Here is a 144,179-nt window from a genome sequence, read left to right on the forward strand (position 1 = left end):
CTGAACTCTGCTTGTACCCAGATAAGATGAACTTGTTAACACTTTCCACAATATCTGACCCCACCTGTTCTGGGTTCTGGTGGTCCAGCTCCAAGGTTCTGGACTTTGGTCTCCTGCCATGAGATGTTCAACCCCATAGCCTGCGTGGCATCTTAGAGATCTTGGAGGACAGGGTTGAAGTTACTGGACTTCTCAACAGGCAAGGCAGTGTCATCAGCAGTCTTGTGGTGAACGCTTCTTGACCAATCTTGATTCTGATGTGTGGAGTGGCAAGCCCTAATATCCAGTAGGCAGCTCAACAGAATAGTACCAGGCAAGAACGCATCCCTGTCACACACCTGAGGTTGTGTAGAAACATAGGGAAAGTGATGAACCAATGTGCATTCTCACAGCAGTACTGGTGTGAAGATTGTGCACCAGATTTATCTGAACATCTGTTACACCAACTCATTTCAGTGCAAGCCAAACTGCTGGCATGTCAAGCGAATAAAGGCTGCTCTGAGTTGGTATATGCTGTGTGAAATGGGTAATTAAATTCTCAGTGCAGCTCAACTAGAAGCTGGAGGGTAAGGACAGCATCCACTGCTGACCATCCAACAGTGAAACCTGATTGCTGTGATGACAATGTCTGTTAAGGAACAACCACATTCTACCAAGGAGAATGTGAACAAGACGACCTTTCCAGGATAACAATGATACTGGCCTGTAATTGCCACACACAGTGCAAGATTCTTTGCCTTTGTACTGGGACACTATGATCTCTTTCCACACTGCTTGTACTTTGCCTGATGGTCATACCTTTAAGAACAGCTGATGCAGGCCAATGCTCACTGGTTCCAACACACCTTTGAGCAGCTGGAGTGTTACCAGATCTGGCCACTGCACTATATATTGACACTGTGCCTGCTAGAAAACTCTACTCAATTTATTGATTAACACTTATTTGCCTGGGGAAAAAGGCTAAAAATTCCCTACTAAGATGCAAATCAATTTCTCTTCCTAATCCCTATGTCTGTGTAACGGGGTGCCTGTTGCGCCCCTGAGCGTCCAATCTCTGGGCCCTGCTCCTCACAGACTCAGGAAAACTCCAAGCTGATGCAACTCCTATGCTCTTTATTTGTGTCCGTTTCCCACCACCAGTTTCCTACTATATACAGGCTATTTACAATGGCTTGGCCTAATACAGGCCTGGTCAGCAACAGAGTAGCAGGCTCCTACCTCTCTCAGAGCCTTCCTTCCCTCCTGGTCTCTGCCACCCTTTTCACTCACTTCCTTATAGCTCCTGCCTAATGAGGCTGGCAGGTGCAGTCAGTGATTAGGCAAACCTAGGCTATTTCCCCTGATTGGGGCTGGAGTGGCAGGAGCTGATTGAGGCTTCCCCAGCAGTGCCCTGATACAACCTGAAAACACGTAGAAAGATTTCTTTCATGTGTATAAACAAAGACCTAAGAACTAATTGACACCCAAACTCACTGTTAAGTTGTTCTCCCACCTCGAACAGCTCCGATAATTTAATACTGTACTATGAACACATTGCATAGCCAATTTCATTGTATAGTTTACCTGCAGCCAGACATCCTTTATAAAAGTGTTCTACAAAAAAGAACAATGAAGTGTTCCTGAAGCCTTCACCTCTCCCTTATTAACTGGCTTGGTCCCTAGGTAACTTACAAAGGACACAGTAGTTGTTGGAAATGTTAATGGATTACCAATTACATGAAGATTTGCCCCACCTAGTCTAATAAACTTTACTATAAAATAGGAAAGACTCTTTGCAATGTATGCTAAATTAACAAGAGTACAACATGTGTAGGAGAACACTGATAGCCACAATTGTGGTGTGTGTGTGGGGAGGGACGGGGGGACTCCCTTAGGAATCAAAATAAAAGCTTATGCAAAACATTGGACATGTTAATCAAATCACCTAGAACTTAAAATGACATTTTTGAAAAGTTAATAGTTAAAGTTAATTTAGTTGTGCAGATTCCTAGCTGAAAGTTTTGACATTGTTTTCAGAACTGGTGCAAGCACTTTGAGCAAATAAAAGGAGCACCAGTAACTGGAAAAAAAAAAAAGAAAAGAAAAAAAATTACATTTCCATCTACAAATTGTGTATCTACTATAATTACAAGATCCAAAATGAACACCAGTGAATTTTTTTTCTAAAGCTGCCTCCCCCACAACTTTACGTTATACATTTGACAGCAGTTTATGTATAATCAATTTTAGTGTCCCTTGTATAGCAAGTTCCTTCTTTTAATTCAAGACATTTAACCAATGCTGTATTAGAAGCAGGTTTTTAAAAATAAATTGGTCCATTTAAAAAAAATTCAAATAGACAGTGTCCCTCACAACATGTAGAGTAACAATGCTATCTCGTTTTACTGCAAGTGGACTTACATTTGGATGCAGAGCATGTTTCACATGAGTGGTTCAAAACCCACTAAAGAAACTTAGGTCATATCTACACTACAAACTTATGTCAACTCAAATTACATCAGCATACAATTGCCTCAGTCAGTACTTCACTTGTGCATGTGCATACTTGACTCCTTATGTCAGCAGTCTGCGTAACACCAGGAATGATTGTATTGATGCAGACTGTGAGCACCAGGGATGCATCCCACTGTGTAACTTGCCACCATCTAGCGCATGGTCTTTTGGGAAGTTTTGGCAAAGCATGCTGGGGCTGAAATAAGTCACGCATGGGTGACTGGAATCATGCGGTAAATGTCCCAGTTTCCAACTGTCTCCATCCCATAATGTTATCTGTATCCCACAATTTTCATGCCCTCATTTTACAAATTCCCACAAACCCAGGTGGCCCTCCTCACTGTCCACCATCTCTGACGGAAGCATGGAGCCTGCACAGCTCTGCTCTATTGTCATGAGCATTTTAAGCACAGGGCATATGATCCTGGAATATTTGCAGAGCTGCAATAAATAAAAACCATGATGATTCCTTGGAAGACTGATTGCTGTGGGACATAGCAAGAACTAGTTCAAGGTTGTTGGTAGCTTTCATGGACCAGCTGCAGATGGTGGAGCACCACTTCTGGGCCCAAGAAACAAGCACTGACTGGTGGGTTCACATCATAATGCAGGATTGGGGTGACAAGCAGGGGCTGCAGAACATTCAGATGCTCAAGGCCACATTCCTGGATCTGTATGCTGAGATCGCTGCAGCCCTCCAGCACAGGTACACCAAAATGAGATCTGCACTGACAGTGGAGAAGCGAGTGGCTATCGCACTGCAGAAACTTGCAATGCCAGATTGCTACCAGTCAATCAGAAATCAACCTGGAATCAGGAAATCTACCAGAGGTGGGGGGAGAGGGGGAGAGAGACATCCTGATGCAAGCATGCAGGACTGAAACTCTCGGCAATATGCAGGACACAGTGAATGGATTTGCAACTATGGGGTTTCTGAACTGTAGTGGAGCCATAGATGGCATGCCTATCCCTATTATGGCACCAGACCAGTTTGCCACTGAGTGCATCAATAGGAAGGGCTACTTTTCTACGGTTATACAATCATTGGTGGATCACCATGGATGTTTCAATGACATCAATGCACTGGTCAGGGAAAGTGTATACCATCTTTAAGTGCACAGCACTGTTCAGAAAGCTATGAGCAGGGACTTACTTTCCCGACCAGCAGATTACCATTGGGAACGTTGAAATGCTAATAGCAATCTTGGGGGACCCAGCCTATCCCTTGCTTCCCTGGCTCATGACGACATACAGTAGTTACCTTGACAGCCAAGGAACAATTCAACTACTAGCTCAGTAGGTGCAGAATGACAGTTGAATGTGCTTTTTTTTGTTTGAAGGTTCGCTGGCTTTGTTTACTTCCAATGATTATAGCTGCCTGCTATATCCTGCACGATATATGAGAAAGAAAGGGGGAAGAGATTCCACCACGGTGGAGATGGACTGGCTGGCTGCTGAATTTGAACAGCCAGATACACAGCTATTAGAAGAGCTCAACGTGGATCTAGACAGCTGAGGGAGGCTTTGAAAGACCATTTTAACAGTGAGCAAAAGTAGTGAGTGTTGTAGTGTACATTACCTGGCCCTACTCTTATGTGTCCTGCTAGGAATCGTGTGGTGACTGCTATGCGTGTCAGAATAGAACATTCTCAATGAACCTATTAATTTTGTTACGATCACTCTCAGAGTTGTGTGACACTATGGGTCTGTCTACACTACAAGCTTAAGTCAACCTACATTAGGCAGACTTGCAGCCACCACAGAAATTACTGCAGTTTTTCATGTACACACTACTTTCCTTCTGTCGATGGTGCACATCCTCTCCAGGAGGATGTCCACTGACTTAAGAGGTATAATGTAGGGCTGAGCTGCCGCCTGGGCTCTCAGCTCCACTCCCCAGCGGGCAGACCCCCTGATACTCCTAGGGGTGCCGCAGACCGTTGAGAAATGCTGTTCTAGAGCCCTGTGGGATAAAAAAGATTGGATCTGCATCTGATCCACAAAGAACCGCATCCATGGATGCAGATATCCACGCAGATATAAAGTGGATATCCAGAGCTCTATTCATCAGCTGTTCCCTGTCATTCTTGTCAATTTCACAGCTCCCATGCTGGAGCCATGAAATTGACAAGGAAGGCTGGTAGGCTCTCTGCTGTGGGCCCCTTATAGCTCACAGCTTGGGTTGTTACCCCGGAGCAGGCGGGAGGCTCCCAGCCCAGTGTTCCCCACTAGGATTCGGGCTCCCAGTTCCCCACTCCAGGGTTCATTCCTGTGCAGTGGGGGGGGGGGGGGTGCGCCTCTTGCAGTGGAGGAGTTATGTCAGTGTACTAGGGCACTTACAAGGATGAAGTGTAGACGCTAACATAATTAGCGTGACGTGAGCTGCCTTATGTTGACCTAACTCTGTAGTGTAGACCAGGCCTGTGAAGCAGGTAATTGGTTGCTTTCAGAATTGCTGATTACTCAGCAGCATATCTTGTGAAATAAGAACTGTGTTCCTACAAGAATTTTTTTCTGTAACAAAATCAGTACCAAAAAAAGCAAATACATTAAAAAGTTAATAAAAACTTAAAAAATTAAGAGAACAGAAGTTATGAAGGGGAATGAACATTAATGTCCATTTCAGCTATACATACAACCACCATGGCTTTCATAGGTCAGCATATGTGAAGGTGTGATTATATTCAATATCCTCCTGAGGCGGTGGCATAGGGGTAGTGCAGCGACCACTAATGTCAATGTGTAATGTTGGGGGGGGGGGTAGATGGGGGGTAATAGGGAGGTCTTGAAGTTGAGTTCTCAATGGGCTGAAGAGGGAGGGGAGGCCAGGAATGTTGAATCTGCAGGTCCACCGAAGTCTGCAGCATCTGTGTTTACTGCCTGAAAAGCCCCATTAGGTCTCCCTCTCCTTTTCCTGCTGGGACTCTCCTCCTCTCCACTCTATCCTTCTCCAGGCTGTCAGCAAAGTTTATCCTCCAGGCCCAGTGCTCATGATCCGATGCAGCACTGGCTTGCAGGATCTCACTGAACATGTCATCCAGAGTCCTCTTCTTTCTCCTTATCTGGCTCAGGCATTCTGCGGGTGTGGAGGAGGGCCGCAACGGCAGCAGATGAAGATAAAACAAGCAAAAAGATAAAAAAAGAGGTACCATTATCAGCGTATTCACTACAGAAAGCAAAACAAGATGCTGAACTCCTGCCCCTGGCTTCCCTAAAGTTTTAAGCACTAAATTCTCACTTCTGCCTGGGATTGTTTGTGCACAACACCGGCAATGGTAAGCATGACACACCAGGGGTTGGGAAAATGAGGAGGGAATTGCTCAGTTACATGATTCTAGTAGTATAGTGCAATGGCACTGAATAGTGGCACAGTTTTCCAGAGGCAGTGGTTATTTTAGCTGATATCTCACTCCTCAGAGTAACAAAGGCAGGGTGTGCTTCTGGCATCCCAAAGATGCCCAGGCCCATATGCTGCTAGCCTGTGTACTGCAATGGTGCTTCCTGAAGTTATCAATGAGTCGAGTGGGAAACTGTCCTACCACAGAGGAAGGAATAAAGCAGCCTCTCTCTAGAAACCTTCGGCAGAAGATTGCAGAGTACCTCCAAGAAAGTTTCATCTAGATCTCTCAGGAAGATTGAAGGGACATCCCCATAAACAAACTGCTCCGCATCAACCTAAATCTAGAGGGGGAATGAAAAGCAGATAGAACTCTCTCTCTTGGTTGTGCCACTACCTCTTCTAGCACAAGTAAATTAATGAAAAGTCAAAAGATTGTGTCCTTGTACATTAGGGGTACCATCCCTGTAATTGAAAATTTATCTATACACTTACCTGAGATTCCATCCCATGCTTGACTGGTGGGACTGGCTGGACTGTGGAGGAGTCAAAGAGGTCCTGGCTTGCTGTGGAGCTGGATCACCCAGTTGACTGTCCCTGTACTCCTCCTCCACCATCACTTCCTCCTCACTGTTCACAGCAGGCTCCTGTGACTTGTGCTCCTTGGAGGTATCCATGGTGCTGGAGGGGGCAGGGAGGTCATGGCGTTTCCACCAAGCATTACATGCAGCTCTTTGTAAAAGCAGCAGGTCTGCATCTTGGCAACAGATCAACTGTGGGTCCCCCAAGCCAGCTGGTATGCCTGCCACAGTTCCTTGGCTTTCATGCAGCACTGCTGCTGGTTCCTTTTCCTGCATCCCCAGAGCAATCTGCTCATAGATTTCAATGTTTCTATGGCTGGTTCAAAGGATGCCTGCACAGCCTCTTCTCCCCACAGGCCCAGGAGATCCAGTATCTCCTGTCTATTCTAGGCAGGAGCACATCTGGAGAACGTAACCAGCATGCTCAGCTGGGCACTTGCACTCAACAGTGGAGAACTGCTAGGTTCTCTTACCAAGCCGGGCAATCAAAAATCAGAATTTCAAAAATCCACAAGGCTTTAAAGGGGAGGGGGGCTTCCGGTCTCCATGTTCTATGGGCAATGGAGTTCACAATGGTGACCAGAATGGCCAATGTGGGGCATTGTGGGACAGCTGCTGAAGGACAGTCAGGGTAACAGTGTCAGCACTCACAATGTGTCTACCTAAGTACATCAGCCATGGCTCTATGCCACTCGGAGTGGTGATGTTGCTATGTCAGCCTAATAGAGCGCTTTCAGTGGTGGGAGACAAACTGAAGTGCAGACCGATGCACAACTAGGTCGACATAAGCTGCTTTGCATTAACCTAACTTTGTAACGTAGATCAGGCTTTACTTCAGCTACTGCCCTAGAGAGTAGTTCAATATGCTTGACCCCTCATAAGAGAATGTTCACTGGAAAACCAGGATGCAAGAATAAGAACATTGTAATTGGATATAATTACTATGAGCGTACATAACTTTGTTAAAAATAGCCACACCAGCTTAGGACTTGTCTATACTTAAAACATTACAGCGGCACAGCTGTAGCATTTCAGTATAGACACTCACTACAGCAATGGGAGGGGTTCTCCCACTGGCGTAGATATTCTATTTCCCCAAGAGGTGGAAGCTCAACAGAAGAATTCTTCCATCAACCCTAGCACTGCCTACAAGAGAAGTTAGATCAGCTTAACTATGCTGTTTAGAGTGTGGATTTTCACATCCCTGAGTGATGCAGCTGGGTCAACATTACTTCTGAATGTAGATCTGCCCTTAGGAGTTCAGGGAGAAGGTTTTTTTTTTGGGCGAGGTTCACTGCTGGTGTAAGATGTTGCAACTCCATTAACTTAGTGAAGTCGTACCAACAGTGAACTTGACCTCTCATGAGATTCAGGTTACATGAAACAACAAAAATACCTTAAAATAATGTCAGGAATTTGAAAACTCACACACACACACACCCCCCTCCAACAAGTAAAGAAAATTGAAGTAAGTTCCAACTTAAGTCTCATGGCTGAAGTTTTCGTTCAGTGACAGTGGTTTTAAACAAAATGTCTACTGCCACCCCCAACTTCCAAGAACAGCTCTGGTAAATAAAATAGGTATTCATTCAAAGTTAGGAGAGAACCTTACCATGCTCAACACTGCCAGCTCATTCCATGAGAAAGTGAACAAGACTATGTAAAATGTAACTGATTACCTGCATTTACTACTCCAGCTATTTATGGTATCTCACTTCAACAAGACTGTCATAAATATAAAGGGAAGGGTAAACCCCTTTGAAATCCCTCCTGGCCAGGGGAAAGCTTCTCTCACCTGTAAAGGGTTAAGAGGCTAAAGGTAACCTCGCTGGCACCTGACCAAAATGACCAATGAGGAGACAAGATACTTTCAAAAGCTGGGAGGAGGGAGAGAAACAAAGGGTCTGTGTGTCTGTCTATATGCTGGTTTCTGCCGGGGATAGACCAGGAATGGAGTCTTAGAACTTTTAGTAAGTAATCTAGCTAGGTATGTGTTAGATTATGATTTCTTTAAATGGCTGAGAAAAGAATTGTGCTGAATAGAATAACTATTTCTGTCTATGTATCTTTTTTGTAACTTAAGGTTTTGCCTAGAGGGGTTCTCTATGTTTTTGAATCTAATTACCCTGTAAGATATCTACCATCCTGATTTTACAGGGGGGATTTCTTTATTTCTATTTACTTCTATTTTTTATTAAAAGTCTTCTTGTAAGAAACTGAATGCTTTTTCATTGTTCTCAGATCCAAGGGTTTGCGTCCGTGGTCACCTATGCAAATTGGTGAGGCTTTTTATCCAACATTTCCCAGGAAAGGGGGGGTGCAAGTGTTGGGAGGACTGTTCATTGTTCTTAAGATCCAAGGGTCTGGATCTGTAGTCACCTAGGCAAATTGGTGAGGCTTTTTACCAAACCTTGTCCAGGAAGTGGGGTGCAAGGTTTTGGGAAGTATTTTGGGGGGAAAGACGCATCCAAACAGCTCTTCCCCAGTAACCAGTATTAGTTTGGTGGTGGTAGCGGCCAATCCAAGGACAACGGGTGGAATATTTTGTACCTTGGGGAAGTTTTGACCTAAGCTGGTAAAGATAAGCTTAGGAGGTTTTTCATGCAGGTCCCCACATCTGTACCCTAGAGTTCAGAGTGGGGGAGGAACCTTGACAAAGACGTATGGCGCAAACTGCAGAATCCAGAAAGAAGTATCACCTAAAGTCCTTTACAGATTATATGAACTAGGACCACATACCCCAAGACAGTGAAACACAGACACCTTTGTGGCAGAAATACAGCAGTTATTCACACCATCAACACTGAAATGTTTTAAAGAGGAAAGTAAAGAATAAAAGAATAACTGAAATTATAAGGGAACATTGGTAGGCAGAATATGATTTAAGCTAGGATCTCAAACAAGTAATTAAGAAATTGAAAAAAAAATCTTTCTGAAAGCCACAGTTCAAAAAGCAGTGATTACAATTACAAGAGGTACAATTTAACTTGTCAGGGTATGTCCACACTGCAGCTGGGAGCAAACTTTATAGCCTGAAGACTTTTGTTAGTGTGGTTGTTCATTCCCTCTGGGGCACCTGGCATTGCCACTGTGGGAAGACAGGATACTGGGCTAGATGGACCTTTGCTCTGATTCTTATGGCTCACCAGGTAACTGGGTGGCTATGAACTTTCCATTGCTAGCCCAAGCCTCCGTCAGTGTGGCAATGTTCACACAGCTATTGTTAGTCCACAAGCATGAGACTCGCCCTCCAACAGAAGTCTGTCTATCCAGGTTGGGAGGCTTGCTCCCAGCTGCTGTGTAGTCATACTCTAGGGGTTTTGAGAATATTCGCTTCATAAAAGTATATATATGCTTATAATCTGCATGCTGGACATGTTTGTCCAATATTCAAAATCTGTTTGCACACATTCAGAACATATTGCAATGTAGCATTCTAATCTGAAAGGGAACCTAGGTTAGATTGTTAAAATGTTCACCCTTTATTTTCTTCTCAGTTTGCAGAATTCATACAGTAGTTGGTAAAAGACTTTTTGAATTTCTCTCTTTTTTTCCCCCCGCATCTATATTAGGTCAAGCTCATCAGATATCACTCAAGAACTAAGACCCCAACCCTGTAATGGGATCCATGTCACTGGACCCCCTTGTTCCCACACTGAGTGCTACTGCAGTCAGTGAGGGTTTACTTGAAACTAAAATATTTGTTTACCAAACACTTTTCCCTCCACTGAATGTGTGCTTGCTGGCTTGCTAAAAGGGCAAGTTACCAAGAGACATAATAATGAGGGGAAATATTACTTTAATACCACCTTGCAAATATATCATAACTTGACATTTTTACATGAAATGTGCTAAAAGACATATCCAAGATTATCCTATAAAGTGTTAAAGATCGTTAAGTCCAAAGCTGACTGCGAAGAGCTACAAAGGGATCTCAAACTGGATGACTGGGCAACAAAATGGCAGATGAAATTCAATGCTGATAAGTGCAAAGTAATGCACATTGAAAAATATAATCCTGACTATACATACAAAATGATCGGGTGTAAATTTAGCTGTTACCTCTCAAGAAAAAGATCTTGGAGTCACTGTGAATAGTTCCCTGAAAACATCCACTCAACGTTCAGTGGCAGATGAAAAAAAACTAACAATGTTAGGAACCATCAGGAAAGGCATACATAATAAAACAGAAAATATCAATGCCACTACATGAATCTCCAATACTATATGCAGTTCTGGTCAACCTATCTCAAAAAAGATATCATAGAATTGGAAAAGATACAGAGAAGGGCAACACATTTTTTATTTACATAACACAAGAACTAGGGGTCACCCAATGAAGTTAAAAGGCTGCAGATTTAAAACCAACAAAAGGAAGTACTTCTTCACACAATGTCTGGTCAACCTGTGGAACTTGTTGCCAGGGGATGCCGTGAAGACCAAAAGTATGAAATTTAAAAAAATTAGATATGCACATGGATGATAGGCCCATCAATGGCCATTAGCCAGAACGGTCTGTGATGCAACCCCATGATCCGGGGGTCTCTAAACCTATGACTGCCAAGAGCTGGGTCCGAACAACAGGAGATGGATCACTTGAAATTGCCCTGTTCCGTTCATTCCCTCTGAGGCATCTGGCATTGTCCACTGTCAGGATACTGGGTTAGATGGACAATTGGTTGTTCTCATGTTCACAAAAAACAATCTTTGGACCAAAATGTTTTCTCTAATAAGAGTTTAAGCAAAAATGAAGTCAAATAGAAGTGGAAGACATTCAATATGTTTAGTATATCAATGCATGCATTTTCATCCTGGAAGACCAAAGCATCCTCAAGCTGGAAAGTCAGATCTCAATTAAATCCTGCAACCTCAAGATTACAACCAAAACAAACCACAGCAGGCATTAAACTCACTTTGAAGTAATTTGATATATTGTACTCCATCTTAAAACAGCTCAAGAGGTTGTTGATAATTTGAGTTATCCATATTCCTCGATATGGAGGGCAAAACAGAAAATGCATTCTAGATTCTGTTTTTCAGTTCAGTATAACAGCCTATAAAATGAAGACAATTTTCTTAGTACAGTAGAACCTCAGAGTTACGGACACCTCAGGAATGGAGGTGACTTAATACAGCTTTGCAACTTTACTAAGCAGAAGAAAAATGCCGCTTTTAAGCATCTTAATTTAAATTAAACAAGCACAGAAACAGTTTCCATACCTTGTCAAATCTTTTTTAAAAAACACTTTTCCTTTTTTAGTAGTTTACATTTAACACTGTACTGTACTATACAGAATTTGCTTTTTTTGTGTCTCTGCTGCCTGATTGCATACTTCAGGTTCCAAATGAGGTGTGTGGTTGACTATTTTTTTTTAAAATAAGTATTTGTATAATTTAAAAAACCCTCTTTATTCCATGATAGAAAGGATTTGTGGTGCTTTCTATCCTTCTATCACACCTGGAGTATCATTATATCACCTTAATTCTGTTGCTCGGTGTTGTACAGAATAGCTACACTGCAGCCTGTATGTACGGGAGACTAATCCTGTAGATTCAGGCAAACCAGACTGTTTAACTCAAGCAGTTACAGTTGAGAATTTAACAATTTTAATGAACAAAGTGTATTAATTTGCCGACATAAATCACTAAAGCAGGTAATAAAAAAAGACCACTGTTGGTAATAGCTTTCAGAAGACCAAAGAAAAGAATCGGCTTTGAATGGACATCCACCAGCTGCAACAATATTCTGTGAAGATTTAGACCCACCACTGTTCATGGCCCCGACATAACTGTGGTCTTTTCTAGATAGGATTTCCCCCAGTTTTATTTAAAGCCAACCTAAATTAAAACTCAATGTCAAACACAAAACACTTACAATATATATTTGTTACGTGCACAGATGCTTGTAATGTTTTGTACCCAGGAACAGATACTGGAAGATGAGAAACACTCTATAAACACAAAATGCAACAGCTGCCCAATGCCCATATCCAGCAACTGGTACGTCACCAATCAATAACACTGTACACAAATACAACAAATTCCCCGTTTTCCTCCTTCTCACTGTTTCCCTCCCTCTAAACCAGCTGCTGTTATTAATCTGTATCACCCACTCTCCACACCTTGCAAAAATCAGCAAGTCATTAGAGATGTTTACAATCAATCTAATTCCATAAAACAGCGGATCAAGGGAGAACCGGGAAAGAGGTGGTAGATGCACCAAGTGGTGTAATGGAGATCTGAACACTGAGCAGCTGCTTCCTGCAGTAACAGCATCAGCCCTACACCTCACCCATCACAGGACTGCAAAGAGGTACAGACACACAGTGACCGTTCCTCTCACCACAGCATCTGCTTAGACCACCACAGGAGCCCCCCTCACCCCAACTGCCAGCACAGCAGCTTTCACACAACCCCCAGACAGGAGCCCCCAGCCCATCCCCTGAGTCATCCAAACCAAAAGCTTGAGGCCCCTCAAAACCTCCACACCCTGAGCCTGGCTCCCAACCCTTCGCCTCCCCAACCCAATCCCCAAACCTGAACTACAGCCCCTTGCCCCAGACCCCACATCTGCTAAGGCTTCTCCCACGCATTATGTCCCCCCCCACCACCACCACCGTGCCTCCTCTCACTCCAGGACCAGCACCCTGACCCAGGCTACGTCTACCCACCAAGGTCAGAGATCTCCGCCTCTGCCCCTGCCGCCTAAGGCCTGTACCCCCCGCCCAGCCCCTCCCCCAACGCCTGCACCCCCAGCCCAGACTCAGCCCCTCTACCCAACGCCTACACCCCCAGCCCAGGCTCAACGCCTCCGCCCAATACCTACACCCCCTCCCCCAACAGCTGCGACCTTTCTTCGCCAGCCCCTCCTCACAGCGCCTGCACCCCTGCTCCGCCAACCCCGCCCAAGGCCTGCACCCCCGCCTCGAGGCACCTGCACCGCTGCACCCCCAGCCGCTCCCCCAACGTCTGCGCCCCTGCTCCCCCTCCCCCCCGCCCAGGCCGCGCCCCGGCGGCGCTCAGCTCACCCCGGCGTGTGGAAGAAGTAACGGCGGCGGCACCCCGCTGCGGGTGCTGGGCGGCAGCTGCAGAGTCCCCCCCAGTCTCCGGCGCGCCTCCGTCTCCTCCGCCTCTAGCCCCAGCACCAAACCCCGCCCCGCTCCCCCGACACCCCACCCCGGCAGGGTGCGGCTTCCAGCGGCCGCAGGCCAACAACCGCGCCGCCCATTGGCGGGCGCAGGCTCGGCAAGCAAGCGGCTCTCCCATTGGCTAAGGGAGGGGAGCGAGGCGGGGCGCGGGCCGGGGTAAGACAGAGAGGAGCAAGTGGCGGGAGGGTGGGATCAACAGTAGGGGTGTGGCGGGAAAAGCAAACGGGGGGGCGGGTTGAAGGCTGGGTTGGGGAACAGAGCCCGGTGGCAGGTTGAAGGTAGGGGGTGGGAGGCAGCTACTTTGAGGGGTGAAGGCAGATGGGGGGGTTGCGAGCTGAGCACGGTGGGGGTGCTAAGGCAGAAGGTGTTAGCTGTAGGGGAAGCAGAGACAATGGGGTGGTGCACGCTAACGGGAGCTGTGTTCTCTTCACCTCCGAGAATCCGGCCCGGTATTTAGGTCCCTAACTTTATCCTCCCCACCATCAAAATATTGTCCCTCTGCATTATTATTGTTCAGGCAGTGCTATCAACGTGTACAGATAGGACCCTATGAATACAAAAAAAATCCACAAATATTAAATCATTGCTGGTAAAGCATGCAGATGAACCATATAGTGGTGGAATGGTAAAAAAGTCACTCCTACAGAGTGACGTGGATTGGTTAGTAAGCTAGTCGAACATGAACAATATGTTTTAATGTAGCCAAAAACTATATATTCTAGGAACAACTTTTGGGTCATGGTGAATAACCAACTGAACCAAAAAATCCCAGTTCTAAACAGTGCATATGAGTGGAAATATGATCCTTAGCTGTATGAACAGTAACAGTAAGAAGTGGGGAAGAGGTGATATTACTCAGGGCATTTGGTGAGACCACTAGTGCAAAGGATTCAGAAGGAGTTACAAGAACAATTCAAATTCTGGAAAACCTGCCTTATAGGTAAAAATGAAAAAAATCTTTAGTTTATCCAAGAGAAGGTTAAGGGATAACTTGATCACTATTTACTATTTAAGTGCCTATATGGGGAGAAGATTTGATAAGAGAACTGTTTAATGTAACAGACCCTGTTATAACAAGATCCAGTCAGAAGCGAAAGCTAAACAAAGTGAGACCAGAAGTAAAGTGCAAATGTATAACAATGGGGGTAATTAAACATTGGGACAATTTACCTACAGATGTGGTTGGACAGTCCATCACTTGAAGTATTTAAATCAACACAATGTCTTTCTAAAAGATAGCTTCCAGTTGAGTTGTGCTGTGAGCTTGTTTCTAGAATCACATGGTGAAATTTTGTGGCCTGTGTTATGCAGGAGGGCAGATTAGATTATCACAAATGGTCCCTTTTGATCTTTAAAAAAAACAACAACAACAACAACTATGAAAGAGCCCTTTCCCAAGGAACTGATTATCCCAGAAAAAAAAAAATCTTGCTTCAGCCAATTGAGATATCAGACATTAATGTCACCACATTCTATTCACTATCCTTGCTGATTTACTTCCCACCCTTTTGACTACCATCCCCACATATTTTAATGATCTCTGCTTCACACCTGCTAGGTCTAAAAAACAGTGCTTTATAGTCAGAAAGCAGACAGGGCTCTTGCTTTTCAAATAAAGGTACAAATCAGTGAAAACATGCTTTCACAGTAAACTTAGAGCACTTGTCCTGGACAAGTTATTAGAAAATAGAATCCCTGATAAAATTATGTCAAGAACTTTCAAGAGCCATAGTGAAGAGAATGTCTCTGAGAGGCTAGTTGAAATACAGCCACTTATTAAGGTTGCAAGACCTGTTTTAGTCTTTGGTTTGCTCACTGGTTGGCAGAGAAAAGCAGTAGGCCAACATCCTGTCCAGCTGGGCTCTGAAACAGTGAGACATGGAGAATGAGATATTTTTGGCAAAGTGGTGCAAGAGTTTCTATTATGTAAACAAAATTCTCAAAAATTATATGTAATAATGCTCAACACTTAACAGACTAAATAAATATTAGATGGCTTCCTTCTGTCTTCTGTCAGAGCCTGATCAATTGGAATTGCAGATGCCCAGCACCTCAGAGGATCAGCCATCTCCATGCAGCCACCATTCTCTACTCCTCTTGTCTCAGGCCTTCTGCCTCGCTCATCTCTCTCTCTCCCCCCCTTTACTCTCCACACCTCTTTGTACACTTAAAGCTCCAGTCATTCACTCCTTATTCAGTCAAACCTGCCAGTGAAGTCAATAGATATTTTACCAGAATAAGGAATGTTGGAAAAGGCACTTACTTTTATAAGTGCTCATTTCTTTTGCTTCTACAACATCCTGTCCAAAGAGTTTTAGTTCTAAAGAGTAGTGGCACTCTTCTTGCATGGTAATGCTTATTTCACATACTGAAGAGAGAGAGACAGATAGATGCTAAAAGTACGGATTTATTGCAGTAGAGGAGAAGCATCCCTGCAGCTGCAGTAACACACATTTGAAATAGGAGAGAACAGAAAAAACACAGATTACAGTGAGCCTCTGGAATCAACAATTTTCCAGATAATGAAATGTTTTTCCTTTTGTTAGCCAGAAATAGGTCAAAAATCAATATTTGCCCACTCCATTAATGGAAAAACAGTCTCAAGAGACAGCTACCTGTTATTGAAATTGTTCTCTACACCTTCAATTTACAGTTGTTTTGATACACCAGAGAGCTAACAACTAGAATTGTCTGCTACCAAGGTAATTTATGGTCTGCCCACTACAAGCCAGAATGACATCCATCAAGCCATCAACCATTTCTCATTTAAATCCTTCCTCAAGACTCATTTCTTCCACTGTTCCCACCTAACACCAAATTCATGATATTCACCATCCTATAACTTTCTCATTTTCAGATAAATGTAAGAAATAAAAACAAAACCCCAGAACACAGAACCACTAAGAGAGACATACAGATGCCTAGACTGACCATGTGATTGCTGTAAGCCTTTGGATGCTTCCTGGGAGTACCCTGGTCTGTGAGGTACCTTACTACCACCTGCCTTTAACATGAGGAAGCCTTGTCTATGTCATCTGCTAAGATCAGCTCCTCAGCTTCACTAGGCACAGGCAACACAAGTACTCCCCTCTGGACCTGTGCAGACCATACTGATTCAGAGATCCGCTGCTTCCAAAGAAACAGTACACCCAAATTTATCAGTTCCACCTCAGATCACTGCCCCACTTAACACATAGCACTTAGATATGTTTACAGTGAAATCAAGTATAGATTTATTGAACAAAGCACTGAGATTCAAGTACTGGAAATAAATGGTTACAGATACAATCAAATAATAACAGTCATTGTAGAACCTAGATTTAATTAATTAGATACCCTCATGTCTTGCAGAATAATGCTCATCCTAAATCCTTTCAGCATTTTACAGCCAGGGTGGCTGTGACCCTCCTTTCATAAGACAAACATGTTTTTAGCTGGTCTCCTCAGTAGAGAAACCTGTGCATTCCCTGATATACCAGATTAATCCTTTGATCTTGGTCATAAATGGGACATCCCGTTTCTTTTTTTCCTGTAGATTTTCTCTCTAATAGATTTCACAATCTTTCAGCTGGTATCTGGCTCAATATGCAAATTGGCATCCATTGTGAGGCATACAATGCACTCATGACCATCAGTGCTGGAACAGGGGAGACTGGGGGCCATGGCCCTCCCATTTTTTAAAAGTGGACTGGCCTGACCACTTTTTGCCACAGCCCCAACCCCTCCTCTTCCCCCGAGGCCCTGCGCCCCCAGCCGGGCTGGCAGATGGAGCCCAGGCAATGTGTGACGCCACCCCATGGACCCTCCACCTGCCCAGGGTTTGGAGGCCGAGAGCAGCCCCCAGTCCATGTCTCCGCCCAGGACTGCTTGGCTGCGCGGCTCTTACTATGGCCAGGCTGTGGCTCCGAGGCATCATCCCCTGGCCAGAGCTGGGTTGGGGTAAGAGCCGTGCAGGCAGCTGTGGGGAGCCACGAACCCTCTACCTGCTCCGGGTGGGGGCTGCTGTTGGGTCTCGCCCCCCCGACAGGTGGAGGGTCTGCGGCTCCTGGCCCGCTCTGGCTTCCAGCTTGGCCTCAGGCAGAAGGGGTGGGGCACCCCCACTTTTGGGAAGACTCTGCTGGGGCTGCCTCATGGCCAGACAGAGAATTAAGCGTGTTACCTCCTGCCTGAAAGAAACATGTCCAAGTTAGGCCACCTCCTGGTGACCTATCTTAACTCCCGAGCTGAAGTACATAATTTTTAGTATAAATACGTAATTTCATAAATATGACCCGTGCATACATTTCGTAATGATTATGATGACCAGGGCACGCAGTAGAGCTCTCACATGCCTTTGGTGAACTATTGTGCCTATAATTGACCCAGGAAATGCCTGTAAAGTGTTATGCACCCCCTATGCCCTCTGCCAGTTGGCACCAAGAGGTTTCTTGGTCACACCCTTGTTCTCAGTCCCTCCTCCCTACTCTGCCACCCTTACTTGTAAACTATAGACCAAAGGTTCTCAAACTGTGGTCCGTAGCTCCATTCAGATGGTCCTCGGATAGTTCCCTCTAAGGTGCGCACCTGGGCGGCCGCACACAAGAGCATCAAGGGCTACCCACCTAATTAGTGTAGCCGCGCAGATGTGGATCCACTAATTAGGTGCCAGGACGCTGAAGAAGACCCACATGTAAGGTGAGATGGTGGCCTTGGAAAGAATGGGGGGTAGGTGGGAGGGGGCAGTGGGGTAAGAAGAGGGGGTGTGGGGAATTTGGGACGTACAGGGCTGCAGCGGCCAGAGAAAGAGGCAACTTTCCCCAGCTCCAGGGCTGTGGCTGCCAGAGAGAGATGGCCCTCCTTCCCAGCCCCCACTTTGGGGGCTGCCATGGTGGGGGAGAGAGGGCACATCCATCGCATTAGAAAGGTAAGACTACTGATATTAAAATATGAGTTGTGTGCTTTTATTTGTAGAACAAAAAAAGGTAATTATTAATTTTTTTATATATAACGCTTTTATCCAAGTGCTTTACAATAGTTAGCTAATGATACAAACAACATTTGGAAAGCTCATTAAGTGGTTTGCCAAGACCCTCAGCAATTTTCAAGTAGTCCGTGAAAAAAAAAAGTTTGAGAACCACTGCTGTAGACTGTAAATTCTCTGGGGCAGGGACTGCTTTTTCCAAAATTCAACAGGACATGTACAATATTTCCTTTTCTGGCTGTGGTCTGACTCCCTCTCTTGAGTCATTTGACATGTTCAGGTCTCAGTTTCCCCACCTGTGAAATGGTGGTGATAATTCCTACTCCATGTGCCTCTGATGAGGTTTAATTAATCGATATTTGTAAAGCAGTTGAGGTCCTCAGAAAATAGTAGTAGTACTCTTATTTGAGCTCCAAAGCCTAGCAATGTTATGGAAATGATCTGCATAAGATTCACCTAATTGTTCTTTCAACCATCAGTTAATGTCTTTTGGGACTCGAGTTATTTTTTCCCCATTTTCCAAAATAATTAAACACCACAATGGTCCTGTAGCAGAGTTGCCATTTACTGTGATATTCCCCTAGTGTTATCCGGACCAGTGATCTGCTCGGTCACTCCAATCCTTGACTCTGGGAGCCAGCCTTACCCTGCTCTGCTGTGAGAACCCACACTCCTGGGCTGTTCACGCACAGCCTCTGGCATGTAAGCTGCTCCTTGGTTTTTGCAACCAAATGACACTAGCCAATATCTCCGATCCCAGACACAACCCTAGGAACCTCCATCTTGCAATGTCCAGTTATGCCTACTGGACACTGCAAGCTTATATGAGTTCATCAGTTTAACAAAGAAATTGATATGCACCAGGCTTGTTATGCCAAGGGGAGTTTCTGACACACTTTAAACCAAATGCACTGCTTCAGGTAGAACAAACAAACAAATTTATTAACGACAAAGATAGATTTCAAGTGATTATAAGTCAAAACATAAGTCAGATTTGGTGCAATGAAATAAAAGGAAAACACATTCTAAGCTGATCTTAACACTTTCAGTGCCCTTACAAACTTAGATGCTTCTCACCACAGGCTGGCTGGTTGCCCTTCAGCCAGGCTCTCCTCTTTGATTGGCACTTCAGTCGCTTGGTGGTGATGTTTGTAGATGGAGGTGGAAGAGAGAAGATAAGCATGGCAAAGATCTCTCCCTTTTATCATGTTCTTTCTTCCCTCTTGGCTTTGCCCCCCCCCCCCTTCAGGGTCAGGTGAGCATTACCTCATCGTAGTCCCTGACTGACCAAAGGAAGGGGGGTGACTCACACAAGACTCCAACAGATCCTTTGTTATTGCCTAGGTCAGTGTCCTTTGTTCCTGTGAGGCTGGGCTGGGTTGGTCCCATACATGCCCTGATGAGGTCTGAACTGCCCCTCTGTTCTTGGAGAGTTTTTGTCTGGGCTTGTTTAGCCATGAGGACACATTTTCAGCCTCATAATTATATACATGAAATTATAACCTATAACATTACTGTAACAACAATGCTCAGTGCATCATGAGCCTTCCAAAGACATGCAACATGACAAACTTTGCATTGGATACCACACAATCATTTTACAAGGATGAACATGGGGGGTAGGGCATTCCCACAAGGTACAGAACATCAAAACTGAGCACCACCTTTTGGCCTAAGGTGCCTCTGCACCACCCTGGCTCTGTTTCTCCTCTTTGGAGCCCCTTAAGAGCTCCCTCCAGACTTTCTTGGGACTATCACCAACCACTGCCTGGCGCTGGGTTGATAGCCTAAAGCAATTCAAAGGAGTCCTCAATGTCCTCAAAATAAAGTCCACCATAGCAACACAAAAGTTCATACTCACATCCTGCTCTTCTACCACACACGGAGTTCTTTCTCTGTCCCAGAGAAACGTTCTTCACAGAGCTACTGATTATGCCCTTCCTAGTAGGAGCTCAGCCTTCTAGCTCTGGCTTCCTTCTTCCAATGATTGCACTTCCTGTTCTGAGAGCAGGCAGCATATATACCGCTGCATATATATCAGCTTCTTCCTGATTGGGAGAGAAGGGAGTCCCATTTCCTCTCCACCCCCACAGGTCTCCTGGTTGCAGGCCCTTAAAGGGGCAGTATCCTGTTTTTTCCCATCCAGTTACTAATTCTCTGGGACTGAGTCCTCTCTTCTTGCTACGAGACCATTTCCAGGGCCTTTGTTCATTCCAATATCCCTGGAATGGGGTCTTCTGGCCCCCTCCAGTCTTAAAGGGCACATATACCCCATAACAGTCCCTTAGGTCCTAGAGAATTGGGTGTTTTGCACATTGAGCAGCAGTCTTCCTTCTCCGGGTGTCCTAGGCTCTACACACTGGGACATCAGACTCTAGTTTGGGCATTTGTGGGTGAGACTTTCTGGGATTTGTGGGTGGTTCCATGTTGTGGCTTGTAATTATCATCTGATCCAGGCCTTTGAAACAGCTCTTCTGGGATGGTCTCTAATTCCTCTGGCCTTTAAAAGTCCCTCCCCTCATTAGTTCTCTTCTAGCTTTTCCCTGGCGCCTGAAGGGGAAGATCTAAGCCTGCACACTTCCTTGTTGTAGATCCACAAAGGGAAGACCCACATTGCAGATAATACTGCTGAAAGACCTGGCTCAAAGAGGAAAAAACTAATAAAGGTAAAATTTCCTTATGAAAATGGGCATATGGGTCTAGATGCAAGCTCTGTGCATCTCACTGAAATGGCAGGACTTTCCCCTTTATGTTTATTGGTAAGAATGGAAGTGTGCGTGATTTGAGAGCTAAAGTTGGTATCAGAATGCTTTAAGGTAATTTTTCATTGAGACTATCCTAACTTTTAATGCTTTGATTTTTTTTTTCCTGGTACAGGATATGTGTAATCAAACATTATCTTTTGAATTCCACATAGCATCCTTAACTGTAACTTAAGGATATTTTATGTATAGAATTGCCAAAGTTTAGACATCTTATAGCATAGTTAAGGTTGTGCCAAGAGTTCTGTTATAAGCCTTAGAATCATAGAATATCAGGGTTGGAAGGGACCCCTGAAGGTCATCTAGTCCAACCCCCTGCTCAAAGCAGGACCAATTCCCAGTTAAATCATCCCAGCCAGGGCTTTGTCAAGCCTGACCTTAAAAACCTCTAAGGAAGGAGATTCTACCACCTCCCTAGGTAACGCATTCCAGTGTTTCACCACCCTCTTAATGAAAAAGTTTTTCCTAATATCCAATCTAAACCTCCCCCACTGCAACTTGAGACCATTACTCCTCGTTCTGTCATCTGCTACCATTGAGAACAGTCTAGAGCCATCCTCTTTGGAACCCCCTTTCAGGTAGTTGAAAGCAGCTATCAAATCCCCCCTCATTCTTCTCTTCTGCAGGCTAAACAATCCCAGCTCCCTCAGCCTCTCCTCATAAGTCATGTGTTCTAGACCCCTAATCATTTTTGTTGCCCTTCGCTGGACTCTCTCCAATTTATCCACATCCTTCTTGTAGTGTGGGGCCCAAAACTGGACACAGTACTCCAGATGAGGCCTCACCAATGTCGAATAGAGGGGAACGATCACGTCCCTCGATCTGCTCGCTATGCCCCTACTTATACATCCCAAAATGCCATTGGCCTTCTTGGCAACAAGGGCACACTGCTGACTCATATCCAGCTTCTCGTCCACTGTCACCCCTAGGTCCTTTTCCGCAGAACTGCTGCCTAGCCATTCGGTCCCTAGTCTGTAGCGGTGCATTGGGTTCTTCCGTCCTAAGTGCAGGACCCTGCACTTATCCTTATTGAACCTCATCAGATTTCTTTTGGCCCAATCCTCCAATTTGTCTAGGTCCTTCTGTATCCTATCCCTCCCCGCCAGCGTATCTACCACTCCTCCCAGTTTAGTATCATCTGCAAATTTGCTGAGAGTGCAATCCACACCATCCTCCAGATCATTTATGAAGATAATGAACAAAACCGGCCCCAGGACCGACCCTTGGGACACTCCACTTGATACCGGCTGCCAGCTAGACACGGAGCCATTGATCACTACCCGTTGAGCCTGACAATCTAGCCAGCTTTCTACCCACCTTATAGTGCATTCATCCAGCCCATACTTCCTTAACTTGCTGACAAGAATACTGTGGGAGACCGTGTCAAAAGCTTTGCTAAAGTCAAGAAACAATACATCCACTGCTTTCCCTTCATCCACAGAACCAGTAGTCTCATCATAAAAGGCGATTAGATTAGTCAGGCATGACCTTCCCTTGGTGAATCCATGCTGGCTGTTCCTGATCACCTTCCTCTCATGCAAGTGCTTCAGGATTGATTCTTTGAGGACCTGCTCCATGATTTTTCCAGGGACTGAGGTGAGGCTGACTGGCCTGTAGTTCCCAGGATCCTCCTTCTTCCCTTTTTTAAAGATTGGCACTACATTAGCCTTTTTCCAGTCATCCGGGACTTCCCCCGTTCGCCACGAGTTTTCAAAGATAATGGCCAATGGCTCTGCAATCACAGCCGCCAATTCCTTCAGCACTCTCGGATGCAACTCGTCCGGCCCCATGGACTTGTGCACATCCAGCTTTTCTAAATAGTCCCTAACCACCTCTATCTCCACAGAGGGCTGGCCATCTCTTCCCCATTTTGTGATGCCCAGCGCAGCAGTCTGGGAGCTGACCTTGTTAGTGAAGACAGAGGCAAAAAAAGCATTGAGTACATTAGCTTTTTCCACATCCTCTGTCACTAGGTTGCCTCCCTCATTCAGTAAGGGGCCCACACTTTCCTTACCTTTGACCAGGTGCATTTTGACCTTTTATAGGAAGGAGTTTTTCCTCATGAAATTTTTAGTAACATAAAGAGGGGAAATTTTCTGCCTATTTAAAAAAAATTCCAAGAAATCTTTCCTATATAAAAAGAAAAGGAGTACTTGTGGCAGTACTTTCTTTAAGGACACCTTCCTCATCCTTGAGCATTAAAGAAAGGAACAGTGCCAGTCGCAAAGGTTTTGGATTCTTCATAGCCCAGTTAGAACTGAAGGGAAATTAATGTAAGAAACATCTGAAAATAGATCAACGGAAGAATTGAAGAAATCAAGGGATGTGTAAAGCAAGGAGGATGAGGATGAAATATGGCCAAGAGAGATTACAAGCCAAATGGGTACAATCTGCAAAACATCATTCAGGAAAAGCCTGGTATTGATGGCAATAAACAGAAAGTAACATTTTCAAGAATACCTAGGTATGATTTGAAAATAGTACTTAAGTGACCACCGTATGAGTATGTCTACACTGGAGCTGGGAGCGTGCTTCACAGTACCAGTAGATGGATGCACCAGCTCTACTTGAGCTAGCATGCCAAAATATAGCAGCATGGCTGCAGGGGCATGGGTGGTGGCTTGGGCTAATCACCAGTTTGTACCCGGGGGTTGGGTAGGTAGCTTAAGCAGTCACCTGTGTCCCACAGCCACACCGCTATTTTTAGTGTGCTTGCTTGAGCAGCGCTAGTACATGTCTGTCTGCCCATGCTGGGAAGTGTGTTCCCAGCTGCAGCATAGACATACCTTATGTGTCTGGCAGCCATTGGAAAGGCAAACAGAAGTGGGATATAAGTAAAGCACAAATCACAAGAGATTGTTGAGGCACCACTCTCACAATTTGTGAGGCCATCTGTCCCATCTGTACCTCTTTTGTCATGTTTTCTGTAATTCAGTATATTAGGCCTCAATTCTACAGGCTGTTCTCTCACTGCACCAGAGTGAAGGCCTATCAACTTTAATGGAGTTGTGTGGGAGTAGGAGTTCAACCATGCAGAACAGCTTGCAGGGTTGTGGTCTACGTGGGTAACAGTTTCAATACACAAGAGGGCCCAGACTGACATGAAGGAAGAACTAGTCACATTAAGGGTTGTTTAGAGCAGTGGTTTTCAAACTTTTTTTTTCTGGTGACCCAGTTGAAGAAAATTGTTGATGCCTGTGATGAGGGGTTTGGGGTGTGGGAGGGGCTCAGGGCTGAGGCAGAGATTTGGGATGCAAACGTGAGGGCTGCAGGGTGGGGCCAGGAATGAGGGGTTCAAGGTGTGGGAGGGGACTGTGGGCTGGGGGTGCAGGAAGGGGCTCCAGGTTCAGGGGGGCTCAGGGCTGGGGATTGGGGCACAGGGTTACCTCGGGCAGCTCGCAGTCAGCGGTGCAGCGGGGTGCCGAGGCAGGGTTCCTGCCTGTCCTGGCACCGTAGACCATGCCGTGCCCCAGAAGTGGCCAGCAGCAGGTCTGACTCCTAGGCGGAGGCACAGAAGCGGCTTCACGCGGCTCTCACCCACAGGCACCCCCCCAACCCCATCCCATTGGTTGGGAACCAGCCAATGAGAGTGCAGAGCCGGTGCTTGGGGCAGGAGCGGCACACAGTGTCAGAACAGGTAGGTACTAGTCTGCCTTAGCTGGACAGCACCACTGACAAGACTTTTAACAGCCCGGTCGGCGGTGCTGACCAGAGCCACCACGACCCAGTACTGGGTCGCAACTTGCAGTTTGAAAACCATTGGTTTAGAGGGTAGTTAGTGTGGAGGGGATAGCGAAAGGCAGGAGAAGCAGCTACACCGAAGAGCTGAAAGCATTAAACAGCCTCATAAAAGCATTAGACAAATGAAAAAGGAACAATAATGTGACTTTCAAAAAACAAGAAGTCTCCTAATCTTATTTTGTTGACTTGCTCTTTTTGTCTCACTCAATTTCATCTCCCCTTCTTCAAAACATGTTGCATCTAAATCAGGGGCTAATCCTGCAAAAAGTTACTTCAGCAAATATCCTGTTTCCATGAAAAATCCATTTGCTTCAGTGAGAATGTGTGATAAGGTTATACATGGAAATGATTGTTTGCAGTGTCTAGACTGTAGGCCCCTCAGGGAAAGAACCGTGTCATGACCGGGTTGCATGGCCATCTCCCTAACAAACAGGGATTAGATGCTATCATTAGGGTATATACAGGATAGGTAGTAATGGATAGCCCTGTGTTTGAGGCACAGATTGGGAGTCAGCGGACCTGATTTCTGTCCTGGCTCTGCCACAGACTTCCTATATATCTTCAGCTCACTGAACCTCTTTGTTTCGGTTTACCCAGCTGTAAAAGTGGAGGTACAGAGGCGTGGTGAAGCTAAGGTTTGCAAAGTGTTTTTCAGATGGAAGAACTACAAGTTATTCTATATTTAATGAGCTGTACAAATAGTCTGGCATCCCCCAATGTTCCTATTGCTGAAACAAAAAAGTGCCTCATCAAAGTTTAAAGGAAACTTTGAACATTTAAGGGGCTAGAAACCCTTTTGAGATATCAGATATGTTTGATATGGGGTCAAACAGTTTTCCAGCCAAAAATATTTCAATTTCACAACAATCAGCAGCAATCCTGTAAGGTTTTGGGATAGAATAAATATTGATTTGTCGTGAGACCAGATGCCCAACATTGTGCAAATACTATAAACGGAAAGTGTTTTTCCTAGAGTAATTTAAACATAAGGAATATCACAAGAAATTTGCCTCAGTCTTTCCCTTGGCCAAATCCTGTCTTATTCAGGTGAGGAGTGCTACTGACATCTGTGGAACTACTTATAGGAGAAATGTGAGCAGGATTTGGTCACATGATGTTACACCCAAAGCCAGTTACAGTAGTATTCCATCCCATCAAGTTTTCACTGGATATTGAGACTTGAGCTTTAAGACCTAGCTTCTGTTAAGAGTTTCACAAGTTCATATAACAAGGATTTTTTCCAAATCACCCAATCTTTGTTGAATGTATTCAGATGTAGAATTTATCGTGCATGGTGCTATTTTATTGCTTGACCAGTTGATGTCACTAAATTCAAAGCAACTGCCACAGAGGCTCAAGAAATCTAAAAAAAAGCAATGTTAACTTTGACAACAAAATCTTCACAAAGCATGAAGCAGCACAGACCATATATGTTATCAAACTGTTTTGTATGTGCATGTCAGTAAACTTCAATTTACCTGCTTAATCTCTCCAGCTACAAACATCAAGGGTACAATACTTCCAGAGACATCTGTAACAAAGGAACAATGTAGAAGCACCTTCATTTTCTAAGGACAGAAAGCAAGTAAAGCTAATTGGAAATATTTTAATTATCAACATCTCTATGTTTATAGCTTCCTCATGACAGTATTTGACACTAGAGATGAATATTCTGATTACAAGGCTAAAATGGCAGTGGTTTTAGCACACCAGCTGCATAATCATGTTGACCAGTATTGTCTAGTTTGTGCTCTCCCATCTGTCTGTCTCCACCTGTTGTCTCGTCTTGTAAGCTGCTTTTGCCTCATATCTCCCCATTGGCTTGGCCTACAATTTTCTGTTTTGTTGGCTTTGCTGAAAAATGCCTTTTTAAAGTGCTTTATTGGTGGAATTAAAAAGATATAAAAAGCTTGTGATGGGATGTACGTACCCCACATTCAGATAGACGGAAGGAACTAACTAGAGGCTACAGCTGGAATATTCTCCCTCTACTTGGTTCTTGAAGGGATTATATCTAGTGTTGCACTACGTCCTATCTTGTAGTCTGAAGACTGGCTGGTTGGCCTTCTCTGCCCTTCTGAAATCTTAAAGAGATAGCAGTTGTTGGGTGCTGGTAAGTAGGCAGACCCACTGTCACCCCCCATAAACCCAGTGGAAGGTTCCTCAGGGAGACTCTGTTCCTTGCTTGATTCACACATGCCCATTCACCCAAGATGTTCTTCATCTAATTCTGCTATAGGCATCGCTCAGCATTTTGTGTCCTTAAGTGAAATTAGCATTTCGGTGCTTACTTCTGGATGCAGGGGAAGAAACCCTAATGAGAGTGGCTAGCACTGACAAGCGCAATCAGTGGTGTGTCAGTTGGTATAATACATCCGATAGAAGCACAAACTTCTAGTGATAAAATCTAGCAAGATCTTTGCTGCACAGACTGCCTCACTTCAATGATTGTATGCAGTATTGTTGTAGCCGTGTTGGTCCCAGGACGTTAGAGGAACAAGGTGGGTGAGGTAGTATCTTGTTGGATCAACTTCTATTGATGAGACAGACAAGCTTTCAAGCTTACACAGAGCCTTCAGTGACATACTCTCAGCTGGGGACTGAACCTTAAACAAATCGCCAAGTCTATAACCTGTTGGGGTCTCTTGCTAGAGGCACAATTATGGAATAGATGATGGGACTCCCGTAGGCATCAAATAACCTCTGCATCCAGACAGTTCCACTATACTTTGCTGGGCTGATTCTCAATTACATTAAGGCTCCCATGTTTAGTGATTTTTTTCTCCTTAATATTTATTTATTGATTGATTGCACCTCACAATAGGGTACAGTTTCATGATCACAGAATCGTAGAAATATAGAGTTGGAAGGGACCTCAAGAGGTCATCTAGTCCATCTTTCAGCACTAAGGCAGGATTAAATATACTTAGACTTAGGGCTGGTTCTAGGACATCAACTTCCATGGGAGTATCTTTGTTCAGTTTTGCCGATTGGCTAGCCATATTTTGTTTTGTTTAGCTGCTCAGCAGGGGTGGAGGGAAGCGGTTGCTGAAAATGTTTTCCATTCTGGCTTGCAAAATGCATAGGTCCACTCCTGCCTAGGACCATCTCTGACAGATGTTTGTCTAATCTATTCTTGATACACAATTATTTGCAGAAATAATGATTTTCTGAAAGATCTTTCCATATACAACATTACTTCTCAATGGTGCTGAAAATCAAAATCAAAGAATCAGATGCTCCTTAAAGATAGCACAACAAAAGGAGAAGTTTCCTTTTTAGTGTGTATGGTAGGTCAATGAAATTACACAGTTGGTATGAATTCGTCTTAAAAATTTATTTACCTCAGAAACGTATACATTCATAGGTTTGTCACAAGGAAATTGGCAGTAATTCATAGAAAATGAATATTTACATGTGTGCAAATTTCACATATTACACAAGACAGTGTTATGTAGTTTTACTATACTGTGTTATGTAAGTACTTTTGCAGTTTAAGGCACTCAAGATGAATAATAATAGTTGTCAGAGGAAATAAACAAAATGCTAGTATAATTCTATATCTGAATCAACTGCTTCCTGCAAGACAGTATATTGTAAGTGTCAATGGTCTGGTATGACCTAGTCAGTTGTTTTCAGACAGGGCAGAATTCATTTGATCAAAATCTGCAAAAGAAAAAAAAAAAAGCAGAGGTCGAAAGTAATAAACATTTTCTGGGTTACCTCTGAGAAATCCTCTCCTCACACTAGTTCTCTCCACATAGAGTAGAACCAGCTCTAATGACTTTTTGCAAACACTTGATTGACAGCATGCTTCACATTCAGCTCCTCATATTAGAGGAGAAGCAGAGAAACCTAGAGGATTCCCATTAAAACTTCACAAATATTAACCTATTAAAAGATATCAAAAACTTGCATAGTGCTTTACATTTTCCAAGCACCACATAAACCTTAGTTTATACTCAACGTTCCTTTAAGGTGGGCACAGAGATTAAGTGACTTGCCTAAAACCATACACTGTGTTAAAAGCTGGGAGCTGAACCCAAGGATTTTGGCTCGAAATCCAGTTCAAAGATCACATCTCTCTTTTCTAAAGGAGAATTCAATCATAGGTAATATCTAATGTGGATCCCGTTTTATTATTTTTATAAATAGAAAATCTTACCCTATAACACCTTTGTTAAATGCATGAAATAACTTAAATACAAACAGTGTCAGAAATAAAACCTGGTGTGCATAAAGATATAAAAGTCAACACCAGGAGAGATTATTCACCAATCTGGATTCAGAAACCTTATCGTACAAACTTGGATCAGTTCTATTCTCCTTCTACGGAGTTTGAGCTCATCACCATGTTACCATTACAGTACTCTTGAGACACAAAAGTTAAGAAACACAGGACATTAAAGTACGGTATTTTTTCCCTCCCTCCCCTTGTTAAACAACATACACTGGAAAAGTCAGTTATGTGGAAATGTTGCTCTTCCTATTAACACCTTGGCTTTAGGATTTTCCTACACAAATATATGTCAACAAAAGTTACATGCACCTACCATTAATAGGGTTGTTAATGCTGCAATTTTATCTTAGCTGACAGGAAGTGAGAACAGTAGGTTTGGGATCATTTATTTTATACAAGGACTCCAAACTGAATAGACATGTTAAAACCAACAGAAAGAACAATTTGTGATTTACAAAATGTATAATGGGACCATTGTGCTCTACATATACTGAATTTGATGCGCTGACAACTTTATCCACGTGATTTAATAGAAGTTTTATGTATTATTTACCATCCTTCCTATTGCCTTTGATAGTGATGATATGGGAGAAGTCTGAATCTCAATCTGGGTTACTCTCCAGATTATTCTCCACTTCAGCCTATATCCTCCTTTTTTCTTTCATACATACATGAAAAAGTTTTATTGGCAACTATCTTTCTGACTGAGAACTTGTGAATAGGGTTTCTGATGGAGCAAACTTAATACTGGTCCACAATTGTCCAGAGAGGTTATCAGTAAGCAATATATAAAAATCCACACCCACCATCAGAGCTGAGCATACCACTGCAGGCACTGGGAGGCTGATTGCAGGAGTTAGAGATGGGCCTTCTGTAAGGCATGACTTACAAAGCCCACTTCCTTGATTTCCTATATCCACCATTGAACCAAGTTATTTCCATAAGCATCCTTGTTATTTACAGATTAATTATAAACTATTACAAAATCTCAGTCAAGCACCAGTACTGACTCAAGAAGCAATACAAGTCAGAAAATTAGTATTCCCTGTCACAAATGGACAGTGCTTTTCTTTCAAAAGTTCTCCTTTCCTAATAGTTTTGTCCACAATGCCTCTTTGGCCAGGTCCTTCCTCCAACTTCACATCCACATGATTAGGAAAGTAGCAGCACCGATTCCTCAAAGGGCACGTCTTGTAAATACCTTTCACAGCAGAGCCAGATCAGCCTTTTTTCACAGAAAGAGCTGTAACGAGGGTCTGAAATCCAGCAGCCTGGTTTGGAAGGGCTTATCAAAGAGATACTTTAAATGCAAGTCTGTAGGCAGTGGGAGAACAAATGGCAGAAACAGTTTCTGTGTGCAAAGTTCAGGAAATCAAACCCAGTGGCATGGGAATTCCTATTTAATTTTGGGGGAAAAACTACCATCCCTCTAAGTGCCCATTTTTCCACAGTGTGTTTGATCTTACAGTCAGTTCATTTTGCAGGCCGTGTCACCTTGGTCCACAGTAACCATAAGGACATTTGAGAATCAAGCTGTCATGGCTGGGTAAGACATGGGTGGAGTAGTATTCAACCAAACTTCCAATGTTCCAAAACATGGTTTCTGAGTCCAAGTAAAACTGTGAATCCTGTTGTAGGGATAGAAAATACATCTGTAATCAATGGCACCTATGAAGCCTTTCCAAACAGACCACTACTTTGCAAAGTATTATGTATGTGACCTAAGCTCTAACCCTAAGCTCATGTCACATAAATGATAAGCCCAAACCAAACCTGGGGATCCAAACACCCTATAATTTTACTGAAGATCATATTTGGGTCTGAACATTATAGACTTCCTATCTTCATAAATGGAAGGCCCAGATCAGAGTTCTCCGGCTCTAAATCCAGATCTGATTTTTGCAGCTCAGGCCTATCTGTACTTTTTTTGCAGAGGGGGGAGGGAGGAAGGGGGAGAGAGGGTGTTTGGAGGTAACGGGAAGCCTTAGGCTGATACTGTATGATGTAACTAGAGCAGGTGTAAATACCATAGAGGCCCTTTTTATATACAGCATTCATACCAACCTTTTCAAAGATTCTGTAGTTTCTCACTTTCTCAGCAGATTCATCCCATACAACTAATACCTTGAAAAAGAAAATGCAATATTACATTCAGCATGCATAAAAAAGTCTTCCTAACAAATTTATGAAGAAAAAACTCAAAACTACCTTTTTTGAGGAATCAGTTACATTTCTTTCAAATAACTGAGCATTGAGCATTATGCAAGTTAGGATGTACAGCTACTGCTTCAGACCTACTTCCCTTTTTAAAAAAGGGCATGTCTAAATTGCTAAATACATTACTGTAATTAAACTCCAATATCGTTAATTTGCAAATAACAATTAAATGGGAGTTACATTTAATTAACTTATAGCACAGGTTCCCCTATTGTGAGTTACCTTTCCAGGCTTGGTAGATGAATTCCTAATACAGTATAATCCATTTTGTGGATGTCCTCTTGAGCTGGTAGCTTTGAACATCCTAAAATAATATGGAAACTGTAAATATCACATTCAGAAAATACTAACAAACTTAACAGATTTTGGATAGAATGGATATGTCTACATCTCAAAATCCTTAATGTAAATCATCATTTCATGGATTGTAATGATTTAGCCTAAGAACTGACTAAAGGCTGGGAAGGCAGTTTCACAGACTGATGGTAATGGACACTTAATAGAACCTCATCATTTTAGGAAGACTCATTAGGGTCCTTAAGCAGCTAGTGTATAGGGAGGTAGTGATGTCTTAGTGGATTGCGCACGGGCTGGAAAAAAGAAACTCTAGGTCTCTAATCTCTACTCTCTCCCCAACTTGCTCTGTGGCTTTCAAAACATCACTGACTCTCTGCTTCACTTTCCCAATCTGTATTTCCCTACTAGGATGGATGGTGTGAAGATCTCAGTTGATTAATATTTGCACAATACTTTAGACTCAATTTTTTTTTAATGGATTCTATGCTCATGAAACATGCTGACTGGTAGCACTGAAGCATGAAGGTCTCTTTCTCCACAGACCAGTGGATCAAGTTACATTCAAGTCAAATTGCCTATTGTTCCCCTTCTCCTAACCTATCTATGTCTCTGTCTCTCTTTAGATCATCAGCTTCTCCGGGCATCCTTGGATCATCTTCCTGAGTAATTCAAAACTCACTAGCATATACTGGATGGTACGAAACAAACAACAACAGAGCAGGCAGTAGCAATACAATTTTCTCATACTGCGCTCCCTTCTTCTCCCCCTTCCCGCCCCCCAATTCTCCAGCTTTTACTTGGAGGGATCACCTTTAGAGCGCGAGAGGACAATTCAGTCGCACGCGTTCTATCATTGGCCTCTCTGCTGAGGACTGCCAACAAGCTTATGGTGGCAATTGTTGTTGAGGATACTTGTCCATTGGGAACTGAACTAAGACCATCAAATTCATTTCATATAGGTCATGAAATGGCCATCACATTATAATGACTTTTGGTCACTACCAGTCTGGGCTACATTTGAACCAGTGACCTAGAGTTTAAAAGTTCTATAGAACCCTAAGCCAGACCCCAGTCCAATTCATTGTCCCAGAAGGAATAAATCTTATGCATTACTACTTTATGGTGAATACTTTAACATGTAATTAGCTTTCCTAGAGGCCATTGGTTTTCAATTTAAAGGACTTGTAATTTTTTATTTATATACAAACTAATGGTAAATTATTTCATGCGTTCAATAGAAATCTCAGGTTGATTTACTAGTCTTAACTCTCACAATATGGCTTTCTAGACTGCAGGTCATTTTATTTGAGGATTTATAAGCAACTCCTCTTTCCAAAAAAAAGAAAAAAAGTTAAGTTTACCTTTCTACTTCAATGGATTCATAGGTCTGGACAAATACCGAATTAGGCAGTTCAACCTGTTAAGACAGCGTTTAAAAAAAATTAAAATGTGTAAAGTAAGGTAAACAGCAATATTTTAAAAAGATGATTGGAATAACTGAAACAGAGCAAAGTGTCTTTTGACATACTGCAGCTACCTAGGATTCTCTAAATTCAGGCCCAAATTTTATAGGTAACTTCTATGGTACAGCAAATATTTTTTAGAATTAAATTACACCCATGGTCTCCTGATTTTGTTACTATACTATTATTCCCTATTGTGTGCTCCTTCAAAAGTGCTAATACATTCTGGCGTATCTGACATTAGAATCAAAATCTGTTACCAGCGCTCTCATAAAGTTGGCCAATGCAGTGGAGCAGTATTCTGAAGTGAAGTATTGTTACTAATTATACTAACTCCTTTCAAACTTACAGACCTGACTCACGCCCAAATTTACAACCCCCTAAAACTTAGAAGTGTTCTCTTTAGGAATGTGCCATCTGATCTTACTTTTTCATAATCTTCATCTGAATCTTCACCAGACTTGTTTTGCTTTGAAGGTAATGCTGGTTTCTCAAATGAGAAGCTTCGGAAACTCTGCCCATCTGGTGGCGATCTCCTGGAAGAAAGAACAAAACTGAAGAACGTTTCTGCAGAAAAAACATTCAGAGACAATAAATGCAGAACCAGTTTGTTCTGTTTCCGTTAGCTCCTTATTGGTCATTTAACAGTTTTTATTATTCACTTCAAAACTGCTGAGCAATGCAATGGACATAGAGGCTTTCATCTGTAAGGACATTTTTGCAGATATACACCATGTCCCTTACTAAGGAATGTACTTACACTGAAGCATGCATTTCCTTCTCTGTAAGAGCCTGCATGTGCTTTAAGAGCATAAAGCTATTTTTTCAATTCCTGTTGAAATCCTGATGTGAAGGCTTTTTACCAGCTACAGTCTAAGACTCTATTGTATCTTTTCAGCATAACCCGACACAGACAAGATACACTTTTGTTCTTATGTGCTTTACTTTAGGTTGTATAATACTTATTCCTGTATTTCCAAGAGCCACAGTTTGTTGCAGGGTTTTCAAATGCTGTGCAGTTAAGATTACAGACAAAATCAGTGACTATATAATGTCTCATAAGGAACATCAGACATATTCACACCCTGAAGACAGGTAGGGGAATACCATAAAACTTCCAGACAGATTCCTTAGTGTAGCAATTTTTAAACATGGAATCATAGAAATTTAGGGCTGGAAGGAACCTTGAGAAGTCATCAAGTGTCGTCCCCTGTGCTGAGGCAGACAAAGTAAACCTAGACCATTCCTGACATGTTTGGCCAACCTGTTCTTAAAACCTTCCAAAGATGGGGGATTCCACAACCTCTCTTGGAAACCTATTCCAGAGCTTAACTACCTTTATAGTTAGAAAGTTTTTCCTAGTCTCTAATTAAAATGTCCCTTGCTGGAAATTAAGTCCATTACTTACAGTCCTACCTTCAGTGGACATGGAGAACAATTGAACACTGTCTTCTTTATAACAGCCCTTACTTAACATATTTGAAGACTTATTAGACCTCACCCAGTCTTCTTTTCTCAAGACTAAACATGCCCAAGTTTTGGGGTTGTTTTTTTTTAAAACTTTTTTATCATTTTTGTTGCTCTCCTCTGGACTCTAATTTATCCACATCTTTTCTAAAGTATGGTGCCCAGAACTGGACACGGTGCTCCAGCTGAGGCTACATCAGTGCCAAGTAGAGCAGGACGTTTACCTCCTGTGTCTTACATACAATACTCCTGTTAATTCACCACAATATGATATTAGCTTTTTTGCAACTGCATCACATTGACGACTTATATACAATTTGTAATCCACTATAACCTCCAGATCCTTTTCAGTACTACTACTAGCCAGTTATTCCCATTTTGTAGTCATGCATTTGATTTTTCCTTCCTAAGTGAAATACTTTGCACTTGTCTTCATTGATTTCACCTTGCTGATTTCAGACCAATTCTCCAACTTGTCGAGGTCATTTTGAATTCTAATCCTGTCTTCCAAAGTGCTTGCAATCCCTTCCAGGCTGGTGTCATCTGCAAATTTTATAAGCATATTCTCCACTCCATTATCCAAGTCATTAATGAAAATGACCCAGGACTGATCCCTGTGCAACAGATACACCCACCCAAATTGACAGCGAACCACTGACAACTACTTTGAGTACAGTCTTTCAACCAGACTTGCACCCACCTTATCGTAATTTCATCTAGATCAATGGTTTTCACCCTTTTTTCAATTGCAGACCCCTAAAAAATTTCAAATGGAGATTTAGAAATCTTAGTCTGTGAAGCCACAGGGGTCTGGGAACCACAGGTTGAATACTACTAATCTTGACCATATTTCTCTGGTTTGCTTAAGAGAATGTCAGTGGGGGACTGTGTCAAAAGCCTTTCTAAAAAATCAAAATATATTATGTCTACTGCTTTCCCCACACCACAAGGCCAGTAAGTGGCACGATCTGTTCTTGACAAATCCATACTGGCTATTCTTAATATACCTATTATCCTCCAGGTGCTTACCAATTGATTGTTTAATAATTTGTTTCAGTATCTTTCCAGGTATCAAGGTTAGATTGACTAGTCTATAATTCCCAGGATCTTCTTTGTTCCCCTTTTTAACAATAGGTACTATGTTTGCCCTCCTCTTGTCCTCTGGGACCTCATCCATCCTCCAGGAGTTCTCAAAGAAAATTGCTAACAGTTCCAAGACTGCTTCAGCTAGTTCCTTAAGTATCCTAGGATTAATTTCATAAGGCCCTGCTAAAATGAATACATCTAACTTATCAAGATAAAGAATATTTAGATCTTTCCCTATTTTGGCTTGCATTTCTTCCCCCTTGTTCTTAATGTTGATTGTGTTGAGTATCTGGTCACCATTAACCTTTTTAGGGAAGACTGAATCAAAATAGGCATTAACATCTCAGTCTTTTTCATGTCATCCTGGATCATGCTTACATGTATCATGACTTACAATCAACCACACTGCATCTGTTCTATATCTCCTTGAGAAGTATCATATCAAGTTGGCGTATAACAGTAAAACTAAGAATTGGTTTGTTTACTTTCACTGATGAACATTACAAAAATGTGCAGTAACTTCACTGCAAAGCTTGGGGAAGAGGGAGAATGCTGACTTGGGCCTGATGAACTAAGTATCAGAGATATCATTTGGTAAATATGCTACAGAAAGTTTGATCTGTTTTCATACTTACTGTAACTGGGGAAGTAAAGATTTCTCTGATCTAGATTTGAATACAGGCACAGGCGGTTTAGGTAGCACTTGTGGCATGAACAGTCCAGGTTTGCCATGTTCTTTTGGTGCTCTGGTCTCCACTGGCACTTGTGGAACATACATCCCAGGTTTGCTGTGTTCTTTTGGCACTTTGGCCTCCACTGGCTTCTCCATTAATAGCTTGGGTTTGTTGCTTGGTAATGGAGGTGGGACCCGTGGAGAAAGGTTCATTTGTTTTAGCCCCTCACATCCTTCACTGCCCATTGAAATGCAGACTAGAGGTAGACTCTCTGCTGATGGCGAGCAGCTCTCTTTGACACAGGAAAGATTTTTGAGATGAGGCATAGGGGGCACCGGTGGTGGTAGATCACTTACTCTACGGCTTGATGGCTGTATTTTTAGATTTGACTCCGCTCTGCAATGAAACTGGGATTCTCCCCTTGTATTTAAGGAATCCTCTGGTTTTATATCAGGTAAGCTTCTTTTAGGAGGTGGTGGAGGAACCATAGGCCCAGTGGACTGGCCTGCATAGGAGTGCACCCTTGTCTCTGCATAGGGAACTTTTCTGATGTGAGGAACTGGAGGTGGCGGGTAGGCTGGTGGGAGGATCATGTTATCTGTGTAAGAAAACCCCACAGAACATGAGGAATTAAATTTAAAAATTGAAAATAAGATTCTACTCTCCTTTTGTTTGAAGTGAAGTTTCTATTTGATTTAGGATATTTTAGGGCACCTATCATCATGATATCTCAGTGCCAGATGGACACTTAACTTTGAAACACAGTTCTGGACTTTACTAAGGGCCAAACCCTGCAGTCCTTACTCTGGCACAAGTCACATTAACTTCATTGGGTGTTTTGCCTATGTTAGGATGGAAGGAAGTCCAGAAGCATGTTGAAAAGAATCATCCATCCTTTTGACGGATCCATGGACTAGCAGCAAGACCTTCCAATATTCAGCTGGCTGACAATGGCTAGAAACACAGTCATTTAAAGGTACTCAGCACTTGTGCTAATGTTCTTGGCTTCCTCAACTGCCACTGGTTTCACTGAGAGTTTAGACATTGAGTACCTCTCAGGTTAAGGCTCCACTTATTCATTGCTTTACAATTATTCACAAAAAGAAAAGGCATACTTGTGGCACCTTATAGACTAACAAATTTATTTGAGCATAAGCTTTCGTGAGCTACAGCTCCCTTCATCAGATCCGATGAAGTGAGCTGTAGCTCACGAAAGCTTATGCTCAAATAAATTGGTTTGTCTCTAAGGTGCCACAAGTACTCCTTTTCTTTTTGCGAATACAGACTAACACAGCTGCTACTCTGAAACCTTTACAATTATTGTAACTACCCATGGCGCTTCACACATACTGAGTTAAAGCATCAGCCTACAGATGTTTTTATATTTCACATGAGTGTCACCTTTATCTGAGATCTTTAAAAGGTATCATGACTGGTGAATATTGTCTTACCATCTGGTCTCCCTAAATCCGTAGAATCTGGCTGTAAGTAAGATTCCTCATCTTCTTCCTGGTCATAATCTGCAGATAAAATTAAAATGTGTTTAAAACTGTAAAGTACTCATTGGGATCTGATCACAGGGAACATGCATATGCTGATTTTTATTTAAAAAAATAGATTTTTTTATAATTAATGAAAATCTGGTTCCATTACAAGGGAAAACACAAGACAGAAGATTAAGTAATTTTGGCTAGTTCCACTCAGGATAGAACCACAGGCGCCAACTTTCAGCTTTCTCCACAGTTGCTGGGCTCTAAAATAGCAGCATAGACATTTGGGCCTGGGACCCTGTGAATGGGGATAGTTCCAGAGTCTGGAATATAAATATAAACTGGAGCTATAATATAAAGTATTATAGCAATTTTACAGCCCTGCAGCCCAAGTCAGCTGACATGGGCCAGCTGCAGGTGTTTAACTGCAGTATAGACATACCATAAGTGACATAAAGGCTTTTGAAACTCCATTCTCAGCAGAGTCCCCAAAGGCTCACCTTTCCCATGAGTCTGCAGTGTAGACATACCCTTACAAGCCTAAGTCCCATTGAAAATTGTACCCACTGTCTCTGTCATAGGCCTACTCAACCCAGCTGGTCTATAAGGCCCTAACAATTCCTCATTCCTCTGGAGGAGGACTCCTCCAGATGCAAAAATATTCTAATACTACACGAATGGTTAATAGGTTAACTTTACAGTTTGTGCCGGAAGCAGGTGGTTTACAGAAAGTCATGCTAAAAGTCCACATAATTCACTGTATTGCTTCTTTTTAAGCTTTTAGAACATATTATATTTAAGTGATTATAGCTCTAAGCGGCTTCTGTAAAAGTAAAGGGCATTTAATCACTCTCATTGTCAGCTTTAATAAAGATCATTTGGCATTCCCATATAGGGCAGACAGACATGGCTGAATGTTCCAAAAAAAAAAAAAAAAAGTGTCTTCATCCATGCTTCAGTCAGATGTATGGGCGAGAAGAATGACTTTCTGACATTAAACTGATGGACAACTACTAAGAGCACAATCTTTTACGGTGCTTAGCAACCCCTGTAAGGTTGCTTCTTCAATTGCCACTGACTTCACTCGGGGGTTTAGGATGCTGAGCATCTCTCAGAATCTGATCCCAAGTGTCCCTTGTTTTACAATTATTGTAACCTTTCATGTATTGTAATGTTATCATAGGCATTAACAATTTTCTATTGTAATACTAGGCCAAACATTCTTATAGTAGTTCAGCTATTTGAATTTTTTTTAAGCCCATAAAAGTGCTGCAAACTCAGAGTGGTTTGACGAGGAAGGAGTGATCAAAAAGTCTAATTTATTGATGGAGTAAGGAGTAAAAGAGGGAAACATTCAAAATTAAAGTCTCACCTTCATTTTCTGTAGAATGAGAGTAGTTGATATTGATGGGGCGTTCTACTGAGCCATAGAAACTGTCTGCATCAGAACCAGAGTCACTACACAAAGAAAAGGAAAGGGATTTTATAGTAAGAGGTGCACTGTTGCCTTAATGGGATTTAACAGTAGATATTCAGGTTAAGAGCACATTGGCAAGTGCTGGTCTTAGAATATTGAAAGCAGCAGAAAAACTGATCTAGTCTCATTTTTCAATTAACAGCCAAATAAATACTTCTAATTTTTAAGGACTTATAAAATTGATATTTCAAGTGCTCTTTATAAAAGGTTTATATTTTATTGTACTTAACCTATGTAGTAAGAAAGTCAGACATAGTTAGGAATTACTGTACTTGCTACTGTTTAATGGTAATAAACAAAAAAATCATGTTCTGTCATCAGGTGCAAAGAATGGGAAGCAACTTTATAAACATATGGGCCCAGATTTTTAAAGGTTTTTTTTTTTTAGGTGTTACTGTGCTCAGCATCACAAGGCCAACTGATTTAGGAGCCCAACTCTCATTTTCAAAAACAATGTAGGACCTTAGGAGTCTAAATCTCCTCATTTAAACACTGACTGTAGCAATGCCTAATAAAAGCAAGGGCCTTACTCTTTACTAAGGAATTTTTGATAAAGTGCAAGAATCAAGAAAGTGATTCTAGAATTAGCAGGTGCATACCTTAAATCTGTTACAGTTTCCTTCTTGTCATGGTAGTAATCTATTTCATGCCTCAGTGAGACCATCCACTTCTAAAAGAAACAATTTCATGTAAACTTACTCTATTGCTTTTAGTAAAGAAATGTATAAAGTGTCTGCCCTCTGAAAGGCTGGAGGTGCTAGCAATTATGGATTGACTGCATAACAACATTTACTCACTCACAAGGGTATTGTAAGTTCCTGTGCTTTGAACATATAAGGTATTAGAGCAGTCTAAAAATGTTACTTACCACTTACTGAACTTTTGCTCTACAGATCTCAAACTGCTACTTAGAAAGCCAGGTAATTTAATATTCCCATTTTATATATGGAGAAAGGATTTAACAAAGTCATTTTCCATGTTTATAAAAACTTTTATACTGTTTATTTCTTGAACCAAAAGTCAGGATCTGAAGACATAACATGCTGTACCAATATCTGGATTAGTACAATAGTGAGAACTCAGGCTTTTCAAATGAGGCCAAGGAGTTAGGTGCCCAAATCACAGTAAGAGAATTAGGCACCCAATTTCTAAATTCCTATGAAAACATATTCATTCCCTCCCCCCCCCCCCTTTGGAATATATTCTTGGGTCATGGGAAGTTATTCACCTTTCTTTCATCTTCAGAGGAGGCAGAAAAAAACCAGGTCCTGTGCTTCTTGCTAATATGAACTAATTTGAAAGGAAACACGTTGTTTGATGTTGTCTCCTCAGCTGCCCGCATAACCCTGAGAAACAGAAAAAGCAACAGTGTAAAAAGCCTAGTCAATGCAGTTATTTCTGTTGCGCAGGTAAATGTAGGGTCCTAATGTTCAGCTACAAAATGGCCCTTCAAATCAACTTTGTCAAAAGGCTAAAGAAAATCTAATACCCATAGTGCCATCTGCAGTATTTATCTCATGAAAATGGAGCCAAATATGCTAGCCAAAGAGAAAGGGAGAGATCATTCACTACCGAAATCACCAAAAAGGATACCTGCTACATTTGTAACAAACTTGTTCATTATAGATTTTTAATTTTGTTATGTTATTGTACCCCAATTTCATATCATGACAGGAGGTATTTGTGTGGTTGTGCTCCTCATTTCAAGTGTCCTCACAAGGGAAATTCACGACACTACTTTTCCATTAACATAAAGGAGAACTAATATTAACTTTAGGCCTTATTTTGCCTTTCCACTCATTTTAGTGTAAGAGAGTCCTTTTAAAATAACTGATGCTTAATGACACGTGTCATTCAGCTCCTTTGAGGAGATAGGTTAGATATAGTTGTTTCTGTTTTCCCCTCCTCACCAGGTAAGACCTTACTCTCAGGTGCACAACTCAGACAGACCTCACATGGAAATCGCTTACAAATTCATAACATGGGATTTTGGGGAGAGAAAAAGAGGTTTGGGGCTCTCAGTGCTAAGATTTTTGGTAGTCTGAAAAAATACTTGTATCCACAAAAGCCAAAGGGAACTAGGCTTATGACTACCATCACAGTTACTAGTTCATAGCTCTCATTAGGAAGTGGTTTTCAATGCTATTTTCAATGCTCTTTTCACCTCTTTTCAATGCTATTTTCCTTCTAAAGAACAGCTTTTCCTAGAGTCACTAACTCATTAGAAGACCCTGAACCAGCTGGATTTTGAACTCCAGGGACAGATTTTCAGAAACACTCTGCTCTCATTTAGGCAGCAAAGTTAAATATATTTTTTTAAATCTGGCCAACATGCAGCAGCTGCCATTAAGGACTGCTGAACACTTTAGAAAGATCTATGGCCAGATATTCAAGATTCCCTGTCTAATTTTAAATCCTAGCTATAGTTTGCTGACATGGAGTCTTCACAGAAAAGGTTAAAAATGCAACAGGAACATGTTCTCTTACTAATTAAAGACATAAGGAAGTCAGTGTAAGAAATACCCACGGTGCTTTAGGACTGGTGTTGGTGAGTCAAGTGACATCACTCTTCCTTCTGAGTCACTTGAACCCAATGCTCCTCTGTACTTTTAGACACAGGACTGTTGAACGTGAGATGTAAAACCAAGGTCTACTCAAGGACCCAGATCCTCTTTTCAGACAAGCACGTGCAACTCCCATTGATATGAATGAGAGTTGCACACATTTTCTTAGATTGTAAGCTTTTTAGTCAACATTTGGGGCAGGGACAGTGTTTATGTCTGGGTTTGAACACCACCAAGCACAACATGGCCCTAATTCCTGGGACTTTTGGGTGGTGGTATAATATAAATATGTAAATGTAATATGTAATACGTCACCCATGTCAATGACAGTTCCCATATTTCACATGAACAGAGGTGTTAACCCTATTATCATGGCCATATTTCAACTCAGTTAACTTTATTCTGTTTATATAAATTCTCTGTGCACTTCTAATTGGATATGGTGTTTTCTGCTATCTTCCCTTAAGAGTTGTTTAGCACAGCTGTGCACTGTTGAAGAACTGTCACACATTACTAATACTTTAAGGCTGAAAATCCCCTACAAATAAGTATGAGAATGCGTATGTGGCCTTAGAGTGAAGAATCAGTAGAAAAATAATAAAACTCATAAGTTTGTAGATTCCAAGGTCAGAAGGGACCACTGTGATAATCCAGTCTGACCTCCTGTATAACACAAGCCATAGAACTTCCCCAAAATAATTGCTAGAGCATATCTTGACTTCAGCGGTTGTGACTAACATGGCAATGTACTCCAGATTCTGTATCCAGTTTGGTCTTGTATTGGCAGTAACTATAGTGCTGTTTTTCTAAATCAGTTTTGATTTATTAATGTGACTCTCATATATTCTGTACAGACCTATCAAATTTTGACAGTACTGTACAGCTTGAAAGAATGTGTCAATTAGATTTGTCATCACCGATTTTAAAAGCAAATATTTAATTTACATATCACATACATAGCTAGATGGGTTACAGATTTTTGCATGCATATTCTCTTGTTTATGACCATATGGGTGGTTTTGTATCATTTCCTTTTAGCATGTCCTCTATAAGGAGGTAACATTGGCTGGCACCAGTTAACTCCAAAAGTATTTCTATTATTTTCTGATGATGATGAAGATAATTAGAAAACACGGGGACTGTGATAATATCTGCCAAAAACAAAAAGGCCACATCTATCAGTGTAAATCAGAAATCAAGTTGATCCTATTTGTTAGCATTTAGATAGCTTCTCTGAAGAAATGGTAAAAGGTGAAAGGAATAGGATCTTCTAGTAAGGAAAAACGTCATATTACCTATTGGAGCAGAGATCTCGCATTGCAATACGGTGTAACACCAACAGCAACAGTGAGAAGTCTGCCTGTATTATGGAGTTAATGTAGGTTTTCCTCCCTGAATTAAACACACTACAGCAGTATTACTGTAAACATCTGTAGTGAATATGTATTTATAAGAGCATGTGCCTTTGGCACATAGTCTGTGTCTCTAAGGGCATTTATGTTGACAAAACAGTTTATTCAGATAACATAATGCCAACAGTTTGCAGCTTGAAAAGGCAACCCCAAGATCCCTTTCCCAGTTGCCTGATCACCATCTGATTTGTATGGAGTGAATGGAATAATCCTTAGTGAAATGTCACTGTGGGTGCATTAAATGTTCCTTAAGTAAACTATAATTAACAAAATCTGCATAACTAGAAAAAGTTACTTTTCCCTGAGTCAATGTTACTTAAAACTTAAGTAAAAGCCATGCTTTTATCATTAAACCGTGTCTGTGTATAATATAAATATTTTGTACCACTCACCTGTTATAGCCATTTAAAGAGAAAGCACCCTGTGGAGATGCAGATGTGCTAGTCTTAAAGTAGTAAATACATCCCTCATGGATAATCACAAATCTCAGTGGCCCTTGAAAGAGAAGGTGGGAGGAAAAAAATCAACTCAAAGTGAGTGAATTACTAAGCACTTTCAAACAATTCTGCCTGAATTACGCAGTTCTGACTAGTTTAATAGATCAATATAATTGATGATTTTTTTAGCTGAATGACAAGTCACATGATACTGCAGTCAACTCATAAGCCTATCAGAATGTAATGTGCTGTCAGTTCTCTTCATTTGAGAGACAGCTGCTCTGAAGGGGAGTGGGGAGGTACTTCAAAGGATGTAAGGCTGACCCATACCTGTATTTCTCTAGTGGAGGAAAGCACTAGCATGAGACTGCAGCCCAAACCACATCCAAGGAACATAACCCAAAGGCCAACAATACCCGATCTCCGAAAAAAGCCACACTTCGTGACTGAAACTAAAATCAAAACATGTTCACGCTGACCCCAAAACCAGAACTAAGCCTCCCTTGCCTTTATATAGTTAGAGAAGTTGGCAATAAAACTGAGTAGTTTAAAAAAAAAAATCAAATTCCAGTGTTTCTCCCTCCTATATCAAAAGCAGCAATTTCTTTCCATATCTGTTATAATGAAACTATATTTTATGCATTTCCTAGAAACAAAGAAAACACACAGCCTTGGATTTCTTACCTTAAAGGTATGTGGATTCCAGGAGCAATTACTGATATGAAAAATATGTTTACTCTAAATCTTAAGGTAGGGGGCTTCGGGGAGGTATACCTCCAGTTCAGAATAATAGATTTCATACATTCCAATCTGGACAAGAAGTTGACTAGAACTTTGTTTTGAAAATAATGGACCAAAATGTTTGAAATAAATGAGGTATTCCAAGTACACTGGAGAGAAAGTAGATTCATTTTCTCAGTCTTATTTTTGGAGGCACTGACATCCAAATCCAACAAACTAGAGGGAAGAAAGAAATGCACATCCTCACCCCACCCCCATCTAAAATTTTTAATATTCTAAAACAAGAAAGCATCGTCTTTAGATATTACTGTAAAATTAAATCCAATACGAACAAAACACATGAAAGGGCAAAGCTTCATTATAAACACAGGAACACTAACTGCCTGCCTATAATGCCTGCCTGTCACTGTCCACAAATGCAAACATTTAAAGCAACCAGATGCAGTCCAACTAACATCCTCCCCAACTTACATTTTAAGATCTGCAGTTGGGTGCCTCCTTTTTTGTGCAGGTATCCTGACTTGGTAACCCCCCCAGGCATTGTCAGTAGGTTCTGTGCTCCAATTGCCTTCATTGGGACTGGCCAGTGCTGCTCTTCTGCGGCCATTGTTCTGCAATTTAGAATGAAAAAAGTGTTTCACATTGTATGTATATTTTGCTTTAAGAAATGAACTTTCAGAAAGGAAGCTTGTTTGGAAAACATGTTTAAGGAAATAACTAACAGTACAGCAGCCAAGTATGTGGAATAAACTAGTGTCTCAGAGATTTCAGGAAGTTTGCAATGCATAAAAAAAATATGGTGCACAAAGTCCCTGTTTATTTTTGTACATATCACCAAGGTAATGACAGTGGTCCGGAGAAGAAGTTTAACTTCACGTTGTAGCAACACATTGTGAAAACATTTCCATGAAAGAAAAAAAGGGGGGGGGGCCTCAATCCAGTAGTAACGTATATAGCCTTGCTGCTGGAAGGGTTAAGATCCACCCCCATTATTCGAAGAAGTGACATTGTGATTCAAATACAGAGTGCACCTCATTTCTTATCTATCTCAGTTCTTTGTACTGTCATAAACCGGAGTGTGTATTACATAACATTGCTTTTAGTGTCACATACAATACAGTGAGGATATAATCAAACTCAAATTCACTCTCCCTTGATGTTTCATTTAATGGCAGCCTACATTAATTATTGCTGCCACACTGCACTGAGTATCCTAGCAATTACAGTTCTTTCTGCTCTCCCTTCTTATGCAGTTTACAGGCTACAGAGTATTAGTTCCTTAATAACTAGTTTTATCAGCTTGGTTATAATCACAAAGAGACCCTTCTTTCTTCAACTGGCAATAAAAGGCATTGTGCAGGGCTTGGATAAATCCCTTAATTATCTAGTACTGAGAACACCCTCTATGAACTGAATAGAAACTTTGACCTTCACATACAATGCTGTATTATTCCCAAGGCTTGAACAGAGTACCTCAACGGGAGAGAGCAGGGCTCATGAACTGCTAAAGTTCCTCAGCTATTATTAGTTGATTTCAAGCTGTTTGTGACTTGAACAGATGTTGGACGCGGAGCAGAAAGAACTAAAAATTTAAAGGATGCTGTTTACTCCATCTTTTCCACAAAAAAATGCAAACACTGTCAATCTATAACCTAGGAACGTGCTTTCCACACATATAATTTCACTAACTAAATTCCCTTCAGCCTAACGTGCTGACTCAAAGTACCCATTGTGAAGAGAGCAAGGAGTTTGTTTTTGCTGAATGATTCATTGCAGTAGTACAGAACATGCTTCTGTTTTCCCACAGCATGTACAGTGGGTACTTTTTTCTTTCCATACTAGTTTTCTGATTGAACAGAGCCACTAAGAATTTGGTCCATGTTTGTTTAATAAAATCATAATTATTCTGAAACGAGAGAGGAATCAGTGTTTGAGGTAACAGCAGTGACTCTGAAGCCATAGACGTGAGCTGCACCACAAGTAACTAGTACCCTACTAGCTTCCTTTTCAAAACAGAGCAAGACAAAACTGCACAAGGTGCCCTAGGCCGCAAAGTTCTGAGGCACTCTGAATGGAACCAACTATCTTACCAGCTCTTGTCCCCACCCATGGCCACCTGGCTATATTTTAGCTATGTATGAGGTGTCTATACCTCAGTAATGAACTCTTCCCCAGGGGACTCCCCCAATATCATTATTCCATCCACTGAGTTTCTCTATATTCCTAATAGTCTTCCTCATTACGCTGTTCCCTCTCCGTTCTCACTGATTCTATCCCAACCTTAAACTCCCCAATCTACTCAGCTCGCTGTTCCCAGAGTCTCTTCCTCTTGCTCAGAAGATTGCCAGTCCATGCTGCTCCCTCTGTTCTCTCTCTGACCCGCCCTCCCAATACTTCCAGAGAGGCCCCATCTCCTATGCACATGTCCTGCTTTCTCGGAGGCAGTGATGTATTAACTTATGGGCCAAAGTGGTGAAGCCAGGTACACAAATGTCACACAGAATACTAGATTGTGGATTTGATTTGACCAGGTCACAATCAACATAACCCACTCTCACCACTGAATGACACCACCTTATGTTGCCTTGAAAAAATGGTCATTAAAAAGTTACCAGAGCAGGATCCAACCTACTTGCCAGCTCCCTGCTGTGCTGACAATGATGGGGAAAAAGCCAGTAATATTTTACTTCTCCCTCAAGAGCAATTAAACTTGCCCTGGATGAGAACGTTTTTGCGAAGTGTTATGCATTTATGCATACTTGCATTGTCTGTCTGCTAAATTCAGTGCTAGTTTTCCTAAGCAGCCTAGCGCTCAGGCATGGATGTTAGTTTTGCCCTCTATCTTTAGAAAGGGTTCGAGAGATGGAGGGCGGGGGGCTGCAATGTTTTTAGTCTCAAACCCAAGACAACAGATGGAGCCATGATGGATTAACTCGAACACCACCATTAGCCCACTATAGGCTCCACCAGTACAACGGGAACTCCCTCACTTGCCCCAAATACTTTCCCATTCTCACTGAAATAGTTCCTCCTCTGCACATACGCTGTATCTGCGCCACCTTCCACTGAAGCCTCTCCCCAACCCATTACCTAATCCCCAATCATGAGACGACTTGTTCCGCTGCACTCACAGAGATCTTTGATAAAAGCAACATGTTAATGAGCCAGAGATGCACTATGCACAGAAGCTTTAAACTCCAAAAAATCATTGAAGTTATTCCTGCAAACTGAAATCAAAACTGGATGAAATATTTTTTGTCTATACCGCAGAAGCTGAAAAGTAGGCATGAGGGAATGTGAGCACATTTTCAGTTGGCTGTAGAAACCCAAATGTTGCAACACTCTAGTGTCATCATGGGAGTGATTTCCTTAAAATGAAGGGTGTGAAGGGGAAATCCGGGACTGACAATATTTTTTTTAAATGACAAACATCAGTCAAAATATACATTGAAATCATCAGAAATCAAACTGATGAAATTTCCTGAGATTTGGTTATGTTTAAAAAGGAGATTAAGTAAAAATGGAATCTTTCTATTTAACAGGATAGTGTCTCTTCTGTGTTATACTAGTATAACTGGAATAAACTCATTGACTTTAGTGAAGTCTCACCAATGTAACTGACCAATTTCAAGCCCCATATATATCTTCATATCACAACTGCTTACTCTATTAGGGAAAAAACATATTTTTCTAATACTACTCTTGATAATACCACAGATCCAAAAATATCTACGGAAAAGAGAGCACTAGATTCTATTCTGCCTCAGATTTCATGGACACAACTGTCAGAAAAGTTCTGATTGCAGGATCTTTATTACTGCTGATATAGGAGAGACAAAGAACAGCTTGATTTTCAAATCCCAACTGGAGTTGGCAGTTATTGCAGTAAATCACTGTATGATTTATAATCTGAGCACATTAAGCTCTCGGATCACTAATAGACAGGGAATGCCAACTCATTTTTCAGATTATGGTTACATGTCTAAATACCTGAGACTGCAGGCCAAGACAAGAGACCCTGAGCCAGGTTCTGATCTTAGATGTGCTGCTAGCGTAGATGCTCTAAGCTGACAAGAGACAGCTCTCTCGTTGACTTAATTACTCCAGCCCCCACGAGTGGCAGTAGATACGTTGGCGGGAGAAGCTCTCTCGCCAGCATAGCGCTGTCCACAGTGGCGCTTAGATTGGTGTAATTTACATTGCTCAGGAGGGTGCCTTATTTGCACCCAAGAGACATCACTTACACTGATGTAAGCTGCATTGTGTACCTAGCCTCAATTACAGTGGTGTAAGTACACCAAGTTTAACCAGGATAAGAATGGGGCCTCTTGCTGAGGCTACTCAGAAAATTTTCCCCAACTCATTCTGTGAGTTCTTTGTAACAGCAAAAAGCATTTGTTTTTAAGAAACAGATACATTCTTTTGCCTAATTTTCGTCATGCTGACCAAGCCAAGAAAACAACCCATCCTTCTCCCCTCCCAAAAAAAACCAAAAACAGAGTGCCCACTGAACACACATCCTTCCCCACCTGAAGTAGTACTGAGACTGATCCAAAGACAATCAAAGCACACCAGAAAGGGCCTTGTCCCTGTTGTACCTGACTCCTCAGGGATTTTCTGGGACAATCCCATGTCTGTTAGGAAGACTCTGTGCTCTATAGTATGCTGGGGTGGAACACAGGAACAGTAATTTATAGCACTATCTTCAATACTGAAGAGTTTTCTTTGAAACACAGCACAGTGTGGTCACGTTACTCTCCAGCATACCTCAAAGCCTATTCATACTCTACCTAGAGCAAGTACTTAACACATATCGAGTGTTTCTTCTTTTGCAAAGCGACCATTAGAAATAGAGTTTGCAACATTTTTGGTAAATGAACGGAGTATTAAGGGGTTAGGTTCGCCTCAGTCTGTATCACAGGTAATTTGAACATAGCTGCAGTTGCTGTGATGGATTACTTGAGAAGTTATTTGGACAAAAAAGTATTGTTACAGCATGTTTGTGCCAACGCTTGTGAAAGCCATAACAGCATACATAAGAGAAGGTGACTGAGGTAAATCTTCTACTGGACCAACTTCTGTTGGTGAGAGAGAGAAGCTTTCAAGCTACACAGAGCTCTTCTTCAGGCCTGGGAAAAATACTCAGAGTACTAAAGCTAAATACAAGATGGAACAGATTGTTTAGCATAAGTAGGTAGAATACGTGCTAAGAGACCATTCCAGTTAAAGTGACCCATTTACACCTCTGCAGTCACAGGCCAAAAGGGGTGTTAACGCATCACAGATTACGGTAATAAATCATAAATCCAGTTATTTTTTAGTGTCTAACAAAATTATGAATTTAAGCTGCCAGGCACAGTTTTGAAGATGTTGTGCAGGTTTCCTTTGAGGACAAAGATTGAGAGGTCAGACATGGAGTGATTTTATAAGTATTCGCCCATGGGTGATACGGTGTTTTTGTCTTTTATCATTTTTCTGTGCGAGTTCATTCAAGAATGTAGTGATTGTCTGGTTTCACTCACCTAGTTGTCATTGGGGCATTTAGTGCACTAGATGGGCACACGACACATAGTGAGAGGTATGCCTTGGATTGATGGATCTTGAAGGGTTTGTTGGTGGTGGTATCAATCATAGTAGCAGTGGAGACATGTTTACAGGTTTTGCATCTGTTGTTATGGCAGGGTCTGGTGCTACTTTGAATTGGTGGGTCCTGTGGGGAGCTTGCTTCTGATAATGAGCCCCCTTTTTTGTCCTGCGACTACAGGGACATTAATAGGCCCCTTCACCTTGAATGGTCCCTTAAATAATTGCTAACAACTTCTGCTCAACAATCTGTTCCATCTTATATTTAGCTGTGACACTCTGAGTACCTTTCCCAGCCCTGAAGAAGAGCTCTGTGTCAGCTCAAAAGCTTATCTTTTTCACCAACAGAAGTTGGTCCAATATATTACCTCACACACCCTGTCTCTCTAATACCTGGAGACCAACACAGCTACAACAGCACTGCAAACAACGGCATACGGACAGCTGAAGGCAGATGCCATTCACGTTATATTGTCCTCTTGGTAATACCACTTCAACATGAGGTTGCAGAGAGGTCCTCAATCTTGGTATAATGGCCTTTGGTTACTGAAACTCATCAACTGCAGAAAAGTTGCAGATTTCTGCGGCAGATGGGGTGCTTAAATCAATTATCTAAATCTTATCGAGAAATGAAATCTTATTCCTACCCATTCCTCCATTAATCTCTTGAGCACATAGGGTATATATAGCAGCTAGATTCAGTTATGCATTTAGATTTACATAAAAAGAACCCAAACTAATGTAATTTTGCCCTCAAAATCTGGAGTGTATTGTAGAACAACAACAGACTCTTTTGGCCCTAAAATCAATTAACCTAAAAATATGTGAATGTTGCAAAGACATCCAGCCTAAATTAAAGCAAATACAGATTAACAGATAAGGACTTCACCCTGCATGGCACGGCATGCCCCAACTCCCACTGAATTCAACTGGAAATGAGGCAACTTGGTATCTTGCAGTTACTGCTCAGCATCTTGCAGGATTCAGGCCTAAAAACCATGTTATTTTTCTCTCTGAGCTTTCACCAACCCGAGGTTATACTGGATGTCTTAGCTTTCCATGATATTATTTACACCCTGTGTTGTTAAACACTGGGGATCAATTTGGTCAGCAAATGAAAAACAGCCTCTCAAATTTACAGCACAAAACATTAAATCTGAGTTCAGTTTGTCAGAAGTGTCTCAGCATACTATATTTGAGAATTATAAAAAGTGCCATAATTTCACATGTACTGTAGCATTTCATCTTTAAGTCCCATCTTGACAATACACCCACGAAAAGTGAGATCTCAGCTGGGAAGCTTTTGAACCTATAAATAATACAACAAAAGGAATGGTGCAGTAAATAAAGATAGAAGGAAAGACAATTGAGAATTCCATCTTTCACAGGTGGCCTAGTCAAGAGAGAGAGAACACTATACACGTAGCCGGCTGCAAAGAGCATGGTTACTGAGGAAAGGAAAAAAACAGCATATTCTCAGCATGTCAGAACAAAACTCTACCATTTCAGCTTCAGCTAGCCACACATTTACTTTCTGTTCCTAAAACTGGATTTTCTAACCTTGCAGAGATCTCAGGTGCTCTTCCACTAGAAAAATCCATTTCACACTGAAACATCTAATAAAAATCAGATACGCAACATAATTTAATTTTCTCAGGTTAATCCTTTTCCTGCCTCCGTTTTCAGCAACAGTTCTGTCAGAGAGGATAATTACCGATACTGGCAATGCTGTGGAAGTCCAGTCAGTATTATGGGAAGAGAGACACTGGGGACTGAATCCCACTGCAAAGCATTCAATTATGAATAAGTTTAATGTGCACAGTGTCTTCACTGGCTTTTAATTTCATGGAAGTGCGTTCCTTCCCCGTTCCCCCTGACCCCCACCTTTTTTTTAAAATGATGACTGATTCATTCTTAATCCACATACAAGAGTCAAGAACAAAAGAGGATTTTTTTCTTTTTTCTTATTAGTTTACTCTTTATGTAGGTAAAAGGAAAAGAGCATAGATTAACAAACCACAAACTCATACTAACCTGATGACAAGATCTGACTGGTACACAGCTTTCTTACTGAACGTGGCACTGAACGAGCTTTTCCTTTGTACAGATGAAGCCATTAGCCATTTATAATCTGCCTCAGGTAAGAAAGTTAGCATATCTCCCCGTAGTGTGCACCTATTGATTAAATATCTTTGTCACGGTTGCTGCAGCAGCTTCAGGTTTCATATTAGAAAAGGGAGGAAAAAAACCATGCCTTGACCCTTCCAGGCAGTGCAGTAGGGTCAAATGGGACGCCTCAGCAATGGGTTGCTTCCTTTTTTGTTGGCTGTGTGTGTCTCTGTGTGTGTTGCTTCCTGTTCCTGGGGTCATTGGGCAGCATTATCTCTATCAGAATTTCCTGATACACCAGAGAGGTAGTAAAACGAAACTTACAAAAATCTCAACCTGTGGCAGACAGCTACCCAAAAAGGGAGAGAATTTTCCATTACAGCTGGTTTGGTACTTTTTTCATGAGGAAATGGAGGATTAAAAAGAGGAAGTTTTGGGGGGGTGTGGCTCTGTGCTTGAATTTACACTCAAGTGGAAGCCTGGTTCAGAATGATTGCTTAGTGCTTAAGAAGAGAAGCAAATGTTTCAGATGTTGGTGGTTTATAATAATGGAATGGATTAAATATTTATCTCTAATGTTACCCAAAGCAACCTGAGATTGCCCTTCTTCTTTCAAACAAAGGAACTAAAGACAGCCACCTTGTTAAATACTCACAAAACTGATGCAGAAAGTTCACCCTCTATGAAAGCAGGAATATCTTAAGTACTGTCAGCATGCTTCACCTTACACAAAGCATAAGGGAAGACAAAACCCTTCCCTAAGGCGCTTGTAACGTACAGGCAAAATTCTACAATCTAAGGGCCATCAGATGATGATGATGATGATATATAAAATACCACTATTTTATACTGTTATAGCCCCTTCAACTGAGGGTCTTAAATTATAAAGATGCAAAAAATTCACATGCCCTACTGATGTCAGTGGGAATTAACCAGGCTGAATTAAGTGACACCACAGGATAGAAAACACAGTAAAGCCACATAATACAATAGATGACTAGCACTGTTCAGAGTGGTGGGGACAAGACATTTTTTAAAGAGGGATGCTGTGTACTGAAAACCTATTTTGGTGGATCAGCACCAACGGGCTTCAAGGAAGATGTGTGTTTTAAGAATATACGAGTCCGGGTCTCAAAAGGGAAGGGGAGAGGTTCCAAGCACAAGGAACAATATGGAAAAAGGAGAAGGCTACAAATGGTATGGTTAGGTGCATGGCTTAAGGAGAACAAAAGCTGTACGAGAAGGATGAAATAATCTAGGTTGAGATACAGATAGCGGTGGTATTGGGTAGGAAAGCAGTTCTCAACCTTTTCCATACCAGGACACCCCCGAAGTCCTCCTTCCACCTTCCCTGGACCCCTCCCCTCACTTAGTAATAAGAATAGGCAAGGGTGGCTGAAAGTACCTGAAACCTCTACACAATTCCAAGGTTGAGTACCACTGGGACAGAGCCCTGAAGGTGAGTTATTAACGTCTCTACACTTAGCCACAAATGTTAACAAAACCTCACGGTGGGAGCCGTGCTCCCGCTAATTTTTTATGTCCGTGTGCAGAATGAATTTTGTTATGTGCACCAATATGGAGGTGATGTGTGACACATTACCTTCATGTTGGTGCACACAACAAAATTTGTGTGGTGAGGGTTGGGCCGAGGGGTTTGGAGTGTGGGAGGGGGCTCAGGGCTGGGGGGGTGGGTCTGGGGATGAGGAATTTGGGGTGCAGGAGGGGGCTCAGGGCTGGGGCAGAAGGTTGGGGTGCAGGGGATGAGGAGTTTGGGGTACAGGCTGTCCCTGGTCTGCGTTTGGGGGAGAGGAGTCCCCCCCAAGCCCTCTCTTACTGCAGGAGCTTGGGGCTGGGGGAGAGGTGCCTCTCCCCGACTGCAGCAGCTCCGGCGGGGCTGGGCCGGGCCGAGCCGAGGGATGGGCTCCTCTCCCCTGGCCGCAGCAAGTCCGAGACTGGTCTGTGCTAGGGCCAGCAGGGAGGGGCACCTCTCCCCACAGCAGGGCTTAATAGGCAGCTGTGCGACCACATGGCTGCACAGCTTAGAGAGAACTTAAGAGTGGGAGGTAGGTGGGTATGCATGATGTTATCCAGGGTACAATCTGGACTGATGAACAGCTGTTCCCCCTCAGTTCTGCAACCTTTTACACTGTGCCAGTGCCTTTTACACTGCTTTGGTGAGAGTCACCACTCCTGGTCTGCTCACACACAACCTCCAGCAAGTAAGTTACCCCCATTTATATTATATGAGCGCTATAGCCAGTCACTTATGAATTACACTGCAGAGAGACACCAGCAAATTCCCTGGCCCAGACTTTACCCCAGAAATGTATGTCTTGTACTGCCCAGCTCTCTCCTGGACAATACAAGCTCATATAACGCCCCTCGTTTTATTAACAGAAAATGATACGCACAAATCCTGTTATCCCAAATGGAGTTTCCCAAGCACCTGAATCCAAATATACTGATTTAGATAAAGCAGTAAAACAAGTTTATTAACTACAAAAGATAGTTTTTAAGCAGGGCTGTCAATTAATTGCAGTTAAGTCACAATTAACTCAAAAAAATTAATCACAATTTATCAGTTTTAATCAGACAGTTAAACAATAGAATACCAATTGAAATTTATTAAATATTTTGGATATTTTTCTACATTTTCATATTGTGACAAAAGTTCCTCCTCTGCCTTGGTGAGGACCCAATGTGCTTATTGGCGGATTTTCTCGCCTCAGAGGTTCACAGCAGCCCTCAGTTTGGCCACTTTTGTGACTCAAATCTGCCGTTCACTCAGTTAGCCTTATCACTGTCCAGCATGGGGAAAGGAAGAACAACAATCCCCACAGTCTCTGCTAATCCACCTAGTGGTTTGGAGAACAGGCCAGAGACCTTCCCCTCTGGTGGAACCCACAGTCCAGTTCAACTCCTCCAGTACCGAGTTGGGGGGAACCCAGGCCCGCCCTCTACTCCAGGTTCCAGCCCAGGATCCTGTGGATTGCAGCTGTCTACAGTGGCTCCTGTAACAACTGCGTGACAGCTACAACTCCCTGGGATACTTCCCCATGGCATCCTCCCAACACCTTCTTTAGTCTCACCACAAGACCTTCCTCCTGATGTCTGATAATGCTTGTACTCCTCCGTCTTCCAGTAGTACGCCTTCTCACTCTCAGCTTCTTGGGCCTCTTGCTCCCAGCTCCTCGCACACTACAAACTGAAGTGAGTTCCTTTTTAAAACCCAGGTGCCCTGATTAGCCTGCCTTAATTGATTCTAGCAGCTTTTTGATTGGCTGCAGGTGTTCTAATCAGCCTGTCTGCCTTAATTGTTTCCAGAAAGTTCCTGATTGTCCTGGAACCTTCCCTGTTACCTTACCAAGGGAAAAGGGACCTACTTAACCTGGGGCTAATATATCTGCCTTCTATCACTCTCTTGTACCCATCTGGCCCAACCCTGTCACAATATATATTGTATTCTGTGTTGTAACTGAAATCAAAGTGTATATTATTTTTATTACAAATATTTGCACTGTAAAATAAACAAAAGAAATAGTATTTTTCAATTCACATCATACAAGTACAATAGTGCAATCTCTTTGTCGTGAAAGTACAACTTACAAATGTAGATTTTTCCTTACATAATTGTACTCAAAAACAAAACAATGTAAAACTTCAGAGCCTACAAATCCACTCAGTCCTACTTCTTGTTCAGCCAATCACTAAGACAAACAAGTTTGTTTACATTTACAGGAGATAGTGCTGCCCTCTTCTTATTTACAATTTCAACAGTAAGTGAGAACATGCATTGCATGGTACTTTTATAGCCGGCATTGCAAGGTATTTACATGCCAGATATGCTAAACATTCATATGCCCCTTCACGCTTTGGCCATCATTCCAAAGGACATGCTTCCATGCTGATGATGCTTTTTAAAAAAATAATGTGTTAATTAAATTTGTGACTTAACTCCTTGGGGGAGAATTGTATGTCCCCTGCTCTGTTTTACCCACATTCTGCCATATATTTCATTTTATAGCAGTCTCAGATGATGACCAGCACATGTTGTTCATTTTAAGAACACTTTCACTGCTGATTTGACAAAACACAAAGAAGGAACCAATGTGAGATTTCTAAAGATAGCTACAACAGTTGACGCAAGGTTTAAGAATCTGAAGTGCCTTCCAAAATCTGAGAGGGACAAGGTGTGCAGTGTGCTTTCAGAAGTCTTAAAAGAGCAACCCCGATGCAGAAACTACAGAACCTGAACCACCAAAAAAGAAAATTGACCTTCTGCTGGTGATATCTGACTCAGATAATGAAAAGGAGTATGCGTGGGTCCACACTGCTTTGGATTGTTATTGAGCAGAACCCATCAGCATGGACGCACGTCCCCTGGAATGGTGGTTGAAGAATGAAGGAACATATGAATCTTTAGCGCATCTGGCACATAAGTATCTTGGGATGCCAGCTACAACAATGCCACAAGAACACCTGTTCTCACTTTCGGGTGACATTGTAAACAAGAAGCAGGCAGCATTATCTCTTGCAAATGTAAACAAACTCGTTTGTGTGAGTGACTGGCTGAACAAGAAGTAGGACTGAGTGGACTTGCAGGCTCTAAAATTTTACATTGTTTTATTTTTGAATGCAGTTTTTTTGTACATAACTCTACATTTGCAAATTCAGTTTTCATGATAAAGAGATTGCACTACAGTACTCGTATTAGGTGAATTGAAAACTTCTATTTCTTTTGTTTTTTTACAGTGCAAATACTTGTAATCAAAAATAAATATAAAGTGAGCACTGTACACCTTGTATTCTGTGTTGTAATTGACATCAATATATTTGAAAATGTAGAAAACATCCAAAAATACTTAAATAAATGGTATTCTATTATTAACAGTGCAATTAATCACAATTTTTTATCACGCAGTTAATCACGATTAATTTTTCTAATTGCTTGACAGCCCTAATTTTAAGTGATAACAAGTAATGAGGCATAAAAGTCAGAATTGGTTACAAGAAAATAAAATGCAACGAATACCTAATTTAACAAGCTAAGTGAATTTAAAGCAAAGTTCTCTCTCACTACATGTTACAGCAGTCTTACTGACAACTCCTTTCAGTCAGAATCTCTCTCCCATTCCAAAGCTGTTTCCTTTGTTCTTCAGATGTTGTGGATGCCGTAGGTAAAGAGAAAGGAAGGAATGATTTAGGGTGCTCCCTCTCCCATCTTATAGATTCTCGAAGAAGAGAAAACATCTCTAGCTGAGGTTCAAGAGACAGAAAGTCTGTGTGATGGGAACCTACAGCTGTTATTTTGCCAAGATAAAGATTTTTACTCACATCCTCTTTCCTGCCAAAGGATGGCCACTTAACCAGTTGATGGTCCATTTGATTTTGCTGAACCTGGCTGAGGCACTGGCTAGCTTTTTGCCTCTGGGGAACTGGTTTGTGGCTGCTCCTCCCATACTTGGAACATGTCCAATAATAACACACAGAGGAATTCTATAACTTTACATGCAAAGTTGCTCCACATTTTACTAGGACAATAATGATCAGCAAATTATGAGTTTTCATTTACCATCTCACAAAGGCGTACTTTGTATAAAAGTTATCAGTCTTGTAACAGGGTTGTACATAGGGGTACAGACTGTCACAGTAAGTAACCCCATTTTACAGATCAGGTGCTTGAGGCATAGAGGTTATTTGCTCAAAGCTACATTAGGACTCAGTGACATAGACAAGACTAAAGCTCTGTATTTCCAGAGTAGTAATCACTTGCTTTAACCACTATACTGCACCATATTACTCTACATACAATACAAGGTGGATCCCAGTTTAAACCTCCTCCAAACAATAGGATGATAAACCTAAGGACAGAATCTCCACATCTCTCCAACATCTCCTCACCAACTCCAAATCAGAGTGGATATAAGCAGGGTGGATTATTTAAAATCACCAATTTAAATTATGATATAAATCAGCTAATAGGAAACCTTGATTTAAACCATCAGTTTTAATCATGTATTGCACTTGTACATTTTAGTTAGTTTTTCTTAAGAGGTTATTCTTATTGGTTGGTAACCATTAAAACATGTGGATTTGCAACAAAATATAGTCTTTACACTAAATTTGGTACTTCTTTTTGATGACTAGGAGGATACACTATAGCAGCTGTGGCCAAACTGTGGCTCGTGAGCCACATGCGGCTCTTTTACAGTTAAAGTGCGGCTCCCAGAACCCCCCCATGCACACCTACAAGACTGGAGCTTGAGGCTTCTGACCTGCAGCAGCGGGGTGGGACTAGGGACTTCTGGCCTGCGGTGAGGTGGTGGGACTAGGGGCTTCTGCCCTGCAGGGAGGGGGTTGAACGGCTTTAGCCTAGTGGGGATGGGGGGCATTGGGGCAGAAGCCCCAATGCCCAGCAGGTGTCGCCCCGCGGAGCAGGTTGTGCATTTCTTGCTGCTCTCAAACTTCTGAAGATTATTGTATGCGGCTCGGAGGGTCAGTAAGTTTGGTCACTCCTGCACTATAACTATACACAATTAAACAATTATATAGTGTAACTTAATTTTTTTTATTATGTTAGCAAAATGGTGCATAATGCAGTACATATTTACTAGGTGGTGATTACTTTTTTACTTGCTATTTGCATCAAGCGCTATTTACTTTCAATTTGAATTTCCATTAAAAATGCAAAGAAACAGTATTTTAAATTATTTTATTAAATAAAACTACCTTAAAAATGCTGGATACATGTGCTTTGATAAACAATGGATTTATTTAAAAAAGAAGTATTATCTATAGTTAGTGAGGAGAACCGATTTTTTTCTGGTTACTATGTCTTTCAAGATTTTAGAAATAGTAAATCCTGTCACATCTAGGTTTTATTCATTGCTTGGAAGAGGAAAACAAGCTTTCCTGCTTTTTCAATTCCCAGTTGGTTTCTTAACTTTGAATAAACTAATCATTGAAATTAACTAATTGAATAAACTGAAATAAAGAAAATATTCACTGTGCACCTGCAGAAGAGGCTACTGCTGACGCAAGCTGGTTTTGCCCTTCAAACACATTCTGATTCCAGGTACTTCAACAGTGACTTCCACCAGTACAGGAGTTTGACTTTCTTTAAAATTTGGCAGCAAACATGTGCTGCTTAACATTTTGTGTATTTAATTTAAATGATTTTAATCGATAGTAAGCTTAGGCCTTAACATAAGTAGTCAATTTCAAATTTAGTTTTAAGTAAGTTTATTTTTTAAAAATAAATCTGGATTTAATTTAAATAAAATACAATTTAAATAAAAAACCCAAGTTATTTTAAAACAATCAGTTTTTAATCAATCTTAGATGCAAGTGACTTCCTCTTTCCTCCCAAGCTCTCTACATCACCACTGATATACCATCAGCAGGCTCCTTTAACCCAGGATCAACACTTCTGTGCCACACTTCTCCATCTCCTTTCTCTGCAGCCCACATCCAGGCTGCTATCAAACCCCGTCATTTAATTCTCTATATTAGTGGTTTTCAAACTGTGGGTTGCAACCTAGTACTGGGTTGCGGAATGTAAGGCACAGGGTCATGACAGCTCTGGTAGCACCACCAACCAGGCCATTAAAAGTCCCGTCAGCGGTGCTGTCCGGCTAAGGCTATTCCAACACCACGCTGCACCTCCAGAAATGGCCAGCAGCAGGTCCGACTCCTAGGCGGGGGGACCACAGGGCTCCATGCGCTGTCCTCACCCCGAGCACCAGCTCCAAACTCCCACTGGCCGGGAACCAGCCAATGTGAGCTAGGGGGGCAATGCCTGCAGACGAGAGCCATGTGGAGTAACTTGCGTACCTCCACCTAGGAGCCGGACCTGCTGCTGGCCACTTCTGTCCCTTCCTTTCCACCTCTTAGGGGCAAGTGCAAAAGCCTATCTCAGTTGACTCCTGCCTTTGCTACTACAACATGTTGGTCTCCGGTGTTCACATTCCCACCTCAATCCCCTCTCATTTATCCAGAGCATATTCCTTTAGCAACTACTTGGTTCACATTATTTCTCTTTGAATTCCACACCGGCCTCCTTCCACACTCAAGGCAGACAGATACATAGTGCCAAAAGGATTTATCATTTCAAATTCCAAGAGCCCCTTTGGAATTTTCTGGCTGATTTTCAATTCTGTGGAGATACTCATAGGGAGGGAAATGCAGTCAAAACCAAAACTGTTTCCTGTAGAAGGCATTGGGGTTAGAGTGAGAAACTAGGTAAGAATGCTTACACAGTTCCTGATTCTGGAGAAGATGCAGTTTGAACGTGTGTCATTTCCCAGCACAGGAATAATCAGAATCACTGTGCCTTTTAGAACCATAAATGGGAAGGCTGATAAAAGTTAAATCTTCCTGAAACGGATTAACAAGGGAAGAGTCAAACTTGGCAACTGTAGGAATGTAACAGTACCCCAGTGAAACAGACAGGGAGTACTTTTACATACATCCTTCTGCACAAAGAGTGAAATTCACCCCCACAAAGAAGGCCAGCACAAGGCCTACACACCACTAAGACTCAGGCCTTCAGTGTAGGACTCCAAGGGCTCATAGGCTTCATGCTGGCTCTGCACAGGGGAGAATTTCACCCAGAAGGATTAACTACAATTTTACCCCTTTAGTACTACAAGATTTCAATCAGGGAATTAGACTGCAGACAGAATATCACAAACCAAGGGCTTGTCTTCATTATCAAGTTTTGTTGACAAAACTTATGTCGACACCGAACAGTGGACAAAACAAAAATGGCCAAAGGGCGTTCACACTTGCTCCCTCTGTCGACAGATCATGTCCCCATTGGGAAAACCATTATCGACTGTGAGAGCAATGCACCGTGGGTATGTAAGGAAGATGTGGGAAGGAAGACCTGATTGCTGCGCGAGTTCTCCCACAGCCCCCTCAGCTGCCGAGAGCAGCACCATGAGCAGCTCTGTGAGCTCTCCGTGCTGAGGAACGGCAAAGCGGCATAGCAGTCTGCCTGCTGCCGTGTTCCTAATGCCGGGCAGAACAGGAGCATTCCAATGGTTTGCTCCCCAAATGGAGCAGCGCTCAAATACTTCCAGGAGCTTTGAAAGGGGAAGGGCGCATGCTGCAGAGCAGCAGAGATCAAAACACTGAGCAAGGCAATTAGGGCAGGCATTGTGGGCTACTGGAGGAAGCCAGTTCTGTCGACAAAACAATCAGCAGTGTCTACACTGGCTCGTTGTCGACAGTAAAGGGAGGGGAAAAGACAAAAGTCTCTCGTATGGGTGGAAGTTTTTTGTCATTAACACTGGGCATTTTTCGTGACAAAAGTCCCATTGTAGTGTGTTCACTCTTGCATACAGTTTTTGGTGACAAAACTTGGTAGTGTAGACAAGGCCCAAGTGGCATTTGAATTTCATGCCAGCAGAAATGTGGAATTTGGATCCTTCCCTGATTCTTCTGCGTTCCCCACTCTCTACCTTTCCCAGTCAAAACCTGTTCTTCCTCTACCTTAGGTGCATGCAAACAAGAGCAATGAGATATACATCTCTAACACTGTGCTGCCCTTGCTGGCATTCGTTCTCTAGTCCAGATGCAGCACCGTGCTGAGCGGGCTCTGCAGTGCCGCAAGCAGTTTCCTCTTGCTGACCAATTTACAGGAAGCACTGTGTGTGGCCAAGAGCAGACCGTAAGCAGCCCTGCAACAGGCCACACAGGCGAATGAGCAAAGCAGCAAGAAATGAAAATACCACTTTTTTCTTTATAAAGTGCTAATTTCTCCAGGCCCCAGGAAAAAGTCAGCTGCCTGAATGAATACCGCAGAGTATCTTTAATAACCTTGCTACGTGTCTGTATTGACCTTACATTGTAGACTTGGGGAGAGAGAGAGAGAGATGTAAAATAAAACAAGGGATTAAATTCCCTCTTGCTATAAGTCTGCTGGCTTCAATGATCTTACATCAGGACTGGATCTGTCCCAGTAATTTACAGTAATTCACCAGTGAAATCTAAAAGTGATCTGAAACTTGTACATTACCAGAAATCCAAACCTTAAAATGGAGTTTGGCCATTTCAGTCACGGTAAACGGTAGAAAGCACATCATAATCATATTGACAGATGTCTCATCTGACAATGCACTCTGCAAGTGCAGTTCCTATTACATCCAATGGGATTTGCTCATGTGAATTCCACTTGTGCAGTTTATTTGTTCAGATTTACTTCTATTAGCCCCATCAGAGTTTTCTAGATGCTTTGCAAAGTGAAAATCATATCAACAATTAAAAACAGAAAATAAGGTCTCCTGCAAAACTTTCCCCAACCCAAATGAGCTCCAATCCCTTCACCCCAAATAAAGCCCCAATCCGTCATTCCCCAACTCCCCTTAGCCAGAAAAAAGCCTGAGGAAACCCGTTAGTCTTGTAGAGGATGCAGCAACAATAACTTTGAAGACACACTACTTTAATTAAAAATAGAAAAAAAGTCAGGTCTGTCTCTCAGCTTAGAGTCTCTACCTCCCCTCTACCTGAGCTATGAACAAACTTCAGCAGAGTGTGTGCTTGGAACCTCTACGAAGCAAGACAGCACTAACTAGCTGTAGACATGACCATGACGCAGATGAAGATCCATATATCAAGTGGAAAAGGAAGAAAACTAATTTTAATGGAGCTGGACTGATTCACAGATCAACCTCACCCAAAGCTTTTCACAATTAAATTAATCTTCACAATAAGAGAAACAGAAGTATCACAGCACTGCAACTTGGCAGACCACCACTGCACTCAAACAGGTTGTCATGCATCAGCGGGATCTGGACAAGTATTTAAGAGCTTGTATACCTGGGAAAGCTATTCTATAAAAACCTAAGGTGTGCATTTAAACTGATATACCAGTATAACTCCTTGTGTAGGCACTCTTATAAGACTGGTGGGGGGTTTATCGTATGTCATATTGGAAGGGGTTTAAACTATGCCAAAAAACCCTACTCTTATACCACAATAAGAGTGTCCACACAGGGTGTCATACCAGGAAAACTATGGCAATATAACTATAAACAAAAGGAGGACTTGTGGCACCTTAGCGACTAACCAATTTATTTGAGCATAAGCTTTCATGAGCTACAGCTCACTTATGCTCAAATAAATTGGTTAGTCTCTAAGGTGCCACAAGTACTCCTTTCCTTTTTGCAAATACAGACTAACACGGCTGTTACTCTGAAACCTGTCATTATATTGGTATAATTATACAAGTAAAACTTTCCCACGTAGATAAGTCCTTAAAAAAGTAGACTTCAGAAAGCTTGATGCCCTCCCTCCCCCAAATCCTCAGTGTACTATATTTGTTTCTAAGACCCCAGGAAAACCTTATCTATATTCCAACACTGCTTTCAGAAAAAATAATCCTGCGACATACATCTGCTGTTGAGTCTCTCTCTTCATCATGTTAGAGAGCACAGTGAGCAACAAGTCTCTCTCACAGTGCCCCGTTATAAAGCCCAAGTAACCAATTGGAGAATAAGAGACAAGAGTCACTATGTAGAATTAGAGTACTTGTGGCACCTTCAGCCCACGAAAGCTTGTGCTCAAATAGACTTATTAGTCTCTAAGGTGCCACAAGTACTCCTGTTCTTTTTGAGGATACAGACTAACATGGCTGCTACTCTGAAACCTGTCATGTAGAATTATATACAGTTAGGAACATTCCTTAACCTAAGAGAGGCTTATCTTTAATTCACTGGCAAAAAGTTCTTTAACTTGAGACCCTTAATTTTAAGGCAAAGAAGTTCTTACCCCAAACATTTTAGCCCCTCATCTTAAATCATAATTTCTTTGGAATCTTGAGGTCCCCTTAGCTAATCAAGATTTCCATCTGTTCCCATTCACACGTGTCTGACCCTAGTTCAAGCTTTCACCCCCTGTAACTACTTCTCTGTTATATGTACCTCCTTATAAACATGGCTGTTAATTAAAGGGCTAGTTGAAATCATTATGAAGTGATTTTAGGGTGACACACACATTTAGCAAATAAAGACATTTAAAATCATGTAGGTGAATGACGTTGCACCTTGCAGCCACCAATGCCCTATTTCTCCATAGCCCACAGACAGTGAGTGCACTGCAGATGGCTGCAATGGGAGTTTCCTCAAACACAGGGGGAAGTTTTTGGCTAGAGTTCTCAGCTCCGACTGTAACATGCTATCACTGAAGCATTTCAACTAGTAGGCTAGTTTGCGATGAACTGTTTACAATTATAGGTTGTGGGTAACACAGATGATCTCATCTATGAACTGTGCTCAGACCATACAATTAAGCTGTCAGCTTTAATAAACAGAACAGTTTGAGAGGGGTAGCCATGTTAGTCTGTATCCACAAAGAACGAGGAGTCCGGTGGCACCTTAAAAACTAACATTTATTTGGGCATAAACTTTTGTGGGAAAGTGGGGTTTTTTTACCCACAAAAGCTTATGCCCAAATAAATCTGTTAGTCTTTAAGGTGCCACCGGACTCCTTGTTGTTTTTGCAGAACAGTTTGAGAGATCTGAACTGAAAATTTGAAAATAAATGGGCTTTAAAGATCCATTATTACTTCAGGAGTTCCAAAGTTTAAAAGCAACAGATACGGAGCTGAGTGAGCAGGAAGAACAGTTATACTGGTTTTTGCTTAGAGAGTGATATTTTAGCTAATACTTTTATTTGTATAAGTCTGCAACACATGCAAAAATTCTAGCTTGCCTTGTTGCTTATGGACAACTGAGTAGCAAGCAGCTGAAACTCCTTTCTTATCATTGAGACTCTAGTCTGCCCATTCTATCAATAAAACAGAGAACTTACCTGGCTTTTATTGCCTATTTTACTTAATACATAAAAAAAAAAAAAAACCACCTATCATAACTCCCATAGCAAACCTACATTAATGTCATGCGAATTTTACACAAAGATTCAGAAAATGCAGAAATGATGGCTCTAAAATCAACAATAGCTCAGCTACACTCCACATCCCACATATTTTAGGACCTACTGCTGGTCATAAAATCTATTTAACCAGGAAAAAAAGGAACCCCAGTTAATACAAGTGTGCAGTGAGGTAGAGTTACTGTTGGAACCTATTTTTTCTATTTCCTAATGGAAAGATTTTTTTTTTTGGTTTGGTATATTTAAGGAAATCTTGGAATTTGCAGATTATCAGAGTGCAGCAAAAATTGCAAAGAAACCGAAACACTGTGGGATCCATGCTTACTTTTGTGTTTACTATTTTCTGGCTGTTCCTGATGCTAAGGCATTTTGGAAGCAGGAAGCATGTGCACACATCCCTCATTGAAAATCTCTCTCGTACAAACTTCAAGCAAAACACATGCAGCAGTAGCCCTGGGCCTGATCAGGAGAACATGCAGGACATGGGAACAGGGTTTCATTAGTTTCCATTTTAAGGAAATCTGGGATGTTGCAGTTTTGTCTATTGTTCTTTCAAAAACATAAAAAATAACTGAGTAGAAAAGACACTGAATAAAAATCATTTAAAAGAAGATCCCTAGAGTATGACATTTAAAAAAAAAGAAAGCCCATCAATAACATCTTTTCAAATATCTACCAGCAAACAGCTGCAATGAGAAAGTTTATAAATACTGTTATTGTTCCAAACAAAGACAGTAACTCCTCACTTAACAGGTTTCAGAGTAACAGCCGCGTTAGTCTGTATCCGCAAAAAGAAAAGGAGTACTTGTGGCACCTTAGAGACTAACAAATCTATTTGAGCATAAGCTTTCGTGATGAAGTGACTTGTAGCTCACGAAAGCTTATGCTCAAATAAATTTGTTAGTCTCTAAGGTGCCACAAGTACGCCTGTTCTTTCTCCTCACTTAATGTTGTCCTGGTTAATGTTGTTTTGTTGTTACGTTGCTGATCTATTAGGGAACAAGCTTGTTTAAAGTTGCACAATGCTCCCATATAACATTGTTTGGTAGCTGCCTGCTTTGTCCACTGCTTGCAGGATTCTGTGGAAGAACAGCCCCTCCTTGTGGGGATTAGAAAGGGGCAGGGGGGTGGCGGTAGCCCCCCCCGCATCTACTCCCCTAAATTCCCTGTAAGGTCTGTGGCTCGGCAGCTGCACAGCTGCAGTTCAGCTGCCCTCCCCCCACTGCCGTGCAGCTCCTGACCCGCCCTCTGCCTTGGAGTCGCTCCCGGGAGCTTCCTGCTTGCTGGGGGAGGGGGGAGAGGGGTGCTGATGTCAGGATGTCCCCCTGCTCCATACCCCGTCTCCACAAAGCGGAGGAGGGGGACAGGGCTCAGGGACAGAAAGGAGGGAGCTTGCTGGAAGCTGTCGCTTCCTGTCTGAACTGGCTGATCTGTTTAAAAGGGCAACGTACTTGAAGTGCGGGTCAGTGTACTTAAAGGGGCAATTCACATCTCTCTCTCTCACTCATGCACGCAACGCCCACCCACAGCACTTTGGAAAGTCAGCACCTGTGCAGCCGTGCATGTGCTGTCAAGAGGAGGGAGTGTTGTGCTCCAGCTGGATAGCGTGGGCTCACCATGTTGTTTTTGTAGGGAACTGTTTGCAGCTACTGCCCTGCATCTATTGTGTTTCCTCCTTCCTGCCTCAGTCCATGCTGCCTTGTAGAGTGTGAGGCAACATTAACAACAGTGTATTAACCCTTGCGGGCTCAGCCAAGTGCTAGTTCATCATTTAGCAGCAAGGCATTCCTGGGGAAATATCCCACCCTCTTACCCCACCACCTCAACCAAGCTTTACAATCATTCATTGCTGTGTACAATATTAAACTGTTAGTTTAAAATTGTTTAAAACTTATACTGTATATGTATATAATGTCTTTTGTCTGGTGAAAAAGATTTCCCTGGAACCTAACCCCCTCCTATTTACATTAATTCTTATGGGGAAATTGGATTTGCTTAACGTTGTTTCGCATAAAGTCACTTTTTCAGGAACATAACTACAATGTTAAGTGAGGAGTTACTGTATTTAACTAGATGCTAAATAAACCTAGTGAGCCACTCTCTCCTTCCCCCGTCCCCACTAGGAAGCATATGATCCTGTCTCTGATATACAGGAGGTGGAAATTAGCCCCTCTCCTGGTGGATACTGGTACTACTTTATATATCAAGTTTTACCTCTGCAGGCAGATTGCTGCACCCAGCACCAAGGAGGAAGCTCAACTTCTGTCAGACCCTGAGAGAGAAAATGAAAGACATTTTTTTAAATTCTGCTTACAAAAAAAAAAAATATTGTGTGATACAATTTAAAGACAAAAAAATAACAAAGATCATCTTCCATTGTAAATTTACTGCTGCACAGCATTAGACAGTGCTGCTCTCCGAACAGAGATGCAGCAAAGCTACAGTATAGAGATTAGACTTCGGATTTGGAAACTTTAACTAGGAACAGGTGACTTAAAAATAAACCAGTATCTACTTCTGCGTGTTATTTTCTATATTACAATACTGCCTAGACGAGGCCCCAACTGGGCTAGGCAATGTGCAGCCACATTAGGGAAGGGACTACCAGTTACAAAGAGTTTCTAATCTAAACAGACAGGATAAAGGGTGGGAGAGGAAACTGATGCACAGAGAGGAAGTGCTTTTCCCACAAAGCAGGTCAGTGCCAGAGCCAGAAACAAAACCCAGGTTTCCTGACCATCCAGCCACGTACCCAAACCAGTGGACCACACTGCCACTCAAACCACCAAAAAAGACTTTACAGAATGGGCTAATCTTAATCTAGGAAGGAGCTTGGTACTGTAGTAATCTGGTTATAAATAATATACCACAATACTTACACTATAAGCTTTTGGGGGCAGAAACTGTCTTTTTGTTGCGTGTTAGTACAGTGCTTTAGCAAATCTGGGTCCTGGTCCATGACTAAGGCTTCTAGCCAATGCTTCAAAGCAAATAATTACTATACTACTTCTTGGAGGATGGGAAGAGGAGGGGGCATGGTGGACACAAAAGTATCTGGAAAAGTCAGAGTTAAAGTTAGGTTTAAAGACAGAGCACTACTATGTTCCATAGGGATAAGGTGCTGCTGGGTGTTTAAGAGGAGAGACAGAAGAGTTACCAGCAGACTGTGCTTAAGAATGTCAACAGCAGAGCCTGGCAGCCTCTACCTCCTCATGTGTTTCTTTGCTTAAGTTTGGGATACTGGGTTTTTATTTACCTTCAGATGAAATACTTGGTTGAAAGGGATTCCACTATACGGGACAGCAATAAATGGGATTTTTGCAGGTGAGGAAGCTACTATTTTCCCCTCTGATTTAAAATAACTCTGCAACCAGTTATAGTTTTGTGAAACTAGTTTGCTTTACTGTATGATTTATAAAAATGCATTTACCATTGCTTGAATACTAAGGGATCAATCAGGGGAGATCTTTCAATGACACTGCAGCTTATTTTAGAGTTAGGAAGTCCTAGGTGGGAAGTGGGGCTCTTTTCTTTTTTTGGGGGGGGGGCGGGGGGGTGTTAAAATCCCCTCGTGAACAGTACTGTGCTCAGAGTGCGAGTATTAGCACAACACAGACCTGTTCCTTTGAAGCTAAAGATGTATTTAAAAAAAATTCAGGATTAGTAATGCAGGCCCCTCTCCAGATAGGATAGACATTCCATGTACAATACCGCAGCACACATTTGATTACATTTAACAGAAAAAATATTTACATGAATTTAAAGCTTTATGAAATCTGACCACAGTATTTCTGATTGAATTTGTACATAATTATAATTGTCATAGTACCAAGAGCATGGTGTGTAAAAAAAAAAAAAAGCACACTATTGGAGTTATGATTTTAAATACTCAGATATCGCTCGTCTTGCACAGATACTTGTTTTTGGAAGCCATGACCAGACTACGGACCAGATTTGGGCTGGGTGTGAGCAGCTGCCAGTGCATTCTAACCTTGAGGACAAGAATGATTTCTATTCACATGCAAGCAAAAGAGAAAGAGGGATTCAATTAAGATCAGCCCCATATCTTCCACATGTCTCTTCCCTAACTAATTTGAGTATTAACTCCATGGATTCTTATGGGTGTGTGTGTGTGTGTGTACACAGACATATTTTACACACACACACTCCTGAACACTTATTTTCACGGGGGGCGGGCGGGGGGAGGGGAAATCTACTTACTTCAAGTCCAGATAACTTGTTTTGATTTCACAATATAATGAAAAAAATCAGTAAAAACTCATCCCTCTGAAGTGACATTTTTCTTTCCACTTTCAGAATGTTACACTGGAAAGCAACCAAATGAATTAATTGCTCTTCCTTTTCATCTCTCAATCATGGTTCCCTTTTGTCTCTGCTCTATAGCTGCCTTGGTTCACCCCAGCGAACTAGGGGCATGGGCAGTTGGCATGCAGACTGCAGGAGTTGCAAAGTAATTCCTGCTTTTTCTTGCTTTTGTTAATCTTGCAAATAATTCTTCATGGATCATGACAATACTCTAAAATTATTTACAGTGGATTCTAATTCAACCCTTTAGTTGATGCAAAGGTTCATTAGAACAGAAAGGAGTGTAAATCATGACATTTATTGTACATTTATTGTGCCCCAAGGATTACATGAGAAAGAGAGAAGTGTGGGTGGAGAGAAAGATCTCTACTAAGTTTACCAGAAGCTTTTAAGAATTTAGTTGGGCCAGATTCTATTCTCACTTATAGCTTGTGCCAATGCCTGTGAAGTTAGTGGGCTGCCTGGGAGCATGAAAGCAGAATTTGTTTAGAAAAGTCACTTACATCAATAAAACACAAGTGTGTATTAGAGTTCCCTTGGAAACAGCCATCTCACATGAGCGAGGCTAATAATTGCAACTGTTTTAGTTTATTTGGATGGGATAAAGTTAAGTCTGAAGTTGGAAGGGACAGGGTAAATACTATAATAAAAAATAAGAAAACTAATACAACACTGACCTTAAAACAGTTGCTGGTCAAGTAGTTCATGCCCTAATCTGACCTACTTTAGAACTAAAATCTGACAGCGAATTGGGGAATTATATATTATTTTCATTTTTTTTAAAATCCAGGCTTGTTGCAGATGTACAAGTTGGAAGGCATCACCAATACGGACAAAGATCAGAATATTAAACAGGAAGATCTGGATGATCTTGAAGACTGGGAGTGACAGAAATGGGATAAAACTCAATAGTACAAAGTCATGCACGTAGGGTCTAATAACAATTTCTGCTACAAGCTGGGAGCTCCTCAGTTGGAAGTGACAGAAGAGGAGACAGACCTGGATGTGGGGGTCAATCACAGGAGGACCATGAACTACCAACATAAGGAGGCTGTGAAAAAAGCAAATGTACATTGCTAGTACAGATTGAGAAGTATTAATGCCATTGTACAAGGAAGTGGTAAGACTTCATTTGGAATACTGTGTTCAGTTCTGCTCATGGAAGTTCAAGAAAGATGAATTCAAATCGGAACAAGTGCAGAAAAGAGCTACTAGGCTGATCAGGGAATGAAGAGGCTATTTAGGAGATTCCGCAGAGACTAACAAATTTATTTGAGCATAAACTTTCGTGAGCTACAGCATCCGATGAAGTGAGCTGTAGCTCACGAAAGCTTATGCTCAAATAAATTGGTTAGTCTCTAAGGTGCCACAAGTACTCCTTTTCTATTTTAGGAGAGGAGACAAGAACTGATGCACTCTCATTGTGCTGGGGAGCTGCCCACACAAGGGGTGCAGATCCCTTACTTGTCAGAGAATAGCACAGGAAGCTACCTGCACCTCAGTGCGCAGGGCAGTTGAAGCTGGACAGGTTCATACATCCACCAGTTAACGGCCCAATTTTCTCCCACAGAAGGGTTAGGGCTAAAGCTTAGTGAGCAAGCGCACCTGCAGAGCAACTGTGCCATTTAGCAGTGGCCTGAGGGCAGTGGTGAGAGTTCCTGTCCCTGTGGGCATGCAGCTGATTTACTTGAAGCTTTGTTCTGGAAAAGGATTTTCCACATCACGAAGATGTTCTCTGAAGAAACAGATTTCAAGGTAAGAGATTTCCACTAAGGCTTCCAATAGATATTTGAAAAAAGGGCAGTTATAGCTACTGGAGAGTATCAGATAGGCCAGCTACATCTGTCCTGTGGTTTACTTATCAGATGTATCAAAAGGATTCCCTCCAAAACCCACAAATCAAATATTTATCTAACTCCCTTGTACTTTCTACAGCTAGACAGACTCTGGACTACATGAAGTGAGACTGGATTTTCAGTCCAGTTCCCAACAAACACCTACAACACACACACACACAAAATGTAAAGCAAATAATTAGCAGAGCATACTAGCACTAATTGCTAGCTGTGACGCATGGCTAGAAAGGGTTAAACATCCGGCAAAATAAATAACCCTCAAAAGATATGTGGGGAGATGATGTTTGTGTTTTTGTGTATTTATATCTGTATGAGTAGGGTCAACAATGTAATCAACAGTCCCTGTCTGTGCTGTATTCTGATAATTCAGAGGCCAAAAGAACAGCCTAGCATTTAAATTAATTGTAAACACGGGATATCTCGGTATTCATCTCTCTTTGAAATGTACTGTGAATGGTGGAGGAACAAGCAAATGGCCTTATGTTAATTCGTATAGCTAAGTACTTCCTTCAAAGTCATCCCAATTACCTTTTGTTCCCCGAAGAAATCCCAACTTGTCAAAAGACATGAAATTATATAAAAGATCCTTGGATCCTGATTCTGTCATCTCAGATCTGCTTAAGCTTCATCAGGGGAAGTTTGAGTCGCAAGATTGAGGTCCCAGTTGTGCTGGTACGCCCTGACGTTGGACTATAATCTGTGGACTATTTCTGAGAGAACTCTTTGCAGCTACAAAGCTCTCCAGCTCTGCTATGAATCTGCATCTCAATGAATTGAACTTACGTCTCTATGTATACTGATCTTTTAACCATGCTCTCTCTCTTCTGTGTTTTAATAAATTTTAGTTTAGTTAATAAGAATTGGCTGTAGCGTGTATTTGGGTAGGATCTGAAACACTGATTAGCCTGGGAGGTAATCTGTCTGATCCTTTGAGATTGGTAAACATTTTCTTTTAAATGAAGAAATAAGATTTACAGAAATCTTCATCATATTTGACGTGGGTACCTGGATGGAGGCCTGAGGCTGGATCACTTTAAGGAAACGGTGTTGTCTGGACTTCTGAGTAACCAGTAAGGTAATAAAGAAGCTGTTTTGTGCTGGTGTGGTAAATCTAAGTATTGGACTATCCAGCAGCTTTACGGTGATTCTTTGCCCCATTCTTTGCAGTTCACCCTAACTGAGTGACCATAGCTGGCTCCCCACTAGGACCTCCCTAGCTGGCAGTACCAACGGAGCAGCCCATGAGAGCAAACTCTTCTCTCTGATCTCTCCAGAGTATGGTTCCAGGGTACACAATCCAGCATCTTTCACAAACATTAAAATAAAATAGCTACTTATACTAGTTGCTACATCTCCTCATCTAGATAATCTGCTTCTGTTTCTCAAAGGTCTAACACTTCCTTAACTTTTAGTTTGCTGCCCATTTCAAATAATTTTGTAGCATCTGTAACATGTGGAGGAGGGGCGAGGGGGAGAAGAATTCTCTAAGCTCTCCTTATATCCCCAACACAAGTCCCCAGTCAGACATTATTTAGGGATGGACAGCCTGTCAAAGACCAGTTTCCACATCTGCAGCAGCAGGGGTTGGAAAAGGTTTGCTGCATCCCACAACAGCTGGTGTACTCGCCCCTTTAACAGCCTGCCATAGGGGGCATATTCTCAAAGAATGAGGCAGAGGTTTAGATCAGTGGGTGTCAACCTTTCCAGAATATTATACCCCTTTCAGGAGCCTGATTTGTCTTGTGTAACCCAAGTTTCACCTCACTTAAAAACTTCTTGCTTACAAAATCAGACAAAAATATAGAAGTGTCACAGCACACTATTACTGAAAAATTGCTTACTTTCTCATTTTCTCTGCATTAAATTTTAGTTTGTACTGACTTCACTAGTGCTTTTTATGTGGCCTGTTGTAAAACTAGGCAAATACCTAGATGAGTTGATGTACCCCTGGAAGACCTCTGCATACCTCAGGGGTACGCTCACCTCTGGTTGAGAACCGCTGATTTAGATGACTAAATCCCATTCCACCCAGAAAATTGCATTGCTAGAACTGTCTGCAATGCTTTGAAAACATTCCTATCTGAGACTTTACTAGAGAGTGAGTCAGTGACTTCTGAATTATAGGAGCTCAAAAATGTTCACGTCTGGTTGATTAATTAGTCCCTTAGGAGTTGCAGGTGCTCAGCACCTCTGCAAACCAGGTCACTTACTTGTTTGCCTATATGCAGACCCAAGTACCTAACTCCGGTCAGCCAAGTTTCCAAATGAGGGACAGTCTTCATAGAATATGTCTTGACTGAAGAGTAGCCTGGGTAATTGGCACCTGGGCGTAAGCAGCCACCTTGCCATGCCCCATTTGAGTCACTTGTCCTCACTGGCACTGCGTGGGCTTCTGGGGGTATATCCCAAGGTTCTTTGTGCTGCAATAAGCTGAGCCACGTTACAATTCTTTCCCAGTGAATTGTGGGAGAACTCATCTATCCATCTGGGCACGTAGAGGGAATTGTGGGATGGCACTGAGTACTTTAGCCTGCATCGTCACTGCAAAGTAGACAGGTTACCGGCCCAAATGAAAGCACCACTCGAACTTCTGTGAATAACCTGAAGTCAAGGGAGCTAGCCCCAGTTGAAAGCACTACCAAACTCGGGTGAGAGGTTTGTGTGTGGATGGCAGGTGGGTTAGGGACAACACCCAGTAAGACCCTGGGCTAACTGCAATGAAGACATACCCAAGTGTTTGGGGATCAAAGGTGCTATAAAGCTGCAATTATCTGAGGTGGTCTCAAGCCCTTATCGCTGTAACACAGACCAAATCTGTGACCAGGAGAGCAATGGAGAAGTAACAGGTTGTACACACTCCTCCCAGTCCAAAAAGACTGGATTACTTCTCAAATGTTTAACAGATATATTTGTTAAGCAATGTGTCAAGTTAATAATTCTTTCAGTTTCTAGCAGCACTGTCACAAGAATAATGATTAACCCTTCCAAATTTTCCTCAGAGGAGCCACACTGCAGGGTTAGCTACAAAGATATAAAGTAACAGCCGTGTTAGTCTGTATTCGCAAAAAGAAAAGGAGTACTTGTGGCACCTTAGAGACTAACCAATTTATTTGAGCATGAGCTTTCGTGAGCTACAGCCACAAGTACTCCTTTTCTTTTTGCAAAGTTATAAAGTAATTTCTTAAGGCCAACGTCTGCCCTCAGATGCATGTAAGCAGCTCACACTGAAGTTAAGAAGAGTTATATGTCTCGACCCAGGAGCAGATTTGTCCCCTAATGATTTTGTAACAAATTTCAGCAAAAGTCTGGGAATTTATGATGTATCCTGCCTATTTAAACAGTCACGAGTGGGAAAGGGTTGATTTTAAAAGGGATAGTAGAAACAGTTTTGAAAGGAAAATATGCAAACATTTGTTATTAAAAGATTAATTTGTTTCCAGGATGATGATTAGTTTCTGTTGGTATAGTAACTGAAGTTAAAAATAGGTTAGGGGAAACAAAGGTTCATGCCAAACCACTCTCTGCTACTCTATTTTTTGGTCTGAGGAGGCAGACTTTGCTAGACTAAAAATATCTCAGTTTTGTCTAATCAGTTTCCAACTCCCTTCCTCCTTTCTTCCCTCACATTTAAATGCAACCTATCTAGACATTTTAGTTTTCAAGTTATTTTTCCACATTAACCTTTAAATAAGAGGAAAGAATTATAATCTAAGCTTCTTAGATGTTTTAGAAGAATCTCACAAACCATAAACACTCATTACGTTCAAGCACTCCGATACTAATCAAGTTTAAAATTTGCAATGTTATGTATCTGCCAAACCGACTTCTTGCTACAGAAGTTGTGCTCCAGAATCCAAGCATTCACTTTACACTTATGTTGCTAGCACTTTTAGTTGTGCAGAAAATCTTCTATATAACAAAATAAATATTAACTAATACATAGTTGTCTTCCTGAGTTTGCAGCCAGCCTAAAACAATAGCTCTGAGAAAGGCAAACTGCCCCCATTCATATAAATGAATAATTAACTCAGAATCCTAATGGCAAAGTTATCTTTATATATATTTTTAACTTTCTCATTGATCATTGTTTTAGCACAAACACATCCAGCCAAATCAATATACTAACCTACCACTGTTGGGTGCAGGAGCAGTAGGGCTCTGGGCAACTGATTGCTATCAAGAGTTGCTGGAATGGAAAAAATAAGAGTTCGAAGCCTCTTTCACAAGTTTAAAATCAACTCTGTGCTGTTGCACAAATGGGAGGTAAAAAGGAGACTCATTCCCTTTTCTGTGCCAAAATCTCAACCACCTGCTTGGTTCCCAATATCCAAACTGCCCCCCATGCCTTCCAAGGAGCCAAAAGTCCCAAATGTCTCCTCTGCCAAAACTTTTAGCTCCTTTCTTTCTCTTCCCCTTCTCTGCAAAACTTCTACAAGCAGTTGGGAGTTTTAAGTACAAAATTCTGGAGCACACTAGAGTTCTGGGATGGAGGAAGAGTAAAAATCAACCAATTTACTATCCAATTAAATAAAAAACCTACTAATTATTAAATTAAATATGAAAATGAACAAACATACACTTTTTAATTTATTCAGATCTGCTGCAGAATCTCTAAGCTGCTGCAAGGAGTGCTGCATCTACCAGCGGACCCGGAGGAGAATTTCAGGGCAGAAGAAAAAGATTTCCCACCCCGCCGGGGCAAAGGCTCCTTCAGCTGGTTGAAAATCAAACATAAAAATAGAGTCAAATGTACTCAGTGAAATATTTTTCCAAATGTTCCTCTTTGTTATTTTGATTCTCTTTAAAGCAAAAGAAAAAAGAGAAACAAGGAAATTAAATGCAAAATCTTATGTTAACACAACATGAAGATGGAGAATGATTAATCACCCCAATGTAAGGATGTTTAGAGTTAAGGCTGCCTCTATGCATTATTATAAGGCCAATCACTAAATCGCACAGCAGAGGTTTGTCTTAATTATATACTTGGTGCTTTAAAATGGTCAATTTCACAAAGCTGAATACAATTATGAGTCAAATCAGTTGGGAAAAAATTTAAAGAGAATAATGTGCATGCTAATTGGAAACTTTTTAAGAACATTTTACTAGCTGCCTAAAAAGGTGCAATCACACAATTGAGAAAAAAGGCCACACTGATTAAAAAAAGCCTACCTGACTTAGAAAAGAAGTGAAAGCACACAATTTTTTTTAAAAAATATGTTTGCAGTGTTGTTTGCAAAGGAAACCTGCACAACACCTTCAAAAGGTGAGCCTAGGAATTTGAATTGATAACACTGCTAGACACTAAAAACCCTGGATTTAAATGGGACGCTGGTTTCATAACCCATTGCAACATTCTGAAACACACACCACCTCTGCTTGCTAACCATTAATGGCCCACTTCAAACCCCTTTTGCATAACAATCTAACCCTTTTTGCCCACACTATCTTAAGTGACCTCCTACCACCTTATGCTTTATTCTTAACTATCTTTCCTTACTTGTACTTAACTCACTCTGATTTCTTTCCCCAGATCAGAAAAACTCTGTGGCTTATGGCTACAGAGGTTTTCAACCAGAGGTACAGAGAGGTCTTCCAGGAGGTACATCAGTTCATCTAGATCTGTCTCTCTCAATCTGGGGGTCACGACCCCGCGGGAGGGAGGGTGTCGCAGGGTGGGTTGGGGGGGTCACAAGTGCAAGGCCAGTGTTAGGAGATGACAAGCAGGGCAATTGCCCGGGGCCCCACGCCACAGGGGGCCCCCCCCCGCAAAGCTAAGTTACATGCTTCAGTCCTAGGCAGCAGCGGCTCGGGCTTGAGCCCCAGGGTTCAGGCTTCAGACTCCTGAAAGGGATACAGTAGTCAGAAAAGGTTAAGAACTACTGCACTAGAGAGCTTATGGTGCAGCTGCACTCATGTAAGCTCTCTGTGTAGTCGTTCTACACAGAGCTCTCCTGCCCCTATAGTGTTGTCTACACTAGCACTTAAGTCAGCATAAGTTATGTTGCTCGGATTCACACCCGCAAGTGACAATTTATGTCGACTTAAACTGTAGTGTAAGCCTTGAAGTCTGAAAGCTTGTACCTTCCACCAACAGAAGCTCGTCCAGTAAAATATATTACCTCACCCATCTTGTCTCTTAAAAAAATATAAGAAATAAAAGAAAGGGGAACTTGAGAATAATGAATGTAAATCAGAAACTAGTAATTGTAGAAAACTGGCAAAGGAAGCAAAAGGACACAAGTAGAAATGTACTGCCAGCAGCGTTAGACAATAATGAGTTTTCTGAAAGTATGTTAGGAACAAAAAAAATCCTACAACTGGTATTGGTGTTAGTAGAGGGAAGTGGTAGAAGTGTCAACAATAATGCAGAAGTGTTCAAGAAATATTTCTGTTCTGTATTTGGGAGAAAGCCAGATAATATAGTCACAACATGGTAACAAAACACTTTCCATCCCAACAGTAACTCAGGAGGCTGTTAACAGCAGCTACTAAAGATAGACATTTTTAAAATCAGCAGGTCCAGATAATTTAGATGCAAGAAGCCAAGCCCTAGCCAAGGAGCTCTCTGGGTTGTCAAGGTATGCCTACACTATGATAAAAAAACATAGCACTGAGTTTCAGAGCCCAGATCAGCTGACTCAGGCTAGAGCTCTTGGGCTATGAAATTGAAGCTTAGATGTTTAGCCTCAGGCTGGAGCCTGGGCTCTGACACCCTCTCAATTTGTGCTGTCTTATAGTCTGGGCTCCAGCCCAAGCCCAAACTCTACAAGTTTGAAAGAACAAGAAGCAGTGGTCTCAAGTTGCAGTGGGGGAGGTCTAGGCTGGACATTAGGAAACACTATTTCACTAGGAGGGTGGTGAAGCACTGGAATGGGTTACCTAGGGAGGTGGTGGAATCTCCATCCTTAGAGGTTTTTAAGGCCTGGGTTGACAAAGCCTTGGCCGGGATGATTTAGTTGGTGTTGGTCCTGCTTTGAGCAGGGGCCTGGACTAGATGACCTCCTGAGGTCTCTTCCAACCCTAATATTCTATGACTCTATGAATACAATTTTATAGACCACAGCCCAAGCCCCATGAGCCCAAGTCAGCTGACTTGGGCCAGCCACATCTGAACCATCGGTCTTCTATTGCAATGTAGACATGCACTTGATGATGATTTTCAAATCAGTCGTGGAAAGCTAGAGAAGTTCCAGAAGACGGGAAGAAAGCAAGTGTTGTGCTAATATTTAAGAAGAGTAAAAGGGATGACCCAGGTAATTATAGAATTGTCAGCCTGACATTAATCCCAGGCAAAATAATGGAAAAACTGAGATGGGACTTGATTAATAAAGAATTAAAGAAGGGTAATATAATTAATGCCAGTCAACAAGGGTTTATGGAAAATAGACCCTATCAAACTAATTTGGCTTTTTTTTTTAATGAGATTATAAAATTTGGTTGATAAAGATAGTAGCGCTGATGCTTAGATTTCTGTAAGGCATTTGATTTGGTACTGAATGACATTTTGTTTTAAGAAACTAGAATGATATAAAATCAGTATGTACACATTAAATGCCTAAATGACAGGTCGCAGAATGCAATTGTAAATCTAGTGGGTATTTTTAGTGGGGTCCTATAGGGACTGGTTCTTAGCCTTATCGCATTATAATCTATGAAAAAGATTGGTTGCATTTAGGTTGGGTTTAGCTAATATGCTAGCTATTTCTGACCTAAACACGACCATTTCCCCCAGTATAAATGCAGGGTGGCACTTTGTCAGTCCATTTAGCTAGGCTAGAACTCAACCAGCTACAAATGGTACGACGAGGTGATACTCTCAATCTACCCTGGAGAAAATGGTCAAGTTTAGGTCAGGATTATTTAGCACACCAGTGAAGCACAATCTGAGCTCGACCTCTTTTCCTAGTCGAACCACACCCCTTTTCCTAGTCGAACCAAACCCCAATGTCACTTGAAAGTGAGAATATGCATGCTCCTAACACTGTTGTAGCCGGCATCCCAAGATATTTATGTGCCAGATGCGCTAAAGATTCATGTGTCCCTTCATGCTTCAACCACCATGCCAGAGGACATGCGTCCATGCTGATGACAGGTTCTGCTCAATAACAATCCAAAGCAGTGCAGACTGACACATTCTCATTTTCATCATCTGAGGCAGATGCCACCAGCAGAAGGTTGATTTTCGTTCTTGGTGGTTTGGGTTCTGTAGTTTCCACATCGGAGTGTTGCTCTTTTAAGACTTCTGAAAGCATGCTCCACATCCATCCCTCTCAGATTTTGGAAGGCACTTCAGATTCTTAAACCTTGGGTTGAGTGCTGTAGCTATCTTTAGAAATCTCACATTGGTTCCTTCTTTGCGTTTTGTAAAATCTGCACAAAAGTGTTCTTAAAATGAACAACGTGATGGGTTATCATCCGAGATCGCTATAACATGAATGCGAGTAAATCAGAACAGGGGACATACAATTCTCCCCAAGGAGTTCAGTCACAAATGTAATTAATGCACTGTGCCATGCAAATGCCTGTTCTCACTTGCTGATGAATAAGAAGAGGGCAGCATTCTTCTCCTGTAAATGGAAACAAGCTTGTTTGTCTTAGCGATTGGCTGAACAAGAGGTAGGACTAAGTGGACTTGTAGATTTTTTTTGTTACATAACTGCACTGAAAAATAAAACAATGTAAAACTTCAGAGCCTACATTTGTAAGTTGCACTTTCACGACACAGCGGTGGCACTAAAGTACTTGTATGAGGTGAACCGAGAAATACTATTTCTTTTACCATTTTTACAGTGCAAATATTTGCAATAAAATAATATACACTTAGATTTCAACTACAACTTAATACAATATATATGAAAATGTAGAAAAACATCCAAATATTTAATAAATTTCAATTGGTATTCTATTGTTTAGCAGTGTGATTAAAACTGCAATTAATTGCAATTAATTTTAATTAAAAAAATTAATTGCAATTTATCACAAGTTAACTGCAATTAATCGACAGCCCTAGACAGAAGCAGTACCGCAGATCATAGGTGGTCAATGATCTACAGATTGAGAGCCAATGCCATTAATGGAAGTAAATTCAGAAAGCTTTTTAACTAGTCTCTGTTACAAGTTATTTCTAAATATAAAAAGAGAGTTAAACAGGACTCCCTCCAGCTCTGGCCTTCCTTGAGTTTCTGGGCCTTTTGAACAGGTTGTAACTCCATAACACTTTTATTTGATATCTGTTCACTTCACCATCAACTGTCCACAGAGATGGTCAGAATCCCTTTAGTGGCATGGTAGATGGCTAGGTTTATAAGTGGCCAAAAGTGCTATCATACAAGGGCAATTATTTAGCCCAGCTCTTTATAATGTTTTTTTAATTGCCAGAGCCTATGCATTCCAGTTTCCTTTTCCCTGGGCTAAGAACGACAGGGAGAAGAACTTCCTGAGGAAGAGCTCTAGTAGAGAAACCCTAGCTAGTCAAGTTTACAGATTTAATAATTTTATTAAGATGATGTTGAAGTAAAAAGAAAACCGTACGGCGTTTAAGCATAGAAGTTTCTGGTTATCAGGGAATAAGGTACAGATTATCAAGGGGTGCGAAATTCAGTTTAGGAACGGGTGGCGTAAGGAATACATAATCTGCAATCTCCCCAACTGGGGGTAAAAGTTTAACGGGTCAAAGTAGAGACATTGAGATATGGGGGTATGTTGTTCATATAAAGGCTATGGTCAGGTGTGGAGTAGAATGAGTGGATACGATGAGGATGCATTTACCCTCATTTGGTGGGATTTAATGTTCAGTGAGTTTATGGTTCCAGTTCATATGGTCCAATGGAAAAAGTCGCTCAGTCCCTTTCCCACAGTTGATGCACAATGTCATACCAGCTCACACCTCCTGGTACTGTCGGTGGCCGGTGATGTGTTCAATGTAGATATCCCTAGGCCATTGGATGGTGTCCGAGACCATGAGGTGCCGCATACTACACAGCAATTTACCACAGGAATTCAAGCTATTCCCCTTCCTCACTTGTCCCAAAGCAAAATCTGCATGAGATGAACACACTAGTATTATAGAGAGCAAATTTTAGCCCTGGTCTAAACTACGAAGTCATGTTGGTATAACTACATGGCTCAGCGGTGTGGAAAATCCACACTCCTGAGTGATGCAGTTATACCAACCAAACTTCCAAGGCAGACAGTGCTATGTCGACAGGACAGCTTCTCCTGTCAACATATTTACCTCCTCTCAGGGAGGTGGAGTTCCTACGCCTATGGGAGAAGCTTTCCTGTCAACACAAGTAGCGTCTTCACTTAGCACTACAGCAGCGCAGATTTATCAGTGCAACTGCGCTGCTGCAGTGCTGTAAGTGTAGACAAGTCCTTAGTTTCTGAATGGGAGGTTTGTTGAGCAGATTTGTTGCATTACTGCAACTTCTTTAATGTTTTCAAACCAGTTAACTTCTTTAACTTTTTTTTTTTTTTTTTTAAAGTCTGTTTCTGCCAAAGCATTTATGGCTGAGCACCTGCAGCCTCTGTATTGAGATCCTCAAAACCTCCAGAAGTCAGGCCATTACTGTATGAAATTCACCCCTTGCTTGGGGAAAAGTAGTTTTCACAAAATTCCTTCTGGGCAATCTACCTCTATAACCTCATCATCTCAGATGCTATTTTCAACACACACACACACACACACCTATTTGCACTTATAAACAGAAAAGAAGTTTATGGTGAGAGCTCTACTATTTTAAAAGGCAAGTTTGCAAGAACAGCAGCAAAAAATCTTCAAGACTGGAGTTCACAAAATATTATGGGGGCCTTATACTGTCTCTAGAGTTGAGGATACATTGAGAGTTCCACTGTCAGCCTTAGTTTGACCTGCCCTCTAATTTTATGTCTCAGCAAACAATTTGAAGATGTGTGTGTGTAATGTAGGTTAGAAGAATTTTCTTCTGAAAATTTCATCCCATTAGGAAACCAGAGTGTCTGAAGTGGAATACAAAGAGGTACACAGATGAGACTTTCAGAGACACAACTTCCATCCCTTTCAGATGATGTCATTGTATCCTCTCACTCTGAGGATACCCCTCTGGGGTACGGGACCCCTATTATTAGAAAGAGACAGGTAATAGTAATGGGGAATTCGACTGTTAGAAATATATTGTTTGATTTCTGATGACCAGAAGAACCGCAAAGTGAATTGCCTGCTGGTTGAAGACCTCATGAGACATCTAGATAGACTTTCAGAGTAGCAGCCGTGTTAGTCTGTGTTCGCAAAAAGAAAAGGAGTACTAGTGGCATCTTAGAGACTGATAATAAATTGGTTAGTCTCTAAGGTGCCACTAGTACTCCTTTTCTTTTTGCTAGATAGACTTATGTGCAGTGCTGGGGAAGAGCCGGTGGTCATGGTATATGTAGGCACTAATGACATAGGGAAAGGTAGGAGAGAGATCCTGGAGACCAAATTTAGGCTGCTAGTGTAGCCTATAGATAAGGCTACAATTTAGTCACAGAGGTCACAGCAGTCACAGATTCCATGACTTTACCCCACTTCAGCTGCTGGGCTGGAAGCGGGATTGTGTAACCCTGCTCTGCAACTAGGGCTGGATGGCTGGAACCAGGACCCTGTAGCCCCTGCCCTATGGCTTGGGAGGGGTAAGGGGGCTGCAGCAGGGACTGCACACCTGTCCCACAGCTACAGCCAGCTCCGGAGTGGGAGCTCAGCACCGCTGTGGCTGCGCCCCACACTGCAGCCACCGGGGCTGTGTCCCCCACCATGGCAGGGGACTCGGCCTGTCGTTCCCCCTCCCCCATGAGACTCCATTCCTCCCACCCCTACTTAGCCCTGCCTCCAGTTATTTTTAGTTAAGTCACGGACAGGCTCCGTGAATTTTTCTTTACTCCCCGTGACCTGTCCATGGTTTTTACAAAATCTTAGCCTTACCTATAGGGCTAGCTTGCTTGCTTGCATAAAAATCTTTTCTTATGAGTTTAATCATTTGTTACATTATAAGTTTGTTATTATAATAGGTTTATCAATTTGAATTAGGGTATTTTAGATGTAACGCAAGGAACCTACAGGCAACATCCTGTATGTTAAGCTAAGGCAAGTTAATATACGTATGATCAATACCTTCACCCTGAATAGGTGGTGATGAGCTAAAGTATATAGTATATATGTTTGTGACTGTCATAAATATAAAGGGAAGGGTAAACCCCTTTGAAATCCCTCCTGGCCAGGGGAAAGCTCCTCTCACCTGTAAAGGGTTAAGAAGCTAAAGGTAACCTCGCTGGCACCTGACCAAAATGACCAATGAGGAGACAAGATGCTTTCAAAAGCTGGGAGGAGGGAGAGAAACAAAGGGTCTGTGTCTGTCTGTATGCTGCTTTTGCCAGGGACAGAACAGGAATGGAGTCTTAGAACTTTTAGTAAGTAATCTAGCTAGGTATGCATTAGATTATGATTTCTTTAAATGGCTGAGAAAAGAATTGTGCTGAATAGAATAACTATTTCTGTCTATGTATCTTTTTTGTAACTTAAGGTTTTGCCTAGAGGGGTTCTCTATGTTTTTGAATCTAATTACCCTGTAAGATATCTACCATCCTGATTTTACAGGGGGGATTTCTTTATTTCTATTTACTTCTATTTTTTATTAAAAGTCTTCTTGTAAAAAACTGAATGCTTTTTCATTGTTCTCAGATCCAAGGGTTTGGGTCTGTGGTCACCTATGCAAATTGGTGAGGCTTTTTATCCAACATTTCCCAGGAAAGGGGGGATGCAAGTGTTGGGAGGATTGTTCATTGTTCTTAAGATCCAAGGGTCTGGGTCTGCAGTCACCTAGGCAAATTGGTGAGGCTTTTTACCAAGCCTTGTCCAGGAAGTGGGGTGCAAGGTTTTGGGAAGTATTTTGGGGGGAAGGACGCGTCCAAACAGCTCTTCCCCAGTAACCAGTATTAGTTTGGTGGTGGTAGCGGCCAGTCCAAGGACAACGGGGGTAATATTTTGTACCTTGGGGAAGTTTTGACCTAAGCTGGTAAAGATAAGCTTAGGAGGTTTTTCATGCAGGTCCCCACATCTGTACCCTAGAGTTCAGAGTGGGGGAGGAACCTTGACAGTGACCTTTCACACAGATAAGTGGGAAAGTTAAAGCAAGTTGGTAGGTAAGGCCACCCAAGTTCATGGCCTTTTTCAGACTTAACAGGTACACCACAAAGAACAAGAAAATAACTGGTGAGGACAGATATAAGAGAGGTGAGGATGAGCTAATGGTCTCTAATAGTTACAAATACAACATTAATATGCATGAACATGCCAGCCTATAGAGTAAGGGTACCCTAACATTTTTGTGGCTGAGGAAGTTAAGTTTGGACATGGAAGGAGGGCACTTAGGGATCAGGCCCTATAATAGGGGCAACCCACCATGTTGGGGAAGTTCAGATTCAGCTTGTTTATTGTTAGTTCATCATTGTTAGTTCTTAATTGTTAGTTTTAAGTAAACTAAGTTAGCTTCTATAGTCTTTCTATAGCTTTTAGCTCTAGTTTCTTCTAAGTTCTTCACACTTCATTCAAGACTTGAGGAACCTGGACCATCAAATTCACTTGGCATGCCTGAGGCAAGGCTAGCCTTTTATCTCTTATCACCAAGTTATCATCAAGGAAGGGTGTGAGTATTTTAATTGATAAACTTTTATAGTTTATAATACCACATGTACTGCTAGAATAACATTGCTTTTGTAATTAATTTGATTTGATTACTCCATTACTGTTCCATTTATCTCAATAAAAGGTTTAAAGCTGCCTTTTGTTCTCAGTGTGAGTTTCCTTATCATACATCTCCCTGCAAATTCTGTGTAGTCTGATTCTGACACAATAACCTTATCTTCTGATCAACTGGTGAGCCTATAACCCATATTATCTAAACAATATTATTAATCTCCCATAAAATCAGGCAACACTAGGTAAGAGACTGAAGTCCAGGACCTCCATGGTAGCATTCTCTAAAGTTCTTCTGGTTCCATGCACAGGGCCAGTTAGACAGGCAGAACTGCAGAGTCTCAATGAGTGGATGAGAAAATAGAGTTGGGAGGAGGGATTTAGGATTATTAGGAACTGGGGAACTTTTCGGGAAAGGAGGGGCCTATACAGGAAGGATGGGGTCCACCTAAACCAAAATGAAACCAGTTTTTAAACTGGGGAGTTCTTAAACCAAGAGCTGGGGGAAAGCTGACAGAGGAGCATGCAGTTTGGATAGAGACATCAAGTAGGGGAAGATTTATTAAAGGACATACTCTGTATCTTAGTAAAGAGGAGAGGATAGAATTTGATAAACTACAGGTAGGAACTGAAGAGAAACAGTCAAACGAAGAAAAGTCAATTATACCGCATGAAGGCAGACAACTTGTATACAAACGTTATGGGTGAACCCTAGTGCCTGGTATTAAATGAGGATATTGATATATTAGGCATCACAGAAACTTGGTGGAACAATGATAGTCAATGGGACACGGCAATACCAGGGTACAAAGTATATAGGAATGACAGCGTAGGTCATGCTGGTGGGGGAGTGGCACTACATGTGAAAGAAAGCATAGAGTCAAATATAGTAAAAATCTTAAATGAATCAAACTGTATCACAGAATCTCTGTGGGTACAAATTCCATGCTTGAATAATAAGAGTATAGCAGTAGGAATATACTTTCGACCACCTGACCAGGAGTGATGGTGACTGTGAAATGCTCAGGAAGATTGAACAGGCTACAAAAACAGAAAACCCAACAATAATGGGGGATTTCAACTACCCCCATATTGACTGGGTACATGTCACCTCAAGACAGGATGCAGATATAAAATTTCTAGGCACCACTAACGACTGCTTCTTGGAGCAACTAGTCCTGCAAGCGACAAGGGGAGAGGCAATTCTTGATTTAGTTCTAAGTGAAGCATAGGACCTAGTCCAAGAGGTGATCAGAGCTGAACTGCTTGGTAATAGTGATCATAATGTAATTAAATTTAACGTCTTTGTAAGGGGGGAAAATACCAAAGAAACCCACCCCCGTAGCATTTAACTTCAAAAAGGGGAACTACACAAAAAGCGAGGTGGCTAGTTGAACAGAAATTAAAAGGAACAGTCACAAGAATGAAATGCCTGCAAGCTGCATGGAAACTGTTTAAAAACACCATAATAGAAGCTCAAACTAAATATACAACCCAAATTAAAAAAAATTAAGAGGACCAAAAAAAAAAAAAAAAGCCACCATGGCTAAACAGAGTAAAAGAGGTGGTTAAAGCAAAAAGACATCCTTTAAAAACTGTACATCAAATCCTAATGAGGAAAACAGAAAGGAGCATAAACTCTGACAAATCAAGTATAAAGGTGTAATTAGGCAGGCCAAAAAAGAATTGGAAGAGCAACTAGCAAAAAACACAAAAAACAAACAGCTTTTTTTTTTTAATAAAGTACATCAGAAGCAGGAAGCCTGCCAAACAATCCGTGGGGCCACTCAACCATCAAGGTGCTAAAGTAGCACTCAAGGAAGGCCAGTCCATCACAGAGAAACTAAATGAATTCTTACCATTGGTCCTCACTGAAGAGGATGGGAGGGAGATTCCCACACCTGAAACATTCTTTTTAAGTGACAAATCTGAGGAAATATCCCAGGCTTAGGTGTCAGAGCAGGTTTTGGAACAAATTGATAAGCTAAACAGTAATAAGTCATCAGGACCAGATGGTATTCACCCAAGAGTTCTGAAGGAACTCAAATATGAAATTGAACTACTAATTGTGGTATGCAACCTCTTACTAGATGACTGGCAGATAGCTAACGTGATGCCAATTTTTAAAACAGGCTCCAGAGGCGATCCTGGCAATTACAGGCCATAAGCATACTTCAGTACCAGGTACATTGGTTGAAACTATAGTAAAGAACAAATTATCAGATACATAGATGAATATGATTTGTTGGGAAAGAGTCAACATGGCTTTTGTAAAGGGTAATCATGCCTCACTGATCTATAGAATTCTTTGACAGGATCAACAAACTTATGGACACGAGTAACACTGTACTTGGACTTTCAGAAAGTATTTGACAAGGTTCAATGTCAAAGGCTCTTAAGAAAAGTAAGCAGCCAAAGGATTAGAGGGAAGATCCTCTCATGGACCAGTAACTGGTTAAAAAATAGGAAACCAAGGGTAGGAATAAATGGTCAGTTTTCACAATGGAAAGAGGTAAACAGCGGGGTCCCCCAAGGATCTGTACTGGGACCAGTACTGTTCAACACATTTATAAATGATCTGGAAAAGGGGGTAAACAGAGAGGTGCAAAGTTCACAGACAGTACAAAATTACTCAAGATAGTTAAGTCCAAAGCTGACTCTGAAGCGTTTCAAGGAAAAACTGGGCGACTGGGCAACAAAATGGCAGATGAAATTCAATGTTGATAAATACAAAGTAATGCACATTGGAAAACATAATCCCAACACCATACAAAATGATGGGGTGTAAATTAGCTACTGCCACTCAAAAAAGAAATCTTGGGGCCATTGTGGATAGTTCTCTGAAAACATCTTCTCAGTGTGCAGCGGCAGTCAAAAAAGCTATCACAATGTTAGAAACTATTAGGAAAGGGACAGATAATACAAAAAATATCATAATGCCACTATACAAATCCCATGGTATCCCACATCTTGAATACAGCATGCAGATCTGGTCACCTCATCTCAAAAGATACAGTAGAACTGGAAGACACAGAGAAGGACAACAAAAATGATTAGGGGTACGGAACAGCTTCCATATGAGGAGAAATTAAAAAAGACAGACTGTTCATCTTAGAAAGGAGATGACTAAGACGGGATATGATAGAGGTCTACAAAATCATGAATGGTGTGGAGAAAGTGAACAGGGAAGTGTTATTTACCCCTTCATAGAACACAAGAACCAGTGGTCAACCAAAAAATTAATAGGCAGCAGGCTTAAAACATAAGGAAGTACTTCTTCACCCAACACAGTCAACCTGTGACACTCATTGCCAGGGGTTGTTGTGAAGGCCAAAAGTATAACTGGGTTCAAAAAAGAATTAAACAAGTTCATGGGGGATGGATCCATCAATGGCAATAAGTCCCAGGTGTCCCTAAGTCTCCGACTGCCAGACAGGGAATGGATCACTCAATAATTGCCCTGTTCTGTTCATTCCCTCTGAAGCATTTGGCACTAGCTACTGCTCGACGACAGGATAGTGGGCTAGATGGACCATTGGTCTTGACCCAGTACAGCCATTCTTATGTTCTTGTGAAACAGTTTTCACAGTGTAGTTTAAAAAATTAGCACTCAATATATTTCAGTGTCTCATGGACTGTTTTCAACAAAGAACATAGTTTAGATTCCTCAACTGGCCTCAGTCTTCAATTAAGGATGTGTTTTATATTCCTTATTTGATCTAGACACTTTAACATAGGATACTTTGAAAAGCCCAGGAGAAAAAACAAAAACAAATGATCATTAAATGCATCTGTGTCATAAGAACAGGCGGACATATACAAATGTGAAAGAGACAGTTTAAAAGATACACACTCCATTCCACATTCTCATTAGAGAAGGTGGCTAGCATCCCGCCACACCCCTCCCAAAAAGCCTCCTTTCAACCAGGCTCGCACATCATCTCAGCTATTCCATGACCCCTCCATTCAATTGCCTGCACCCCAGCTTCCTCCCACAGACTCTTGTAATATCCTGGTTTGCCCCAACTCACCTCAGCCTTTAGAGGCAACTCTGAAGTGCCTCACTTAAGGGACACATTTAAAAGAGAGTGAGGTTCCATGGAAGTTACAAGCATTGCTGGCTATTTGGAGAAGGATCAATAGGTCACAAAGACCTGGGGCCTAACAGAATTTTTTCCCCCAGCAACATGGATCGGCCTGAGGACTTATAACACTCCTTCCCTAGGACCTGTGCAGGTTAATCGGGGCCCTAAAAGGTGTAACACACTTCCCATTTGTTAAATCCTTCAGGTGTTGCAGCATCAACAGAAACCCTTGGAATCCTCTGCGTCAAAAGACTGAATGCAGGGTGAAGTACTCCAAGGTCATTTGGTATTTCTGATGAAACTCTGGAGGCTGCCTGGGCCACTATATCTGGGTAGGAAAGGTCTCATAGAGGTGGTAACTGCTAAACACCTCACCAACATTACAAGACTCACCTATCAGTTATCTTGGCAAAATCTGACACTTCTAGAAAACAAACGGGCCTGCAGAAGCAATAAACTCAGATCCTGATCTTGCAAACACTTACATACATACAGTAATTTTATGTATAATGGGACTACTCGCATCCATAAGCATCTGTACGATCAGGGCCTAAACCACCAACAAACAACTGACCAGATGCTCACAGGGCTACACGTCCCACCGAAAGTAAAAATATGATGAATTGCCAGAAGACTTGTAATTGTTGTTTTTGTCAGATGTTCAGCACCATGCAACCGGACAGAAATTCCAACAGTAACAGGACACTTACAAGTTAAAATTCATATAAAAAAAAAGAGAGAGAATTAACCACCTGTGTTGCTAGCACCTCAGATTTTTAGAAATTGAGTTTATTTTTCACCTCTTAGGTTCTTGTGCTGCAAACGCACATCTGCCTATTTTTATTCATATCAAAGACAGTTGGACTACTCACATGGGTAAAATTAAGCACAGCTGTAAGAGTTTGTAGGCTCCAGGCTTTAGACTGTCCACTTCTTGCATTTCTATCAGTTTGAGCAATGTAAACAAACCATTCAGTTTTTAATCTTTCAGTTTCTGATTGCATGCATCGGGAAAATAACTGCAATGTTTGGTTTTCAGCCACTACATTAGAATGCTAGATAGCTTTTAAAAATAAACTGTTCCCATTCATATTTTTATTTCAGTGGAAACATTTCTATTGGCATTAGGTTTTGTCAAATATTACTTAAGAAAATGTAGGCTGACCCGACAGCACCCCTTCAAGTATTTGATCTTTAGTAACTAAACTGAAAACTAAGGATGTGCTCTTGCAAGCTTATGTGCAGCGTCTATCTGTGCATGGGAACTTAAAGCATCAGGATCTAAACTGTGACAATACTGGTCTTATGAATAAGTCTGTATAAACCAGCCTGAAATTTCTGCAACAAGACATTTTTGAGCTATGAGAGATCACAAATACAAAGAATTAAACCTTAGCCAAAAAGTGGTTCCTCCTTCCACACCCCAAAAGAAGAAGAAAAAAAATCTGTCTTCTTGCCTTTGACAAAGCATGAAAAAATTCAAGCCAAAAGGAGTTTATTGAACATTTGGAGATTTATAACAAAAACACACAGAGATGAGATTATAAAGAAAACAGTATTTAACCTACCACTATGCAGGCTCACTAGTAACTCCCTATCAGTGGGGCACTGACTAGAGAGCAATGACTCACCTCCTCATGGTGAAATACAGAAAGGGGGTGGGGAGGAAGAGAAACATTCTAACATCTTTGGAGATAAAAGGAAATTAATGTTTTGCATCTGGTGTGCAAGTTATGTCTGAATAAAACATGCCCCAGAGTCTGCAGCTATACATTCCTGCACAAATAAATAAAAATTAGAAATAAGAAGGGAGATATGTAGTTGGCCATGTGAATTGATTTCAGATCCCAGTCTCAGATTCACAAGCTAGTAGGAGGCAGAGACTAGCCATTCACAGCAGCAAGCCTATCAGATAATTTATTTTAAATACCTTTAACTAAATACAATACTAGGACTCATGGAAAGTGGCAGATTAACACCACACTGAAAGCTGAAGTGATTCACATCTACAGACCAAATACAGCACAAACAGCAGCAGGAGAAGCGTCTCCACATCACCCCAACGATGGGCCCACAGCCTACCCATGATAGCCACCTCATAGGAGTACAAGAGCAGGTAAGTCCCCATGCTCATTTATTCCTGGCCTTCTCTGTTACTCACAAGCTCAAAACATGCCAATTATTATGGTGTTTTCTGGAATGTGAACTTTCCACTGAGAAGCAGGCCAATTCACTTCTTTCCTCCTCCCCCTCGCACCCTCCTCCCTTTAATTCTGGATGGCAACAGCTTTCAGTCATCATTGACCTGGGCTGGATTCAAGCTGGTCACCTAAAAGATTCAAGGACCCAGATCCCACTACATACTATTACCCAAGCCAGCTTCCCCAGCTCTGGTGACCTGAGCAGGGATGTTCATAGAGTTCAGTTTCTCAGATAAACGTTAGATGCAAAGCCTGAGGGGACTGGAGGTATGTTTAAAGCAGAGGAAAGTGATCTTCAAAGCTTTCAGGGGTTTAAGGAATATCTTACCACTACTACACTGCTGTCCCTGAGGAAAATGTTTTTAAGCCATCTAGTTCTTTGCACACCTCACCTTTAAAAAGCCTCTCAGCCTTATGCTTTAATATCTAACTTTCACATGACTGGAAAAATACCAGGAAGCACTTGTGAATGCCTACAGTTTGTAATTCAAATACCAAAACACCATAAAGGCTCAAAGTTAGTTGGAAAGTGATGATTTTTAAAAGACAGAATTTGTGAATCTGAGTGGGTGCCTTGTGCTAAGGCCAAAAGAAGATCATCTAGTCTGACCTGGAAACAATGTAAGTTGTTTCCGTACAAGTCTCCCCCTACTTTCCCTCAAATACAACAGACTTCTGGGCTCACCCTACTGAGCTGCTCTATCCCTCCCTCCATCTGACCTCCTGAGGTCCCTTCCAACCCTGATATTCTATGATTCTATGATCTACAGACACACAAACCAAAGAGAGATCTGAAAGGAGGAGTGAATGCTGATTGCAAGGGTCAGATCTATTCTCCCCTAAGGACTACCACAGAGACTCTCCTCTGAGAAACCAGGGTGACAGGCATACTATTTTTAGGGTTGCTAAAATTGTCAAAAATAAGGGTCTGCTTTCTTAGCACCCCCACCTCTCCTCTCCATATCATCATCGTTATTATAATTAATATTAGCAATAGTAATAAGCAGCACTCACCTACACTTGCCAGAAGTATTATTTGCAGCTTTTTGAAGCACTCAGCAACTCCTGATCTTGTTGTACACAGAGATGAAGAAATAAGGGCCATCCCTTGTAATAAGGGACTGTTGGCAACCCTACCATAAGCACCTTTCTAGCACCAACTACACCAGGCATGCCGCGTTCCAAGCCCTGCGGATAGTATGCTGAGCTTCCAGCCTGGACCTGTTGCAGGTAACTTCTCTGAAGCCAAATAATGGGTGCAAAACGCACATTACGCCAACAGGTCCTAGCAACTCAAAACGTGCCCGGCTCACCAAGAGGGAATGTTTGCATTTGAAACAAAACTCATTTTTTAAGCCACTGTGAGTCATCGGAGTTTCCAGCCGCCTTTAGGCTAGGGCTGCAGGATTAGCCCGGCAGCCCTCGACCTAAGCAATGCTGCTTAGTCTGCAAAGCGCTCGGTGACTAATGCCACACACAACTCCCCCCACCCCACCCGCGGCCAGGAGAGCAGAGCGGGGCCGCCCCCAGTCTAGAGCGCTTGCTGCAGCGCGCTGCCGGGGACGGAGCCACGAGCGGCCTCCCCGCAGCCCATCCCGCGAAAGGCAGCAGGCGAGGGGCCGCCCCCCTCCTACCGTGCAGCAGGAGCAGGCAGGGGGCGAGAGGCTCGCCCAGGGCCACGGGAAGGGCGCCCCAAAGACAGCCCCGCCAGGCAATCCCCGGGGGCGCGGCCTGGAAGGGGTTAAGCCAGCAGGAGAACCCCCCCAACCCGCCCAGGGAGCGGAGCGGAGCGGAGCAGGGGCGGCCGGGCTCTTTCCCGGGCGCTGTGGCTCAGTCCCCCCGCCAGCAGCTCACCTGGCTGCCGCCGGCTTCCAGTCGCACCTGGAGCGGAGGCCCGGCCGCGCAGCCCCTTCCAGCGCTGGAGCCGAGCCCCTGCCTGCTCCCTCGGAGCCCGGCCGCTTCCTCCACCTGCTCCAGCCCGACTCCTCCCCGGGAGGGCTCCGCGCGGCTCCCTCCCGCGCGCCCCCGCTGCACCTCTGTGGGCGCGGGGAAGGGGCCGGGACTGGGGCGGCCCAGGTAGGGTGCAGGAGAGAGGCTCAGCCCGCCCCGCGAAAGTCACGGGCTGCCTGCAACGAGACGTGGTGAGGCAGGCCCGTGAGTGACAGTGCGCAGGTCTGAAGGATGTTGGGACTGTCAAGTCCAATCTGAGGGTGAATCTGACCTAACACTATTTGCCCCATACAAAAAGTGTTGTTTGTTTTTTTCTTTAGCGAGCCCGTCATGTACTTCTACGCACGCCAGGGTTTATGCGTTACTAGTCATTTTGAAGCCAGCAGCAGATCGTGATTGTGTTTGTCTAGATCTGCTCCTGGATCACTTTGCACCCCAGTGGTAAATGAGCTTTTGTTTTGTTGTGGGCATTGTGGCTATTAAAGAGAGATGAGGACAGGCCAAGCAGGAGCAAGGATATCTGGCTTCTAGTCCCAGCTCTGTCACTATCTTGCTGTCACATGGGGTCTGAGCTTTGAAAGATATGTTTACACTTGTGGTGAGGAATCCCAGTGAAATCATGTGTTTAACTTGAATCCACTAGGGCAACCCACATATTTGAAGTGAAACATGCATAAATTTTTGCAGGGGCTAAATTTATTTATGCCTCAGTTCCCCATCTGTAAAATAAAGGAGGACAAGGTATTATCAGTTTAATAAACACACCTGTAATCTGGTTTAATGAATGCACTAGAGCTGTTCGGTTTGTTTTATTTTAATTTTCAAACAAAGTTTCATTCAAAAAAATTCAGGTTTTTAAGTTTTCAATTAAAAAATTGAAATAAAATGCATCTTCTCATTGTTGTATTTTGGTTCCCGCCCCCGCCGCCATTTTTCAAAACGTTACTGTTTTTTCCACTGCACTAGGCACTTGTCTGCATCTTTAGATAAAAATCTGTCTCTAAATCACTTTTTGAAAATGGGACTTTAGGCTCCTAAACTATTTAGGAGCTTTTGAAAATTTTATCCTAAGTGATTTGCTGATGGCCGCACAGCCAGTCATTGTCAGAGATAGGATTTGAATTTAAGAGTTCACGGCTCTCAGTTCTGTACTCAGACTACTAGACTACACTTCTTTCTACTGAGGTAAATACATAATTAGCCTCTCCCTACCACTCCTGATACTTTATTCACTAACTTTTACACTCTAATAATAACTGACTTTGGTTTTAGGATGTACAACACAGAGTGTAGATGTATCATAGTAGATGAAAAACTTACATTTTTCCCCATTTCCAATCTTTTGAATGTTTTAAAAGTTGATATTCACCCCACTGCAGATGACCCTGCAAAGCTGCCCACACCACTTAAGCCCATAGAGACAAAATCGTAGCCCAGAGTAATCTAAAGGTGTTTTGTCATTGACTTCAATGAGGTTGGCATTTAGACCCCGATCCTGCAAACACTTATGCACATGCTTAACTTTAAGCGTAAATAATCCTATTCACTTTAAGGGGGGACTACTCACGTATAAAGTTCCAGCTATGCCATTGTAGCAATGTAGCATAGACACTTAATACAGCAACAGAAGGGGGTTTTCCGTTGCTGTAGTAAATCCACCCCCTCAAGAAATGGTAGCCTAGGTTGATGGAATAACTCTTCTGTTGATCTAGCAGTCTCTACACCAGAGCTTAGATTGGTTAAACTACCGCTTTCAGGGGTGTGAATTTTTCCACATCCTTGAGTGACATAACTAGATTTATCTAAATTATAGGTGTAGACCAGACCTAAGTCTTTGCAGGATCTGGGTCCTAGTTCTTAATTTGAGGCTTAAGTGGTGTGGAGAGCCTGGAATAAGTCCTCTGCACTAGGTGGAATTTCAAGCACAATGCAAAAGTATTTCAAATCTGCTATATTTTTTTACACTCATAACAACCATTCTGTAAAATTCTCTATGACTATATTTGAAAGCATGTTCATTTTCAAGAAGCTGAGACATTTATGCCAAACCTCAAATTCATATTCTGATTGAAAATAAAATTTGTCAGGGAAGTGCCAGACAAACACAGTATGACATTTTAATGTCCTTTGAACAACAATGGCCACATAAACACCACCCTATACCGGAAACCTACTGACCGCTATTCCTACCTGCATGCCTCCAGCTTTCACCCTGACCACACCACACGATCCATCGTCTACAGCCAAGCTCTGCGATACAACCGCATTTGCTCCAACCCCTCAGACAGAGACAAACACCTACAAGATCTCTGTCAAGCTTTCTTACAACTACAATACCCACCTGCAGAAGTAAAGAAACAGATTGATAGAGCCAGAAGAGTTCCCAGAAGTTACCTACTACAGGACAGGCCTAACAAAGAAAATAACAGAACGCCACTAGCGGTCACCTTCAGCCCCCAACTAAAACCCCTCCAACGCATTATTAAGGATCTACAACCTATCCTAAAGGATGACCCAACACTCTCACAAGTCTTGGGAGACAGGCCAGTCCTTGCCTACAGACAGCCCCGCAACCTGAAGCAAATACTCACCAACAACCACATACCACACAACAGAACCACTAACCCAGGAACTTATCCTTGCAACAAAGCCCGTTGCCAATTGTGCCCACATATCTATTCAGGGGACACCATCACAGGGCCTAATAACATCAGCCACACTATCAGAGGCTCGTTCACCTGCACATCCACCAATGTGATATATGCCATCATGTGCCAGCAATGCCCTTCTGCCATGTACATTGGTCAAACTGGACAGTCTCTACGTAAAAGAATAAATGGACACAAATCAGATGTCAAGAATTCTAACATTCATAAACCAGTCGGAGAACACTTCAATCTCTCTGGTCACGCAAATGGACACAAATCAGATGTCAAGAATTCTAACATTCATAAACCAGTCGGAGAACACTTCAATCTCTCTGGTCACGCAATCACAGACATGAAGGTCGCTATCTTAAAACAAAAAAACTTCAAATCCAGACTCCAGCGAGAAACTGCTGAATTGGAATTCATTTGCAAATTGGATACTATTAATTTAGGCTTAAATAGAGACTGGGAGTGGCTAAGTCATTATGCAAGGTAGCCTGTTTCCTCTTGTTTTTTCCTACCCCCACCCCCCCAAGTATTTTGGTTTAACTTGGATTTAAACTTGGAGAGTGGTCAGTTTAGATGAGCTATTACCAGCAGGAGAGTGAGTTTGTGTGTGTATGGGGGTGGGGGGGAAGTGAGAAAACCTGGATCTATGCAGGAAATAGCCCGACTTGATTATGTAAAGAGTTGTCACTTTGGATGGGCTAGCACCAGCAGGAGAGTGAATTTGTGTGGGGGGGTGGAGGGTGAGAAAACCTGGATTTGTGCTGGAAATGGCCCACCTGTTGATCACTTTAGATAAGCTATTACCAGCAGGACAGTGGGGTGGGAGGAGGTATTGTTTCATATTCTCTGTGTGTATATAAAGTCTGCTGCAGTTTCCACGGTACACATCTGATGAAGTGAGCTGTGGCTCACGAAAGCTCATGCTCAAATAAATTGGTTAGTCTCTAAGGTGCCACAAGTACTCCTTTTCTTTTTGCGAATACAGACTAACACGGCTGTTCCTCTGAAACCTGAGATTATGTTGTGATTCTAACACATTCCCAATTTTCAGATTCTTGAGTAGGTTGGTAATTTGAATCTGAAAGATACTTTGCATCTCAAGAATTTCTCATATGCACTCTATCATGCTAAGATGGACTTACAGCCAGTATTGCTTTAATTTCCTTCTGCTTACGTTAGTTTCTGTCACCATCTGGGAATATATTGCAACTGAAATCACAGAAACAAAACTTCAAGAAAACCAGCCCAGAGAGGCTCTGATCTTGATTGGAGCGTCTGAATGCAACTATAATATAAGTAAAGAATATTTGCTTTTTGGATATATGAAGATACTAACTGTTCCTCCAAGAAACATACATTTAGCATTTAAAAATAGAAATATTTTAAATGTAAAGATGTTGTGTAGTTGTGTTAATCGAAGCCCTAAGGAGGCAGGAAAAGGCTCTCAGGTACAAAGATAAATAGATAAAATAAGAACAAATATTTGCATATAGAGTATTTCTTCTGTGTTCATTGGGCACGTATCACCTTTAACAAGAATGAGCTCTCAAAACTGGAGACTCTCATACAAAACCAACGTTCCACACAAACTTCCACATGGCTGGACTTTACAAAAACAAGACAAGCCATTTACAATGCACACTTTACTTCTCTACAGAGGAAAAAGGACAGTAAACGATCTAAACTTCTTCATGCCACAGGGGGCTAAAATAGTGGTGCCAACAATATTGTTAATCTATCCAACCACACACTTAGTCCGGCAGAAGAGTGAGTCCTATCTCGGGGACTCTCTTTCCACCCCACCACCTCCACAAACATGATACAGCCCTGCGGTGATCTGGAAGCCTACTTTCGCCATCTCCGACTCAAGGAATATTTTCAACACACCACTGAACAGTGCACCACAGAAACCCTCCTACCAACACTACAAGAAGAAGAATTCTGCGTGGACTCCTCCTGACGGTCGAAATGACAGACTGAACTTCTACATAGAGTGCTTCTGCAGACGTGCACAGGCTGAAATTGTGAACAAGCAGCATCACTTGCCCCATAACCTCAGCGATACAGAACGCAACGCCATCCACAGCCTCAGAAACAACTCTGACATCATAATCAAAGGGGCTGACAAAGGAGGTGCTGCTGTCATAATGAACAGGTCAGATTATGAACAGGAGGCTCTCAGGCCTCTCTCGAACACCACATTCTACAGGCCACTATCCTCTGATTGCACTGAGGAGTACCAAAAGAAACTACACCATCTGCTCAAGAATCTCCCTGCTATATCACAGGAACAAATCTACACAGACACACCTCTAGAGCCCCGACCAGGGGTATTCTATCTGCTACCCAAGATCCATAAACATGGAAACCCTGGGGGAGCGGGAGGCTCGGATACACTCAATGATACCACACCAGGTACATAAGTATAACTGGTTTTATTGCCAAAGTATAATAAGCTTCCCAGCCTTCACACATTACTAAATACGTGCTTTCCAGCAAGCAAGCAAGAATCAATGCTTACACCGCTTCTGCTATGCACAGTCCTGGACCCTCCAGCCTTGTCCTTGTGGGCTTGTAGCAGGCACTGCTCCAGCATGGGGAATTCCTGGGCACCCACAAGGCCAGGGTCCGCAGGTGAGACTGTTCATCTAAAGCAATTCTCATAGTTCCCTTTATCATCATCTCCTTCAAAGGGGGGTGGGGGCGTATTCACCCACAAGGAGGCTCTGGCAAGAAACAGTACTGCTCTCTATTCCCACACTCAACACTCTCCGGGCCTTCCTTATCTCTTTCCTTGTTTATCCAGTCAAGTGTCTGCAAGCCAGCCTGGCCGGTCAAAGCCAGTTCACTACTAGCTCCCTCCGAACCATTCTGTAACAATAGCCCAAGGTAACGGGTGGTCAGCCCCAACACCTGGACGCCCCATCATCTGAGGCATTGGCACTCTTACGGCAGGGTTATCTGGCTATTTGGACTCTCTCCTCATACCCTACGCTACCAGCACTCCTAGCTATCTTTGAGACCCCACCAACTTACTGAGGAAACTACAATGCATTGGTGATCTTCCTGAAAACACCATCCTGGCCACCGTGGATGTAGAAGCTCTTTACACCAATATGCCACACGAGGATGGACTACAAGTTGTCAGGAACAGTATCCCTGATGAGGCCATGGCACACTTGGTGGCTGAGCTTTGTGACTTTGTCCTCACCCACAACCATTTCAGATTAAGGGACAACTTATACCTTCAAGTCAGTGGCACTGCTATGGGTACCTGCATGGCCCCACAGTATGCCAACATTTTTATGGCTGACTTAGAACAATGCTTCCTCAGCTCTCATCCCTAGCGCTCCTACTCTACTTGCGCTACATTGATGACATCTTCATCATCTGGAAGGGAAGGAGGCCCTTGAAGAATTCCACCTGGATTTCAACAATTTCCACCCCACCATTAACCTCAGCCTGGACCAGTCCACACAAGAGATCCACTTCCTGGACACTACAGTGCAAATAAGCGATGGTCACATAAACACCACCCTATACCGGAAACCTACGGACCGCTATACTTACCTACATGCCTCCAGCTTGCATCCAGGACACCACATGATCCATTGTCTACAGCCAAACCCTAAGATACAACCGCATTTGCTCCAATCCCTCAGACAGAGACAAACACCTACAAGATCTTTATCAAGCATTCTTAATACTACAATACCCACCTGGGGAAGTTAGGAAACAGATTGACAGAGCGAGACAGGTACCCAGAAATCACCTACTACAGGACAGGCCCGACAAGGAAAATAACAGAACACCACTGGCCATCATGTACAGCACCCAGCTAAAACCTCTTCAGCACATCATCAACGATCTACAACCTATCCTGGAAAATGATCCTTCACTCTCACAGACCTTGGGAGGCAGGGCAGTCCTTGCTTACACACAGCCCTGCAACCTGAAGCAAATACTCACCAGCAACTACACACCACACGACAGAAACACTTACCCAGGAACCAATCCCTAGAATAAACCCGTTGCCTACTTTGTCCTCATATCTACTCTCGTGACACCATCACAGGACCCAATCACATCAGCTACACCATCAGGGGCTCATTTACCTGCACATCTACTAATGTGATATATGCCAGTAATGCCCCTCTGCCATGTACATTGGCCAAGCCAGACAGTCTCTATGTAAAAGAATAAATGGACACAAATCCGACATCAGGAATGGTAACATACAAAAGTCAGTAGGAGAACACTTTGGTCTCCCTGGACATTCTATAACAGATTTAAGAGTAGCCATACTTCAACAAAAAAACTTCAAAAACATACTTCAAAGAGAAACTGCAGAGCTACAATTCATTTGCAAATTTAACACCATTAATTTGGGCTCAAATAGGGACTGGGAGTGGCTGGCTCACTACAAAAGCAATTTTCCCTCTCTTGGTATTGACACCTCCTCATCAATCATTGGGAGTGGACCACATCCACCCTGACTGAATTGGCCTTGTCAACACTGGTTCTCCACTTGTAAAGTAACTCCCTTCTCTTCATGTGTCAGTATATTTATCCCTGTATCTGTAATTTTCACTCCATGCATCTGAAGAAGTGGGGTTTTTATCCACGAAAGTTTATGCCCAAATAAATGTTAGTTTTTAAGGTATCACCGGACTCCTCATTGTTTTTGTGGATACAGACCAACACGGCCACCCCTCTGATACATATCACCTTTAGTCTCACACTAATTACACTAATACTGAAACATATTGCAGTTAATTTAAGTCAATCTATTTTAGGGCTCAATTATGGGTCTGCAGAAGCTGCGCAGTTCGGGGAGGGGAATAAAGTGTGCCCTCAAAGTAGAGATGGCTGGCGGCATTGTGCCTTTCTAAATCATGATACATCCTGCAGCTGTGAGGAGGACTTTCTGCACTTGTATAGCATGTGGCCACAAGCCAGTGTTTCCCTCCCCACCTTCACCATGTCCATGGCAGTCCTGGGTCCAGGGTGATGGGAACATAACACTTCTGGGGTCATTACTGCTGCTAGCAGCAGCAGCTGCCAAGCATTTAGAGCCAAATTACGGGCTGCTCCCGTATAGGGAAAAGGCTCCCTCTCTCCTGCCTATATTCTAACGTGCCTCTGCTGAAGAAGCCCTAATTCATCTATCAAGATTCGATTTTTTCTAAAAGATCTGCTCTGGGAATTATTTTGGGGAAGCTCTGTGGTCTGTGTTATACAGGAAGTCAGACTGTGATGACAATGACCCCTTCTGGCCTTGACATCTATGAATCTATCATTTGGCCCTTATTATCTACGCTACTGAGCTCTGGAGATTCAGTCAGCCACATAAAACAGCCGAGGAGCAAATGCAAAAATTGTACCGCTTCGTTTATGCAAAGTGTTTGTGGGGGGTGAAGGGAAGATATTTGAAATATGTGCACAACAGAAATTTAGATGAAGGGAAGAGCAATCTATTGTGCCCAGGGGTTTTAGCTGGGAATTTCCATTCACTAGGATATGTCTAAATTAGGGTGACCAGATGTCCCAATTTTATAGGGACAGTCCCAATATTTGGGGTTTTCTCTTATATAGGTGGTGGCTATTACCCCTCACCCTGATTTTTCACACTTGCTATCTGATCAATGAGGCCTGTATCTCCTCCTTTCAGCACTGTTTCCCTGCAGCAGTGAAAGGCTGTGGCAAGTCATAAAATTAATTACTGTCCTTGTTTATCAGGATGGCACTGGGCAACCCATTGCTGGCGATTACACACATGAGAACAGACAGGAAGGACCACGGTTCACCAACACCCATCTGCTGCAAGGGCTGGAAATTGATAGCATGGGGTGTGACCACCTGATCTTATCTGATCATTCCTGTTCAGTCCTCCAAAGAAAGGTGGGAAAACAGAAGAGTTTCTGCCAGGTACATCAGGGGAAGATTTCTTCCTCACCCAAAATGCAGTGGTCAATTTAACCCTGTGCATGTGATCAAGAAACACAACAGTTAAACACTTATCCCCATTCATACCCCCTCAGTGAAACTGGTCTCATTGTTCTTTTCCCATTTTGAATCCAAGTAAGTGGATTTTACCAGTATCTGCAGGGATAGAGAATTCCAAATACTAATAATCCTCTGAAAGCCCCTCCATGTATTTAACAATCTGAGTAGACCACGTCATACTGTGATCTCCTCCCACTCTTTCCACTCTGTTACAAAAAAAGTACACAGTTATGGAAAACATAATTCCAGTCTACTGCTGAGTAAATTACTTTCATGCTGTCAAAGTGATACAAACGTCGTAGCTGCAAAGTTTCCAATAGGAAACTACTGTTAGTGTAAACAAAACCTTTGTGTTATCTTATACCAGCAGGATTGCTGGGAGTGAATTCAAGCCAAAGAAAGGGATAAGGCCTTTCAGAAAAAGTGGTGTTTAGCTTGTGTTTGTGCTTATAAAGCACGAACACTAGGAGATTTAATGGCTGAGGTTTTTAAAGCCTCCTAAGAGATTTGGACACGCAATTCCCATTAAGATGAATAAGAATTGGGCATCCAAATATTTTGGGAGTCTGAAAATCTCAATCTGCAAAGAATGAAGCGGATTAAATATGCTAATGAAGGGTATAAATGGGGAATGAAGGGGATTCCATTTAATGGGGGTGGGAGGATAAGGGGACCTGAATGCTGTTAGGAGGCTATGTCGGCATCTTGTCCTGAGTATCCCGGCTGTAGACCTGGAAATACCTAGGAACTTGTGCCATACTTTTTTATGGGCACTGTGTGTGCAAACTAAGCCTTGGTCTACACTAGAAGTTGAGGTCGAATTTAGCAGCATTAAATCGATTTAACCCTGCACCCGTCCACATGACGAAGCCCTTTTTTTTTTTACTTAAAGGGCTCTCAAAATCGATTTCCTTATTTCACCCCCAACAAGGGGATTAGCGCTGAAATCGGCCTTGCCGGGTTGAATTTGGGGTACTGTGGACACAATTAGACAGTATTGGCCTCCGGGAGCTATCCCAGAGTGCTCTATTGAAACTGCTCTGGACAGCATTCTCAACTCAGATGCACTGGCCAGGTAGACAGGAAAAGGCCCGCGAACTTTTGAATTTCAATTTCCTGTTTGGCCAGCGTGGCAAGCTGCAGGTGACCATGCAGAGCTCATCAGCAGAGGTGACCATGATGGAGTCCCAGAATCGCAAAAGAGCTCCAGAATGGACCGAACAGGAGGTAAGGGATCTGATCACTGTATGGGGAGAGGAATCCGTGCTATCAGAACTACGTTCCAGTTTTCGAAATGCAAAAACATTTGTCAAAATCTCCCAGGGCATGAAGGACAGAGACCATAACAGGAACCTGAAGCAGTGCCACGTGAAACTTAAGGAGCTGAGGCAAGCCTACCAGAAAACCAGAGAGGCAAACGGCTGCTCCGGGTTAGAGCCCAAAACCTATGGCTATGATGAGCTGCATGCCATTTTATGGGGGTTCAGCCACCACTACCCCAGCCCCAGCCCCAGTTGTTTGACTCCTTCAATGGAGATTGAGGCAACACAGAAGCAGGTTTTGGGGACGAAGAAGATGATGATGATGATGAGGTTGTAGATAGCTCACAGCAAGCAAGCGGAGAAACCGGTTTTCCCGACAGCCAGGAACTGTTTCTCACCCTGGACCTTGAGCCAGTACCCCCCCGAACCCACCCAAAGCTGCCTCCTGCACCCGGCAGGCGGAGAAGGGACCTCCGGTGAGTGTACCTTTTAAAATACTATACATGGTTTAAAAGCAAGCATGTGAAAGGATTAATTTGCCCTGGCATTCGCAGCTCTCCTGGATGTACTCCCAAAGCCTTTGCAAAAGGTTTCTGGGGAGGGCAGCCTTATTGCTTCCTCCATGGTAGGACACTTTACCACTCCAGGCCAGTAACACGTACTCGGGAATCATTGTACAACAAAGCATTGCAGTGTATGTTTGCTGGCGTTCAAACAACATCCGTTCTTTATCTCTCTGTGTTATCCTCAGGAGAGTGATATCATTCATGGTCACCTGGTTGAAATAGGGTGCTTTTCTTAAGGGTGGAGGGGCTAGCCATGCGCTGGGGGGAGGCAAAATGCGACCTTGGAACGAAAGCACATGTGCTATGTATGTAATGTTAACAGCAAGGTTTACCGTGAAGGAGTGTACCCATTGTTCTAGAAAATGTGTCTTTTTAAATACCACTGTTCCTTTTTTTTTCTCCACCAGCTGCATGTGTTTCAAGGATCACAGGATCTTCTCCTTCCCAGAGGCTAGCGAAGATTAAAAGGTGAAAAAAATGTACTCACGATGAAATGTTCTCTGAGCTCATGCTGTCCTCCCACACTGACAGAGCACAGACGAATGCGTGGAGACAGACAATGTCAGAGTGCAGGAAAGCACAAAATGACCGGGAGGAGAGTGGCGGGCTGAAGAGAGGGCTGAAGCTGAAAGGTGGCGGCAGCGTGATGAGAGGAGGCAGGATTCAATGCTGAGGCTGCTGGAGGATCAAACTAATATGCTCCAGCATATGGTTGAGCTGCAGGAAAGGCAGCAGGAGCACAGACCACACTACAGCCCCTCTGTAACCAACCACCCTCCTTCCCAAGTTCCATCGCCTCCTCACCCAGACGCCCAAGAACGCGGTGGGGGGGCCTCTGGCCACCCAGCCACTCCACCCCAGAGGATTGCCCAAGCAACGGAAGGCTGGCATTCAATAAGTTTTAAAGTATTAAACTTTTAAAGTACTGTGTGGCCTTGTCCTTCCTTCCTCCACCACCCCTCCTGGAGCTTCTCTCCTCCACCACCCTTCCTGGGCTACCTTGGTAATGATCCCCCTATTTGTGTGATGAATTAATAAATAATGCATGAATGTGAAGCAACAATGACTTTATTGCCTCTGCAAGTGGTGATCGAAGGGAGGCGGGGAGGGTGGTTAGCTTACAGGGAAGTAGAGTGAACCAAGGGGCGGGGGATTTCATCAAGGAGAAACAAACAGAACTTTCACACCGTAGCCTGGCCAGTCATGAAACTGGTTTTCAAACCTTCTCTGATGCGCACTGCGCCCTCCTGTGTTCTTCTAACCGCCCTGGGTCTGGCTGTGCATAACCAGCAGCCAGGCGATTTGCCTCAACCTCCCACCCCGCCACAAACGTCTCCCCCTTGCTCTCACAGATATTGTGGAGCGCACAGCAAGCAGTAATAACAGTGGGAATATTGGTTTCGCTGAGGTCTAACCGAGTCAGTAAACTGCGCCAGTGCACTTTTAAATGTCCAAATGCACATTCTACCACCATTCTGCACTTGCTCAGCCTGTAGTTGAACAACTCCTGACTACTGTCCAGGCTGCCTGTGTACGGCTTCATGAGCCATGGCATTAAGGGGTAGGCTGGGTCCCCAAGGATACATATAGGCATTTCAACATCCCCAACAGTTATTTTCTGGTCTGGGAATAAAGTCCCTTCCTGCAGCTTTTGAAAGAGACCAGAGTTCCTGAAGATGCGAGTGTCATGCACCTTTCCCGGCCATCCCACGTTGATGTTGGTGAAACGTCCCTTGTGATCCATCAGTGCTGCAACACTACTGAAAAGTACCCCTTGCAGTTTATGTACTCACCGGCTTGGTGCTCCGGTGCCAAGATAGGGATATGGGTTCCATCTATGTCCTCACCACAGTTAGGGAATCCCACTGCCACAAAGCCATCCACTATGACCTGCAAATTTCCCAGGGTCACTACCCTTGATATCAGCAGATCTTTGATTGTGTTGGCTACTTGGATCACAGCAGCCCCCACAGTAGATTTGCCCACTCCAAATTGATTCCCAACTGACCGGTAGCTGGCTAGCGTTGCAAGCTTCCACAGGCCTATTGCCACTCGCTTCTCAACTGTGAGGGCTGCTCTCATCTTGGTATTCTTGAGCCTCACGGCAGGGGAAAGCAAATCACAATGTTACATGAAAGTGCCCTTATGCATGCGAAAGTTTCACAGCCACTGGGAATCATCCCAGACCTGCAACACTATGCGGTCCCACCAGTCTGTGCTTGTTTCCCGAGCCCAGAATCAGCATTCCACCGCATGAACCTGCCCCATTAGCACCATGATGCCTACATTGCCAGGGCCCATGCTTTGAGAGAAGTCTGTGTCCATGTCCTCATCACTCTCATCACCGTGCTGACATCGCCTACTCGCCCAGTTTCACTTTGCCAGGTTCTGGTGCTGCATATACTCCTGGATAATGCGTGTGGTGTTTAATGTACTCCTAACTGCCAAAGTGATCTGAGCGGGCTCCATGCGTGCTGTGGTATGGCATCTGCACAGAAAAAAGGCGCGGAACAATTGTCTGCTGTTGCCCTGACGGAGGGAGGGGCGACTGATGACATAGCTTACAGGGTTGGCTTACAGGGAATTAAAATCAACAAAGGGGGTGGCTTTGCGAGAAACAGAATAGCCCCCTCAAGGACAGAACTCAAAACCTCAAGGATAGAACTCAAAACTGGGTTTAGCAGGCCGTTGATTTCACGGAGGGAGGGAGGAGAGAATGAATACAAAATAAATCTGGTCTATTTCTTGTTTTGATCCATGTCATCTATCTTTATACATCTTGCTGGCAGCAGACTGTGCAGTACGACTACTAGCCATCGTCATCTCCTGGGTGCTTGGCAGAAGACAGTGAAGTATGACTGCTGGCCATCATCTTCTGCTGGCTGCTGATTAAAAGACAGTGCACTGCCAGTAGGACTGAATCGCCACGAGACGAAACTTAAAAGGGAAATGACCTGGCTGAGTCACTCCCATGTTTGCCCAGGTGCCCCTGACCTCATCGAGGTCGGTTAAAAGAGCACCCAGGACTACGTTGACGACGGCTACCAGTCATACTGCACTGTCTGCTGCCAAAAGGCAATAAACTGCTGCTGTGTAGCAATGCAGTACCACCTCTGCCAGCACCCAGGAGACATACGGTGACGGTTACCTGAGCGGGCTCCATGCTTGCTGTGGTATGGCGTCTGCACAGGTAACTCAAGAAAAAAGGCGCAAAACGATTGTCTGCCCTTGCTTTCACGGAAGGAGGGAGGAAAGGGGGGCCTGACAATATGTACCCAGAACCACCCACAACAATGTTTTAGCCCCATCAGGCACTGGGATTTCTATCCAGAATTCAAATGGGCTGTGGAGACTGCGGGAACTGTGGGATAGCTACCCACAGTGCAACGCTCTGGAAGTCAACGGTTGCCTCGGTACTGTGGACACACTCCGCCGACTACATGCACTTAGAGCATTTGTGTGGGGACACACACAATCGACTGTATAAAAACGCTCTCTACAAAACCGACTTCTATAAATTCGACCTAATTTCGTAGTGTAGACATACCCTGAGAGAGACATCTGCCCACTGTATCATGCAAAGGGAAGTGAGTGAATGCATTTTAATTCCACTGAAATGTGTCTGTGGAGCCTGCAAGAAGGAGCATGTTAGCCTCATACCACAGAACTGCTGGCAGCCTCCCTGCAGCATCAATCCACATATTCTGTGCTGGAGTAGGAGTTGCAGCCTCCCTGAGTCAGATCCACTAGCCCCTCCTGGCTCCCACGCTCCACCCCAACTCCACTCCAAAGTGAATGTTAACACTGGCCTACTAAAGCCTGGCACAGAGACGATTTCCACAGTACGCTAAAAGGCACAGACAAGCCTGCATGGCCATACCATCACTTGATCGTGTGGGGCATCAGGGTGTTGTACTGCCCCATGTGGTGGCCCTTCAAACCAATAGTGGATTTCACTCTTTGTGTCTCACTTTTCCCATTTGAAAGAAATAGGTATCCCACAGAAGTGTTGCAAGGACAAATGCATGCCTGTGAAGCACATGCTATGTCACTGCTAAGAATTAATGCATAACTCTAGGGTTGTGTTGGCTGATGTATTTTCATCTGTCCCTCTCTCCTCGGTAATTCATCTTCTTTAAAATATAGATAATATTAGTCCTGCCATGCATGCAGGGGACTGGACTAGACGAGTGCTCGAATTCCCTTCCAGTCTTACAATTCTATGATTCTATTTAATACAAAGAAAAAACTACTGGAAAATAATTAACATGAGAACAAAGAGAAGAACTAATGACTTAGTATTTATATTTCAGTAGTATTTAGGCTCTAATGGGCATAGGAAGACCTGGTGCCTGCACGAAAGAGCTTACAGTCTATGATCTCAAATCCTGAAGCTGGGCATATTCCTGGCTTTACACATGCAAGTAGTTCCACTAAAGTCAACGAGACTTTGACTTGTATAAAATTAAGTATATATGAGTAATTGCTTGCAGGACAGGACCTAGAAATCCAAGCAACCTACAAGGGATCTGGGAGATGGATGCAATCAATATATATATAATTTAATATACATTTTTAAAAATTGAAATAATATAAACTATTCCTACTTGTGTCCTAGTTTGCTAATTTCTGGTAGCAGTCACCATAGAGGAGGTTCTTGAAAGGAGCTGAAGAAGGAGAGGGTAGCAGCCTTATGGATCTGTTCAGGAAAGTCATTCCATGTGTGGATGAGGAAAAAAAGAATGAGAAAAAGGAGCCAAGATGGAAAGGATAACACAAAATCAGCGACTCTGGTACAGTTAACGGTGAAGCAAAAGTCTGAGCTGGAGAAAATGAAGCTAGAAGCAGTGGAGGAAGAAGATAATTATGTTTTGACTGGAAAGGAGGATTCAGATGGGGGAAATCCAGTGAGTAATAGGATTAGAGGGACAACTGAAACTGTCAATATATATTATAAACTGTTTCCTCATTAGTATAAAAGAGCATGGATGGATGCATATTTCTACAGCCATCTGATAAGCTTTGCTTGCTGATTTAATTGGTTCCTAACACCTGAGCTGCCATGTTAAATCCATTGCTCACACAGGGCCCAATCCCGCAGATACTGAAGCCAATGAGATTTTTGCCACTGACTTCAATGGGAGCTGAATTGGGTTCAGAGGAAGCATTAGAAATTTCTGCAAGATTAGATCCTGTGCTGACTCCTATGCTTTGAATGCACAGTTTGAAAGATTTGGATCAATACTGGAAGTGTAGTGTACAGGCTTAAACCTGGAGTCTCAGCATGAGCCAGGTTGAAAGCTTCTCAGAAATATCTATGCCGTGGGCACAGAGACTGAGCTGAACTGTCCTGTACCCTGAATTCTGACCTAGAGGTGCCAACTGTAAAAGTGAGAAAGTTCTGGTTTCCTCATCAAACTTTCTTGATGGTAAGGGATACAGCAAGTCACCAAGAAGGGCCTGGACCCTCTTCCGGCCAATAAATGAAAGGAGCTCTAAGTTCCTAAAAAGCCAAATTTAACAACCAGAAGCGCAAAGACAGCACTGGGTTTGTAACAAGTGTAGACATCTGTCCAAAAAATGTGCCAAGAATTCAACTAATAAGCAAAACACATGACTAAAAGAAACAAGGCAGTGTTGTTTCATCAGGGACACTGTATGGTACTGTTCAGTGCAATTCAGAAGAGCACATACTCAGTGACTGTGACTGACATAGCGAAACAGGACTGACAGAAGTCCCTGACTTGAGACCTGAAAGAATATTTCAAGAGCAATATTTTCCAGGCAAATTTGTCCAGGCTAATGCTATATCACAGGCCCATCTGTAACAGTCCCTGTGGCAAAATTTGTTAGACTGGAATTGGGTTAGGGAAATATGAGGTAACCATTATTCAAGACTTACCACTGACAGGCAATTTTATTTTCTCTCTAGTATCATAAATATATATGACATTTTTAGATAGCTAATGTTAGTCAAACAAGGAACAGAATTGATTCCTGTTATGGTCTAAAGGCACAAGCAAGGACAATACAGGACAAAATAAACACAGGAGAGGCTAGTGGAGTTCTAAGGAATAACTTTGACACTACAACCATTGTTTGTATCACATAGCAAAGTCAAATGAGGATACAGTAGGAAGAATGCCAACCTGCTGTTTCTTGCCAGCCTGCCCCAGTGTGCTAGGTCACTGCACACCACAGAAAGCCAGAACATTACAATAATCAACCAAAGCCTTATTATTACCCAATGCCCTCAAGGCTTACAATTTCCATGACAAGCAGGAAGCCGATAGCAAGCTAATTTGTAGCCGATAGTAAGCTAATGTTTGAGCTACTGAGGCTCTGGGAAGGCAATATAGTATGATATAGAGGGTATAAGGGATAGTGTAAAATTAAGGTGAGTCTGAATTTCAAAATTCAGATCCCACCAGTCTCTAACTGTATGCTATGGGTTTCTCAGTCTTCATTTTGTTTACCCATAGATCTTTGTTCCTTCTTCTAACTCTGAGGCATAACCAGGGGGAAAAAATCAGATGATTGCAATTTATTTTCCCAAACATGACGGAGCAACCACATACTTTCAGCATAAAGTGTATTTTACGTCTCCCTTACTCTATCCCACAGGGGAGTTGAAATGGTCAATTTGTTATTGCTTGTAAAGTACTTTGAGATCCTCAGATTAAAGGCATGAAGAATGCAATGTATTATTGGGCTAAATCCTGCAGTCCACACTCAGGGCTAAATCCTTTTTGCTGAGCTAAGCCATGGTAGCTGGGCTTGGTCCTGGGGCCTCCTCCTCTGACACAAGTTGGGAGTCTTGTGTAACCACAGAAGAGAAAGTAGGATTTGTTCCTCAATTCTTGCTCAGGTAAAACTCACTGAAGTTAGTAAGCAACTCCATGACTCATTCTGCTCCTAATAAAGTCTGAAAATTTTGCCAGCATCAGATGGAGCTACCTGATATTGCACCATCTGAAGTCAATGGACGGACTCATGGGCTCATATCCTTGAAGGTAATTAAGCACCTAACTTCTATTGAGTTCAGTGGGAGTGAGGAAGATAAATATCTTTGAGGATCTGAGCCTCAGTGACTTCAGTAGGACTGGAATGTGCCCTGAGAAGTGCACAGTTTGACCCTTTATGATTATTTATATTGCACTGTGGTTAAAAAAAAATATAGTCCTGCTCACTGACGTACCTCTCAGCTGTACCTTCTTTTGAAGGACATGGCTCATTTTAGTCTCAAAGTCAGCTACTTTCCCCACAAATCTAGTGTCCCCTTTTATTGTAGATCAGAAATACAGAATAATGAAACTGACATTACAGAGTTATTCACACTAAAGGAAGGAATACCACAGTATTACAGGCTTCCTGTTTAGAATTGTGGGTCCCTCTCATTTTGTGTCTTTGAACCAGATTGAGAGGTATGCTATATGCACTCTGTCCCCTGCCCTCTCTAATGTTAACTAAATACCCATGCAGATAGCTCACTTTGAACATCAAAGAGTATATTTTGCATAAATTGTGCTTCTAATTATAAATATAATATTTGTTTAGTTAAATAATAGTTAAAAATAGCATTTGTTTAGTTAAACATATCAGACATGTAAATGATTTCTCCCCTGACAGCTGCATCTAGATTATTCATATATTCTAATAATAGTTAATTTAGCTTTTCAAGCCAAAAAGTGTCATTCCTATAAGCAATAATGTTGTTGACCAGTGTACTAGTGCCAGGTCTTGCTCTCACTGAAGTCATGGTAGTTTAGCCATTGATTTGACTACAAGCAGGATTGGAACTTTAGTCTCACTTTCACATTAGTGTATGAAGGGATCTAAAATATTTTTCCATGTCACAGAATGCAGCCAGTTATAAAACTGTGTGCAGGAACTATTCTTTGCATGGGGGTTAAAATTACTTTGAAAAAGCATTTATTTTAAAATAAGACAAAATAACACTAAATCAATGGAGTACAAAATAAATATTATGCACCAGTATAAAAAAATGGGGAAAAATACAACATCTAACCACTATAGTAGTGGGCCTTTCACTTCATTTAGTTTTTCTACTTGCCCAATTCAACATCCAATAAATGGACCTAGTATTCAACCATTACATTATTGAATTAAAATTATATTTACAAATTATCACACCAGCTTTAATCATTACAAGTAAAAATACAAAACATAATACAGCATGAATTGCTAAAAGAAAAACTAATTATAGATCACTGGTGAAGATGATCATATGGTTACAATATGGGACTGAAAGTTCTGGACTCTAACTAGCTCTGCCACAAATTTTCTACATGACCTTGGTCAAGTTACTTAACCTTTCTAGGCCTCAATCTCCCCATCTGTAAAATGGGAATAATACTTCCATACCTCATAGGGTTATTGTGAGATTAATTAATGGTTGTTACACTTCGAGATCCACAGATAGAAAAGTAATACAAAAATGTGACCGATTATGTATTTAGATTACTTCTGGGTTGTGTGTAGGTTGAACAATGAGATTGTGGCTATACTGGGTCCCAGGCCTGCTGTGATATCTCTCATCTTTGGGACAGGAATAGAGAGGATTGCCAAGAAAGAGTACTGAAAAGGATCCCCATGCACAGTCATAGCATCTGAGAGGGACAATTGTTCTTTTGTTTTGTGTATGGTCTGCAGCCTTCTCAGGAATTTTGCCCAGGTTATATTATTTGTACAGGATTAGATCAGATCCTTGAATAGTATTTTTGAATTCTTTAAGCATGGCATGTATTTAACTGTAAGTAGGATAGTAAAACTGTGTTATACAAACTAGTATCCCATGTGTGTCTACCTTCATGAATAACTGCTAACATTTACAAAAAGAAAAGGAGTACTTGTGGCACCTTAGAGACTAACCAATTTATTTGAGCATGAGTTTTCGTGAGCTACAGCTCACTTCATCAGATGTTTACCGTGGAAACTGCAGCAGACTTTATATACACACAGAGAATATAAAACAATACCTCCTCCCACCCCACTGTCCTGCTGGTAATAGCTTATCTAAAGTGATCAGCAGGTGGGCCATTTCCAGCACAAATCCAGGTTTTCTCACCCTCCACCCCCCCCACACAAATTCACCAGCTAGCACCAGCAGGAGAGTGAATTTGTGTGGGGGGGTGGAGGGTGAGAAAACCTGGATTTGTGCTGGAAATGGCCCACCTGCTGATCACTTTAGATAAGCTATTACCAGCAGGACAGTGGGGTGGGAGGAGGTATTGTTTCATATTCTCTGTGTGTATATAAAGTCTGCTGCAGTTTCCACGGTAAACATCTGATGAAGTGAGCTGTAGCTCACGAAAGCTCATGCTCAAATAAATTGGTTAGTCTCTAAGGTGCCACAAGTACTCCTTTTCTTTTTGCGAATACAGACTAACACGGCTGTTCCTCTGAAACCTGCTAACATTTACATAAATATACAAACAACTGACTTCCGTGGAACTCATCATCTCAGTAACATTTGGGATGCTTTAAATAATAGCCAACCCCTCCACTTAATTTCTCCTAAATAGCCACTTATTTGAATCTTGATTTTTAAATCTTTACAATCACTCCGATATAGGGTTGCCAGGTGTCCAGTTTTCTACCAGAAAGTCCAGTCGAAAGGGGGAACCTGACAGCGTCTGGTTGCATATACTGACCGGACACCAAAAGTCAGGTTACTGCAGGCAGGGAGGTGCCGGGTCATCAACCCACACTAGCCCCTGCTCAGCCAGGGCCGTCCCCTACCTGCATCTCCTGGGCAGGCAGGCTCTGCTTCGGGGGCTGCAGGTGCCATCCCAGCCCCGGAGCAGGAGGAGCCCTGCTGGTGAGGGTGGCATGTGGAGAGGATTGAGTGACTAGTAAGGGGGTGGGGGGAGAGCAGCGAGCAAGGGGCAGGGCCTGGGGAGAAGAAGCAGATCAGGGGGTCCAGTTTAAAAAAAATTAAAAAAAAAATCAGAAAAAGTTGGAAGCCCTCCTCAGGTAATTAAACTAAAAAATTCCCCACTTAGTTCATTGAAAAGTGTTAAAATCAGTGCAAGCCCCAGGGTGACCAGACAGCAAATGTGAAAAATTGGGACGGGGTGGGAGGTAATAGGAGCCTATATAAGAAAAAGACCCAAAAATCGGGACAGTCCCTATAAAATCGAGACATCTGGTCACCCTAGCAAGCCCTAATGTAGGCAAGGCTTTGGCAGCTGTAATCATTTCTGCCACTGTTTAACTAAAACAGTAATAATGGTTCTCCCTGCTGGAACCTTTGTCTACAATAGGGCTCCCACTAGTTTTAATACTGGCTCATCTGGGGATTCAGTTGGGGATTCCCTCACCGCCTTACTTTCCATTACGTAAACACTGTTTGCTACATTGGTATCAATCCTAGTAGCATCTATGATGAACCACAAATCCAACTGATATTTAATTACAGTACTTCTACCTAGCTAACAGCTTGCCAATTCAGCTAACCAATCACAGAGCAAACTCAGACCTTGGGGGAATACCTTTGTCAAATAAATTATCATAGACTACATTTTTTTCTTGCCTGGAGATGGAGTGTTCTCTCCAGTTCTGCCTAGAAACCTGCCTGTAATGGATTACAACAGGCCCACACGACTATGGTAAAGGTTCAGTTTCCTGGGCCTCTCTTCCCTTCATTCTTTGTGTCACCAGCATTCATAATGATTTTTAACATGAGCCTAGGTATAGCTGGGATGGCTTTGATTTCTTTTCACATTCCAATGACCTGTCATAGGGTATCTTTATTTTCCATCAAATCTGTTTTGAAATGTATTTTTTTGAAGACAGTTAAGTAAATTTTTCATAACCTGTCCTGTGTTCAAAACTTTCATAAAAATATCATTCATAATTGATCATAAGCTTTGATGAAGAAGCTTTCATTTTGTCTTTTCTTCTTTGGTTTATACTCAGCAGGCAAAACAGCTGGTAATGTCTAACATTGCTAGTCTGTTTTATATTCTGCTGTTTCAATATTTCATCAGCACATCTTTGTACACAGGTATTGTAATCCTACAATAAATATAATTTTCAAGAGTTCTTCCTTACACAAACGTTTCAAAATACAGGCTATGGGACTGGTTTTATGAGAGAAATCTGGCTGCATTAGGCAGCCAGTCCACCAGTCTCTGTGTGGGCAGAGGAGATGGACATTATTGTACAAAGTGGCCCATAGAATGAAAAAACTGTATGCAGGTGTTTGTAATCTTGTTTTTTTTTTTTCCAATTTTCAATGCACTATGTATCAATCTATAAGGTCCAGCCCTGAAAAGTAGAAGCAGCCTTAGCTTCCATTGACTTTGATAGCCACTGAGCACTATGCAGGAGCAGGGCTGCACCCTAATTTCCATCCAGTTCTGCCCTGCTTACTCAGGAAAAACTTCCCTTGAAATCAGTTGTGTGCCTACCCTAACTGGTGCAAATTGGGTGACTAAAAACATAAAAGGCTACGTAGTACCAACCATTTTCACATGAAAATCATCCAGTTTGTGCATGCAATCCTGGTGACTGCATGGGCAGAGATAAGCACTGTTGTTCACGTAGAACTTAATCTTCCTGTTTAGAAAACTTGGCCCAGCAAGCTTTTACATTTGTGTGATACCTGGTTCAAATCCTCTAGTATTAAGTACTGCAAATCCTGACACTTGCAAAGTCAATGGGTGTTGGGGCCTTGATCACAATGGGGATTTTGCCCCTGTATAGCTACATTGATGTAGCTGCGCCAGGATAGACTCCGACTATAGATGGGTTGCATAGATGTAAGAAGTGATGACTTGCACATCCATTTCAAACCAGGTGGGCCACGTCAGTGCAAGTCACTCTTTCAATCAGTATCCAGCCCTCGTGCAGACAAGCTGGACTGGTGTAAATTTACATAGGGTTAGAGGGTAAAATTTTCAGAAGTGCCTAAATGACATGGAAGCCCAAGTCTCACTGGAAATAAATTGGAATTAAGCTCCTAAGACACCAAAATGGTTTTGAAAATTGTACCCAAAATTAAAACCCAGTGTAGAGGTGGCTTCAGTAAGCAGTGCAGGATTTGATTGAAAGCTAGTACAGAACATACAGCAGTATAAGATCAAAGAAAGTGAACTCTGAAGAAAGACTTCATTTTCTTCTGTCCTCAGTTCCCTTTTTAATGCTCCCCCTAATTACACTTCACAGACACAGCAAGGCTTCAGAGCATGTGCACCTCTTTACTGGATGTGTATGTATAAATACAAAGTGCATTATACACACACTTACCAATTTGCTGGTAGAAAGACTGACAGGCAGAGGACTAGGGAGTTGATTAACTACATATAAAGGTTTAATGGAACAGAGGGACTGGCAGAGCACATGTATTTATAGGCACACGGAATTAAGAATCTGTAGCATGCAGAGTCTCCCTATGGCAGCTTTGTTGCCTATGATCTCTCTAATAGTGTCAATGTTTCTGTGATGTTGCATCCCATAATGCTTTATGGAAATATGCTTATGAATGTATATATATGACATAACTGGAACATATTTTATGCTACATATGCCATGTAACATATCTCTGAAAAGGTTATGATTTACTGAATATATTCATCCTATTTGTATGCATGTGTCATTTTTGTACTCCAAGTTATGAATATTGGCTGTATACTTGTTTAATTTTAAATAGCCTCAGTGAAGCAGTTGGTCAGCTTCCTGAGAAAAGACTATTCTCAGTAAGTGCCCAATCAAGAAGCCTTTAAGCCAACAATGAACTTGGAGATGCCAATCCACATCTGAGCTTTCTCAGGAATGTGGCTTGGCTGGTAAGGAACTCGGTCATGCATGCACATGTGACTTGCACAGGTGACTCCAAAACTCCATCTTGTAGCTGGGATTCTACACAGGGGGAGGGAGGGGTGTCCACCCACAAGAGAAAGTCTATTTAAACCCCTGGGAGACCCCTCCATTTTGTCTTCAGCTGGCTCCAGAGATAGCCTCTGCACCCCCAAAGGATACCTGAAAGAAACTGGAACAAAGAACAGTAACCACGGGGCGGGGGGGATGGGGATGAGTGATTGCTGGACCCAGACTAGAAGCAGACTAGTCTGTAAAAGGAAACTTACTGGAACACCTGAGTGTGAGATTTTATCTGTATTCTCTTTTCTTACTGTATTAGGCATAGAGCTGTGTGTTTTATTTTATTTTGCTTGGTAATTCACTTTGTTCTGTCTGCTACAACTTGGAACCACTTAAATCAATCTATTCTGTATTAAAAAAATCACTTTTTACTTATTATTTAACCCAGACTATGTATTAATACCTGGTCAGGGGGCAAACAGCTGTGCATATCTCTCTATCAGTGTTATAGAGGGAGAACAATTTATGAATTTACCCTGTATAAGCTTTATACAGTGTAAAACAGATTTATTTGGAGTTTGGACCCCATTGAGAGTTGGGCATCTGAGTGCTAAAGACAGGAACACTTCTTAAGCTGCTTTCAGTTAAGCTTGCAGTTTGTGGGATGTGGTTCAGACCTGGGTCTATGTTTGTGACCAGCAAGCATATCTGGCACAACCAGGAGGGTTCTGGAGTCCCAAGCTGGTGAGGAAGGCAGGGGCAGAAGTAGTCTTGGCACATCAGTTGGCAGCCCCAAGGGGGTTTCTGTGATCCAACCTGTCACAGTTTCCATTAGTTCTTTGTTGACTAATCAGCCACTTTCAGTCTCAGGGCTTGGCTACACTTGTGAGTTACAGCGCAATAAAGGAGCTTGGGTGCACTAGGTCACTACCCGTCCACACTGGCAAGGCGCATAGAGTGCTCTGACTCCACGGCTACAGCGCTGCTGGTACTCCACCTCGGCAAGTGGAATAACGTTTGCTGCGCCCTCACTGGAGCGCTGCAGCACCAGTGTGAACGAGGTGTTGCTTTACTGCGCTCTGATCCGCCTCCAGAAACGTCCCATAATCCCCTTAAGTCAAGTGACCACTCTTGTCATTGTTTGGAATCGGCTGTAGGAATGCAGAAATGCCCTTTGAAAGCTCCCTTTCTGATAGCTGGCTGCTTATGTGCTCCGAGACAAAGCAACCATTCGTGTGGAATGCTGTGTGTGAGAGAGACAGAGGTGGGGGGGAGGAGCAATGGGGGGTCTGCTGCTGTCCCAACTTACAAGACAGCATGATGACATGCTCTTAGCCCCCCAAAACCCCACTCTCTCTCCCCCCCACATACACACAACACACTCCCTGTCACACTTCACCCACCCACCCACCCCATTTGAAAAGCACGTTGCAGCCACTTGCATGCTGGGATAGCTGCCCATAATGCACCGCTCCCAACGCCACTGCAAGTGCTGCAAATATGGCCATGCCAGTGCACTTGAAGCTGTCATTGTGGTCAGACTGCAGCACTTTCCCTACTGCGCTCTACAAAGGCTGGTTTAACTCAAAGCGCTCTACACCTGCAAGTGTAGCCATGCCCTCAGTTTCCTAAATAGGAGCCATTTTGCTGCCATTCTGGTAAAAGAGATCCACACTGTTACTGAAGGTTTAAACCTGCCAAATCAAATTTTCCTAACTCACAAGGAGTTGGGATGAGAGTCACTAAAGTTGTCACAGAGAGGTGCCCACGTCCCTCCCTATGCTAGCAAATCTCTTTATGCCCTGGAAGCATTTACCCTTGCAGAGGCCAGGCAGTGTTTCTACTGCTGCACTCCCTGCTCCTTCTAGCAGTAGGGAGCTGCATGAATTCCCACTAGGATCTCTATAGTTGAGTGCTCCAGAGAGAAGGCATTCAATAAACACTCTTCTGGTCAGCCTAGCCAGGCCATCATTCCAGTCAGAGGTGCACTGGTGGCCTCCCACCTCCCCCACCAAAGCATGTGGCAGCTACCTTGCTCCACTGCAACCTGGCCCTCTGCCAGACAGAAAAGGTGATTTTATGGTTAAAGCACTGACCTGGGACTTGGGAGATTGGGAGTCAATTTCTAGCTCTGTTACAGACTTCCTGCATGACACTGTGCAAGTAACAATGTGCCTCAGGCCAGGCCTACACCTAAATCTTAGGTCAGCCTAGCCACCAGCCCTGGGCCCCCAGCTCAGCCTCTGTCATAAGGTAGACACTTGTTTCGTGTCCATATCGAGACATGTATGGGAAGGCGCCCGTCCATCCTGTTTGCTACACCCCATTTTCCCAGATAAAGGTGCATCCAGAACCTAAGTCCAAGACCTTCTACTGGCACTCCTCCCAGTCTGACTGGTTCCAGGTATGGCTCTGCCCCAGCATCATTCAGAGTAAACCCCAGACCCCCAGCCTGGCTGTAACAGCAGCCCAGGTAATCACACTAAATTATTTGGCACTCACCCAATATGCCCAGGCTTGCTGCATCTGATATGGAACACTGGACTTCCCAGTTTCCCTGGCTGTCCCAGAAGCGCTTCCACTATAGTTGGGACTGAACAGCACTCTGGTAGTTCCCATGCAACCCTGTTTTCAGCTATTGAGGTTCTTCCATTGAGAGCCTCTTGGTGACTCCCCAGACCAGGTTATCCTCTTGTCTGGTCTCCCCAGGGGGCCACCACTAGTCTGTCACACTGTTCAGGCTGCTCATGCTCAGCTACTTCAGCCTTAAAGAAGGCTTCTGACCATTTGACTGGCTCCCCCATTAAGGCAGCTCTGGGCTCCCCTGGAAAGGACCTTCATGATTTTCCCTGTGGAACTAGTAGTCTCTGGGCATAACCCTCATGTAGCGAGGTCCTATAATCTGAGCCACTGTCCACAGTCATGCCCCCTGTGGGAATGGTTTGATCTGAACCAGCACCAATACACCTCCGGAGTCAGTCCCAGTCTATCCACGATGGCAGCCTTCACCACAGGACAGGAGGCCACCTGCTTTTCACTTACTGTTCAATCAGCTGCCTGTGCCTCACCTGTCAAACGATGCCATACATAGGCAGGCAACTCATCCGGTATTAAACTGTACAGTCTTGTTGCTCAGGTTTGTCCCGAGTGTCGTACTCAGACAAAACCAGATGTAGTATTGTCCAGTATTGGGTGGGGATGCCGTTTTGAAGAGTGCACTGCTCTGCCCTGTGACATTACCCAGAATACGATCTGGATTCTTGAACAGTTGTGTCCCCTCAGTTACCCCACCTGGGGTGCCGTTTACCCTGCTTTGCTATGAGAGCTTTCACTCCTCATCTGCTCACACACAGCCTCCAGCATGTAAGTCAGCCCCAGTTGTACTGTATGAGTGCTATGGCCCGCCACTGATGAATTACACTGCAGACCAATACCAGCAAGTTCCCAGTCCCAGGGTTTCCTCCAGAAATGTACGTCTTCCACTGCCCAAGCTAAGCCTGCCTTAGCCCTGTAGTGCCACGGGGGGTGGCAATCCTGCAGGCAGGATCCAAAGCCCTGATGGGCCGGATCCGGCCTGCGGGTTGTAGTTTGCCTACCCCTGCCTTAGGTGATATTTCCAGCTTACAAGCTAATCATATCAGCAATGCAAAAGCCATCACAGACTCTCATAAGCACTGTTAACTGCTACAGAAGTTTCAGAGTCCAGGATAAACTGCCCTCTCTCACAAACCAAATCCAGCGAATGACTGGATCCTCTGAGAACACTGGGGGTGGAGTGGGGGGTGGAAATCTTAGGAGGAGGCATGGGAGGAAGTTAATAGAGAAAATCATCCAGAAATAAATGTGGGAGATTCACTATGATTAATCCACTACAACATGAAGCATCATATCATTAGCAAAACATAAAACTGCTTGATGGAATCATAATCTGGGTATCCAAAGAAACCAGGCTCAAATAAATAACAACTATAGCATCACAGCGGCCAGAAACACTCCTACAGGAAATGGATGCTGACTAGAACTGAACATTGTGGAACTGTATCAAAGAACAAGTAAACTGACAAGTCAGGACAAGAGAACCCTGAAGTTAAGAGAAGACAGAAGGAAGAGTCTGGAGAGATATTGTATGGTCCTTGTTTCTGGCTCTTTATGGCTGGGGCTTGATTGTGTATGGAGACTGAACTACCCTTTTATCCTTACAAATGATTCTTTCATGTCAGGTTTGAAGCACATTGGCAGGGCAGTGTGGGGAAGCTTGCGCTGCTGCTTCTAGTGCTGTATGCATTCTGTACATGAAAGACTTTGGTCTCCAGGGTTATCAATCCAGTACTTTTTGCGGGACACTAAATTCCCTGGAAAAAGACAGCAAAGTTGTTGGTTTGTTTTTTTTTAAACACGACATAGCTTAAGACATACATTTGCAAAAGTTAGGGCCAGAATCTGATCTCGTTTTTGTTGGTATAAATCCAAATTAACTTCATTGACTTCAGTGGAGTTACTCCTGATTTACACCAACACAGCTGAGATTAGAGTCTGGCCTTCAGTCTTCTAGCAGTTAAAATGCAGTCTGGCCTGTCCAAAAGGAATCAATTGAAATTCAAACTGGAGGGGTTTATGCCATGCTACAAATAGAAAAGCCAAACAAAACAAACATCAGAACATTTGAGAGTCAGCAGAATCCTAATGAGAATCTTCCTTTATTAATTCAAGTTTCTTTTAACCCCCTCTTCTTCCAATCTTATTCCCTCTGCAGCCAAGACCATTTAGTATGGATGACAGGTAGACAGTGGAGTGGGAGCACAGGAGACTTTAGTTCTTCCTCTTAGTTGTAGCCAGATAGTGGCAAGTTTCCTATCCTGACATTTGCCCATTCTATAATAACAGCATTGTTATGGTAGATCCTGAGCCATGTATGGTGGGTGGGAGGTGCGTGGCGGTGGGGGTGGGGAAATAAAGTATATTCCTATCCCAAACTTCTAGTCGCTCTTAAAATCCTTCTATTTTTCCTGTTTAACCAATATTTCAATGTAGTCCAGATCAAACTAAATCTGGATTACTGCACTGCTCTGTACCTCTAGAGACCTGTATTTAAATCTCAGTCAAACTGCAAGAGATACTTTGGAAAACAAGTATCTTTGGAAAAGAGAATAATTAAAGAAAAAAATCTACCTCATTATTTCCTCCAACGCAGACCAATAGGCTGTGGCATTCCAGGGTGCAATCCAGGCCGGTGAGGGGCTGTCTCACACCTGCCCTGCAACCTTGTGTGTGTTACAGTTAGGGCTGTCAAGCAATGAAAAAAATTAAAAGCAATTAATCGCACTGTTAAACAATAAAAGAATATCATTTATTTAAATATTTTCAGATGTTTTCTACATTTTCAAACATATTGATTTAAATTACAACACAGAATACAAAGTGTACAGTGATCTTTTTATATTCAGAAGTATTTGCATTGTAAAAAAGAAAAGAAATAGTAGTTTTTAATTCACCTAATACAAGTAAAAGTTGAACTTACAAATGTAGAATTATGAACAAAAAAAACTGCATTCAAAAATAAAACAATGTAAAATTTTAGAGCCTGCAAGTCCACTCAGTCCTACTTCTTGTTCAGCCAATCGCTCAGACAAACAAGTTTGTTTACATTTTCAGGAGATAATGCTGCCCGCTTCTTGTTTACAATGTCACCTGAAAGTGAGAACAGGCATTCTCATGGCACTATTGTAGCCAACATTGCAAGATATTTACGTGCCAGATACACTAAAGATTCATATGTCCCTTCATGCTTCAACCACCATTCCAGAGGATATGCGTCCATGCTGATGACAGGTTCTGCTTGATAATAATTGAAAGCAGTGAGGACCCACGCTTGCTCATTTTCATTATCTGAGTCAGATGCCACCAGCAGAAGGATGATTTTCTTTTTTGGTGGTTCAGGTTCTGTAGTTTCCATATTGGAGTGTTGCTCTTTTAAGACTTCTGAAAGCATGCTCCACACCTCGTCCCTCTCAGATTTTGAAAGGCACTTCAGATTCTTAAATCTTGGGTTGAGTGTTGTAGCTATCTTTAGAAATCTCACATTGGTTCCTTCTTCGCATTTTGTCAAATCTGCAGTGAAAGTGTTCTTAAAATGAACAACATGTGCTAGGTCATCATCCGAGACTGCTATAACATGAAATATATGGCAGAATGCAAGTAAAACAGAGCAGGGGACATACAATTCTCCCCCAAGGAATTCAGTCATAAATTTAACTAATGCATTTTTTTTTAACGAGCGTCATCAGCATGGAAGCATGTCCTCTAGAATGGAGGCTGAAGCATGAAGGGGCATACGAATGTTTAGCATATCTGGCACATACATACTTTGCAATGCTGGCTACAAAAGTGCCATGCAAAGAGACAAAGAGATTGCACTACAGTACTTGTATGAGGTGAATTGAAAAATACTATTTCATTTATTTTTTACAGTGAAAATATTTGTAATAAAAATATTATACACTTTGATTTCAATTACAACACAGAATGCAATATATATGAAAATGTAGAAAAACATCCAAGATATTTAATACATTTCAATTGGTATTTTATTGTTTAACTGTGAGATTAAAACTGCGATTAATTGCAATTACTTTTTTTAATCACGTTTAATTTTTTTGAGTTAATCATGTGAATTTACTGCGATTAATTGAAAGCCCTAGTTACGATGCTTTGCTGCTGCAGCTGTCACCTGGGCTGCTCAGACAGCCTTTCAGCATGCAAGTCATACCCTGGGTATCTGTGTATAACTGCAGCCTGCCAGCCACACTTAGGTTACACTCTGGCTTTTAACAGCCTGGGTTACTTCTGCAGGGTGACCCCAACACACTCCCTGTCCCAGACACCCAGAAGTATGTTCTGTACTGCGCAGCCCTCTCCTGAACAGTCCAAGGATATTAGGTCCATTATCTCATTAAGGGAACAATACCCAACAAACTTGCCGCCTTAAATGGAGTTACCCAGAAAACTTAACCACATTGGATTAGTTTTAATTAAGGAATAAAACAAGTTTATGTAACTAAAAAGAGGCTGTAAGTGAGTACAAGTAATGAGGCATAAAAGTTAGAAATGGTGACAAGAAAAAAGATAAAATGCTTTCTGGGGCCTAACTTAAAACTATACTTGATTCATAGTAAAGTCCTTACCACATTCTTCTAACACCATTAGTGACCAAAAACTTTTCAGGTCAGGACCCCTCCCCCAAAGTCTAATGGCTGTTTCCTTTGTCTTCTGAGGTGCAAAGAGGGAGATTGACAGGGAAAGACATAACTTGGGATGTTTGCCCCTCACTTTTCTAGCTCAGTCCCCCCAAAGTTCTTTTTAGTTGAGAGCAAGGAGATATTAAGTCTGGTGAGGAAAGATGCTTCATGCTATTTTCTTTCACCTGTGTGTGCTGAGATGCAGATTCTTTGTCTTTTCTCTCTTCCTGTCTGAGGACTCTGTTTACAGCTTATATAGAAATTGAGGTAGCCACACATCACTTTGTTTAAGACCTGCTTGACTAGTTGTGTGTAATCGGGGCTATGTGAGTTTGAACAGGCTCCTTTAACATTTCCTGGGGGGATTTAAATGATACCTCACGAGTCACATTTTATACAAAGATTACTAGAATAATGTACAGGGTGTGAATATAGGAGTGCATTCAGTTACACAGGGCCCACTATTCTGACATTTTTGGATGTCAATGCATTGTCAGTTCCACCCACAGAATGACTGGTCCATGACTGGTATACAGATACCATTAGTGCCTAGGTATTTATTGATTCCCATAACCATAGTGTCTGAGATTGTACCTTCTATACTCTTTCAAGCCATGCACTACCCCTCAGTGAGACTACTCTGACTTTGTCCACATAGGGAAAATGAGGTGTGTACATGTTAATTAGCACCTTTAAAAATATTTCTTATCACACAGCACAGGCAGAAACATTTTGGTTTTGAAATGTATTGGCTAGTTGTGTATTCCTCATGAGTAATACACACATTATTAAACATCACTGTCTGTCAGAAATTATGACTTGTCTGCAGACTAATTTCAGACATCCTCTGGGCAGGCATCTTGAGAGGAGGTTCACAGCAGTTCAGCTTATGTGTCAGAGGTTGGGAGGTGCACACAGTATCTGAACATTTAGGCTCTATAGCAGAAGTTCTCAAACTGTGGTCCATGAGCTCCATTCAGGTGGTCCGCAGATAGTTCCCTCTTAGAGGTGTGCCTGGGCGGCTGCACACAAGAGAATGAAGGGCCACCCACCTAATTAGTGGAGCCGCACAGGCATAGCTCCAAAAATTAGGTGCCTGGACCCTGGAGAAGACGCACATGTAAGGTGAGGTGGTGGCCTTGGGGGGAATAGAGGGGTAGGTGGGAGGGGCCAGTGGGGTGAGAAGAGGGGATGGGGGGAATTTGGGACGTGCAGGGCTGTGGCAGCCAGAGAAAGAGGCGACTTTCTCCAGCTCCAGGGCTGTGGCTGCTGGGGAGAGACCCCCCAGCCCTCCTAGCCCCAGCTCGGGGGCTGACGTGGAGAGATCCCCCTCCTTCCCAGCCCCGCTCCGGGGCTGCCACGGTGGGGGAGAGAGGGCGATAATTTCTATCGCATTAGAAAGGTAAGACTACTGATATTGAAATATGAGTAGTGTGCTTTTATTTGTAGAACAAAAAAACGTTAATTATTGTTATTTTTAATATAGAGCTTGTATCCAAAGCACTTTACAATAGTTAGCTAACAATACAAACAACATTTGGAAAGATCGTTAAGTGGTCTGCTGAGATCCTCATCAATTTTCAAGTGGTCCGTGAAAAAAAAAGTTTGAAAACCACTGCTCTATAGCATGGAAGTACCCTAACATACTGTCTTCCCCACTGTAAACTGAAGGGCTGATAGTCTGTTAACTTGGTCTTGATGAACACTGCCTTCACCAAGATGAAATTCCACCCTCAAAGCTGACCCTGTGGGCGCTGATCCAAATCTCACTGAAATGAACTGGACTCGTTCCACTGACTTTAGTCAGACACTAAGCAAGTCCCTGTCATATGGCTTGTTCAGTATGCTATTAGGAAAGATGAATTGTTGTGACAAAACTCATTTGTAATCAGAAGTGTGGGAAAGCAAATACAATGTACAATGGAAGCGACTGAACACTGATCTTTTTTGACATTTAAATATAAAGGCCATGTTCTGTCCTCTAATGCTCACACAGATATCCCTGCAGGGGTACATTAACATGCTTACTGCCATGAGACACATCTCCCTTCTGAAGATCTAGTGTACATATTCAAGAGTGTTTATAGTTTTGGGTCCAGGTCCTTTTAAGAAATCTCAGACTGGTCATCAAAAGTCATTAGTCACTTTTGAAAATCTAAGGGCTTGTCTATATTGGCACTTGACAGCGCTGCAAACTTCTTGCTCAGGGGTGTGAAAAAAACACACCCCTGAGCACTGCAAGTTTCAGCACTGTAACGTGCCAGTGTAGACAGTGCACCAGTGCTGGGAGCTGCGCCCCTCATGCAGGTGGTTTTTTTAGAGTGTGCCAGTGAAGAGCTAAGCCCTAAGCCACTGCATTTTGAGCTTTACTAATATGTTCCATTCACTTTTTCATTTCCTTTAATAACAACCACCCCCAAACCTCTTTTCATTTGCTTTTCATATTTTTCTTCACTCTCAAAAGTGAATTAATTCATCTAAGTCTGTCAGCCCACAGACACACTTTAAAAATAGCAATGGCCTGGGTTTGACTTGCCCACAACATCTTACTCGTAGTGTTTGAAGTAACACTTCTACCTATTTTTGGACCATTTTTGTAATTTGAGTCTAAACATAGCTGCCGCCCTCTAATTACTGCCTACGTAGGATGTATGTTTTGTACACAAAGTCATCCGTTTCTCTTTTCTTTGTTATCCACTCCACCCACACACACACTCACCACAGATGAATGACAAATGTAAAGCAGAACCTCTGTGCTTGGTTAGTGGCACTAGAAAGAGGAAGTTCAGTCAGACGTTAACTTTTGGTTAGTGGCTTCAGTTTGGTAGTGGTGGGACAATACTGTTGCCCCTTTTTCACCTGAGCAGCTAGTCAAAGTTTGGGACCCTGCGGATTTTCTACTCCCAAGTAGACTTTGGGACTAGAATCTGGTATCTTATTGGATGTATTGGATTTGCCAGTGAAACTTTTGTTGGTAAAATTCTGTGAGTCGGTGTGTGAAAAAAACACCCCCCTGACTAACATAAGTTTCACCAGCAACAGTGCTGGTGTGGATAGCACTATGTCAACAGGAGAGGCTCTCCTGCTGACATAGATAATGCCGGCCACTCATTGAGGGTGGTTTAATTATGCCAGCAGGAGAGCTCTCTCCTGCTGGCAAACAGCAGCTACGCGGGAGGCGTTTTTTACCACTACAGCTGTGCTGCTGTAAGGTCCGTAGTGTAGACATAGCCAAAGGTGGAGGGATTCTGATTAACTGATCCTGACAGTTACATTAACTGAAGAGTTAGTTCACACCCTTCAATCTCAGCAAGGTTTTAACTCTACCCATAAAAAGGTTTCAATGAGCTCCAAACAATACTTACAAGATTTGGGTCTGATTCTGGAAACGTGTGTGAATACCTTTACCCACATGAGTAATCACATTGAAGTCAATGGGACCGTGCATACAGGAATATACCGTCATATTGAATCAGATCAGAGTTCTTTAAAGTACTGTGTTTTGTTTCCAACAATGCCAGTATCATAATCTTCAGAGGAAGGTGCAAGAAACCCCGATGGAAAATTATGTTATAACCTGCTCATAGTAGATTTTTTTCTTCTTAATCCCATCATTAAAAGGTTGGTTTATGCCCTGAAGCCTCAGGGTTTGTATTCCTTTTAAAAATAAACCTATCTAGCGTCGCTGTGGATGTTCCCATTATCCATACACATCAAATCCTTTTATAAATTCTGCTATTAGCCTCAATGAGATCTTGTGGCTGTGAGTTAGCCATAGGCTAGTGTGCACTATGTAAAATGGTGTTTTCTTTCGTGTGTTTTGGTTTCACTAAATGTTCCCTTGACGTATTATGAGAAATGGGAAGTACCTTCTCTATTTGTTATTTTGAACACATCTGTCACTTCTCTCCTTATTCATCTCTTCTCTGAACAAAACAGTCCCCATCTTTATATTTTGTCCTCATGCCGTAATCTGACTCCATGTCTCATTTGCTTGTCTCTGTAACCCCCTTAATTTCTTCTTTACCTTTCTGAGACAGGGTGAACAGAACTGCACACAGTATTCCAGGTGAAGTCATACCATTGATTTTGGTATTACGTTTTCAATTTTTTTTGTCTGCTGCTGCACGTTCACTGGAGATTTTCCTTAAACTGACTACAGCTAATCTAGAACCCACTGAGGTGTATGAGTGGTTCAAATGATTCCTTCCAGTATGTTATTACCTTATATTCATCAAAGGATTTCATCTGCTGTCACACTGCCCATTCACCTAACTGGTTGGGGGGTCTCCTGAAGCTCTCCATGCTCTTCTGACTAACCTAGAAGATTTTGTATTTTTTGTAAATTTTTGCCACCTCAGTTGTCACCTCCTTTTCCAGATAATTAATAAATGAAAGAGGGGAAAAGGGAGAAGAGAAGAGAGGGAATAGAACTACTATACAATAACAACAAAACATGGCTGCTGTACAGTTGGAAAAGTGAAACTAACTGAAGGCCCTGATCCTCTTGGTGAGCGGTGTTTGGTGCAATAATGCAGCAGGAGAGAAGCACAAAGGTGGCCTTAAACCACTTCTACACTCCTCCTTTATGCTCCCCTAATCCTGAGTAGGGTTGCCAGGCATCCAGCTCCAGCTCTACTCTGCCTCAGCACTGATGCTGATGCTCTGCCTCCAGCTCCTTTGGCTGCTTTTTCTGGCCCCTCTGGCTCTGATTGCTGCAGCTCTCCTCCCTGCACAGGTCTGGTCTCTGGGCTGCTTCCGTGGCTCTGCTCCCAGCACTGACCTGCTCCCTGGGCTGCTTCTCTGGTTCTCTCTGGCTGGCATGGCCCTGCTCCCCAACTCAGCTCAGGCCCCTGCTCTCTCCTTAGCTCGGTCCCACTCTGTCTGACCCAGGCAATTCCAGCTCACACAGAGGATGGAACGTCTCTGGCCTCCTGATTCCCTCATTGATCTGCCCTGTCAATCAGGCTGACCTGGAGCATTGGCCTCTCCCCAGTCCCCTTGGGGACTGTCCCCTTCCCCTTTCTTTTGGTACTGGGAACTAGTCAACCAAAAAACCCCCACTGAATTTTAGTAAGGGGCCAACAGTCCCCTTACACTCAGATCCCCATTTTGTCACAGATATTTTTAGTAAAAGTCAGGGACAGGTTGTGACTTTCATGATTTTTTCTTTATTGCCCACTCCATGACTTTTACTAAAAATATCTATGACAAAATCTTAGCTTTGCTGATGAACCCAGGAAGCTGAATAGCACATACTGCCTCCTCAGCTGCCCCGGAACCTGCATGGGGCATAATAAACCAAAAACTTCTCCTACAAAACCCGCAACCAGGCAACTGGCAGCAGCATCAATGCCAGGCACTGCCCATGACTAATCATTCACTGGAAATATATGAGAAAACAGATTACCTGTCTCTGTCTTCAATTATGCTCCTGTGTAGTTCCAAGGAATTTCAAAGCAGGATGATGTGAGAGGTGATGCATCAGAGAGAAAATCATATCTCCATCATGTTGTTTGACAGTCACATGGTTTTTAGTCTGCCACAAGATTGATAGTTCATGTTTACACAGTTTCCATTTTAGGCAAGCAAGCTGGGATAAGGGACTTATTTGCCAGCAGATCTTTTCTCCCTGTTTTCTCTAATATTCCCCACTCCAGTCCTAGGACTCCTGAGGAATTTGGCTTGCTATGAATATAACACTCAGAAGGATGGGAGAGCGAGCTTGGAACAGTTATACAGTCAGGGCTTAGCTAATGTTCACTCCTGACCCAGGGCATACACAGGGTAAATGACGCCAGATTTGCATCTACTACTAGAGTCTGCATTCTGCCTGATGACAGATGCTCTAAATGTCAAGACCAACCTACTCCCAGCCAGTCCTCCCTGAGACTTGAGACATGAAACTCTTGGATGGGGACTCAGACTGTTGGCGCTGCAAAATTATTATTCTGCTCAAAATTTTCAAAGATAGGCACCTCAGCTGTACCCCCAAAAATATGTACATCTAGAGTCAATGGTCTAGACACCGCACTCAGGTTAAACAGCACTTTTATGGCACTCTGACTAGTACCCAGGACCTTTGCTTCCAAAACCACAGGTTTCTACTTCTTCAACTTAAGGCTGTACTATTCTGTAGACGTACTACTAGAGCTTGTGTCATCTAGAGACTGCAGCCTTTACACTGCAGGTAATATAGGCAAATATAGGCAAATAGCAGGTCTGCTATTCCAGAGGTCAGTGGTACATGTGCACTTAGTCACTAAACTAGTGTAAGCCCAAACAGCTAATTTTGCATGCAACTATATCTGGAGAAACAAAAATGGATAATTTTGTACCCAAGTACCCATTTCTCCCACACAAATCCGTACTGTGGTGTTCAGTAATCACTCCAAGGTGCTTGAAAGATCCTCTTTATTCATTGACCAGTTCCAACAGCTTCTCTATAACAGAACATAGGCTTCTGTAGTAGCCTGCCCCAAGTTCCCACCCTAGGAAGCTAAACCACTTAAAGGTACAGTTCCCAATACCAGAATATTGTCTTATGGGATATCAGTTTCACTAGTTCTGAATGAATGCTGTGAACACAAACCGCCATAAAATGCTAAGTACTCTGAAAACAAATCAGGGCCTAGGTATCTCAAACTGGGCACCCAAAATTAGTGGGAACAAGACAGTTTTAGCCTTAATCTGTGTGTCTTAGTTACCCAGCAATAAAATAGGGATAATAATAACACTTCACCTCACCAGGATGTTGTGAAAATAGATTCATTGGTGTGTATGAAACACTCATACTATGGTGAGAGCACCAAAGAAATACCCAGGTAGAAATAATTGTGTGTTCAGAGCAGGGTTTGGATGGTGTGTGTTAAATAAGAAATGTTTAATTCACTGAATAAGGCAGGAGTCCTGAGGGAAACTATGTGACCATGTAACTAAAGACTGTATCATAATGCATACGCATGGGGGTGTGGGTGGGGGGGAATTATAGTTGTACAGGAACCTTAATTCTGACATTTCCTAATCTGATTGCTTGACCTTGCCACTTTAATAGTCCTCTTTTAAACAGTTTTTTGTTGTTGTTGTTGTTGTTGTTTTTTTAAGACATTACAAAAAACTCTTCAGGTCATGTTCATCATGAGGAAGCAAAAAGGACAAAAGCCCAATTTCTCTTCTTTTGCAGAATACTTTTAAATGGTCCTATGCTTGCAAAGACCCAAATAGGAGGCAAAGGCAGCAACTGGAAACTCAAGTATAACCAAACAAGAATCTCAAGGCAAAAATACTTCATTGGAAGTGTTCATGTGTTAGACACAAACGCCATTCTGAACTGAATGAGAGCTAAAGGGACAGAACAGGAAATGTTGAAGGTTCACCTGCCCAGTTGCAATAATGTCAGATTGTTTTCTGTGTCACAGGAGGGAGCAGTTTCCACTGGGTTGACAGAAAAGACACCATAAAAGTCACTTTAACCATTCATGTCAATGCAGTGTTTGTCACACAGGTGCGGGCTGGTAGTTTGGACACAGGACCGGGAAGCAGCAATTCCTGGGTTTTAATTCAGCCTCTGATGCTGACTACTTTTTTGATTTCTGGTAAAGCTTCGAGCTTGATAACACTGCCCTGCAGTTCTGGCTGCCAGGGTCTGAGTAGCAGTGTACACCAAAGTACTGAGCTCCAGCTCCGCCGTGTGGATGCCGTGGGCATAAACTAAGTGGTTTCTAGTCCATGTTAGTGCAATCCTCTTCAGGCAGGACTATGAAGAAAAGGAGTACTTGTGGCACCTTAGAGACTAACCAATTTATTTGAGCATAAGCTTTCGTGAGCTACAGCTCACTTCATCGGATGCATAAAAGTGGAAAATGCAGTGAGGATGCACACACAGACCATGAAAAAATGGGTGTTTATCACTTCAAAAGGTTTCCTCACGAAACCCATAAGCTCACGAAAGCTTATGCTCAAATAAATTGGTTAGTCTCTAAGGTGCCACAAGTACTCCTTTTCTTTTTGCGAATACAGACTAACACGGCTGCTACTCTGAAACCAAACAGGACTATGTTAATGCAAACTAGGAACCTCGTGCCTGCAGAGTCCAAAGGGGGCGGGGAAGGAAGCGGGGAGTTTACAGCTCAGCACTTACAACTACAGGGGTGTGGATAACAATGTGCACTAGACTCTGGGGTTGTGTACATATAGCTTTAGTCTGTCTTCACTGCCAAACAGTGTGTTTTTACTGCAGAATAATTAATGTGCATTAGCTATCCCATTGTAAAAACAGAGGAGTTTTACTGTGCAGTAAACTAGGCACGGTCAATCCCAGGCCTTCTGACCTCACCTAGCTACCTCAAAGTACACACTACAGTGCTTTGTCTCCATTTAGCATTTCACAGCAAGATAACTATCACGTTTGTTAACTTGCTATTCAAAGGTGCTCCCCAACACCTTTTTAAGGAGTGAAGAAAAAAACAGACTCTGCCTATTCTCAGGTAAGGGTGTTGTGAGGATCAATTCATGTGAGCAAAGTGATAGCTGCCCTGATTCAGCAAAGGGAGTTAGGTGTGTGCTTTGCTCAATCAGGGACTTGATGGTGAAGAAAAAAAGGTGTGTGTGTGTGGGGGGGGGGGGGCCTGCAGGTTTTTAACATGGTTTTTGAATAGGAGTGGGTGGCTTGATGTACTGGCGCGTGTGTGGAGCTGGCAGCATTTGAGTATGGGCAATGGTTTTGTAGGAGGGTGAACTGATGGTATTGCATTTTCGTGTTGTAATTTTAAGTTATTGGCAGAGCACTTAGAGCTTGTGCTTTGTTTATTCTAAATCTAAAATATGACAGATATGCTGCTCATCATCAGTACAGACAGGCACATTTTACAAAATCCAGTTACCACTATGAAACATTCTGGACATAGGTACTTCATATATCAACTGTGTCATTGCAAGAAAGTTAGTATGCCAGAGTGTTTGGCCTTAAAGTGGCTGCAGACAGCCAGTGGAGAATTCCCTCTGTGTAGGGACACTAGCCATTAGCATAATTCTCAAGGAAGCACCTCTGCTGCCTTATACAGCTGATGCCCTTCCAGTCTCAGCATAAAGGGAAAGAGAAGAGGCGGGTGTGTCAGGGCATTCTGGGGGCAGGGGACGGTGAGAGTGTAATGGAACAGAGCTCTGCTATGCCTGATCTTCCTCTGGAGTAAGCAAGAGCTACTGCTGTGCAAAAACTGGGAAGCTCTAAGTCTGGAATCTGTAAACAGGTCCCTGCAGCCACCCCTATTCAATGCCTCCAAGCACAGCTCAGATGATTTGGAGAATCATGGCCATTGAACTAATTTGGTAGCATTAGATGCTCAAATTATTTTTATCCAGAAGATCAAATAAATTCAGGGCAGACAAATTCAGACTTCTCTTTGCTGCTTGTGCTTGATCCTCCAGACCTCAAAAGGTAATCCTGTTTTTTTTAGAGTCCCTAGCACTCCATGCTGCACTATTTTAAAGTTAGCATTAAAAGAGTGATTTTGTTCCTGGCACTGCCACTGACTTGCTGTGTGACTTTGGACCACGGAACTACAAACCTCAGTTTTCACCTCCTTGAAATAGAAATAAAAATAATCTTGTTGTGTTGTAAGATTTGCTTCATGTTTGTACAGACCAATGGATGAAAGTCTAGATACACAGTTTTCACTTATAGAGTCTACCTATCAGTCTACCTAGATTATGGACAGGTAAACCAAGTAGAATACAAAGGACAAACCAGGTGGACCAAAACTTTGAAAATATTTGTGAATTCAAATTATTTCATAAAACAAAACCCATATTGTTTCCCATGGTGATTCACTTAAAGAATATAGTTCTGGTTCTGCCATCACGCCCACCAGTAACATCTATGCAAGTGAAAGGAGAATCAGACCCCATGTGTTTTTCCATTCAAGAGAGTGTGCTATGCAAATTAATATGGAAAATAAGGAACATAGCATGTATGCTGTTCTTCTATCTCAGAATATAGAGAAACACAGATAAGTGATCAGTTGCTGGGGGTAATTGCTTGCATTGTAGCCCTGCTACTGAAAGTTTATCTATTTCAAGGGCTTCCATCATGGTAGTATCTAGGTACCAAAAATAATACTATTCACTTCTATAGTGCCCTTCAGCCACAGATCTCAAATCACTTTACAAACATTAATGAATTAATCCTCACAACACCCCTGTGAAGTAGGCAAAGATTATCAGTAGTCCCATGTTACAAATGGGAACACTTCCCCTCCCCCACCTCTAGAGTATAATGGATAATGTGTTACAACCTATGGAGCCATTACTATCTGTAAAGTTTCAGAGGAACAGCCGTGTTAGTCTGTATTCGCAAAAAGAAAAGGAGTACTTGTGGCACCTTAGAGACTAACCAATTTATTTGAGCATGAGCTTTCGTGAGCTACAGCTCACTTCATCAGATGTTTACCGTGGAAACTGCAGCAGACTTTATATACATTTATATACATTTATATACATATATATTGTTTCATATTCTCTGTGTGTATATAAAGTCTGCTGCAGTTTCCACGGTAAACATCTGATGAAGTGAGCTGTAGCTCACGAAAGCTCATGCTCAAATAAATTGGTTAGTCTCTAAGGTGCCACAAGTACTCCTTTTCTTTTATCTGTAAAGTGGCAGTCACCTTGAGTGCCTCCAAGCACCTGGAAAGAGTACCACAGTCCTTTTCTTTCCTGGCACCCACTGCAGGGTGTCAGCCAAACTTGGGATGTCTTCAGTGGCTTGACCCTCTGGCTGAGTCAAAATCCAAATGAACTCCTCCCAAAGTATTAAAGAGTCTATTTCCCCTCGCGAGGGTCTTCAGCCCCAGCTCTAGGCCCTTTAAATTCAGCCCTTTGTTCAGGCTCCCATATAATCCTTCTTGGGATTTACACCACTTTATCTGTGGCCAGTAGGAGAACCCAGGCCGGCCCACTACTCCAGGTTCCAATCCAGGGATCCTATGAACAGCAGCCACAAATTGCTTACTCCAATTCATCACTGCTATTTCTGTGAGCATTTTCCTACCAGGCTGCTTTATCTCCAGTCCTATCTCAGGACCCAGCATCCTCAGGTTCGTTCTTTCTCTCTCTCTCTCTCCCTGCACCCTCCTTCAATCTCAGTGTAAGTTCAGCCAGTCATAAACCCTGGCTACTTATCAGGTGGCTTTGGCCAGAAAGAAGCACCCTTCCTCACTCCTCTGGTCCCAGCCAGGAATTTACTGAACTGCTAAGGCCCGACAGCGCCTTTTATCTGAGCCTGCTGGGCTGCTTCCGTAAGGCCTCTCTAGGCAGCCCTGGAGGACCCACCTTCGCTGCTCCATTCCTGTCACTTGCTGCTTCCTGGTGCAGGGGGTTTACTAGGACTGCAGAGCAATAATACTGCTGTCGCAACAGTTGCATCTGCAGAAGAGGCCTGGACCATGGCATAATTTTTCATGAAGGTATGAATGGAGCTCCACATAGCTGTCCTGCAAAGGTCTAGTATAGGTACTTATTGAAGAGATGCTATTGAGGTTGCCTGTGTTCTCGTGGAATGGGCCCTCACCCTGTCCAGAGTAGGAATACACAGCAGCTGATAACAAAGAGTGATACAGCCAGAGATCCACACAGAAAGTCGCTGAGTAGATAATGCTTCCATGTGATTGCTCCACTATAGCAACAAATAATCTAGGTGTCTTCCTAATTGATTTTGTTTTCTGCAGATAGAACATTAAAGCCCATCTGACGTTGAGAGTGAAGTCTCCTCTCCACCTTGGAAACATGAGGTTTTGGACAGGATAGTGGTAAGCGAATAGGTTGATTATGTGAAATTCAGAAACTACCTTAGGGATACATTTCAGGCGGAATCAAAAGAAACCATCTCCTTATGAAATGTGGTGCATGGCAGGCCAGCTATGAGTGCTCCCACATCACTCATCCTTCTGGCTGGTGTGATGGCGAATAGGAAGACAGCCTTCATGGACAGGTGGAACATGTGGCCAGCAATTCAAAGAGTGGTTTGAAAAGTATTGATGACATAAGATTGATGTCCCATTGCTGTGTTTGTTTCACCACCAATGGAAAGGTCCTAATGAAATCTTCCAGGAATCTGACTGTTGCTAGGTGAGTAAAAGTAGAATGAAAAGGAGTACTTGTGGCACCTTAGAGACTAACCAATTTATTTGAGCATAAGCTTTCGTGAGCTACAGCTCACTTCATGAATGCATCCGACAAAGTGAGCTGTAGCTCACGAAAGCTTATGCTCAAATAAATTGGTTAGTCTCTAAGGTGCCACAAGTACTCCTTTTCTTTTTGCGAATACAGACTAACACGGCTGCTACTCTGAAACCTAAAAGTAGAATATCCTTCAACCAGAGGATGGAAGGCACTGATTGCTGCTAGCAAACTAATGGAAAGCCCTGATGTCTTGAGAGTGAGGATGTAGTCTAAAGTAGCAGGAATACCCACTGTTTCTGGAGTAACTGATGTATCCAGATAGAGAAATGCCTCTGCGTAACTAGTTAACATTTTCTGGTGGAGTCTTTTCTCCTTTGATTGAGACTTAATTGAACTGCCTCCAAACATGAATGTTCTAGATCTGATGCCCTCCAAATACCAGGCCAAGAGGTGAAGAGGGTCCGGGTTTGGATGTTTTATCTTTCTGTTCTCCTGAGTTAATAGATCCAAGAAGGGACAGATGCTGATGGGAGGATTGATTGACATTCATAAAAGTCCAGAAACAAGAATTGTCTGGGCTAGTTCAGTGTGATGAGAATGACTCCAGCTTTGTCATATTTGAATCTTTTGCACAAACTGTGGAAGCCGTGGGATGGAAGGAAAGGCATACCTCAGGTGGTCTATCCAGGATAACAGAAAGGCATTTCCCCTGGAGTCCTTGCCCAGTGCTACTCTGAAACAGAAGGGGAACTTCTTGTAAGTCTGGGAGGTGAACAGGTCCCAGGATGGTGTTCCCCACAAAGATTTCGTTCAGGATGGAATTGTGTATCTCCTATTTGTGGTCTGTGGAGAAGTGCTTGCTGAGATTGTCTTCTAGAGAGTTCTGTGCATGATGTAGATATGTTGCTGAGGCTGTGATGTGGTTCCTTATGCACCTCTTCCATAAACTTATTGCTTCTATACATAGAGCAGTGATAATCAGACTTCAGTGGTTCAGGAGCCAAATTAATGATCAACTTTACCCAAAAGAGCCACAGTAGTGTGAATTCATTTACTATAGTACTACTGTATATATTCATATTTAAACAGTATGACAGGGGAAATATTTAGTTTATATATGTATATATATATAACTCCATTTATTCAACCCTTCATTATGCAGCTCTCGTGTTAACCAGACAACCAAAGCACACAGGCCAAAAGGGGACGCTCTCTCCTGTGGCCACTAGATGGCGCTGTAGCATTGCACTTTCCCATTCTCCAGTTTATACGTATTTTTGATTATCAGATCTGGCCCCGGTTCCAACTAGATTGGATAAACGGGGTTTTGCAGTATATTTTATTCTCACAGCAAAATGACTGATGAAGTATTATTATTTTATCAACTACAATTGCTTAATAACACAGTAAAAGCATCTTGATTGGTTAATAAATAAATCACACAGTGTTTTAATATCATATGCTGCAAAGAACTGCAGGAGACACATTAAAGAGCCACTTGCGGCTTGTGAGCCTCAGTCTGAGTATCACTGCCATAGAGTAAGAGATTTCACTCCAGCTTGTTTGTTTATATAGAAGACAGTTGTCATGTTGTCTGACATTATCTGTTTGTGACAGGACCATACAAGTGGGAGGAATGCATTGTAGGGTTGGTGGACTGCCCTTAATTTTAGGAGATTCATATGCAACATGCACATATGATATGTACATGAACTCCTGAGGAGTTCATGCAGGGCTGTCCCTAGCTATTCTGGGACCCTCCGCAGCCCTCTGCAGGGTATGTGTGTGTGGGGTCCTAGGCCTCCATGGGGGGGCGGGGGCTGGCTTGGGGGGGCAGGGAAACTGCCCCCCAGCTCTCACTGGTGGTGCGGCTGGGTCTGGGTCTATTCCGACTGCCAGTGAGTGCAGGCCTGGCACTGCTGCAGTCCTCAGGGGAATGGGGGCAGGGCTGGGGCAGAGCAGGGTGGGAAGAGACGGGGTTGGGGAAGAGGCGGGGGGGCATGAGGAAGAGGCAGGGCAGGGGCTGGAGCAGCACGCAGCTGCATAGGGCACCAGGAAATTTGGGTCACCAAATTTCCTGATGCCTTATGCAGCTACATACTTTGTGTATGGGTAGGGACAGCCCTGAGTTCATTTGTCTTGCACAGAATTGCCCAAAGGGACTCTCCTGCCTAGGAGGGATGCATCTGTGATTATGGTTGCATTGGATGTGGATAGAAGGAAAGGGACTCTTCCATGCACTTGTTCCAGATTCATTCATCATACAAGAGAAGTCCTGACTTTGGCAAGAATTATTTCCTTGGTGTTCATTTTGTCTCTGTCTGGTAAGTAAACAGAGTGGAGCCAGACCTGTAGGAAATAGAGGTGAAACCTGGAAAATGGTGTTATGTAGGTACACAAGGCCATGTGGCCTAGTAGAGAGAGGCAGACTTGACTGTGGTTTGAGGTCTGAGAGTGACTTATGCTGTCAGGTTGTTCATGGCCTGGACCCTGTCCAGAGAGGTAGGCCTTTGCTGAGGTTCAGTCTAGGGGTGCTCCTATAAAATGTAGTATTTTTGTGGGAGACAAAGTAGATTTTCTGTTTACACAGTTTCCTAAGGTTGCCAGAAGGTGGACAAAGATAGGGCTGCCAACTGACCCTCTTGGTTGGATCTGTCCATTAGGAGCCAGTCATCCAGATACAGGAAGATGGTATAGCTGCTTCATCTCATCTGGGCTGCCACCTCCGAGAGGACTTTCATGAAGACCCTGCTTCAAATGGAAGTACTATGAACTGTAGTCGTCTTGTCCCACCAGGAATCTGAAGATATGAATGTTCACATGAAAGTAAGCATCTCTCATGTTGAAACCCATGAACCACATGCCTTTTCCAGGGAGTGGATTATTGATGCCAGTGTAACCATGCAAAATTTTGATTTGCGAATAAAGATATTCAGCTGATGTAGGTCAGCAATGGGTCTCCAGTCTCCTTTTTTCTTGGGAACTATGAAATATGGGCAGTAGCACCCTTTCCCTTGATGCTGAGGTGACACTTGATCTATAGTCCCTTGCTGTAGGAGAAAGCCCACCTCCAGATGGAATATCTCCTTGTGAGAGTGGTCCCTGAAGTGGGGCCAACCCCCTGGAAAAATTCCCCCTGCCCCCGCTCCCCTGGCGGCAGAAGCCATGAGCCCCAGCTGCCAGGCAGGCGGAGCAGAAAAAGCCCCCGTGCCCCGACCCAGCTCCCTGCAGCAGTGCCGAGCAGTGGAAGCCCCCCTCCAGCAGCTCCCGACCCCCTCCCTAGGCAATGTTTCCTCTATTTTTTTCCATCCATATGTGGAATGAATTTTTTTATGTGCAGCACGAATATCAAGGTAATGTGCCGATGTGTGCCACCAGTAGAAACGAAAAACCTAGATATAATATATATTTTTAAAAGGTTACCATGAAGAAGAAGAAAGATTATTAAAACAAGGGATAATTAACAAGGTGCACTGCTTAGGATGTTTATTTAATATGAAATCAAATAAAAAGAAAATTAACACTGCAAAATTTTCAGTAGCTTTTTAGAATCTTACATGTACCTATTCCTTTGAGGCATAAAATAAAATTATCAATTTTCTTGACATAGAAAACAAAATATTTTATCATTAGTATTGATGCATGAAATAAAATAATTGTTACAGTTTCTTTATGCTTGAAATTAAAGATTACATCTCTTGGCTTGACACACAAAATAGTTTTTTATCTAGTGTTTTTATGTATGCTATATATCCCCTTTTGTTGTGACTTGTGACACATAAAATTAAACATTCTTTTGTTATGACACATGAAAGAAATTACTTTATTTATTTTCTTAATTTAGGAGACCACTAATCACTGTCATGGAATGAGACCCCGAGCCAGTAGTTGGCAGGCTAGATGATGGGGCAGATACTTGCCACTGGTCACGAACCTTTTCTCTTCTGTCTTTACCACTTTTTCAGTGTTTATATACAGTGTCAAAGTTTACTTCTCCACCACTTGAAGTGTGAAATTTGATCCTCATTAGCATATCCAGGTGATCTTCTTTCAATCTGTTTCGTGATTTAGTTTTGATATTATTCATAAGGCTAAAGCCACGCTCACAGTCAGCACTGGAAGCTAGAAAGGTTGCACATATATCCACCAGTCATAAAACTACACTGTATTGTTCTGCATTTTGTAGACTGAAACTCATCATTTCCTGGAAATTTGTCATCAACTTTGCTTCATGTTTCTCCGCAATTATGTATTTTTAATCATTGTACTGGCTCACAATGAACTTGTTCTTCTCCATGGTGTTTTGGGCAGATGACTTCACTTGACTAACGTCCAAAATTTTTCTATATTTGTCAACTAGCTTGCTAATGTTTTCAGTGCCAAATTCATAACTGATTTGCTGTGATGAAAGTAAGGCAAAGTCAAAAGCTGCCCATTCCTTTAGTTCATTTTCTGGAAACCTTTGATTCAGATGATCACACAGTAGGGATATGAAACGTAGAATAGATTCACCGCTGAACTGTTTATCTCTTGTGCTAGATGCAATTAGATTTTTCATAGTGTTGCTCCAAGAGACTGTTTCTTTGAGACACTGTCCTCTCATCTTGCGGATCTGGGCCCTTGCTAACTGTACAGCTTCAACTGTTGTTAAAGAGTTCTTCTGAAAGCATTTGGTCAGTTTTGCTAATTCATATAAGACATCATTTAATGCAGTTAGAGTGATATGGTAATTAGTATCCGAGAGCTTATTCAGGCAGTACTTTGCTATCGGGTCATTATTTTCTGAGATTTGATATTCAAAGTATCTAAGAAGGGTCTCATAATTGCTCATCAAAGCACTTACAGCAAAATGTCTAGATAGCCATCTCACTTCATTAAGAGGTTTAAACAATATAGTCTCATTTTCTGTGAGATTTGCCATTTCCTCAAAGTGTCCTGTTTGGACTGAGGATCAACAGAGGACTGTATAAATGGTCTTCAAAAGTGTCTCTATTTTCTTCATCATTGGTACCAGCATTGACTAACCCCAGATCTTCTCGATGGGCCACACAGTGTTGTTCTATTAAATGTGGAATGCACTGCTTGACTTGTGTGGCAACACCATTGTTTCTCCCTAGCATGACAGAAGCACCATCTGAAGTGAACATCATCGTTTTCATCATGTCCAGCTTATTCCGAGTGTAGAAATCTTTTATAGCAGCTGTAATAGCTTGCACATTACAAGCAGATAATTTAATAATTTCACCAAGCATTGTCTTATGCACTGCAGATGCTGCAGTTCTGAATTTAAAGTAAATTATAAGCATCTTGTTAACAGAAATAGCTGTGTTTTCATCAATAATAAGTGGATGATAGGAAGACAGACGAATCTGCAACATGATTTCTGCATGGACAACACTGTTGATTGACTCCAAAAACCCAAAAGTATAATTTTTGCGACACCAGCTCGTTGGTACATGCAGATATTTTGCCATTTATATTTTGCACAGTTCATGGAGCTCTTCATTTGTACTGCAAGCAGAACATTCTCTATGAGCATTTTTATTTCTTCTGGCTTTGAACATTGTCTTTCCATCAGTTCCAGTCTCTTCTGTTTGGCTGTGACGTTAAGAGTGTAATATAATATCTCATTGAAAGTTGATAAGGCCAGAAAGAGTTAATTAACTCAGGTTTCAGAGGAGCAGCTGGGTTATTCTGTATCCGCAAAAAGACCATGAGTACTTGTGGCACCTTAGAGACCAACAAATTTATTTGAGCATAAGCTTTCGTGGGCTACAGCCCACTTCATCGGATGCATAGAATGGAACATATAGTAAGAAGATATATATATACATACAGAGAACATGAAAAAGTGGAGTAAGAGTGGAATAATATGCAAACTAGATACCATTAACTTGGGTTGAATAGAGACTAGGAGTGGCTGGGTCATTACACATATTGAATCTATTTCCCCATGTTAAGTATCCTCACACCTTCTTGTCAACTGTCTAGCTCACGAAAGCTTATGCTCAAATAAATTTGTTAGTCTCTAAGGTGCCACAAGTACTCCTTTTCTTTTCACAGACTAACCTGACCCATGGCCGAACTTTAAAGACTGGTTAGGAAGATATGTAAATGAATAGAGCTTTGAAATGCAAGCGTGTATTGTTGGAGATAGAAGAGTAGATTTTTGCTCAGGTCTTGTGATGTAAGCAAACAAGTCTTGTCTATGGCTATAGCTTTGATTCAAAGATTAAAAAAAGAATATTAACATATGCTTGCATGAAATAGTATTATTGTCTATGTCTCTTTGAAGGTTGTGATAACCTGTATCTGAACTGTTTAATGGATAAATTATCCTGTGCTAATTGCCATGATGTTTGGAAGAAGGAAAGTTAAGCCTATTGTTTTCTCAGGCCAAAAGGCTGCAGGAAATGTATAAAAACCTTGGGACAGGATCCTTCTTCATTTCAGATCTGCTTTGGGTTTCAAGCCATAAGGATTGAGATCCCCAGTCACTGACTGGAGTCACCCTGAATATGGACATTGGAGTATAATCTATGGACTATTTCTAAAAGGACTTTTGGCAACTACGAGCTCATCTCTGCTATGTATCTGAACTTCAAGAATTGAATTCAAGTCTGTATGTATATTGATCTTTTAACCAACACTCTCTCTCTTTTCTTTTTAAATAAATTTTAGTTTAGTTAATAAGAATTGACTATAAGTGTGTATTTGGGGTAAGATCTAAGTTATTATTTGACCTGGGTCTCTGGGGCTTGGTCCTTTGGGGTCAGGAGAACCTTTTCTTTTATATGATGAAATAAGATTTTCAGTAACCATCATCATATCTGACATGTGTGTCTGGATGGAGGCCAGAGGCTGGGCACTTTAAGGGAACTGCGTTGTTTGGACTTCTGAGTAACCAGTGAGGTGCAATAGAAGCTGTTTTGTGCTGGCCTGGTAAATCTAAGTATTGGAATATCCACCAGCGTTTGGGGTTTGTCTACCCTGTTCTGTTTGCAGTTCACCCTGATTGAGTGACCTCAGCTGGCTCCCACAGGCAGCATCGTCACACTGGCATTAGTGGTTTCTAATAGAATACTTTGCAAGTCAAACCCCAGTGGGTGAGAATTTATGCTTCTAAGAATATGTACAGCAGATTCATGACCTTTGCTTGATAAATGCCTCTTCATTGTCATCCAACTTCCATCCATCGTCCCATTTCTTTCTTGTACAGAAATCCTTGGATATTCTAGCTTCAGCATACATTTTGCAGATCAAGCCCACATCAGCAGTGTACTGGACTATTTCCCTCAGTTGTACATGAATCTTGCCAGTTAAGATTCTGTTTTGACTATTTCACCCAGCCACTCTCCTTTGAACGTGAGGCAGCATTTCTTCTTAGGATTTGCCCCTTCGTTGGTTGATGCTGTTTGCCTTCGTTTACACGTGGCTGTTAAAAGGAGCAGAAGGCGGTGAAATATCCTGCTTTTTAGGTAAAGATCAGGGAGCATGTATATAACTGATATTAAAAAGGCAACTGCTCCTGTTGCCTTGCCAAGGCTGAATCAGGAAAGTAAAGCTGAAGGTGGAGGCTGAATTGGCAGGGATTGGGATAGATGCTTTAAATTGTTTTCAGCTAATGGTTAAATGTTATTTAATGGAGTTTGAACACTTTTTGTTTGCAAAATTTAGGCAAATTAAACTAATGTGACCTGTGATTCTTAGCACTGTATACTATTAAAATCACACGATCCATTGTCTACAGCCAAGCTCTACGATACAACCGCATTTGCTCCAACCCCTCAGACAGAGAAAACCACTTACAAGATATCTATCAAGCGTTCTTACAACTACAATACCCACCTGCTGAAGTGAAGAAACAGATTGACAGAGCCAGAAGAGTACCCAGAAGTTACCTACTACAGGACAGGCCCAACAAAGAAAATAACAGAAGGCCACGAGCCATCACCTTCAGCCCCCAACTAAAACCTCTCCAATGCATCATCAAGCATCTATAACCTATCCTGAAGGACGATCCACCACTCTCACAGATCTTGGGAGACAGGGCAGTCCTTGCTTACAGACAGCCCCCCAACCTGAAGCAAATACTCACCAGCAACCACACACCACACAACAGAACCACTAA

The 144,179-nt window shown here is 42.5% G+C and overlaps 2 protein-coding genes across 25 annotated transcripts in view; both read right to left on the bottom strand.

The window, feature by feature from the left end:
• ADD1 (adducin 1) overlaps positions 1-13,573 on the bottom strand; it is a 135,590-nt gene extending 122,017 nt beyond the window's left edge. For 17 of the 18 annotated variants that reach the window (XM_075128073.1, XM_075128066.1, XM_075128072.1 and 14 more), the window contains exon 1: positions 13,440-13,573. The gene's annotated coding sequence lies outside the window, so the exon portion shown is untranslated. The remainder of the gene's footprint in view (positions 1-13,439) is intronic. The other variant, XM_048849039.2, reaches the window with a different exon arrangement.
• A 14,767-nt stretch (positions 13,574-28,340) lies between these two features.
• SH3BP2 (SH3 domain binding protein 2) lies at positions 28,341-93,502 on the bottom strand. Of its 7 annotated transcripts, none has more exons than XM_048849067.2 (14): positions 93,204-93,501; positions 67,391-67,448; positions 45,059-45,198; positions 43,802-43,904; positions 40,662-40,779; positions 40,033-40,103; positions 39,329-39,414; positions 37,918-37,986; positions 36,428-37,064; positions 33,667-33,775; positions 33,138-33,193; positions 31,702-31,783; positions 31,327-31,386; positions 28,341-30,890 (listed from the first exon to the last, which is right to left on the bottom strand). In XM_048849067.2, the coding sequence occupies exons 3-14, from the start codon at positions 45,192-45,194 to the stop codon at positions 30,753-30,755; spliced, it is 1,665 nt and encodes a 554-aa protein (XP_048705024.1). In that variant the 5' UTR covers positions 45,195-45,198; positions 67,391-67,448; positions 93,204-93,501; the 3' UTR covers positions 28,341-30,752. The 7 variants fall into 7 exon arrangements, with proteins under 7 accessions (XP_048705024.1, XP_048705025.1, XP_048705028.1 ...); XM_048849068.2 differs by lacking the exon at positions 93,204-93,501 and adding an exon at positions 92,364-92,855; XM_048849071.2 differs by lacking the exon at positions 67,391-67,448 and having other exon boundaries at positions 93,204-93,502.
• Between the last annotated feature and the right edge of the window lie 50,677 nt (positions 93,503-144,179).

This window comes from Caretta caretta, chromosome 4 (assembly GCF_965140235.1).
Source record: "Caretta caretta isolate rCarCar2 chromosome 4, rCarCar1.hap1, whole genome shotgun sequence".
NCBI classification, from domain to species: domain Eukaryota; kingdom Metazoa; phylum Chordata; order Testudines; family Cheloniidae; genus Caretta; species Caretta caretta.

What these genes read in the sequence shown, in the direction of transcription:
- SH3BP2 (XM_048849064.2), bottom strand. Translation starts at nt 52,326, where the DNA reads ATGCTAACTTTCTTACCTGAGGCAGATTATAAATGGCTAATGGCTTCA. An exon ending in TCTTTACTTCCCCAGTTACA is followed by an intron (nt 33,776 to 36,427) that starts GTAAGTATGAAA and finishes TCTTTCTTCCAG; the next exon opens with GAGATCGCCACCAGATGGGC. An exon ending in CAGATGAAGATTATGAAAAA is followed by an intron (nt 33,194 to 33,666) that starts GTAAGATCAGAT and finishes CTGTCTTAACAG; the next exon opens with GTTGAACTGCCTAATTCGGT.